General features: G+C 44.1%; 4 protein-coding genes across 4 annotated transcripts in view; 3 read left to right on the top strand and 1 right to left on the bottom strand.

Moving 5' to 3' along the window:
• Glipr2 (GLI pathogenesis related 2) overlaps positions 1-17,190 on the top strand; it is a 19,749-nt gene extending 2,559 nt beyond the window's left edge. The window contains exons 2-5 of the mRNA XM_027403213.2: positions 7,720-7,828; positions 8,501-8,604; positions 10,265-10,342; positions 15,732-17,190. Coding sequence (XP_027259014.1) covers positions 7,720-7,828; positions 8,501-8,604; positions 10,265-10,342; positions 15,732-15,892 — 452 coding nt within the window. The 3' untranslated portion in view covers positions 15,893-17,190. The remainder of the gene's footprint in view (positions 1-7,719; positions 7,829-8,500; positions 8,605-10,264; positions 10,343-15,731) is intronic.
• A 3,070-nt stretch (positions 17,191-20,260) lies between these two features.
• Ccin (calicin) lies at positions 20,261-23,575 on the top strand. The gene has a single exon (XM_027403212.2). It carries the CDS (start codon positions 21,187-21,189, stop codon positions 22,951-22,953), a length of 1,767 nt encoding a protein of 588 aa, XP_027259013.1. The 5' UTR covers positions 20,261-21,186; the 3' UTR covers positions 22,954-23,575.
• A 58,436-nt stretch (positions 23,576-82,011) lies between these two features.
• Clta (clathrin light chain A) lies at positions 82,012-101,786 on the top strand. Its single transcript, XM_027403211.2, has 5 exons — positions 82,012-82,361; positions 87,775-87,812; positions 89,179-89,296; positions 94,893-95,004; positions 101,343-101,786. The coding sequence occupies exons 1-5, from the start codon at positions 82,145-82,147 to the stop codon at positions 101,512-101,514; spliced, it is 657 nt and encodes a 218-aa protein (XP_027259012.1). The 5' UTR covers positions 82,012-82,144; the 3' UTR covers positions 101,515-101,786.
• A 3,512-nt stretch (positions 101,787-105,298) lies between these two features.
• Positions 105,299-139,074, bottom strand: Gne (glucosamine (UDP-N-acetyl)-2-epimerase/N-acetylmannosamine kinase). The gene is given in 12 exon segments (NM_001246709.1): positions 105,299-105,844; positions 106,914-107,030; positions 110,232-110,414; positions 111,957-112,178; positions 112,539-112,668; positions 115,175-115,385; positions 116,402-116,489; positions 121,029-121,241; positions 124,268-124,420; positions 129,073-129,524; positions 133,652-133,857; positions 138,972-139,074. Coding segments are annotated over 11 exon segments (2,169 nt in total). The 5' UTR covers positions 133,816-133,857; positions 138,972-139,074; the 3' UTR covers positions 105,299-105,608.
• Positions 139,075-144,179: the final 5,105 nt, after the last annotated feature.

Below are 144,179 nucleotides of genomic sequence, written 5' to 3'. Positions count from 1 at the left end.
ATACACAAATCAAATATTTTTTATTATGTGTGTATGTTCTGTGTGTTCTGTTGTACATATGTGTGGTGTGTGTGTGTGTGCATGTGTATGTGAAGACCAGAGGTTAGACAGTGGGTGTCATCTTCAATTGCTCTCCTCTTTGTCTTTTTTTGTTTGTTTGTTTGTTTTTCAAGACAGGGCTAATCTGTGTAGCTTTGTAGACGAGGCTGGCCTTGAACTCACAGAGATCCGTCTGCCTCTGCCTCCTGAGTGCTGGGATCAAAGGTGTGCGCCACCACCACCCTGTCTATTTTGTTGTTGTTTTTAAGCAGGTATGCTAAGAATTCAAACCAAGATTGTCATGCTTGCATGACAGGCATTTTACCAAAAGCTATCTCACCTGATCCGAGTAGTTTATTTTAAAACAGTTCTTTAGGAGACAGGGACTCACTATGTAGCCTTGGCTGTGTAGACCAGGCTGGTCTCAACAAACTCATAGAGATCCACCCACCTTTGTGTTATCATGGCCAGTTCATCTTTGGAATTCCTGTCCTAACTCAAGACAAAATTCATACAATGATGGGGGCGGGGGTACTAAGGATTGAACCCAGGACCTTGCACATGCCAAGCAAGCACTCTACCACTGAGCTACAACCCTCTATCTTCGGAGACTTTTTATGACTCTCAAGTGAGTAACAACAGCAATTTTTAAAACCAAGCATTCTAGGGCCAACAAAATGGGTCACTGGGTAAAGGCGCTTGCCGCCAAGCCTGGAGACTTGAATTTGACCTCTGTCAACCTTTGTCAGCTCTCACAAGTTATTTCCTGACCTCCACACACAGACCTGAAAAAATGTAAGTAAATTTCAAATTCAAGCATTCTAACAAAACACAATCCAAAGCTATATTAATTGGAATGAGAAATGACAGCAGGAAAATACTGTGTTTTCTGTAATTAAACCATTATATCTCCGTAAGAGCAAAACACTTCGTATGTGCAGTAAAAACACTGAAATTCATAGCAAATGAGATGAGCTACCTCAGAAAGAGCCAGTGGCAGTGCCTGCTGTGTTGGTATGTGTGCAGAGCACAGCATTCATCTGGTGGTTTCAGAACCAAGGCTGCAGACAAACTGACCACACAACCTGGTCAAGAACTATCAGAAACACCTCAGATTCATTCTTGTGTTTGATTTTGAATCAAGTTTTGGTAGTTGTACATTCAGAAGTCTTTTTGTTGTTGCCAAAATTTTCACCACTTCTACATTCAGTTATGTGCCGACATGGGGTTTCACCAGGGGTTTCACCCTGGAAGCTGTGGTCTAGGGCCAGGACGGGAGCTGGAGAGGCAATCTGGGGCAGACTTGGTGACAATTTGCAAGGAATAAAAGGGAATGTCAGAGGCATGTGTCCGCCTATGAAATGTTGCTGTTGTGGGTTTCAGAGGAGAAGAAAAGAGGGAGCTGGTGGCAGAAAGCAGGTTCCGGCTGGTTGCACCAGGTGTCTTCCCTACTCACTTGTTAGTTCTCTAGTCCAGGCCTATGTCCTTTACAGCTACACATATCTGGCTCTTCTAAGTTCCCCAAAGAGCAGGTGACTTTTTTGGATGACTTATACCCAGTGAACCTTCTGCACAAACCCAACCTTGGAGATCCATATCACCGATGGGGGCTTCGGGGAGGTGCCCCTCAGTGATACCCATTTATATAGGAGCTCTTTGTGGCTCCCAGAAGACCATCTAAGGAATCAGTGCCGCCTCATCTGGGCCTCAGTTAGGCCTCATGGAACAGACCTTAGATATACCCTTAGAGCTTCATGGTGGGTGTGGGAAATCCCATGAAGCCATCATACAACTGCCAAGGCTCAAACCTAGAGAGCTTGAGCCAGTGTTGGAAGCTCTCAATTGTGCCCACAGCCCTGGTCTCCCTGCTGGGCCTCTGTGCAACAGGTGTGCTGGGACCTAAGAATGCACTCGCCTTGCCTTGAATAATAGTGATCGCCAATCATTTAGCCTCCTGTTGTATGCTAGGCAGTGAAGTTAGGTATTTTATGTTACTAACCTTTCTAACAACTCTAGGCCATTACCATCTACTCTTTATACTCGTTATAATGTCTGGACCAGTAAGTGAACAAATTAGGATTAGAATTTAGCTCTGGTTTATGGCCATACCACCCTGAATGCATCCGATCTCGTCTGATCTCAGAAGCTAAGCAGGATCAGGCCTGGTTAGTACTTGGATGGGAGATTTTAGCTCTGAGTGGTGTGTGTGTGTGGGTGTGCGTGAGTGCATGCACATGCACACACGCACACACGCGCACACGCGCGCACAAACCTAAGCTCTTTGCCTTTAAACTATATGATTCCATATTACACTGACCACTTAGATTCTGGCTGATGGGAACCCACACACATACTCCGTCTCTAAGAATCTTACTGTCTCAGACACTGGACCTAACACCAGAGGATATCAGAGCAGAAGGCCAGGAATTTTCTACTGGGTGAGCCCCTGGGACCACTGCAGGGTGAGGCCACATGGGCCAGGGCAAGCCTAGCAGCTCCAGTTCATCTGTTCATATTTTGCCAGCCTCATTTGAAGGGGTTTCCTGCTTTGGGGACATCTTGAAACCCGCAGCTGTCATCTTCTGTACTCAGAGGGGAGCCTGGGGCCCAGGGGACAGAAACTTGTCTCTAGGCAGATCTTAGAGTCAGGCAGGACTAGCATTTGAACAGCCTGAGCAAGCAGTCTCCCATCTGGTAGCTTCAGTCATTCAGTGAGCATGTGTGTACCTGGTCATCTTTCAAACAGGCCTGCCTGGAGGAGGCCATTACTCCCAGAAATGGATTCCTTGCCCACAGGCAACTAAGCAACCTTTGGTGACCTATTCTTGCCATCAGGAAAAGGGGTGTTGGCTGTAAAATAGCAAGTGTACAAGAGTAGGGGCAGAGGAGGGCAAGTGGGGGATGCACTTACGTCTGTCTGGGTAACCTGAGACCATTCATGTACTGCCCCAGATGCTGATTTCTCCATCTGAAACAGGGATCTAGTCCTAGTACTCTCTGAACCTGGTGTGGAGACCTTATTCATTTGTTCATTCACTCACTTAGCTTGGGAGAACTGAAAGATGCTTTAAAATAGTTTCTCCCAGCGGGCGGTGATGGTGCTCGCCTTTAACCCCAGCACTCAGGAGGCAGAAAACAGGCAAATCTCTGTGAGTTCAAGGCCAGCCTGATCTACAGAGTGAGTTCTAAGACAGCCAGGAGTACACAGAGAAATCCTGTCTTAAAAAAGAAAAAAGAAAAAAATTATTTTCCCTCTGATTATCTGCTTCCTACTTTTCCTAAAGATGCAAAACCAATTTTGTCCCAAAGCCTAGAGCAATTTGCTTTCCAGTCTCTTGTTAAGAGGATGGAGGGACCTGTTCATATCTTTTGTGGGGAGTGTGGAGAGGGCAATGGTACAGGAAGATGAGGCCTGAGGGAGGGGGATGCTGAGGGAAGAACCTGTCTGCAAAAGCTGGGGTGTGGGGGCTAAGGAGAGATCTCAGAATTCCTTTACTCTCCTCAGCCCCCTAAAAGATCTCAAAGGATGTGGTGTAGCCCTACCTAGAATGTCCAGCCTTGCATTCCCACAGACAGCTGTCCAGCTGTTCCCTCTGCTCTAGGCAGCCTCCGAAGTCCCCTGACACCCCAGCTCTGAGGAAGCTCTTGGGAAATGTAGTTGTTTCTCCCTGCCTTCCGCTTTCCTCCAGAGGCAGCTGCCTGAGTGGGCTCCTTGCCCCATTGCTCACTTCAGCTGTCCCCTCTGAAGCCTGAGTGTCACCTAGGTAACATCTCTACTGCTCCATTTGGTAACCGATGGACTATCGACAGAGCTTCAGAATAGGGCCTTGCTTCAAGTCTAGACCCCCCCTCCCATGTACTCCTGGACCAGCAAGGGAAATCTGGGCAGGTTGCTTCTAGTGTAGTCATGAAGATGGGTAGGGTAAGGAAGCCCCAAGAGGTGCTTGTCTCCATGGCCCAGTGGGAGACAAGCAAGAGAAAGCATGAGCCCAGGGCAGATGGGTCTGCTTGTCCTTCCTTCTGGCTCTTCAGCAAAATAAAGTGTGGATCCTTGCCCTTCCCCCATCGAGGGACACTGAGGGGCCACCCTGCCTGACCATGGGTGGCTGGTTTTACTTTGACTTTATCTGTGTTCTTGGGTTTTTCTATAGAGTAGGGTGTGCCTCTGGCTGGGTGTGGTCACCACTGATAACTTGCACCCTCCGGCTCTTGTCCTGCTCAGAGTGGGAAGGAACTCCTAAGATAGCCCTAAGTGGCTGGGGTGGGGGGCTTGTATTTCCAGCTAAGGGGAGCAAGAAAGCCCTCTGTTGACCTGTTGACCCCTTGAAGAGGTGCTGGCTAAGGGAGACTGGTCTGTGCCCTGCATCAGCTTCTGGCACTGATCCTGTTGGTTCAGGAACTTTCACTTTTGTCTCTGGAACTTCCCCTATTCCCGGAGTACAGTGACCTAGTTTTTAGAAGCCATATATGTCCCTGCAGGAGCCTGCAGGGACTACAGCACAATAGGGTCCAGTGCAAACTGACCCCAACACCCAAGCTGCTTAAAATTGGCTCCCTTTCTCCTGATCCAGTAATATCCTGGCCCTTTCTGTATCCTTGGCCTCCTCCTGCCTCCTGATCATGGAACACCTTTTCCAGGAAGCTCTTGAGGCACTGTACATGTCACTGAGTCTCAAGTGTCTCTTATGGTGTCCCACTAGCACTTCCCTGACCTGTCTGAGACATGGGAACTGGAAGTTTAGGATGGGCTTAGCTATGCCTATCACACAGATGGGGACCTTCCTTACTGGGACCATGTAGCTCATACAAGCCCTTGTTTTATTACCCTGTCTATTTGCTGAAGGGTGGGAAACTCCTGGAAGTCATTTGTCAGTTCCTCATCTCCCTCACACACACCTGATGGGATCTTACAAGGAATGGAGACTAACTTGCTTGCATGCCCTAGTGGTAGGTTGCATGCTGCCTTCTGCAGGGGAAGCCCCGTAGAATCTCCAGAAAGCTTTTGTAACAGTCCCGGCAGAAGCATGTATTTCTTAAGAGAGATGCTGACCTCAGATATCAATTATTGAGACAATGAACTCAAGGAATTGTAATGTCCCCAGGAGTCTCATGCTGGGGGAAGGAAAAGGGTGCAACTCCAGTGCCAGCAGGAGGAGGAGGGGGATAGACACGGAGGACACTTGCTTTCCATGGCTACTTGAAAGAGGGCTTGCCTGGTGGGTAAGGGCAACCTCAAGCAGGACAGCGTCCTTATTAACAACTTGCATGCCATTTAAATCCAGACCTTGTGTCAGGGCTCCCAAGGTGGACACGGGGGCCACTGGATCTTTTGTTCGTCTTCTCGGGGCCACATTGTCGCCTTTCTCTGCTTTCCACTATTATCTTGGGGTCCTGAGGACAGTGTGGACCCTCAATTGTCAGGACTCCCAGAGTTCAGGCTTGTTCCCTTAACGTTCCAGGAACATTTTGCCTGGGAGAAAGGACCATCTTGTTCCTGGTTGAAATCTGTCATCCTGCCCTTTCTACCTGCCAGCTCCAGCTTTGTCGTGTGGGATTCCAGACTTCCCCAGAGCACTCGCCGCTCCAGTCTTCCAGTCTGATCTCCAGTGTGTGCTTCCTCTCACAAGACCCCCCTTGTGCAAGGCAGGGTGGAGCACCCATGGCCTGGGAGCCCATGGTTCTGGTTACCACATTATCCTGCTGGCTCTTTAGCTCACTAAGAATGACCAGACTGTGACTTGTGTCCAGGAGTTGCTCTTGTTCTATCCCCTGCCCCCATGGCTTTTTGGAAGACTATGATTTGATGTTCCCAGTTCCACATCAGCATGCTACACTCAGGGTCCACCTTGAGATGCTCCTTTTGTGATGTGCCCTCCTACTGTCAGGTGGGACCACACAGCTGTGAAATACTGCAGGGTCTTCTACCTCGAAAACTACCCTTAAACACCACCTGTTTCCTCCCATCTCAGGAGACCTGAAATCTGTCTTTCGTATCACAAGGGTGTGGACCATCTCTGGCCACCAGGACATGAGGATTTCTGGCTGTGGCTCCACCCTCTGCCTCAAGCTGAGTCATGATCATCACCACATTTACCTCTGTTCACAACTCCATCTGTTACCCCCAAACCTCACAAATCAGTTCAGAGCCTTTTCAACCCTCCCTCACCATATCTGCCTGAGACTAGATCTCCTATGCAGCCTTCCTGGTCCGTATAGCCCTCAAGGGCAGTCTCCTTCTTCTGCAATTTGTCATAAAGTCCTAGGACATCTCAGTCACCAGCCTCATGGCTGTATTTCTTTCTCCCTCCTGCCTGCAGTTAGCCCCTAGCACTTCCTTCATGTCTGTGGTTGCACCCTTCCTACTACCACCACAGAACAGGCTCCTGGCAGATGGGTCCATGCTCACTCTCAGCCCTCCCAGTACCCCATATCTACAGAGAGGGGTGGATTCCTAGATTCCTAAGGTGTGTGATCTTATCCTGGCCCCTTGCTCCAGGCTCCTCTTGCACCATTGCTATTTTCTGCCTACAAGCCCATGCCCCTCTCTGTGTGAGCTTTTGAGGTCAGGATTCAGCATCATGGGGGGCAGTGCTCAGGGAGCAGACAGGTAGATTAGAGTTGGACTGAACTGGGTGGGTGGATGTGGCCACGCAACAAATGATGAATTGGGGGATGGGTAAGCGCTGGGCATGGAGAAATGGATGGATGCATGATGTTGGGTGTAGATGGAAAGCAGGTGATGTTTGGTGAATGGTGGTTGGTTGGAGGGACTGATGGATGGTTTGGGATAAGGACTGAATAGAGAAAGATGCTGGGATGATGGGATTGTTTCAGATCTGAAGCAGTGTGGGTTTTGTCCACTCTTGATCTTCCTGCTCTTCATCCCCAACTTCCCTAACCCCAGCCCTCTGGTCTTGCTTTGCCGAATTCATCATTCAGTTGGGCACAGGCCCTTTCCTCGCCACAGCCTCACCCAGATGACAGCATCCTCCTTTCCCATCACCACGGAGTCCTTTTCTGTACTCTCCTCTTACTCCATCCCTCAGTGGTGCTTTATTTGGGCCTCTCTCTTTATCTGGCTTTATTTGATTCTCTCTCCCCTCTCTGTGTGTGTATGTGCCCCTCCCTCCCTCCTCCCTCCTCCTCCTCCTCCCTCCTTCCCTCCCTCCTTCCCTCCCTCCCTCCCTCCTTCCCTTGCTCTTTTGTTTTCACTGGCTCAGTATGGTACTATCCACCCTAGCTAAGCTATGCTTCCCTGAGCTCCCAACTCCAGCCCTTCCCAGACTCCATTGGTCTAGTCTGAGGTATCCAGTCACCTTTAAAGATGTCTGACGAACTGTGGACCTTCGTCAGCACCACTCAGCAGCCAACAACAACTTTCAGAAACATTCTCTGAATCACCGTATTCCCCCACTTTTGCTTAATAGTCTCCCATTGCCTCAGATAAAGATTCAAATCCTCAACATGGCTCAGAAGACCCTACAAAATGCAGAGCTCTGATCTGTAGAGACATAGGGGTGATCGTGGTGACGGAGACAAAATGAATCTTGGTGTGGAACAGTGCTGGGCAACCAGGATGGAGAAGAGGCCGGCGTCTCTGTGTGTCCTGAAGCATGCCAATATGCGTTTGGTGGGTCTTCCCTCTGCACTGAGCTGTTCTCCATTTTTCTGTCATTCTAGCTTCTAAGCAGTTTAACAACGAGGTCCTGAAGGCCCACAACGAGTACCGGGCTCAGCACGGTGTCCCCCCACTCAAGCTTTGCAAGAAGCTCAACCAGGAAGCCCAGCAGTGAGTCCTCAGCACCCGTCGGATGCTAGCCCTTCGCGGAGCTGCTTCAGCAGCATGGAGGGTGTTAAGATAAAGCGCAAGGGGGACTTGGTGGATTCCATGGCAGGCGAGGGTGACCAAGGCAGAGGACAAACATGCCAGGCAGACAGAGCTTAAGTGAGAAGTTTTATTGGGGGTGGGGTGGGGAAGAAGAGGTAAAGAGGCACAGAGACAGAGAGAAGACAGAGAAGAGGGAGACAGGAAAGTCCTGAGAGGGAAAAGAGAGGATTAAGTAGGCAGAGGTCTTTCTTTTAAAGGGGTCCTTTGCACCTGGGCTGACCAGGGTACTGCCTGCGTGCATTCTGCCAGGTGACGGGCAGGCCAGCATAATGCCTGAGTCCTTACAGAGGGGTCCTGGGTGGATGAAGGAATGTGGTTGGGTTCAGATACAGCCAGGCTTAACGACCACTCTGCTGCCAGCCCAGACGGGTTCCCTTTGCTCCTGAGCTTCATTCAGTGAGCTTTTCTGAAAATGGGATTGTTGGGAGGCCCAGGCACGGAACGGTGTTTCCCCGCTGACCCTCTGGTGAGCCCAGACAGGGAAGGCGGCTCAACCATACTAGATCAAAGCTCAGATGCTGGGTCAGGGAAGGTCCCTAGGTTGAGCCTGCTCTGAAGAGACATGTTATGCAGGTATTCAGAGGCCCTGGCTAGCACAAGAATCCTCAAGCACAGCCCAGAGTCCAGTCGTGGCCAGTGTGGGGAGAACCTTGCGTGGGCATCCTACGACCAAACAGGTAGGATACTCTCGGCTCCTCTCCTCTCTGCCCAGCTGGACCTAGGATGAGGTCTGCAGACTCCTTTTGACACTATGCCCTTCGTGGCTCAGTGATGGTGTGGCCACAGGCCCAGGGAGGGAGAGGAACCCTCTGAATTCTCAGCATCTGGGCTGACCTCAGTGGCTGGCCCAGAGCCAGGAAGCTGGGAGCCCGGAACAGATGAGTCAGACTAGACAGCTCGGGCGCCGGAGTCCAATTCAGAGGCGTGGGCGCTGGAGACTGCAGCATCAGTTCAATTTCACCGTTTCTGTCTTGCTTTTTTCTAAATTATTATTACACTGTAGGTGTATTGCTGTTATCATCAGAAAGAAGAAAATAATTGACCGTTTTTCTTTTCTTAAAAAAAGAAAGAAAGAAAGAAAGGAGAAAAGATGATTTTTCTGCCTAGAACCTGGGAGGGAACACTGAGTAAACATTCTTGAGTCTCTGGCTCCTATAGCCCTGAAGCAGCTTTTTTAGGAAAATAGTGAGAGATGTTACAATCTCCAAGCCCCAGGAGGGAATGACTCTCCCCCACCCCACCCTCCAGCCTCACATTCCCCAGAGCTCCCAAGGGATCCCCCAAGCTGCCTGGTTTCCCTAGTACACCACCCCTCTCCACCTGCCATCCCCTCCCCAAGAGTTCTGTGCCTGGAAGGCAGCTGATGGTGGGCCTCTGTGCCTCTTCCTCAGCCTGCAGACTCTGGGTCAAGGCTGTGGCCTCTCCTGGCTGAGAGAAGGAGTCTTGATTGGGCCCTAAGGGTGTTGTTCTGGCCTGCCTGGCCTTGTGTTGGATCCCTGGGCATGGTGATCAAGTCACTACTCTCTCTGGCCCTAGTTTTCCCATTCCTACACAGAGAGGTTTGGGTTGATGTCTCCTGGTTACACAGCAGTCTTTGGAGTGCTTTTAAGTTTTCCCAACTTCTGGGCCTCTCCTCCAGAGACCCCAATACAGCTGAAGAAGGACCTGGGCCTCAGCTTCCTTTAAATGGTCCCCTGGTGCGGCTGGTAGGTACTTTACTAACCAACAGCAACAGTGGGGAACTTGGTAGAAATGAAGAATCATGGGTCCTCCTAGAACCTACTTTAATCAGACTCTAGACTGTAACAAGGTCCTAGAGTGACTCATCTTGACCCCTATGTCCCGAGTTAGAGCTGTGATTCTGAGATCAACAGATCCCAGTGAAATGCTGGGATTGTTGACAGTGAATGCTCAAGATGAAGGCCTTTCTAGTAGCAGTGACAACCTTTGGCCTACTGGCTCAACTACCTTTATTCCTGTGGGTAGGATGAGGACAGTCTCCCAGAAATTAAGACCATCACTAGAAGGCCCTCGGGATACACTGTGTTCAAGGCCCAGATCAGAAAAGGCCTTGCCCAAAATCCACAGCAGTTCTGTGGCAGGATGTAGGCCACAGAACCTCATCTGGGGACCATTGCTTGACCTTGGGCCAGTGCTCATCCCAACAAAGGCTCTGTCTTCATCCTGAGTCCCCAGGAGTCTGCATGGAGTAACCCTGATGCTTTACTTTGTCAGACATCCCGGTGTGGAATGGCTGGGTGGTTTGGGGTCTGTGGGAGAAGATGGAGGGAGTGTGTAGACTTTATGGCTGGGTTCACACATGCCTTTTCTGTACAGGAAAGGAAGTGGCTGATCGTTGGTACAGTGAAATCAAGAATTACAACTTCCAGCAGCCTGGCTTCACCTCGGGGACAGGTGAGTGGCAGCTGGGCCTGGGTTGAACTTCATCTTCAGAAGGATCACTCTTTGCCTCCTGCATTGGCTCAGCCATACCTCTCTGGTTTAACTGTCCAGAAACCAAAGCTCCCTTTCCCCAGCACCTGCCCACCTCACCCCACCCCACCATCATCCCAGACCTATACCTTTCTTCATCTGAGGGTACCCAGGATGCTGTCCCTGGTCCCCCACCCCACACCCCCAGCCAGCTCAAAGTTCAGTGTGTTCCTGTAGCGTGTTCTCCTCACTGCAGCGTGTCCTCCTCAGTGTGTTCTCCTCACTGAAGCATGTCCTCCTCAGTGTGTTCTCCTCACTGCAGTGTGTTCTCCTCACTACAGTATGTTCTCCTCAGTGTATTCTCTCTGCAGTGTGTTCTATGGAGTCTGGATTTTAGCTGGGTGCTTCTTTTTTGAACTGGCATCTGAGCATGTCTGACCGACTGGTCATCCTGTCTCTGGTGTTTCTTCTGCTTCAGCTGCTCTCCTAGTTGCATTGCTGGGGCTCGCTGGAGACAGTCAGGAAAGTCAGGCCAGCCTTCACCTCCCCTGCTTCACACTTCCCTCTTCTTCCTGCCCATTCTCCACCCCTCAGGGTACTGGGGGATTCCCCTTCCTCTTGCATTCAAGGCTGTGGTTCAGATGAGTCTAAGATTCGGAAAGACTCAGGCTCTTTCTAGCTCTGCAATTTGTTGTGTAAACTTGAGTCAGTTCTTTTTTCCCTTTCCAAGGACATGGCCTCCCAGGTGCTTCTGGGAGTTGGTGATGCAGAAGCAGAGGAGACTACCTTTCTTATAGGCCTTCTCTAGTGCAAGCAGTAAACTGTGTGTGTGTGTGCACGCACACATGCGCACGCGTGTATGTCTGTGTAAGATGCATGTGTGTGTGAAAAGGCTGATGTCTCATGTCTTCCTCAGTTGCTCTCCACCTTATTTTTGAGATTGGGTTTCTCACTGAATCTGGAGCTCGGCAACTGAACTGGCCGGCCAGTAAGCTCCACTGCTACCCAATACTGGAGTTATGGTGCTGCCGGGCAAGCTTTTGCACCAGTGCTGAGGATGAGCCATTTCTCCAACCCTGAGCAGCAAACATTTATCTTATTATTAAATCTGGCAGCTTTTATGGGCTCTGAGGTCCCTCTGCCCCATTTGCTAGCCTCACTGCCCCCCCCCCATCCTAGGAAGTGACTCAGACCCCTCCTGAGCCCGGGACAGGGTGGGAAGGAATGTGCATCTGATCCAAAGCACCAGAGAAACTAAAAGTGGGGGTTCCCGCCCCACCCCAACCCCTACCCCACCATCCCATCTACTTAAGGGTAGAGTCACCCCACACCCTGGAGAGTTTCTTCAGAAGCAGGAAATGACATGTTCTCACTGTTTCCTGTGGCTTTCTGCTCACCCTGTCCAGGAAGGGTTCTTGTAATTCTAGGTGCAGACCTGGGACATTTCTTGTTCAGTAACCCCACCCCCACACCTAAGGTTGCCAGGCTGAGGAGCAGCAAGCAGCTGCCAGAGCGTCAGATGACAATGACTTTGCATTGAATGAGGAGGGAGCAATGATTAAGGGAATGTAGGCAGAGCCTTGTCTTCTTTTAATACAGACAGTGGTCAGATGTTGGTGGCGCACACCTTTAATCCCAGCATTCGGGAGGCAGAGGCAGGTGGAGCTCTGTGAGTTTGAGGCCAGCCTGGTCTACAGAGCGAGTTCCAGGACAGGTGCCAAAGCTACACAGAGAAACCCTGTCCTGAAAAACAAACAAAACAAAAAACCAGACAGTGTCCAGAGACTTCCATTCCATAGCTTGTTTTTCCTATGGATGAGGTTCTTGAGCAACCAGACACAGACTGGATCTTGGAGCTGCACGTGGCACTGCTTATTGCCTGTCGAGTGATTGTATCCACAGCTACACCAGCCTCCAAAGCAGGACCTTATTCTGCTCTTTTAGCAAAGGAGACCAGACCTACAGAGAGGAAGGGCTTCCTCGTGCCTTCTCTTCTCACTTGGTGCCTCTTCCATGGCCCCCACACCAAGAGATGGTGCCTGTGCAGTGCTGGGGACAAATGACAGACACTGGAGCCTTAGGCAGGAGTGAGGCTTTGTTTGGTGTTACAGAACTGAGGCTTCTGGAACCTTGAGGATTGTCAGGTCCATCCTGCCCAAGTCCCTCAATTCCTAGCTTCTCACTGCATTGTGTTTTGGGGTTCCCTGACCTGAGTTCATATAGGTGAAAGGCCTGTGAAATACCTTATAATCTGCTTGGACTGACAACCCCTCCCCCAGCCAGCCTTCCACCATAAAGCTATGGGCTGCATGGAAAAAAACAAAAAACCAAAACATTCCTTATAGTTACTTTGCTCTGTCCCGTTGAAGTGAGTAGATTTATGTATTTTAAACGAGGACTAATCTGACACCGAATGGCATCTGAAAGTGATATAAGCTTCTGGTTTCTTGTGTGTTGTCCTGAGTTGTGTGTGTGCATCCACTTTTGCACTGTCAGAGATTGTTTCAGATCAGCACAAAGAGTCCACTCGTTCTTTCTTATCTTGTGCATTATTTCTTTACAAGGATATTCTGTAACGGGTCCAGTATGGTTTTCAAAGGCATATTCTGGGAAGTTTAGGTCCTCAGCCGGAAAGAGGATGTAAGCCCTTTAAGGGGTGGAGACAAAGAAGAAAAGAAAAAGGAACTGTTGTTGGAAGTTAGTGTTAGAAACCAGTATGTATCTGATGTTGCTAAGGAAGTTGTGCCCCTTAATTCATCTCTAAATACCATAATGGGATTATATGTGTAAACAGAAACCTCCACAGAAAGCAGGGCCCTCCCTTAAAAAGCAGCTGTCACAGGCATCCAGCCACTGATGTATACTTTCTGTCCAGCCAATTGCTTGGCAACCAGTGGATGATGGAGTTTCCTTCTTCTCTGGGAAACAGAGAGAAAGATAGTCAGTGGCCAAAGCCTGTGGTCACTTTAGAGTAGCCTATGGGAGAAAGGGCTTGAGCCCTGGCCAGGAGGCAGCCAGAGGAGCAGAAATGCCTGGCAAGGCTGTGCAGTGCCAGGGGTTGTGATCCACAACAGAACAACCAAGGGTGACCAGGCCAAAACAGCCTCTCTGGTAAGAGCTGAAAACCAAAGTTTATAGAGTCAATACAAGTTTAAAGATAAGTAAAGATTTAGAATCGTACCTAGGCAGTTTTTCTTTTGCTTAAAAAAAAAAGAGAAAGAAAGAAAAGAAAAGAAAGAAAGAAAGAAAGAAAGAAAGAAAGAAAGAAAGAAATCTTTGAGATAGGATTTCTTCGAATGGCTTAAGAAAGCTTCAATTTGACACATACTCCAGGTTGGCCTGGGGCTCATGAGCTTCCTGCCTCTGCCTCCTAAGTGCTGGAGCTCCAAAATTTAAAAATGTTGGGCCTGTAAGATGAGTCAGAGTCATTTGCCACCAAGATGATGGCCTGAGTTTAGGTAGGAGAGAACTGACTCCAAAAGTTATTCTCTAACCTTCACATGTGCCCCAAGACATGCTTGTGTCCCCCCCACAACACACACACACAGACAAATGGAATCTTTGTTTTGTTTTTTATTTTGTTTCTCAAGACAGGGTTTCACTGTAGCCTTGGCTATCCTGGAGACCAGGCTGGCCTCAAACTCAGAAATCCACCTGCCTCTGCCTCTTGAGTTTGGAATTAAAGGTATATGCCACCATGCCTGGTGACAAATATAAAATGCTTGCCCGATGGCTCAGGCTTGTTATTAGCTAACTCTTACACTGAAATTAACCAATATTTCTTATCTATGCTCTGCCACGTGGCCTGGTACCTTTTCTTAGTACAGCATGTCCATCTTGCCTCTCTCTGTGTCTGCTCACCACTCCCAGGTCTGCCCTTCTTCTTCCCAGCATTCTCAGTTTGGCTCATCCACCAAAACTTATCCTGTCCAGCTATTGGCCAGTTAGCTTTTTTGTTAGCCAATGAGAGTAATATATATTTACAGTGTACAAATATTGTTCCACAGCAAGTGGGCAAGAATATAGCTTAGTTGACAGAGTGCTTTCCTGGAATGCTTGAGGCCCTGGGTTTGATCCCCTGTACTACATGATCTGGGTGTGGTGGTAGGAGTGCCTGTGTAACACACAGGAAGTACTGGGTTGGAGTTATGAATGGTTGTGAACCACCGTGTGGGTGTTGGGAACTGAACTCAGGTCCTCTGCAATAGCAGAATGATCCAATTCATTATCTTCCCATTCATTCACAGTGACATTTCCCATTCTCATAGTGACAAATGAATTAGTGACGACCAAAGTGGAGCCAAGAACAGCCAGGAGATGTTGCATTATTCCAAAAGAGAAAGCTATGAACAAAATCAAGGTTTTGGAAGAATATATACTTGAGCTAGATTTTAGAGTTGAATTCCTCGGGAACTAGCGGTAGGTAGGTTGTTGTGAGGAGTATCTAAGAGGAAAGAATGCAGGCTCATCCCCCAGGTATGATGGGAGGTCAGTGGAGGAGTCAGTCTGAGGGACCAAAATCGAGCGTGAGACCTGGCTAGATTGTGTCTGTGAATCATCCAAGTGGAAATGTGTGGTGATTGTGCCTGGAACGGAGAGCAGAGAACGGAACTGGAGAAATCCATCTGGGATCCAGGGAAAGATGAAATTGCCTGAAAGACAGTGTAGAAAGTAAAGGAGAGAGTGCCTGGATTGAGGATGAAGAGAGGCTGCAAGACCAAGATGGAGACAAGAGGGTTGCTAAGAGACTCATGCATGGAACTTAGTGAGGGAGAACGCTTTGACTGTAGTAATGCTCCTGGGAGGTCAACTTAGACACAGATTTTTTGAAAAGACCATCAGAAAATAACAGAGATGTTTAAGGAATTTAGTTGGGGGTCTGGAGAGATGGCTCAGCAGATTAAAAACATTGATTGCTATTGCAGAGGACCTGAGTTCAGTTCCCAACACCCACACGGTGGTTCACAACCATTCATAACTCCAATTCCGGGGCATCTGCCACCCTCTTCTGACCTCCTAGGGAACCATATATGCAGGCAAAACATTCACACACATAGAATATTATTTTAAAAAATCTAAAATGTAAAGAGTTCAGTTTGGGGCAGCCTTGAGGGTGGGTGCTGGTATCACAGGTGCTGAGACCACTGTGCTTTGTCATGACCTCAGAAAGACCTTGAGAAAGTGTTGCGGTGGCTGGGGTCTGTATGACTGATTGACAGGACATGCAGCCAGTGTGCTTTATTTCTTCTTCATGATCGGCAGATATCGAACTGCCTGAGCCTGACAGGAGCATGCAAGGCTTTGAGGGCCCCCTAAGCATCCTTTTCAGGGTTCAGCTGACTCACGGTTGCTCCTCCCTTGTTTCCCACAGGACACTTCACAGCCATGGTATGGAAGAATACGAAGAAGATGGGAGTCGGTAAAGCATCCGCAAGTGATGGGTCCTCCTTTGTGGTGGCCAGATACTTTCCCGCAGGGAATGTCGTCAACCAGGGCTTCTTCGAAGAAAATGTCCTGCCTCCAAAGAAGTAACTCTCCAAATGGTGGAGACACACAAATGAAGTGCCTATAAAACAACAAAGAGCCAGCAAGCATCTGCCCCTGTGGGTGTATGCACTTGTGTGTGTACTCTTGAACATCTCGTGCACACACTATAAGCAACAGAGCATGAGCTCATTTCTGGTTAAAGGATGGCCACCCGAAAGCATTTATCCAGAGGGTTACCTAACCACAATTACTTAGATTTGGGTATGGTCAATTCTGACATATTTTTGCTGTTATTTTTTTAAAGCAGACTTCTTTTTGTATCTTTCTTCATTCTAATATCCATCCTTGGACTCTGTATTCTGATATTTGCCATGCTGAGAGGTGAGGTCATTTTATGTGTACTTCCTGTGTTATAATCTCGTTTTTTTGGTTTTTTGGTTTTTTTTTTTTTTTTTTTGGTAGATTTTGAAGAGTATTAAACCTTCCTTTAAATGTGACATAAAGCAGCTTGCCTTAGAGATACGTCACTAGCTCCATTTCACAGAGTCAGTGAGATTTCTTGTTCTCAGTTGGAAAAGACATGATATCATCCCACATCCTCTGGGATTCCCTAATGGAATTGCCAAAGAGCAAATGGAGAAGGAAAAAAGCCTTACTTCCTTGCGGTCTTACCCTGTAAAGAGCAAATACCACAGCCACGAGCACCTTTCACACCTCACACATCTTTTTTTAAATGCTTACAGCCTTACATCTGGCTTCTGGGGGCAGGGGGCTAGGTCTGGAATGCAGTCCTGCCCCCCACTCTCATCTCACTGGACCCTCACACTGCCTGGGCTTTGGGCCAAGACTTTGGACTATGAAGTCAGTGGTGTAGGGGAGAGGGTGAGCCCATTTGGGGACCCTGGAGGAAACCCGACAGCCTCTGCCCTTCCCCAACCCAGCAGGCAGTGACCACCCAGCCTTGTCCCCTGCAGCTGTAGCTGCAGCTGAGCTGTGACTCCCTCCTGGAATGTGTGACAAGCCCAAATGCTCCCGGGAAGAGGCCCAAACAGGGAGATTAGGAACGCTAATTTGATTCTGTGTTTTGCCTCAGACGATACACAGTTCTCTCTGAATAGCTGTTTAACCAGGTCCCCTTGGGAGGGACCAAGCTAGAGGTCCAGTTGAGTGTCCCTGAAATGACGGCATCTCCTCCTGCCAACACCAGTGCTGGAGGAAGGGGTGGTTGATCTAAGGAAAGAGTGAGGCTGACGGATCTTTGTTACACTGTGAACAGTCTCACACTGTTTATTCATCCAGGGATATAGACTAAAGAGACAATAAAATCCGTTCTTTTTGTGTAACTTCTTCCTCAAATGCTTTTAGTTTATGGCTGAGATAATTCAGGACTGTGAATCCATCTTGAACCACTCCACCTCCCCAGTCCCTCCCCAGGGCACTGCACTGCCTAAATAGCCACTTTAGAAACATGTGACCTACTAGGCTCACAGATGAATGGCGACCCCATCTGAGGCCAGACAGCCCCTAGACGGGACAGAGACAAGGAATTTGAGCCTAGACACATGGAGAGAATTTACTGGTGGAACTGAAAACATAAGGGTGGTATAAGTTTAAAATAGAGCCCCAGCAAACCTAAGCTATTTGTAGTCCAATTATTAACGGTAAAGACAGATGAGCCTGGCCTGGAAGCACAAGCCTCAAATCCTAGCTACCCTGAAAACAGAAGCAAGAGGATTAGAAGTTCAAGGCCAGCCCAGACAATTTAGTGAGACCCTGTCCTAAAAAGAAAAAGGAAGGCAGAAAGTGGCTTACATGTCTGAGGCTCTAGCGGCAAGCCCGTCCCCACCCTCACCACCCTCACCGTGCTTCAAAGACAAATTTGAGAAGAGACGCTATCCTGACCTTCCTACTTGTAATTCTGTATATCTTTGAAAATGCCCTAACTTAAGGATTTGTAATATGATGATATCAATCTATAAAGATTAGAATATTAGGATTTCCTCCTCAGGAAATCCCCAAATATGGAAAATTCTGAGCAGGGTAGGGAGAGTGGAATAAAGGGATCTGGCAGGGGCCCTTTTCCGGCCACACCAAGCCAACAGCTATTGAGTTCCTGGTGACTCCTAGGAACACCAGCAAATACAGAGGACCAGGTGGTGGAAGCTGGCGTGAAGCCAGGCTATGCTGGAGTCTTTCCACAGTTGGTCGGGACTAAGGAAAATGCTGCTTTCCAGGACTGGAGAAGAGTCGGGAGGTGATGCTGGCGGAACAGATGGACACGGGCACAGCCATTTTCTTCTTTCTCTTTTGACAGTCTCATGGAGTATCCCTGGCTGGCCTAGCCCTTGCCATGTAGACTAAGCTGGCCTCAAACTGGTAATTCTGTCCCAGTTCATTCCTTCAAGTATAAAGGAACATTTTTATTAACCAGGCGTGTGGGTGCACACTTTTAGTCCCAGCAGAGGCAGAGACAAACAGGCAGTTCTAGTTGAGTTCCAAGCCAGCCTGGTCTACCTAGCGAGTTCCAGGACAGCCAGGACAGCCAGGGCTTCATAAAGAGACCTTGGGTCTTAAGGTTTTTATTACTGTGATAAAACACCTGACTGAAAGCAGCTTGGAAAGGAAAGTGTTTATTGCCTCTTACACTTTCAGGTAACAGTCCATCACTAAGAGAAGTCAGGGCAGGAACCTGGAGGCAGAAACTAAAGCAGAGTTCATGGAGGAATGCTGTTGACTGGCTTACTCAGCCTATTTTCTTATACCACCTAGGACCACCTGCCCGAAGAGGGCACCAACCCACAGTGAGATGGGCCCTCCCAATCAATCATTAATCAAGACATTAATCAATACCCCCCTGACTGTAATACGGTGTGTTTTCTCGATTCCAGGTCAACCAAAACACCGTCTCAGAGCAAAATTCTGTGTGTGTGTGTGTGTGTGTGTGTGTGTGTGTGTGTGTGTGTGTGTGTATGTGTGTAGTGTGCGTGTGCCGGGGGTGGGTGGGTGTAAAAACAACTTTGTGTCCTTCCACCTTTATGTAGGTCCCCAGGAATCCAATTTAGGTGGTCAGGCTTGCTGTGCAAGCAACCTCAATAGCACCCCCTACACATACTCTTTTTTTTTCTTTTCTCCCCCCCCCCCTCATTTTAAATCTCAAGTAGGCTAGGCTGGCCTAGAACTCAAGACTATATAGCTGAGGGTAACCTTGAACTCCCAATCCTCTGTTTCTGTCTCTCAAGGGCTTGGATTACAGGCATGGGCCACCACACCTAGATTATGTGGTGCACAAACCCCAGGCCTTGTGCACGGTAGACAAGCATTCTACCCACTGAGCTATATCCCCAGTCCAGTTCCTTCCAGTGAACTTTTTCCTTTTTACATTTTTGACTTTGAGACAGTCTATTACATTGCCTGAACTTACTATCTTCCTTCTGCAGCCTCTTGAGGGCTGAAACACCTGTGGACCACCACACCCTACTTTGTTTTGTTTTAAGGTCTCTGAATGTTGCCTGGGGTTAACCTTAAGCTCAAAGATCCTCCTGCCTCTCTCCTGAGCTTTTCATCTTTGAGTTTGTTGAGGACTTAACTGCAAGGTCTGCAGTTAAGATCAGAGCACAACTTGAACCTGAGTTGAGCAAACCTCTTTCCTCTATGTCTGGTCTGTGAGGTCCTCCCAGACCGCCATGATCTCTCTGGCTGGAGGCACAAAGTGAGTGCACTCCTTCCTGTCCTGGTACTCTGGGGTCTGATGACCTCCTGCTTCTGGTAAATGTCCCAGCAAGTAGGGTCTGGCAGCCAGGAGGGTGCTGAGTGTCAAGCGTCCTTATCAGCATCGTGATGCTTCCTCCAACCAGTACCCACTGCTTCTCAAGTGACTAGAGCTGGAGAAGGGTGAAGAAAAAAAAAAAGGCTCGATTTTGAATGAAAAGATGAATGAATGAGAAAGCCAGAGAGAGACGGGCTGGAGAGTAGTCGGGATGAGGCTGACAGCTCCCTGGGAGGGGCACTCTGGAGTGGGGCTAAGAGCCCAGAATGGAGATCAGGGTTTGAGCCAGTAGTACAAGGGCCCAAACGGCAAGGCTCTTCTTTAGCTGTCATGCACCCCCTCTGGGCTCGGTTCCACATCTGGAAAATGAGAACAGATGTGGGTCTGTCAGACTTTGACCCCTACGTTCAGATGTGTGCGTTTCCGAGTCCCTCCCACACCACGGAGCCCCAGTCGCGACAAAGCAGGCAGAAAGGGGTCCCCAGCGGCGGGTTTCCTCTCGGCGAGCTCGCAGGCGGCGTGCTCCCAGCCGGCAGGTGACTCTGTAGCCCCACCGTGCGGCCGCAGTAGGCTCCTGCAACTCGCCGAGAGCTGGGATGCCCACAGCCTCCCACCAGCGCCCATTAGCGGCGGTAATAATGACTAAGAAACAGCAGCTGGCATTTGTTTGAACGTTTGCTGCAAGCTAAGCATTGTGCCTACTGCTGTTCAGTTATTTATTCCCATCTCACAGAAAAGGATTCTGGGGCCCGAGCGAACTTGTCCAATTAACTCTGGATGGCGAGAACCGGCCAGGCACCATCCCAGCATTTTACTAGATACTTGGAAATCTGGAGCAGGATGTTTCCAAGCCCTCCCGTCTTCCTGGTGCCGGCTGTCCGTTTCTGCGCTCACCTCTCCATTCTGGATAAAAATGGTATCCTGACTACAGATGCCCAGGGACCTTGGCAGAGAAAGGGCCTTTGGGCCTAAGAATCAGGACGTGGAAACCGGGTGATCCGGGCTTCCTGGAAAGGTGAAGGAAGGGGTGGGGGGATTAATGCCCTAACCACAGCCTGCTCTGCCTCCAACTGCCTCTGTGACTCCCTGACATTCTTTCTTATCAGGACTCCAGCCTTGCGGGTAAAACGGGAGGCTTCTAGATAGTGGTAATCTCGTCTCCTCCCCTCCCATTATCTCCAGTATACACTGCAGCTGCCTTCTACCCCACCCAAAATAGCACTGACATTCCTGGTGAAGCCTTGAATTGTAGCGTGAAAACCCCAGGTGAACCACCGTGGTCCATTCCCTGAGCATCCTCTAGAGCTCTCTGGCTTGAACTAGGTCCTATGGCCTCCGCAGGTTGGAGCCATCTGAGGAGAGAAAGGCCCCATGCCTCTGACAAAGGTCTGGGAGTGGGGAGGTGCTGCATTATGATGACCTCATCCATTCTATGACATCACCCTCTCTTCCACCCCCACTCCTCTCTGGTCAGCTGCTCTGCCAACAACCATCTGTCCAAATCCCAAAGGCCTGAAAAAGTCTGTCCTCCAGCACCTGCTACTGATCTCTATCTCAGCCAAAGAGAAGCACCATGAAACTGGAATTCACAGAGAAAAACTACAATAGCTTCGTACTGCAAAACTTGAACAAACAGAGGAAGCGCAAAGAGTACTGGGACATGGCCCTGACCGTGGACCACCACGTCTTCTTCGCACATCGCAACGTGCTGGCTGCTGTCTCGCCACTGGTGAAAAGTCTCATCTCCAGCAACGACATGAAGACCACCGACGAGCTCTTCATCACCATTGACCCCAACTATCTGTGTCCAGGCACGGTGGACCAGCTCCTGGACTACTTCTACAGCGGCAAAGTGGTGATCTCAGAGCAGAATGTGGAGGAGCTGCTTCGGGGCGCTCAGTATTTCAACACCCCGCGCCTCCGGATCCACTGCAATGACTTTCTTATTAAGTCCATTCGCCGTGCCAACTGCTTGCGCTACCTCTTCTTGGCTGAGCTGTTTGAGCTCAAAGAAGTATCAGACTTGGCCTACTCTGGCATTCGTGACAACTTCCACTTCTGGGCCAGCCCGGAGGGCTCCATGCACTTCATGCGCTGCCCCCCTGTCATCTTCGGTCGCCTGCTCCGCGATGAAAACCTTCACGTGCTCAACGAGGACCAGGCTCTCAGTGCACTCATCAATTGGGTGTACTTCAGGAAGGAGGAACGGGAAAAATACTTCAAGAAGTTCTTCAACTACATCAATCTCAATGCTGTCTCCAACAAGACGCTCATGTTTGCCAGCAACAAGCTGACAGGTTTGGAGAACAACTCCGCCCATGCGACCTTGATTGAGAGTGTCCTAATGGACCGAAAGCAGGAACGGCCGTGCAGCCTGCTGAGCTACCAGCGGAAAGGGGCCCTGCTCGACTCAGTGGTCATCCTTGGTGGCCAGAAGGCCCATGGCAAGTTCAACGATGGAGTGTTTGCTTATATCATCCAGGAGAACCTGTGGCTGAAGCTCTCAGAGATGCCCTACCGAGCAGCGGCACTGAGCGCAACTGCTGCTGGCCGTTACATCTACATATCGGGTGGCACCACTGAGCAGATTTCAGGATTAAAGACGGCATGGCGGTATGACATGGATGACAACTCCTGGACCAAGCTACCTGACCTACCCATCGGGCTTGTCTTCCACACCATGGTGACCTGCGGGGGAACAGTGTACTCGGTGGGTGGGAGCATTGCCCCACGCCGGTATGTTTCCAACATCTATCGCTACGATGAACGGAAGGAAGCCTGGTGCCTGGCAGGCAAGATGAGCATCCCTATGGACGGCACAGCCGTAATCACCAAGGGTGACCGGAACCTGTACATTGTCACTGGGCGATGCTTGGTGAAGGGCTACATCTCCCGGGTCGGAGTAGTGGACTGCTTTGACACCAATACAGGGGAAGTGGTCCAGTGTATCACTTTCCCCATTGAATTCAACCACCGGCCCCTGCTCTCTTTCCATCAGGACAACATCCTCCGTGTGCACAGCCACCGGCAGAGTGTGGAAATCAACTTACAGAAGATAAAGGCCAACAAATCAACAACCTCAGTGCCTCTGCTGCCCAACAGTTGTCCCTTGGATGTGTCCCATGCTATCTGCTCCATTGGAGACAACAAGGTATTTGTATGTGGGGGTGTCACCACAGCCAGCGATGTACAGACAAAGGACTACACCATCAATCCTAATGCTTACTTGCTGGACCAAAAGATAGGTGAATGGAAGATCCTCGCCTCCCCACCTGAGGCACTGGACTGTCCTGCCTGCTGTCTAGCCAAGCTACCTTGCAAGATTCTTCAAAGAATTTAAACAACTTTTTAACTGGGAGAATAAGTAAATGCATTATTATTCACAATTTAATGGCAAAGAACAAAAGAGGAAATGCGGCCTTTGGGTTTCTTTCAGTGTTAGTCAATGCTTGGGTATGAAAGTGGAGCATCTGGGCTAGGGATGCAGGGGGCAGAAGTTCACAGTTAATGTGTCTCTGGAGCTAACCAGCAGAAACCGGCTGGCATCTCTGGTTGGTGGAATGGCAGCATCTCTCAGGTACTGGTCCACAGCGGGTAGATCTTTTTTTTAGCGTTACTCCAGCACTGGAGGTGACCACACTGAGGCAGGAATAAGAGCCCTCGGTGTGGGGGTGGCGGTGGCAGTGGGATTCAAGTTCCTCCCAGACCCTGAGTTGTGATGCTGTGGGCTCTTCCAGCGTTTGTTTGCTTGGGGTCTTCCAGGGAGGTAAGAAAGGGCCCATCCCAGGTCTGGGAGAGCAGCCTTGTGGGCTGGGGAGGAAGGTGGTGTATGGGCACAGCTGGGGGACAAGCATGGTGGACAGTTGGTGGTATTTGTATACAGAGGGTAGTTTTGTGTCTCATTTGTGGGGAAATTGAGGATTATTTACAACTGCTTCTAGTAGGAAAGTTTTACTGAGAACCCTTTCCAGGATTGTGAGGTTTGAATCTGGGGTGGGGGTGGGGGGTGAGGTGGAAGAGATGTCAGTAAATGGAGAAGAAAGAAATTCTCATCTGTAGGGAAGTGAAGTTTGTGGATGCTGTGATAGGGCGCAGGTGGCATGTTTTGAGTCCCAGTCAGGCACTCGCTAGGTCATTCTGGGTCAGTTAATCTGTGTCTCTGTCTTAATTTCCTTTTCTGTAATTGAGAGATAGCGAGACAGCCTACCTAAGAGTGTAAATGTGGAGTTTTAATGAATTAGCACATGTGGAATGCCTAGAATGGACAATTCCCCAGCATTCACTGATGTGTGATGACACCCCCCCACACACACACACCTGTCACAGGTTTTCCTTCTGTAGCTCAGGCCTCTCAGGAACTCACTCTGTAGCTCCGGCTACCCTGGAACCATGATCCTCTGGCCTTCGCCTAGTCTCTAGTGCTGAGATTACAGACTTCTACATCTGGTTCAGAATTACCTTATTCAAGGATAAGTTTTGCTCTGTCCAAATAGTCCCAAGATGTATTTATTGTCCCTGGATGCCACAGAAGGGAAAAAACTGGTGTCAAGAAGACCAGAAACCCATTACCTAGAGTCTCCTATCTTTTTCTAAATTACCTCTCTAGATCTCTGTTAACACAATGTCTGGCATTCAAAAATCAAGTATTTTGGTCCAAATTGTACTGCTCAGAAATGCAATAGAATGGAATGTTGATGTGTTTCTAAAAATAATCTATACTACCTACAATCAATTTATTCAAAATATATAGCTTAATGAGACATGGTGGTTCACGCCTATAATCTCAGCAGTTTAAGATGAATCTGGGTTACATGAGTCTCGGGTCTGGCTGGGCTGCAGGAGAAGAGCCTGTCTCAAAAAACAAAACAAAAAAATAAAAACAAAAACAAAAAGGGGCTAGAGAGATAGCTCAACAGTTAGGAGCACTAACATCTGCATAGTGGCTAACTAACATCAAGTCCCAACATCTGCATAGTGGCTAACAATTATCTATAACTCCAGATCCTAGGATCTGATGCCCACCTTCTGGGCTCAATGGGCACTAAACACAATACACACAGTGCACAGACAGACATACAGACATGCAAGCAAAACATCAATATACATAAAATTTTTAAAAGGCCAACAAGTAAAAAAAATATATGCAGCTTTCAGGTGTGGTGGTCCATACCTGTAATTCTAGTATTTTATGGAGATGGAAGGATTGGAAGTTCAAGGTCATTCACAACTACTACAAAGCAAGTTTGAGGCCAGCCTGGGCTACATTAGAACCCAGTCTCAAAAAAAAAAAAAAAAAAAAAGAAAGAAAGAAAGAAAGAAAGAAAGAAGAAAGCTGAGCATAGTGAAAATGTTTTTTAATCCCAGCACTCAAGAGGCAGAGGCAAGTGGATTTCTGTGGATTTGAGGCCAGCCTGATCTATATAGTTAGTTCCAAGCCATCTGGGACTACACACTAAGATCCTAACTCCAATATTTTTTGAAGTATGAAACTATATGGCTTTTAGTCATTCCCAGAGCTCAGCAGTCAGCATCACAATCAACTTTAGAATATTGCCTATCCCAGAAAGAAACCCTAAATACCAGGCATGGTGGCTCACACCTGTGGTTCCAGCACCCCCAAGACTAAAGCAGGAGTTTACTAGGAGTTTAACTGACTTAAATAATTCTAGGATTTCATGTAAATGGGATGGTCATATATCTTCTCTGGTATCTCTGACTTAGCTTTGTGTTTTTTAAAGGCTCGTATAAGGTATGCTATAATGGGTCTTTCTTTGGACTGCCAGCTCCCAAATAATGACATGAGACTTTTTATTCATTACAAAAACTTGGCCTTAGCTTAGACTTGTTGCCAATGAGCTCTTAAAATGTAAATTAACCCACATATATTAACCTATGTTCTGCCATGTGATTCGTTGCCTCTCTTCAATGACATATATCTGACTTCCTCTCTTTTTGGATTGTGAATCTCCTATACCTCAGATTCTTTCCCAGAGTTCCTCTCCCTGGAAGTCTTGCCTTTCCTCTCCTATTTAGCTCTTTATTAAATCCATCAGAAGGTACCTCAGGCAGATACACATCATCACACAGTATGCAAAAATGATTGTCCCAAGTTTAATCTCCCTTTAGTCCAATAAAAGGCCCTTTTTTCTAATATCAATAAACTATATATAATAAGAACAATTATCAGGTAAAAATCATATTCACAATGTTCAGTCCATTTGTATTTGGCAATTTTGGAGAAAGTACTCTATTATCCATCCTATCTTGGTGAGTCCAAAGTTTTATATCAAAATCACTTTCTATCATATATGAGTTGTATTATCAACTTAAAAATATTTTTTAGACCTTAAAACATTTTCTTAGGTAAACAACTTAAACTTTTGTCTCTTAACCTTTATAAACTTTATATCTCTTTTGTGATATAAAGTGAGTTTGTGAGTTTCCTTTCTGAATTTGGTAACAAGGAAAACCGTAAAACTTTATCTAGTCTTCAACCCAACCAGAGACCTGAGAAAGATATCTATTACCTGAGTAAACAGGAAGTGTAGAGCAAGAAACTTCCAAAACTATAGAAACAACAAAGACCACTAGCTGTCTGGATAGTCACCCAAGGTTCCTCTGCAACACTGGGGCATCCATCTTGGCCTACAGGCCTAGAATATCTGACAGACTTTTCTGTGAAGCAGGAATTTTGAAAGACTAGCTTACCTTGTCTTGGGAAATTTCAGTAGTTGACTTCCTTTGTGTCCTGCTTGTCCAATTTGGACAGCATTCTGTCAACATTCGAGCCAAGGGTAGTTTCTTGTCCAATGGCTAGTTTTGCCACATTTTAAGCAAGCTCCAAATGGACTTACTTTCTTTCTTTCTTTCTTTCTTTCTTTCTTTCTTTCTTTCTTTCTTTCTTCCTTCCTTCCTTCCTTCCTTCCTTCCTCTTTCTTTCTTTCTCTCTCTTTCTTTCTTTCTTTCTTTCTTTCTTTCTTTCTTTCTTTCTTTCTTTCTTTCTTTCTTTCTTTCTTTCTTGGTTTTTGGAGACAGGGTTTCTCTGTATTGCTTTTGAGGTTGTCCTGGAACTCACTCTGTAGACCAGGCTGGCCTCAAACTCATAGAGATCTGCCTGCCTCTGCCTCCCAAGTGCTGAGATTAAAGGTGTGCACCACCAATCCCGGCTTCCATACAGAGTTTCTTTGATGCCCATCATCTTCTGTGAAGTAGATTGGTGCTGCCAGGAGCAGATGTGTCCCACTGTCATGTTTTATGTCATTAAAACATCTTAAATGCCATATTCTGTAGATCTCAGAAGTGTTTAAAGACCAACTATTTAAAATATATCTAGTTAACCTTGAAAACATACCTAACATAACTACAAGTTTGATTGTTATAGGTGACTAACTACTAACTTGTATTTCTTACTTATCCTAAACATTTCTTTCTTACCCTTTGTAGTAGCTTTCAAGAACTAGAACTTCATTACATTTTTAAATGAGTTGTATAGGTACAGCATCTTAAGCATGATTAGAAACATATATGCAGTGTGTTGCAACAAAAATAACCTTAAATTTGTATCAATATACAAAAATCCATACCAGTGTAAAATATTTGAGACTAGTAGTTGCTTTTTAGTTTAAAAGTTGATTCAATGATCTACTCTTTTATCCTATCATTCCTATATTTCCCCCTTTTTTCTTTTCATTCCTTGTCCTCCATTTCCCCTGAAACACTAGATAGGAGAGTAAGAAGGAAAGAGGAAATAAAAAGAAAGAAGGAATGAAGAGAAAAAGAAAAAAATCCCTTAATCTAACCATCTTTGCTTAGTTTCCTCCCTGACCATGACCAGTAACAAGTTGCAACCAGCCCTCCTAAATGGCCACAAGCATTCATACCCACTAAAAGACCAAAACCCACCCATCTCTCTCTCAGGCATTTGGACATTGAGTTCTTAAAATTACTTCATACTGTGTGGGCAACAGCAACTCCAGTGGTCCCTGAGAAAATTAGGATAACTGTCAAGTTCTGGAAGAGCTAGCTGTATCATTTGTTGTCTCTGTGTGGCAGGAGAGTGAGTGCAGGGCTTAACTGAAGTCCTGTCTGGAGTAGTCTATGAGATTGGATCATCTTATCTAGCTGCTGTGAAGTTGACCTGGATAGAGATTTTTGAGGAAATGGCAATGGAGGCATTCTGAGAGGCTGGATCACTTGGGCAGCTTGTCTTCATTGATGTCTGGTCCTTTTTTCTTTCTGAACACACACAGACTTTTAAAGGTAGCATACATCTCTGCATTAACACAAGCATGGGATGTGCAGTGTGCACAAATCAGCTAAAGATGATTTCTTGTTTTATGTTTGAGCAGGTAAAAGGCATCTGTCAACTTTATAAGTTCATTGAACTGCATAACCAAACTGCAATATAAATCTCCATCCATGCCATATAAAAAGATGGTATGTAATAATGAGTCATGGGTGTCATCCAGTCTCAGAGCTGTTAATATGTAGAGGGATCAGCATATATGTCCCCTCTCCTGTAGTTTTTCTTGGTTTCTTCCTTTATGTCTGCAGCCAAGATTTTCAGGATGTCTCCCCAATCAAATCTGATCTTCATTACTTTTGAAGGAATCCATAGCTTTTAATTTTCTGTGTAACCTCTCCCCCAATGCAACACATTTCCTGACTTCCACTCTGAATTTAAGACATCCTTAAAATATATAGGATGGTTTAATTCAGCAGTATTTTCCACAATCCAATGTCTCTCAGCAGCTGTTGGTTTTTGCTCATTAGCATTTAAAACATTTAAAGTTAATAAAGCACTATGTGATCTATCTCTGGGGAGGTCTTTGTTACCCCTTTCTGTTTTTAGGTATATCTTTCAAAGCAGGATTGGATTTCTCTGCAACTGCTGTCTTATAGGATTGTATGGTATGCCAATAATATGCTTTATGTTGTGATATGCAGAAAAACTGTTTCATTTTACTAGGGACATGGGGGAACATGGTCAGTCTTAATTTGTACAGGTATCCCATGATGGCCACAACTTCTAATGAATGTATAATAACAGAATCAGCCTTTTCAGAACTTAAAGCAGTTGCCCATTGAAATCCTTAATATGTACCTATGGTATGTTACACATACATTAATTTTCCAAACTTTGCAAAGTGAAACACATCCATTTGACAAATTCTATTTCTTTCATACATTTTGGATAACTTCCTGCAGATAGTAGAGTTTGGTTATACAAAGAACAAGTAGGGCATTTCTTTATAATTTCCTTAGCTGGCTGCTAAGTGATCTTTCTTAAACTTTTGCTGTTAACATGGTTTCAAAATTCTTACGAAATTCTGAGACTTTTTAGCACATTTCCCTTTAATAGTTGATCAAGTTCATCCATATAATGGTAAATTATAGACTGAGGAAACTTTATGAAGTATTTCTAATGGCTATTGTACAGAATATTAGCATAAGTTAGGACTTTAAAAATCTTTGTGGCAAGACCCTCCAGTGGTGCCTTTTAACAGGTTGAGAATTATCGTAAGTGGGCATTATGAAAGCATATTTTTTTTCTATCTTGCTCATGCAAATGGATTGTGAAAAAGCAATCTCTTAAATGAATTAATATAATAGGCTGTGTGTTAGGTAATGAAGTTAAAGGGATTCCAGGTTATAAGAAACCCATAGGCTAAATGACTTTATTGATTGCTCTCAGATCTGTTAACATCCTCCATCTCCTAGATTTCTTTTTAATGACAAATATAGGGAAATTATAAGGGCCAGTGGATTCTTCTATATGTTGAGCCTCCAGCTACTCTTGGACCAGCTGTTCTAGTGCCTGTAACTTGCTTTTGTCATAGGCCATTGCCCTGCCCAAACAGGCTTGTCAGCTAACCATTGTGGCACCGCAGTTGGTGTTCTATCAGCAGTGGAAGAGCCAACCCCTGCTGTGTTCTGCTTATGGACAATGAGGACGGTCTATAGCTGTCTTTGATAACACTCTAAAATGTCTTTATTGGGAACATCTCTTTACAACCTATCTCTGGTGTTGGAAGAATATTGATCTGTGCTTCCCACTGCTGTATGATCTCTTCCCTATAGACCTATGGCTATACCAGCCACATATAGCTTTAATTTTCCTATTTGACCTTCTGGTTCTATGCATTTAGTCCATTTTAGACTTTGTTTTACCAGAGACAATGTCCCATTTCCTAGTTGCTGAATATTTACCTCCTGAAAAGGCCAATCTGGAGGCCAAGATTTTGGTGAAATTATTATTACATCTGCTCCTGTGTCTATACTTCAATTTCAGTATCATTTATAAATACTTTTAGTTTTGAGCCTGGTGTTAGTGGCTCACGCCTTTAATCCCAGCACTCGGGAGGCAGAAGCAGGCGGATCTCTGTGAGTTTAAGGCCAGCCTGGTCTCTAGAGCAAGTGCCAGGATAGGCTCCAAAGCTACACAGGGAAACCCTGTCTCAAAAAACCAATAATAAATAAATAAATAAATAAATAAATAAATAAATAAATAAATAAATAAATTCTTTTAGTTTTGGCCCTGAGCATCTATAGCAGCTTGCCAAAATACTTGTTTTCTATTCTCTCCTGTGTTTTCTGTTTTATCTCCTGAAGCACTGTGACTTGGATATCTGGATTATTAATGGCTACCTCCAGAGCAGTGCTGTTTAATTGCTTTGTGGATGAGTTTCTCTGCTGCTGACCTGAAATGGCCTGTGAGAGGCCCCCCAGGGTGTTTCTCCTTGTTTGTCCCTAGTTGATCTGCATTCATTAGTCCAACGTCAGCCTTTGCCACACCTCCTGCATACTCCAGAAGACCCGGGGCCTCCTTTTTCAATTATCTCTAGGAAAACATTGTTTCTAGGAACACCTTGCCTACAATCCCTTTCAAAATGCCCTTGCTTGTCACAGCCAAGACAGTTTGGCTTTCCTTAAAACTTTAGCAATTACTTCTCCTACTAAAGTTGCATCATAAGAATGAGATACAATATCAGCCATATTTCTAATCTATTTATCTACTGATGCAGATCTTGCCTTCAGAGACCTAATTACCTTTTTGCATTCAGGATTAGAATTTTCAAAAGTCAAAGATTTGATTAATACTTGTCTAGCTTCAGAATGTGATGGTCTTGTATTTATAGCTGAAGTCAATCTTTATAAAAAAAAAAAAAATCAGTGAATGCTTCCTTTGGACCCTGTATAATTTTAGTAAATGGTTCAGATCTTTTTCCTATTTCCTCAACCTTGTCCCAAGCACTCAAAACTGCTGTATGACATAATGACAAGACAGTACCACCATGTTCAGCCTGCATTTTTATCTCAGCATATTGACTTTCACCTAGAAGCTGATCTTGGGAACTGTTGATATCTCTAGCCCTATATCTCTGTTCTATCTCCTTCTTCCTTCACCATGGTCACCATTGTAAGTGAGGACCAGCTTCTAATATGGTTTTTGTCATATCTCTCCAATCTTGGAGGATTACTCTATTTTGAATTGCCCCAAAATTTACTATCTGCTTCATGAATGGTGAATATATACCATATGAAATTATGGCTTTAATTTTTTTTAATATAGCAACCCCTCTTTGTCTTAGTATCTTTCTAATTTTTCTTCTAATGTTTGTCTTTTATCAATCCACCTTTTGTATTTTTCTTCTTCTTGTATCTCTAAAGATTTTTTTCTTTGAGAGGTTTCAGAAAGCCACTATGGCTATTTATTAAGAATAAGATATGAAATGCCAAAATGATAGTAATCATAATCGGTATTAGGCCAATCTGTTAGGTCATTTATCTTTTTATCTTCTGTTTTCCATTTTTAAGCCATCTAATGTAGGTCCATCTAATATAAGGTCCAAACATTCCAGGAATCTTGCCTACCTGCCTGACCTCTGGGAAGTTGCTGGGACCTGATCTTCCCACTGAGTAGCAGCTGGCTGCTCATAGGCCCTATTCAAGTACTCAAGTGCACAGCAGGGCCTCTTGAAGCAGCAGAACCTCTACATGCTGCAAGCACCAGGCTTTCCTGAGAGAGTGCAGTTGCTAGGAAATTGCAACTGGCTCCTTGTCCAGAACTTTTCTCAGCTTTCTTGGGCCCTATGCTTAGATATATGGGCCCCACATCTGGGCAACAAATATAATGGATCTTTTTTTGGTCTGCCAGCTCCCAAACAATGACATAGAGACTTTTTATTATTTATGAAAACTTGGCCTTTAGCTTAGGTTTGTTCCCAACTAACACTTATAACTTAAATTAACTCATTTATATCAGTCTACATTCTACCATGTGGCTCCTCAATACCATACTTTCTCCACGTGCAACTGGCGAATCTCCTACACCTCAGATTCTTTCCCAGAGTTCCTCCTTCTCCCCCAAAGTCCTGCCTATCCTCTCCTGCCCAGCTATTGGCCATTCAGCTGTTTTTTAAAACCCATCATAAGGTGCCTTAGGCAGGCGAGGAAGGACAGAGACATATCCCAACAGTGTGCCACATTTTTATACCATTCGTGGTTGATAAACATTTGGATGATTTCTATTTTGGAACTATTATGAATGATGCTACATTGAACGTTAATATACATGTTTTTATGACTATGTTTTCATTTCTCTTGGGTGCATACCTAGGAGGTTATGTTTAGTAATTCCATATTTAGCCAATTGAGGAAGTGATGGACTCAGTTTCCAAAGCGAGTGGTATCAATTTCTATCAGCATGCATGAGGGCTCCAATGTCCCTATGCCTTCTTCACCCTTACATGTTGTCTTTCTGAATAGGGAAGAGAAGTGACATCTCAGTGTGGGTTTGGTTTGCATTTCCCTGAGAGTTACAAAGAACACCTTTATTTGATGACAGATATTAAATAACCTTGCCTCTTCTGCACTTAACTGCTAGCAGAGAAATTGTTTCTATCAAAGAAAAAGGTTTTTATAGGAGGCAGAATCTTGTTATGAAATTGGTCTTGAACTCCTGCCTCAGCCTTTTGAGTACCAAGAAAGAGGTTTATGAGAACAAATCAGAGTATGGCTGAGACTCTTGGAAGACCAGAGTGTATCATTTCAGACCACAGAATAATGTGTCTCTACATCTGTCAGGCTCTGTTAGCACAGTCTAGAATTGCAAAGAGTATGCTACAAGCCAATCATGGTGGCATACACCTTTAGTCCCAGCACTTGGGAGGGAGAGGCAGACAGATCTCCGTGAAATTGAGGCTAGCTTAGTCTACATAGCGAATTGCAGGACAGCCAGGACTACACAGAGAGACCCTGCCCCAAACAAAACAAAATGAGAACAAAAAGAGGAAAAAAAAAAAAAAGAAAAAGTACATTAGGAATCTACTTGCTGTCACGCCTGTCCTCTTGACACTTTCATCTTTCTTAGCTGTGAGAATGAGCTCCCCTCCTTTCATGTCTAACTGCTTATTATGTATCCTCTAAAAGACATCTAAACTGGCAGTGCAAGGCTGTTAACCCCAGCACTTGGGAGGCTGAGACAGGGAGGATGGCTGGAGGTCAGAGGCCAGTCAAAGCTTTGTGGAATGTACTAGGCCAGCTAGGGCTGCATAGCAAGACCCTGTCTCAAACCCTAACAACAACAAAAAGTTTATATTTATTTTGCAGAAGTTCTTTGAACAGGGCATCTTTGAGGACCTGCAAGATGGCTCAGTGCGTAAAGGCACTGGCTGCCAAGCCTGACAATTGGGCTTAATCCCCAGGACCTACAGGTAGAAGGGAACTGACTCCCAGAAGTTGTTCTCTGACCTCCACATGTGCATGGTGACATGTGTTCTCTGTCTGTCTGTCTGTCTCCTCTCTCTCTCTCTCTCTCTCTCTCTCTCTCTCTCTCTCTCTCTCTCTCTCACACACACACACACACACACACACACACACACACACAGTGTGATTTTAAAAATTCTTTGGATCCTATGCAGTCTCTCATGTGCTAATAACCCTGCTGCCACTGACTGATACTACCAGTCTTCAACAGCATAGTTTGAGCCGGATGAGGTGGTTCACCCACTTAATCCCAGCACTTGAGTGTCAGAAACAGGTGGATCTCTGGGTTTAGGGCTAGTCTGGTCTATAATGTGAGTTTCAGGACAGCCAGGACTACATGGAGAAACCTTGTGTCAACAAACAAAGAAAAGAAGAGCATAATACAGGGGCTGGAGAGATGGCTCAGTGGTTACGAGCACTTGTTCTCTTCACAGAGGATCTAGTTTCAATTCTCAGCACCAACATGGTGGCTCACAACCATCTGTAACTCCAGTTTCAGGGGCTCCCATGCCCTCTTCTTACCTCCTTAGGCACCAGGCACACACATGGTACCCAGACACACATGTATTCAGGCAAAACACACGTAAAATAAAAATGAATAAATTTAACTTAAAAAAATAAAAAAGTAGCTGGGCAGTGGTGGTGCACACCTTTAGGAGACAGAGGCAGGTGGATCTCTGAGTTTGAGGCTAGCCTGGTCTGCAGAGAGAGTTCCAGGACAGCTAGGGCTGCCGCTAACTTGAAAAAAAATTAATGAATATAATAACACATAGAATAACACACAATATGTAACTGTACAGGATAAAAGTTGTTGCAAATATCTATGTAATCGCTGTTCAGGAAAACAGAACCTTCCTCTCTCTCTGGAAGCATCTTGTGTGGTCATCGTACTGATTAGACCTCCTTTCCCATCAGGCCTGTGATGTGTCTTTTCTACAAAATTTTACTATTCAGAGACCATTCAGATGTTAAAGGTTGAGCCCAGGGCTTCATACATGTTAGGCACATACATTATCATGGAACTATATCCATCCCCAGCTCTCTTTTAACATTTTGAGAAAAAGTCTCACAAAATTGCCCAGACTAGCCTTGAACTCCCTCTGTAGCCCAGGCTGGCCTTGAATTTGCAGTCATCCTGTTTTAGCCTCAGCCTCTTAAATATGTCTGGTATGACAGACCTGTGCTACTAAGCCTAGCTTACGAATCTGTTTGCTCTGTTCTAAACCACATATGAGAGAATTGTACAGCAGAGATTCTTTCGTGCCTAGTTTTATTTACTCAAAATTGCTTTTTAAAAAATATTTTTATTGGGCTGGAGAGATGGCTCAGAGGTTAAGAGCACTGACTGCTCTTCCAGAGGTCCTGAGTTCAATTCCCAGCAACCACATGGTGGTTCACAACCATCCGTTATGAGATCTGGTGCCCTCTCCTGGTGTGCAGATATACATGGAAGCAGAATGTTGTATACATAATAAATAAATAAATGAATAAAGATTAAAAAATATCTTTATTTGATATGAGTGTTTGTTTGCATGAGGTTATGCGCACTAAGTGCATGCAGAGCCTGTGAAGGCCAGAAGAGGGCATCAGACTCCCTGGAACTGGAGTTACCATTGTGAGATGTGATGTAGGTGCTGGGAATCTAACTCAGGTTCTCTACAAAAGCAACGAATGTGCTTAACCACTGAAACATCTCTCCAGCCCCAATTTTAATATATTACTGCACATATATGTTGTTTTTCCCATTTCACTTCTGCATTCTGTCATATAAACTTGTCATCTGATTTGCCCATGCTACAAATGAATATTTGAGATGTTTCCAGTTTGGGAGATTACAAATAGTGGTATCTTGTGACACATGTATTCCAGTTTTTCTAGCCTGTGAATCTAGTGGTAGAATTGCTTTGTTGCTAATGGTAAAACATTTTGCAAGGTGACTGTGCCAGTTTGTTTTGTCATCAGCAGTATATGAAAAGCCCTGTTACTTTCTTGCTTGCCCAGGGTTGGTACTGTCCCACCTTTTTTTCTTTTTTTCATTTTTTATTTGAATTAGAAACAAGATTGAATTACATGACGATCCCAGTTCTCTTCTCCCTCCCTTCCTCCCCTACCATCCCCTCAACTAAAATTCTACCTATCACATATCCTTTCTTCTAATCTACACCTGACTCAACCCTTCTGCTCCCTCATGACCTCTGCATCCTTCCTTTTCTTCCCTTCTCATTCTTGTAGCTCCCTCCCCCCCCCCTTCCCATGTTCTCAATTTGCTCAGGGGATCGTGTTCCTTTCCCCTTCTCCAGGGGACAAAGTGTGTCTCTTTTAGGGTCCTCCTTGTTTACTAGTTTCTCTGGCAGTGTGGATTGTAGGCTGGTAATCCTTTACTCTATGTCTAAAATCCACATATGATTGAGTACATAACATGTTTGTCTTTTTGTGATTGGGTTACCTCGCTCAGAATGGTTTCTTCGAGTTCCATCCATTTTCCTACAAATTTCAAGATACCATTTTTTTTTCTGCTGAGTAGTACTCCATTGTGTAAATGTACCACAATTTCTCTATCCATTCTTTGGTTGAGGGGCATCTAGGCTGCTTCCAGTTTCTGGCTATTACAAATAGTGCTGCTATGAACATCGTTGAACATATGTCCTTGTTATATGAATGTGCTTCTTTTGGGTATATGCCTAGGAGTGGAATTGCTGCATCTTGTGGTAAACTGATTCCCATTTTCTTGAGGAGTCACCATACTGATTTCCAAAGTGATTGTACAAGTTGGCACTCCCACCAGCAGTGGAGGAGTGTTCCTCTTTCTCCGCATCCTCTCCAGCATAAACTGTCGTTGGTGTTTTTGATTTTAGCTATTCTGACAGGAGTAAGATGGTATCTCAGAGTTGTTTTGATTTGCATTTCCCTGATGGGTAAGGATGTTGAACACTTTCTTATGTGTCTTTCAGCCATTTTAGATTCCTCTATTGAGAATTCTCTATTTAGTTCTGTACTCCACTTTTTAATTGGATTGTTTGGTGTTTTGGAGACTAGCTTCTTGACTTCTTTGTATATTTTGGAGATCAGCCCTCTGTCAGATGTGGGGTTGGTGAATATCTTTTCCCAGTATGTGGGCTGCTGTTTTGTCTTGCTGACTGTGTCCTTTGCCTTACAGAAGCTTCTCAGTTTCAAGAGGTCCCATTTATTAATTGTTGATCTCAGTGTCTATGCTACTGGTGTTATGTTCAGTAAGTGGTCTCCTGTCCCGATTAATTCAAGGGTATTTCCCACTTTATCTTCTAGTAGGTTCAATGTGGCTGGGGTTATGTTGAGGTCTTTGATCCATTTTTACTTGTTTTGTGCAGGGAGAAAAGCTTGGGTCTATCTGTAGTCTTCTACATGTTTGCATCCAGTTATGCCAGCACCATTTGTTGAAGATGTTCTCTTTGTTCCAGCATATATATTTGGATTGTTTGTCAAAAATCAGGTGTTCATAGGTGTGTGGGTTAATATCAGGGATTTCAACTCTATTCCATTGGTCTACCTGTCTATTTTTGTGCCAATACCAAGCTGTTTTCAGGATTATAGCTTTGTAGTAGAGCTTGAAGTCAAGGATGGTGATGCCTCCAGAAGTTCCTCTATTGTACAGGGTTGTTTTGGCTATCCTGGGTCTTTTGTTTCTCCATATAAAGTTAGAGAATTGTTCTTTCAAGGACTGTGAAGAATTGTGTTGGGATTTTGATGGGGATTGCATTGAATCTGTAGATTGCTTTTGGCAAGATTGCCATTTTTACTATGTTGCATGGGAGATCTTTCCATTTTTGGGTATCTTCTTTAATTTATTTATTTAGAGACTCAAAATTCTTACAGTACAGGTCTTTGACTTTTTTGGTTATGTTACTCCAAGATATTTTATGTTGTTTGTGGCAATTGTAAAGGGTGATGTTTCTCTGATTTCTTTCTCCACCAATGTGTCATCTGTATATAGTAGGGCTACAGATTTTTTTTTTGAGTTAATCTTGTATCCTGCCACTTTGCTGAAGGTATTTATCAGCTGTAGGAGTTCCCTGGTAGAGTTTTTCAGTGACCCGACCCGAGGGTCAGTCATTCAGGGTTCCGGAGGGGGGCTGCCTGAAAGAGTCATGGGCGAGAAAAGGGAAGGAGACCAAGCAGCGCAAAAGAAAGAGGACCAGGGTCCATCTATGCAATGTCAAGGCCTCGATTTATTGGGGTTCAGACTGGGCTTATATAGCCCTTCACCAAGGAAATTGGGTAAGCGGGGAGATAACAGGAAGGAGCATCTAGTGTATGCTGGGGCCAGAGCATTCTTCTTATCAGCCGGAACATCTTGTGATCTTCCCCTGAACAGCAAAAGCCCCAGGAAATAGGAAAGCCCCAGGCCCTTTCTCAGAACAGAAGCAATTAGCAGTTCCGTGCCAAACCATCTAATTACAGGTTACAGGAGGCTCACAGAGATGGCTTTGAGCTGCAAACTTAAAGGTCATAAAAGGGCTTACAAAGATGGGCTTTAAACTCCATAGTTTAGGGCCCATGGCCCTTAACATCTCCCCCTTATTTTTTCCTTAACAAAGGAGGGAGGTGAGGACTAGGCCACAGGTAGCATTCTTAGGGGGTCTTTGTTCATGACCGTCTCTGTCTTAGGTTAGTTCGACCTTGCCACCTCACTGACTTTACCCATCTTCGGGTGATAAAAACTGGCCATCCAGGGGTCCCATGTCTTAGGTTAGTCAAGGAGGGAAGGAAGTTGCCCGTCGTCGAGGCGGCCATTTGTACCCGGGGCTACCAGTGTTGCATGCCTAGGGATGGCAAGTATGGCTCTAAAGCCTGTGACTAGACCTTTAACAGTTTAGAAAAATTAAGCCTCTCTTGATGGCCCAAGGGGTTGCCTGGTTCACTCTGCTCTTCACGCTGCTCATCAACTGGGTTCTGGATCCGGTGATACTGTACAGAGACAAAATCTTTAGGGAGAAGTGAATCTATCTGTCCTTTTATAAAGCGAGTCATTCTTTGGAAGGCCCACGGGCCAAAAGAAATCAGCAGCAATAATCCTATAAGCAGACCCAAGAGGGACGGTAGCAGAGTAGAAAGCCAGGGAGAGGTTGAAAACCAATTTTTATACCAGGACTCTTGTTGCTCTCTTTGTTTCTTTCTATCCTCTAGATTTCTCCTTATTTTGTCTATGCTGTCTTGTATTAGCCCAGTTTTATCTTTGTAAAAACAGCACTCTTCTTTGAGAGCTGCACAGAGTTCGCCTTCTTTGAGGAAAATTAAATCCAGTCCTCTCCTGTTTTGCAGTACCACTTCTGACAGGGAGACCAGAGAGTCCTTTAGATTTTGGAGTCCTGTTTGTAGTTCTTTAATATCTTTATCTACTGCTTGGGACAATTGAGTCAAATGTGCGTATTGCTGTTGGGAAGTTATTAGGGAAGCTATCATCAGGCCCAGCTTGGGGCATGTAGATGCCTGGGGTTCCCCATTCATTGCCGGCTCCCATGGCCAAGGCGCAAAGATCTACAATCAGGGGATCATATTTGGGTGTAGTCCCTATATGGAAGGAGGAATTAGCTACATCACCGGCCTGGTTGATGATTATCCAGGTGAAACTGAAGAGCTGATAGTTGGAGCCGTTGGTGGACTGGATCATACAACACAGGATCGTGAAATACAGCAGCGCCATCCTTTTTCTTTTATATTCTCCCCTGTTTAATCTGAAATTAAACAGATGGGATGGATTTCTCAGGGATATCCCTGGGTAGGTTATAAGGTTTTATTAACCGATCGGGGAGCCATCTGGCATCTTGAGCCTGTGTGTCATAGATACAGGCATGTCCTTTTCCCCAGATAAGGACTGGGTCAGGTCCCTGCCATTTTCCCAAGATGGGATCTTTCCAAAGTACTTGTGCGTAATTAAAGGCAGTGGAGGGGTGCCAGGGGCGTTCTGCGGCTGAGCAGCCCTTTTCTTCCAAGGTTAGAAAATTTAAAACAAACAGGGCATGGGCTAAAAGGATCTTTGCATTGCCTCGATGGGGATATAGGGTTTCTTGCGTGGAAAGTTTGGTAATTGTATGTTTAAGTATCTGATTGGCACGTTCGACAATACCTTGTCCTTGAGGATTATAAGGGATGCCAGTTATGTGCTTTATCTGCATCTGGGAACAAAATTGTTTAAACCTATGGCTGGTGTAACCTGGTCCATTGTCAGTCTTAACAGCCTTGGGTTGTCCTAACATTGAGAGGGCTGAAAACATATGGGCTATAACTTCCTTAGTGGCTTCTCCAGAGTGGGCAGAAGCATGTATAAACCCACTGAATGTATCTATGGTGACATAAACAAATTTTAGTCTGCCGAAAGAAGGAACATGGGTGACATCCATTTGCCAGAGTTCTCCGGGGACAAGACCTCGAGGATTAACCCCAAAATGAGGCTCTGGGAGGAAGGTTACACAGCCTTTACGGCCCTTTACAATTTGTCTAGCTTGCTCCCTAGTAATCTTATATTTAAGTCTTAGGGACCAAGCATTTAGGTGATGAACCAAATGAGCCTGTTGAGCTGCTTGTATGGGGTCCTGGGTAAAAGAGGCCATGGCTATTTTAGTAGCCTGGTCAGCCTTATTATTCCCTTCTGTTAACGGACCAGGCAATCCAGAGTGAGCTCGGATATGCCCCACAAAAAAATGGACTTTGACGCTTCCTAATCTGGGCCTGAATTTCAGAAAAAAGCTGGAAGGTGGGGGTTGTTGGTGTGATAATAGGAACAGGCTCTAGAATTTGTAAGGCCCTAGCAACATAATGGCTATCAGTATAGAGATTGAAAGGCTGAGGATTCTCTTAAAAGCCTCCAAGGCACCCGTTAGTTCTACAAGTTGGGCAGATCTACAGGTGGTGGTGATGGAATAGGCGAGCCCGTTAATAACGAGGCCTGCTTGTCTGTTGTTAGACCCATCTATAAAGACTGTAACAGCTCCCTTGAGAGGTTCAAAGCAAAGGGAGTAACCTGAAGGAACTGGAGGAGCCGGTCATTAGGCAGATGAGTATCCAACTGGCCTTGATAAGTAATGGTTAATATGGCCCAGTCGTTCTCCTTGTTTTGTAACCAGGCAATCTGTTCTTTGGAATAGGGTATAACTGTAATCTCCGGTTCTCAACCAAAGAATCGGGTGGCTGACCGAAGGCTTTTAAAAACAAGTTGACAGACCAGGGACAGGTAGCTGGGTAATATTTTGGGTTGAGAGGCTGAAAGATGAATCCACATAAGGGGTCACTTTTGTTGCCATAAAAGCCCCCGTGGGTGTGAACTCTGTTGTAAGTACAATAAGATAAAGGACTTCTGTAGGGCTGTAATACCCGACAAACTGGTCCTGAATGGCCTGTTCCACCAGTTGTAATGCAACCTTAGCCTCTGGCGTCAGGAATCTAGGGGAGGTGGGATCTGGGCTACCATTAAGGATGTCATATAATGGCTTTAGCTCTCCTGTAGTTAGCTTAAGATAGGGTCAAAGCCAATTAACATCTCCCAGCAACTTTTGAAAATCATTAAGGGTATGCAGCCTTGTTGTGCGTATGGCAAGTTTCTGGGAAAAGACAGAGGCAGGTTCTAGTCTAAATCCCAAAAATAGGAAGGGGTAAGTTGTCTGGATCTTTTCTGGGGCAATAGTAAAGCCTCTTTCTTGAAGTTTTTGAACAATTTCCTGTGATATAATGGTAACCTCCCGCAAGGTGGCAGCAGCAATCAACAAATCATCCATATAATGAATAATATAAGCAGCAGGATAGCATAAGTGGCGAGGATCAATAGTTTGGGCCACATAGCGCTGACACAAGGTTGGACTGTTAGCCATGCCCTGTGGTAGTACGCGCCATTGAAAGCTAGGATTAGGGCCTATATGATTAACAGTGGGTACAGAAAAGGCAAATCGAACACAATCCTCAGGATGTAAGGGAATAGAGAAGAAGCAATCCTTAATATCTATTATTATTTTTTCATAATCCCTAGGTATAGCTACTGGTGTGGGTAAGCCAGGTTGTAGGTCCCCCATGGGAACCATGGTCTCGTTGACCTTCCTGAGATCCTGTAATAACCTCCATTGTCCCCCTTTCTTTCTAATCACAAAAATTGGTGTATTCCACGGCGAGGTGGAGGCTTCGAGGTGCCCTAATTCTAATTGCTCCCGCACCAATCGATGGGCAGCCTGAATCTTTTCTAAAGGCATGGGCCATTGATCAATCCAGACCGGATCATTAGATTTCCAGGAAATTTTGTTGGCCTGAATTGCAGGAGGATCTAGGAAAAAGAATGAGCCCCGAGACCCATTCTATCCTGCCGCTGTTGAACCAGAATAGTGCTGGTTCGTCCTTGCTCTTCCCTTCCTAAACCCTTTCCAGGTAAATATCCTGTTTTAAGCATTTGTTTGGTTACAGCATCATTAGGACTCATCATGATGACTCCCATCTGTTGTAAAATATCTCTGCCCCATAAGTTAATGGGCAGGCCCTCAACTATAAAGGGCTGGATAGTGCCAGAATTGCCTTCCTCATCCCGCCAAGTCAGAAATTTTGCATTTTTCATTGTTTTTTGAATTTGTCCAATACCCTGTAAATGGGTAGCTGTGGCGTCTAGGGACCATGCCCGAGGCCAAAATCTGGTTGATATTACCGTGGCATCAGCTCCCGAATCTAAAATGCCTTGGAATTTCTTTCCATCTAACCATAATGTCATTAGAGGTCTTTTTTCTTTTCAATTGTTGGACCCAATAAATATGGGATGAGCCAGGGCTCGAGGCTCCCCGGAGTCCCGCTGATGAGGGAACTGTCCCAATAATGGCAAGGGTAAAGCTTGAGCCAGCCACTCTCCTTTTTAAACAGCCAGCGGGCCTTGAGTGGCGGTAGCCAAGATTTTTATCTCCCCAATATAATCGGCATCTACCACTGATGGAATAATAGAGAGGCCCTTTAATGAGCTAGAAGCCCTACCCAAGATGAGAAAAAACATGCCGGGGGAGGGGGCTCAAAAACTCCGGTATCAATAATTATAGTTCCTTCCTCGGGTGTTATAATCTGGGAGGAGGTGGAACACAGGTCCAATCCTGCGCTCCCCGGAGTGGCTCTGCATAAGACAGATCCAATCCTGCTCTCCCCGGAGTGGCTCTGCATAACACTGGTTTGGAGTTCTCTCCCGCTGACTCAGCTGTTGCTGTGAATTGAATGGGTAAGGGCCCTGCTGTGGGGGTTCCGAGACCGCAGTAGCGGAAGGAGGAGCTGCCAGCGGGTTTCCCATAAAGTCAGTCCTGGACCTGCACTCACTTGCCCAATGTCTGCCTTTCTTACAACGGGGGCAGTGGCCAGGAGGGTTGTTATCTGCTGTCCTAGGGGCAGGGAAAGGGCCTCCTTGTTTAGTATGACATTCTCTTGCAAAATGTCCATGCTGACCACATGAGAAGCATGTCTTGTCACCAATTCTAGGGCGTCCCTTTCGTTCATTGAGTACTGCCCCTATAGCCAGGCCGATGGACTTAGAAAGCTGATGGCCAAAGGCATCAACTTCATTGCAAACTCTGATCATGCCAGGTATAGTAATGTCTCTCATCTTTCCCCTAAGAACAGCTTTGCAGGCCAAATTAACGTTCTCAAAGGCTAGTTGTTTAATCAGGGTTCCTTCTCCCTCCTCAGGTCCCAGGATTCGTTCAGCGGCCTCCTGTAGGCGGCCCATGAACTGAGCATAGGGCTCCTGAGGACCTTGGGTTATTTTTGTGAGGGGAGTGGTAATCGTGGAGGCCGAGGGGACGGCCCTCCATGCAGCTAATGCCGCTTCCGCTGTCTGAGAGAGAATACCTGGTGAGAGGCCTTTTTGTTTCTCTTCACTTGAGTATTTGCCCTGTCCGCTTATTTTTTCTGAGGTCCAGGAGGCGGCCTGCATCCTAGGATTTTTTCTATTTTGTCTGGCCAGGGCCTCAGCTCTATCTTGAAATTCCGCTTTCCAAATTAAATATTGGCCCCTAGAAAGGACTGACTGGACTATTCGAGACCATTCAGCAGGGAGCAAATACCCATTCCCTGCTAAACCATCCAGGATTGTCATTGTGAAGGGGGCCTGAAGCCCATAGTTTTTAACTGCCGAATGGAGGTCCTTAAGGTGTTTGAGCTTTATCTTTTTAAATACTTGATGGGGGGCCTCAACCTCTCCCTCATCCTTCCTCATTTGAGCTGACCCCCTCTTCTCCTGATTGATCAGAACTGTCATCCGGGTCTGGTTTGTCTCCTAATCCTCTCTTAGAAGCACCAGACAGAGAAGTGACATCTGTATCCTTATCTCCTGTCTGAGCTCGGGTCATAACAGGAAAGGCCATTTTTCAGGATGCCTTTCAGGTTTTTGGATGATAGGCCTCCCTCAGAGTCAGTTGGAGGTCCTGGACTTGAGAGGTTAAGTCGGAGAGTTCCGATTGCAATTGAACCATTTGTTTTAGACCCTGTATCTGCGCCTGAAGGGCGATTTTGGTTTTAGTAAGGCTAGTAACTGCACTTTGTGGAATCTGAGATGGGTTAGGTGGAACAAAAATTGGGGGTGGGAGATACGGTGGGGGCCGCTGCAAAAGGGGTGGCCTAGTCATATTTAGGCAGGCCAAAGGACTGGATCTATCGGGGTCATAGCGATCCTCTTCGTACCTGGCTGCCTCCTCCTCTAATTCAGTGGCCGATGAGGGGTCTAATGAGTCTCCTGGCTCATCATCAAAGTCCTTGAGGGAGGGGTAAATATTGCGCACTGGCTGCTGAGGTTTTGTTTTAACCCCAGTCGCCGCCTCCTTTAAAGCTGAGGGAGGTTCTTCGGGCATGTCCAAGACTACAGAGGGGCAAGGGGATCCTTGATCTGACTTCTTTTTAGAGGGGGCTTTTAAATTCTGAAGAAAATCGTTTACAGTCGCCAAAAGGTGAGTCTTCGTCCTATCCTGAATGACATCCCTTAAAAGAGACCAGTAATTTAAAATGACCTCGGGGGACTTAGTTGGGTCCGAATTATACATCTTTCCTAAATCTTCTCCAACCTTTTCCCATGTTTCTGGGGCAATTTCGGGCCCCATTAAAATTAGCCAAGGACAGAAACAAAAAAATCTAACCAAATCTTTCTTTTTAACTCTTACTCCCTTCTCCCTGAGTGCTATTTTGAACTCTGTTATAAATTTTAACTCCTTACTAATAGAATGGCCCATGGCGTTGGGACGGCAATGATTGGTACCTTACCTCTACCTGGAGAGGGCTCGAGTCTGGCCATCTTCAGGATCCTCTTTGTCCCGGACTGTTTTTCTGCCGTCCGACAGCTGACCGTACTCCGGGTCCCTGTTCAGGCACCACTTGACCCAACCAGAGGGTCAGTCATTCAGGGTTCCGGAGGGGGGCTGCCTGAAAGAGTCATGGGCGAGAAAAGGGAAGGAGACCAAGCAGCGCAAAAGAAAGAGGACCAGGGTCCATCTATGCAATGTCAAGGCCTCGATTTATTGGGGTTCAGACTGGGCTTATATAGCCCTTCACCAAGGAAATTGGGTAAGCGGGGAGATAACAGGAAGGAGCATCTAGTGTATGCTGGGGCCAGAGCATTCTTCTTATCAGCCGGAACATCTTGTGATCTTCCCCTGAACAGCAAAAGCCCCAGGAAACAGGAAAGCCCCAGGCCCTTTCTCAGAACAGAAGCAATTAGCAGTTCCGTGCCAAACCATCTAATTACAGGTTACAGAAGGCTCACAGAGATGGCTTTGAGCTGCAAACTTAAAGGTCATAAAAGGGCTTACAAAGATAGGCTTTAAACTCCATAGTTTAGGGCCCACGGCCCTTAACATTTCAGGTCACTTATGTAGACTATCATATCATCTGCAAATAGTGAGAGTTTCCGATTTGTATTCCCTTGATCTCCTTTTGTTGTCTTATTGCTCTAGCTAGAACTTCAAGGACAATATTGAAGAGGTATGGAGAGAGTGGACAGCCTTGTCTTGTTCCTGATTTTAGAGGAATTGCATTCAGTTTCTCTCCATTTAATTTGATGTTAGCTGTTGGCTTACTGTATATTGCTTTTATTATGTTGAGGTATGTTCCTGTTATCCCTGATTTCTCCAAGACCTTTATCCTGAAGGGGTGTTGGATTTTGTCAAAGGTGTTTTTGGCATCTAGTGAGATGATCATGTAGGTTTTTTTTCCTCAGTCTGTTTATATGGTGGATTGCATTGATGGATTTTCATATGTTGAACCATCCTTGCATCCCTGGGATGAAGCCTATTTGTTCGTGATGGATGATTTCTCTGATGTGTTCTTGGATTTGATTTGCCAGTATTTTATTGAGAATTTTTGCATCAATGTTCATGAGGAATATTGGTCTGTAGTTTTCTTTCTTAGTTGTGTCTTTGTGTGGCTTGGGTATCAAGGTTATTGAAGCCTCATAAAAAGAGTTTGGTAATGTCTCTTCTGCTTCTATTGTGTGGAACAATTTGAGGAGAATAGGTATTAGCTGTTCCTTGAATTTCTGGTAGAATTCTGCACTGAAGCCATCTGGCCCTGGGCTTTTTTTGGTTAGGAGACTTCTGATGACTGCTTCAATTTCATTAGTGGTTATAGGTCTATTTAAGTTGCTTATCTGTTCTTGATTTAATTTTGGTAAGTGAAATCTGTCCAGAAAATTGTCCATTTCCTTTAGATTTTCGAATCTTGAGGAATATAGGTTTTCGAAGTTTGACCTGATGATTCTCTGGATTTCCTCTGTGTCCGTTGTTATGTCCCCCTTTTCATTCCTGATTTGATTAATTTGTATGTTCACTCTTTGTTGTTTGGTAAGTTTGGATAAAGGTTTGTCTATCTTGTTGATTTCCTCGAAGAACTAACTCTTTGTTATATTGATTCTTTGTATTGTTCTCCTAGTTTCCATTTTATTGATTTCAGCCCTCAATTTGATTATTTCCTGGCATCTGCTCCTCCGGGGTGTATTGGCTTCTTTTTTTTCCTAAAGCTTTTGGTTGTGTTGTTAATTCTCTAGTGTGATTATTCTCCTGTTTCTTCATGTGGGCACTTAGCGCTATGAACTTTCCTCTTAAAACTGCTTTCAAAGTATCCCATAGGTTTGGATATGTTGTGTCTGCATTCTCATTGAATTCTAGGAAATCTTTAATTTCTTTTTTTATTTCTTCCTGAACCCACAAATTGTGCAATTGGGTGCTACTTAATTTCCATGAGTTTGTAAGTTTTCTGTAGTTCATGTTGTTGTTGAATTCTAATTTTATAGCATGGTGGTCTGATAAGACACAGGGTGTTATTTCAATTTTTTGTACCTGTTGAGGTTTGCTATGTTTCCAAGTATGTGGTTGATTTTAGAGAAGGTTCCATGGGGCGCTGAGAAGAAGGTAAATTGTTTTGTATTTGGATGAAATGTTCTATAGATATCTGTTAAGTCCAATTGTGCCATAACTTCTATTAGTTCTTTTGTTTCTTTGTTAAGTTTCTGTCTGGTGTTCGTGTCCAGTGGTGAGAGTGGGGTGTTGAAGTGTGTGCAGTTTTATGTGTGATTTGAGTTTTAGTAATGTTTCTTTTACAAACGTGGATGCCTTTGTATTTGGGGCACAAATGTTCAGAATTGAGACTTCATCCTGATGGATTTCTCCTGTGATGAATAGGAAATGACCTTCTTCATCTCTTTTGATTGACTTTAGTTTAAAGTCCAATTTGTTGAATATTAGGATTGCTACCCCTGCTTGTTTCTTGGGTCCGTTTGATTGGAAAATCTTTCCCCAACCTTTAATTCTTAGGTACCATCTGTCTTTGAAGTTGAGGTGAGTTTCTTGTATGCAGCAGAAGGAAAGATTCTGTCTTCTTATCCATTCTGCTAATCTGTGTCTTTTTATAGGGAAGTTAAGACCATTAATATTGATGGATATTAATGACCATTGATTGTTCATTCTTGTTTGTTTATGATTTGGTGATGGTGGCAAAATTATGTGTGGTATTCTATCCCTTTTTCCTTTTGGCTTTTGGTAAAGTGGGGTTGTCTATTGCCTATATTTTTCTGGTTGTAGTTAACTTTCTTGGGTTGCAGTTTTCCTTCCAGAACTTTCTGTAGGGCTATATTGGTGGATATGTATTGTTTGAATCTGGTTTTGTCATGGAATATCTTGTTCTCTCCATCTATAATGATTGAAATCTTTGCTGGGTATAGTCTATAATAGTCTGGGCTGGCATCCATGGTCTCTTAGTGTAGGTAGGATATCTATTCAGGACCTTCTGGCTTTCAGAGTTTCCATGGAAAAGTCAGGTGTGATTCTGATAGGTTTGCCTTTATAGGTAATTGACCTTTTCCCTTTGCTGCTCTTAATATTTTCTCTTTGTTCTGTATGCTTGGTGTTTTGATTATTATGTAACAAGGAGACCTTTTTTTTTTGGTTCAGTCTATTTGGTGTTCTGTGGGGTTTTTGTATTTTCATTGGCATGTCTTTCTTTAGGTTGGAGAAGTTTTCTTCTATGATTTTGTTGAATATGTTTTCTGAGCCTTTGAGTTAGATTTCTTCATCTTCTTCTATACCTATTATTCTTAGGTTTGGTCTTTTCATGGTATCCCATATTTCCTGGATATTTTGTGTTAGGGATTTGTTGGACTTATGATTTTTTCTTTGGTTGATGAATCTATTTCCGCTAGTGTGTCTTCAATTCCTGAGATTCCCTCCTCCATCTCTTGTATTCTGTTGGTTATGCTTACATCTGTAGTTCCTGATCGTTTACCCAGCTTTTCTATTTCCAGCGTTCCCTCAGATTGTGCTTTCTTTATTGTCTCTATTTCAGTTTTTAGGTCTTGAACTGTTTCCTTGAGAGATTTGTTGATATCTTGTATTTTTTGGTTTGTTTTTTCTTCCATTTCTTCAAGGGATTTTCTCATGTCCTCTTTGAGGTCCTCTATCATTTTCCTGAAGATATTTTTAAGGTCATTATCTTCTGGTTCATCTGCATCGTGATGTTCAGGTTTTGCTGGTGTATGGTTCCTAGTCTCCAGTGGTGTCATATTGGGTTTTCTGTTGTTGGATGTGCTTTTACCTTGTCCTCTTCTCATCCTTTCTTCTGGTGGGTGTAGCAGGAGTTCCTTGCTTTCCTGGTGGGTATGGTACCAAGGTTCTCTTCTGGTAGATGCAAACAGATCCAATATTCTGATGTCTGTCCTCTTCTCGTGGATAGAGGTGTCACTGTTACCCGGGCATTGGCAGTGTTTGGGTGTGTTGGGTCCCGCTGGGCCAGGGGATGGAGACAGAACTGCCACTGGGGTCCCTGTGTGTCAGATCCTGCTGCCGAATTCAGTTCGGCACGCAGATCGCTGGTGTCAGATGACTCTGAGCAGTGACCATTGTCCCACTTTTTAATAACGTTAGGTCTGTTTAGGTTTCTTTCGCCGAGTCATTATTTTTACTCGGGTGGCTGTCCTTGTTTTACAGGAGTTCCTGATGTAGTGTGACTAGAAGCCACTACTGTGTGTACACCACATCTCCCTCTGCAGCCTTTCCTACAAAGTGGAATGCTTTCATTTTAATTTGTCTTTTGTTGTTATTGCTCTTTGTATGTCTTACTTTGTTTTGATTTTTTTTTTTTTTTGAGAACACATCTCTTTGTAGCCCTGATTAGCCCAGACCTCTCTTGAGGTGATCCTTCCGCCAATTGGTCCCAGGAGCTGGAGGTGCAGGTGTCTGCCACCATGCCCATCTTGTTTGATTGATCTTTGTTGCTTGAAGAAACCATACTAAGGTCCTGTAGTATTCCTTTCCAATCTCTTTAAAAAACATGCTTGATAGACCTTCACATTGAGGTCTGTAACCTTCAAGAGACTAATCTTTTTGTGTGGTATAAAGTGGGATATTTTTTTACACCAAATAGACAATTGCCTTGGCACTCCTCTGTGGCGATCTGTTCATATGTTTACGTGTCCCTCTCATCCCCTGTTTGGCCTTATGCAGTTAGCATCATCCCCCTAACTATAGCTTTGTCAGACCCAGTACATTTTAGATGAAGACCTGTTGACATTTTGTTATTACTTTGTTGATATTATAGATCAAATTGGGGAAAACTGATATATTTACAATATCGAGATGGATCCTCTTTTTAAGAGATAGAGAATGGGCATTGCTATTTAGTCTAGACTGGCTTAGAACTCAAGATGCTCCTGGCTCAGACTCCTGGGTGCTGGAAGTATCAGGTGGACATTGCACATCGTCAAATATTTCCTCATCTTCTGAATTAATCATGTATTTTCTCTCTTTATCTGTTAATAGGACATGTTATTATTACTAATGTGTTGATGTAATTATCCTTTCATTCCTTGGATAAATATTGGTCAGGACAAATTATATACATTCCACATTACATGGATGATTTTATATAATTATTGGGTTTAGTGATCTTTCTATGGTCTGTGCATTTGCATGTACTCTTTTCAAATATTTATTATTTTTAACTATGTGTATGTGGGCTTGTCTTTGTGTGTAGGTGTATGCCTTATAAGTGCAGGTACTAGCTGGGCAGTTCTCTGTACTCTGGAGGCAGAGGCAGATGGATCTTTGTGAGTTCAAGACCAGCCTGGTCTATAGAGCAAGTTCCATGATAGCAAGGACTACACAGAGGAACCCTGTCTTGAAAAACCACACACAAAAAAGTGCAGGTGCCTACAGGCCAGAGGCCCCTAGGAGCTGGAATTAGAGGCAGTTATGAGCCACCTGATATGGGTAAATTAATTGTTTTGCAATTCAAATGAAAAAAAAAACAGATTTTACAGGCTCATCTTTTTTAAGGGCATCTGTGCCTTTTGAGAGCTTTCACTCAGTACAATACTTTGAGATTATCCAAGTAGTTCTCCGTACCAATCATTGATCCCTTTACTGACTTCAAAACCAGTTAAGCTACCAGAGAACGATACAAGCACTCATATACAGGGCTTCCTTCCTTCCTTTCTTCCTTTCTTCCTTCCTTCCTTCCTTCCTTCCCTCCCTCCTTCCTTCCTTCCTTCCTTCCTTCCTTCCTCCCTTCCTCCTGATTTTGGTTTAGAAACATTTCTCACACCATATACACCTTCCATCTCTGTTGGAGCCCAAATATGAACATGATATTTCAGATACAGGCCTCAAGCTCAATTCCAGGAGCTTGAATCTCCCATTGTCTTTTAGATGTGGGCTGGTTACTTCTGGGTGGCCTGGCATAGGTGGAGAATGTCTCCTAGTTTGTATAACAATAGACCTAGGCCCTGGGTGGGCCCACACCTATCCTGAAGGCTAGTGAAATGTGCCTGGCGCTGGGAGGCTGGTGCCCTTGTGGAATGTCTGAGGGCTTGAGTACCTGCTTCGAGGACTATCTTGAGGATTAAAGGAAATATTTTATTTTATTTTATTTTTTAAAGATTTTATTCATTTATTATGTACACAACATTCTGCTTTCATGTATGCACACCAGAAGAGGGCACCAGATCTCATAACAGATGGTTGTGAGCCACCATGTGGTTGCTGGGAATTGAACTCAGGACCTCTGGAAGCACAGCCAGTGCTCTTAACCTCTGAGCCATCTCTCCAGCCCCAAGGAAATATAAGGAAATATTTTATATCAGCTCTATACATGATAATAGATGTCTTCTGTTATTACCCCCACTTTTGGAAAGCTATTTAAGAGGATGCTTAAATAAACTGGTCTCCAGTACTGACTGAGAGCCTTCCTGAGATGATAAGATGTCTCTATCTCATCTTTAATGCTGCTGGGTAGCTAGGACTTTCCAGATTCACACTCCCCCATTCAGGGTCGGACCAGGGCTGTTTGACTGGTTCCAATCACAGCCCCAAAGTCCGGAACAGATGGCCTCTGTAGCATGGGACTGATATAGGCTGGACCCCGGCACCTTTCCTTCTTCTGCCTCCTCTTCCCTTGGAGACAAAAAAAAAAAAAATCTCCTTAGGCAGCCCAGACCAGACTTGTCTTGAACTGTTGATCCTCAGACTCCAACGTTATGAGTACACATGATTTATTTATATTTGTATATATGTGAGTGTGTTTTTGTGTTTGCCACATATGCAGTGCATATATGGAGGCCAGAGGATGTGTGATCCCATGGAGCTGAACAACAGGGGCTTGTGAGCTGCCCAACATGGGTTTTGAGGACTGAACTCAGGTCCTCTGGAAAAGCAAGTGCTCTTAACTGCTGAGCCATCTTTTCGGTCCCTGGAAAACCTGCTTGCCTTCCTTCCTTCCTTCCTTCCTTCCTTCCTTCCTTCTTCCCTTCCTCCCTCTTCCTCCCTCCCTCCCTCCCTCCCTCCCTCCATTCCTTCTTTGCTTCCTTCTTCCTTCATTCCATTTTTATTGTGTTGAGACAGGTTCTTATGATGTAGTTGTGTCTGGTCTGGAAGTCCCTATGTAGACCAAGCTAGCCTGAAACTCACAAACATCAGATTGCCTCTGCCTCACAAGTGTTGGAATTAAAGGTGTGTGCTACCACACCTGGCAACTGCATAGTCTTTCTTTAGTTGTATTTGTAAGACCCCCAGAAGCTCAGGCCTCCAGGATCCTTTCCCAGGACCACAGCCACTCCAATCACCTTGCGGAGGCAGAAACTTGATGCAAACAGCAAGAGGCTTTAATGAAAGGTACAAACCCGCTCTCTCAGCATGCAGGCTAGAGAGCAGCCCCGTCCCCCAGGCACAGGCATTTTTAAAGGCAAAAACCACAAGCTTAGGGAAGGGCCTTGACTCTCTGTCCGTTGAGAACTGAGGCCCTTTGTCTTGAGGGGAGGGCTGGGAATCAGATAGCCTCCTGACCCACCAGGTGTAAAACCTGCAGACCTCAGGATGTGCTAACTAATCTTGCCTGAGCAAGATTTGTTTCATAGGGACCCTTAATTGTTAATTATTGACACATTGGCCAGTGGGGCAATCTGTTTCCCTCATGAGTCCTTCAGGGAGGGTAGCCACCTGGGAATTCTTGGTACCCAGTTATCTTATGGCCTTGTAAGGGAGTAATTGCTGGCAGCTGGTAAATTCCACGCACTAAGTCATAGTAGTAGCCTTGGTCAGTTCCTGGGCTATATTTCTTTGCTAATTTTTAAGTCTTTCAGTGTTCATTTTTATTTTTAAGTTGTTTTATGTTTATGGATTCTTTTCCTACATGGATGTATGTGCCTCACATTCAGTTTTGAAGAAAACTGACTCTCCAGTAGCTGTCAACTGCTAATTGTTCCTGGGCTAGGGGTGGTATCTTACTTAGGGTTTCTGTTACTGTGAAGAGACACCATGACCAAGACAACTCTTATAAAAGAAAACATTTAGTTGGGATGGCTTACATTTCAGAGGTTTAGTCCATTATCACACAGGCAGACATGGTGCTGGAGAAGGAACTGAGTGTTCTACTTCTGGATCAGCAGGCAGCAGGAGGCTGTGCCCACCATGGGCGTAGCTTGAGCATTGGAGACTTCAAAGCCCACCCCCTCAGTGACACACTTTCTCCAACAAGGCCACACCTCCTAATAGTGCCACTCCCTAAGAGCTTATGGGGGGCAGTACTTTCAAACCGTGGGCTTCATGAGGTCCTTGCAAACTGAATTCCTTAATTAGTTACAGACTTCTCAGATAGCATATCTTATCTCTACTGAGTCTGGGTAGTTCGTGGAAATCAAAGAATTCCTTCACTTTACTCAAATTGTGAGATCTACCCAGGTGGAGTTGTTCAGGTATTATTAACCATTAGTTTGCAGGGGCTTTCATTTATCTACTGGTTATGTTGTCTTTATCTTTTTTGTTTCTTCCCTTCTTTCTGGATTACTCTGGCTAGAGATTTTTTTTTTTAAGAGTCAGCTTTTGATTTCATTGATTTCTTTATTTTTGCCATTGCTGGTTTAGAGACCGGACCTCCTATGGATGACCCTGGTATCACAGGCACGAGCCTCCATGCCTTGATTCTCTATTTTTATTGGTTTTTGCTTCTCATCATTTTCCTTCTGCTTTGTGCTTGTATTGCTCTTTTTTTTTTTTCCAGTTTAAACTGGAACCTTATTCAAGATATTTTCCCCTTAATATTACCATTTAAGCACTACAAGTTTCACTCTAAGAAGTCCTTTAACTTCATTTCATAAATGCTTTTTGCTATGTTTTCATTCATTCAGCTCAAAAATGTGTTGTTTTTCAGGTGTTTTGAATTTTCCAAATATCTCTGTCCCGTGCCTGTCCCAGAACTCACTGATTGACCAGCTTGAACTCACAGAGATCTACCTACCTCTGCCTCCTGGGTGCTGGGATAAAGGTGTGCACCTGGCCCTGTGTGTGTGTGTGTGTGTGTGTGTGTGTGTGTGTGTGTGTGTGTGTGTGTGTGCGTGTGTGGTGTATGTGTATATGTGTTTTGTCAATTTTTAAGATCAAAAGAATTTTATTTATGTGAATATATGAATGTATGAAGGTGCCCCTGAGGGCCATGAATCTCCTGGAGCTGGAGTTACAAGTAGTTATGAGACAGACAATCTGGGTGCTGGGAATGGAATAGAACTCTGGTCCTCTGAAAGAGCCGCCAATACTCTTAAGGACCGAGCCCTCTCTCCAGCCCCCAGAGTGGTTCTTTATAGTTTGATCTTTGTACTTCTCAGTCTCCAAGTTTATCTGCTCCACGAACTCTGTGTTGGTTTTGTAGCTTCATTAAATAGAAGAGGCCAGGAATGTGCTTATGTCATCTAGCCCTGCCTAGGCCTTTTCCAGTAATACACATCTGTATTTTCATTTCTTATCAAGATTATGCTAATCCTGTATAATCAGGTGAAGAATACATGGCCTTTTAAAGAAAATTTCAAAGTATTTGTGAAGACTGAAGTTTTTACTAATGAAGACTTTTTTGCACGAGTAAGGTTTTAAAGTCATTATATTGCATTTCCTGCCTAGAAAAACAGTCTATTATATTATTCCTTATTGTTTGCTTGTTTTTTGAGAAAGTTTCACAATGTACTCTTGATTGTTGTTGGATGAGTATAAATCCTCCTGCCTCAGCCTTCCAATGTTGGGATTATGAGTGTGAGCCATTACATCTAACCCAAATTTATCATTACAATGGCTTTACATTTTCATTACTTTTTTTTTAATCCTATGGTGTGTGTGTGTGTGTGTTCTTGTGAGAGTCATAGAGGGCCACCATATGGGACCCAGGAATCAAAGTTAAGTTGTCAGACTTGACAAACACTTTAATCTACTGAGTCTAAGGTTAAAATTTTTAGTCTAGTGGCACAGGCTTGTACTCCCAGCATGTGGGAGGTGGAGGCAGGAGCAGGGAGTAAAAGGTCATTTCGGGCTGTATAAGGAATTCCAGGAAGGTCTAGCGTACAGACTGAGATTCTGTAGAGTGTGGTTTCATAGGGCTGGAAGGGTTTGAAGAAGCTACTGTCAAACGATGTGATCTTCTGGAAGTGATGGGAATGTTTTAGCATGACTGCAATTGTACGTCACTGGTGGATATGAAACTCTGAACATATGAATGAACGGTACAGAATATAAATTCTATCTCAATAAAGTTGTTTAAAAAATTACTATGGCTTCTGTCTTGGTCATTCTCACTTGCATCATTCACTCTGAAGATGCAAGTTCTGTGCTGTGAGCAACTTTTGGAGAGGCCCCTGTAACTCAGAACAGAGGGCTTCTGCTGACAACCTGTGAGTGACCTTTGGCTTGGATTGTCCTGCCTCAGGGAAGCTTGCAAGGTTGACTTGCAGCTCTGGTACATGGCTTGACTACAGCCTCAGGAGCATTCTTGAGCCAGAGCTGCCTGGCTGTGCTGTCCAGATCTCTGGCCTTAAAGACCATGTGAAATGATGTTTGTGATGAAGGTGCTGAGTTTTGAGATAGTCAGAACACAGCAATGGACAGTACAGGTTAACCATCCCTTCAAGACAGAAACTTCTATATAAATTATATTTAATAGTGCTGTGTTATTGCTTTTCTGGTATATGATGTATCTCTGATGAAACATACACTAAAAGTATAATGAAAGTCAATCCACGACAAAAAAAAAAAATTGCTGGGGTCAAATCCAAGACCTAACTCCCAACATGGAATTTTTAACAATTAGAGCCTTGTAATCATAACTGTTTTTAAAAAGAAGCATCAATAGAATATGGTAGTCTACACTGGGGGCTGGCCAGGAACTCACTTGCCTCTACTCCACCAGATGTATATTTTTTGTTTGTTTTGTTTTTCAAGACAGGTTATTGTGGGGAAGGTAATCTTTGTTTTGTTTTTTGGTTCTTTTGGTTTTTTGAGGCAGGGTTTCTCTGTGTTACCCTGGCTGTTCTGGAGCATACTCTGTAGACCAGGCTGGCCTTGAACTCACAGAGATCCTTCTGCCTCTGCTTCCCAAGTGCTGGGACTAAAGATGTGTGCCACCACAACCCAGGGGATAATCCTTTGTCCACTTTGAAGATGTGTCTCTGCCAAGGCACCTTCTGATGGGTTTAATAAAGAGCTAGATGGCCAATAGCTAGGCAGGAAGTGATAGGAACCTTGGGAAGAAGAGAGGCAGGGAGTCATCAGCCAGATGGGGAGGAAATGGAACACAGGGTACTGAGCAGAGGTAACGAGCCCCTTGGCAAAATGTAGATTAATATAAATGGGTTAATTCAAGTTGTAATGAGCTAGTTAGGAACAAGCCTAAGCTAAGGCCAAGCTTTCATAATTAAAAAGAAATCTTGTCAGTATTTGGGAGCTGGTGGTTCAAAGAAATAACAGCTACATCAGGGTTTCTCTGTGTAACAGCTCTGGCTGTCCTGGAACTCATTCTGTAGACCAGGCTGATCTCGAATTCACAGAGATCTGCCTGCCCTTGCCTCCCAAGTGCTGGAATTAAAGGAGTGCACCACCACTGCCCAATCCATTAGATACTTTAAAGATTTTTTTTAAAAAAAAGTGTGTGTGTGTGTGTGTGTGTGTGTGTGTGTGTGTGTGTGTGTGTGTGTAAGCATGTGCATGCCACGTGTGCAGGTGCCCACAGAGGCCAGAGAAAGAAGTTGGATCTCCTGGAGCTGGAGTTACATGCCGGGGGACCAAAAAATTATTCGATTATGAAGTTTCTCGGGGTCCAAACCTCCCGCTCCTATTTTCAGGAGCCTGAATCTCTGTTGTCTTGAAGATGCTGGCTAAACTGCTGCCCAGATGGTTTGGCTTCAGTGGAGAAAGTCTCCTAGTTTGCATTACAACAGACCTAGGCCCTGAGTGTGCCCACCTGTGCTGGGGGCTTTGTGTGAGTGCCTAGGGACTGTTTGGATGTGCCACTAGGGTTAAAAGAATTACTTGATGTCAGCTTTATACATGAGAGTAGATGCTCTCTAAGGTCATCCCCACTGTTGGAAAGCGATTTAGGAGGATGCTATAATAAATGAGAGACTCCAGTTTCCAGCATGGACTGAGAGCCCACCTGAAATGACAAAATGCCTGTGTCTGGTCCTTAACTCCGTTGGGTAGCTAGGAGTTTCCAGGTCCACATACCCCCACTGAGGGGTGGACCCGTGGCTGTTCAGATAGCTCTGATTACAAGGACATCAGTCTGGAATAGATAACCTCTGTAGGTGGTAGGTGGGACTGATACAAGCCGAGTCCTGACAGTTACAGATGGTTCTATGCCTATATTTTGGTATTGGTACCAAACTCTGGCCCTCGGTAAGAGGCAAAAGTGCTGTCAACAGCTGAGCCATCTCTCTAAAACCTGAAATCCCACTAGAAAGCAATGCAGGTGTGGACACATGGATCAGTCAGTAAAGTACTCGCTGTACAAATGTGAGGACCTGAGTTCTCATCCTCAGGACCCAAATAAAAGCTGGCTGTCTTGTTGATTTTCTTGAACAAGCAATTCTTTGTTTCATTGATTTTGTATTGTTTTGTTTCTACTTTATTGATTTCAGTCCTCAATTTGATTATTTTCTGGCATCTATTCATCCTGGATGAGTTGGCTTCATTTTGTTCTAGAGCTTTCAGTTGTTCTGATAACTCTCTAGTGTGAATATTCTCTAGTTTCTTCATGTGGGCATTTAGTGTTATGAACTTATCACTGCTCTTATCACTGCTTTCAAAGTGTCCCATAAGTTTGGGTATGTTGTGCCTTCATTTTCATTGAATTCTAGGAAGTCTTTAATTTCTTTATTTCTTCCTTGGCCCAGGAATGATACTGTTGTGCCAGGTTCGTGAAGCCCAGAGACTAACCCAAGGAGTCGACACTCTGATGCAAAAGCAAAAGGTTTCTATTTATTTCAAGCTGGCCAGCTAGGACCTCATTGCATGGCAGGCAAATGAGATGCCAACCAGCCAAAAAGAGAAGCTTTTAAAGGGGCAGACCATAAGGTTGAAGACCACAAATTACAGAGTTTCCATATATGACTTAAGGTCATACAAAGTACAGAGTCAGTCAGTAACTATACATTTTAAGGGAGATATGTCCCGCGCGCTCTGTATTTCTCGCCAGCAAGAAATCATACACGGGACACTCGGATCCTTCTGCAGACAAGCTTTAATGCATTTTACCAGAGTGGAGACACTAAACCAAGAAAACCATCCCTTATAAAGGCTGACCAGCCGCCTGGGACGTGTTACCCTATGAATGGCTTTAGCTCCTCAGGCCAAAATGAGCCACGGGATAGGCAGAGATCAAAGGAATGGAAATTACCCAGCGCCTGTGAAGTAATTTACAACTTGGTGTCTTCAGGCACCATTATAATGCAGGAAACGGCCCCTTACATATCCCCCTTTTTTATTAATTAATGAAAAGGCTTTATATTATTACAAGCAAATAGGTCACCCATATGTTGAGGGATAGAGGCAGAGGTTGTACCTTCCCAAAATCAAACATTAAGACTGTGTACGGGAGTCACCATCAGGCTGTTAGCTTGACCCAAAGTACTCTCGACCTGTCCTCTGCCGTTTTTCTGGGAAAGGGATTCTCAGGGCAGGTAACCCTTATGCAGGTCAACGTACCTCCCAGAGAAGCCTGCATAATAGGCAACTCTGTGCGATGCCTTTGCTCAGCATCCCTCATTGGGGCTGCACAAACCAGACACTCTACCCTGTACAATGAGCCTAGGCTCCGGGTGTGCAAGAGCTGTCTGGCCGGCGGCCTATTGCTTCCAAAATATAAGCGCTTGGGCGAATCTCTTGGTTTGAGCCCTGGAGCTTACATGCCAGTCAAAAGTAACAGCAATCCGCAAGCGGCTGCATCAAACAATCACCCCCACCCCTTAAGCAGTGACAATCTCTCCGCCAAGGGCAGGAGTTAATCTGGATAACAATAGCGGCTCTCAATTCCCGGGGGGAGGGTGGAGTTCCGACTTTTGAAGGTCCGGAGAGGCTCTTCAGGTTGAGTCTTTTTGGGATCCACAGGGGATTTTCTTCATCCTGTGAGAAAACACAATATCGCTCCCCTGGATCTTATGAGAATAGGATCCGGGCCTCTCCAAAGATCAGTTAAGATATCTTTCCATTTTACCATTTCCTTTTGGTCTTTTAGGTTTTGAGGTGAGACGCTTGGCCTCGGTATGGCCCCCAGCGTTAATGTTTATGAGGCTTTAAAGCCCCAGGCATTCCAGGCCTTTAAGAAGTGTTGAATAGCAGGCATGGCCTTTTCCCCTATCAAAGACTGGGAAAGCCATCTGTCTCCGCTCCTCTGATGGTAAAAAGGAGTTGGTACCAAATAGTGGGTGTGCTGATAGAAGTACACCCGCTGAATTAACAGGCGATGGCCTCATATTTGTTTTTACTTTTGGCAGCTCCTCCTCTAGCTCTGCTTCCTTGTTAGAGTCTAAAATCTTAGAATCTGAGCTGTTCAGCTCCAAGGCTTTCAGTTTCGTTGCAGGGCAGAGGCTAGGTTTTGAGTCCTCATCTCTCCTAAATTTACCGGGGTGTGACCGGTTATCTCCTATTTTCTCTCCCTCCATTTTTGTTTCTTTTTCATCTAGCTGAGCTGTTTCCTCTAAAACTTTATCTCTTGAGCTTTTTGTTGTAGTTTCTCTTCTTATACACACTCCCTTGTCACTAGACACCCCGGGAGGTCCTTTTTTCTTATACGTTGCAGTTTCTCTTCTTACATACACTCCCATGTCACTAGACATCCCGGGAGGTCCTTTTTTCTTATATTTTATTGTTAGGCGCGCCCCATCTCTCACCACATTCGGTTTCTGATATGTAATTTTGGACTTCTTTAAGATTGTTACAACAGTGAGAAAAGTCAAAATAGCTCCTAGTAAAAGCATAGAAGCCTCTATATTAACCTCCCAAAATAGCAACATTCCCAAGCCAAAGTCCAGAAAAAACATGTCTCTCCGAATTTCTCTCATTACATTCGGTTTCTGATATGTAATTCTGGACTTCTTTAAGATTGCTACAACAGTGAGAAAAGTCAAAATAGCTCCTAGTAAAAGCATAGAAGCCTCTATATTAACCTCCCACAATAGCAACATTCCCAAGCCAAAGTCCAGAAAAATCATACCTCTCCGAATTTACCACCCTGCAGTTCTGAATCCGCCTCGTTAGAGGGGTCTCCGCGGTGCTGGAGATGTTCATATGTTCCCGGGTTTCGGCACCATATGTCCCGCGCGCTCTGTATTTCTCGCCAGCAAGAAATCATACACGGGACACTCGGATCCTTCTGTAGACAAGCTTTAATGCATTTTACCAGAGTGGAGACACTAAACCAAGAAAACCATCCCTTATAAAGGCTGACCAGCCGCCTGGGACGTGTTACCCTATGAATGGCTTTAGCTCCTCAGGCCAAAATGAGCCACGGGATAGGCAGAGATCAAAGGAATGGAAATTACCCAGCGCCTGTGAAGTAATTTACAACTTGGTGTCTTCAGGCACCATTATAATGCAGGAAACGGCCCCTTACAGAGATATATTTGATTGAGATAAGACAGGGCATGGGCTTGCAGGGTTACAGGGCCACAGGGTCTTTCAGTTATCCCTTGGGCTGAGGGATCTTTATGACTAGCAATTAGCAAAGGAATGTTAACAAGAGTGGTGGACAGTTACCTCTCCTTCTCTGAGAGCATGGGATCAGGCACCAGCCATGGCACTCCTGATTTAAGGAGTTAAATTTTCCTTTTCCATTAGACGTTCCCTTTTCAAGGCCTAAGTTTTTTAACTTTTATTAATTTTAATTTTGGTCCCTCAATACAATTGAGCATTGTTCACTTTCCATGAGTTTGTAGGGTTTCTGCAATTTGTGTTGTTGTTGAATTCTAACTTTAAACCATGGTGATCTGATAAGATACAGGGGGTTATTCCAATTTTTTTGTATCTGTTGAGGTTTGCTTTGTTGTCAAGTATGTGGTCAATTTTAGAGAAGGTTCCATGTGGTACTGAGAAGAAGGTATATTCTTTTATATTTGGATGAAATGTTCTACAGATATCTGTTAAATCCAATTGGGTCATAACTTCTGTTAGTTCCTTTGTTTCTTTGTTAAGTTTCTGTCTGGTAGTCCTGTCCAGTGATAAGAATGGGGTGTTGAAGTCTCCCACTATAAGTTTGTGGTGTTTTATGTATGATTTGAGTTTTAGTAATGTGTCTTTTACCAATATGGGTACCTTTGTATTTGGGGCATAGATGTTCAGAACTGAGACTTCATCTTGATGGATTTTTCCTGTGACAAATATGAAATGACCTTCTTTATCTCTTTTGATTAATTTTAGTTTGAAATCTAGTTTGTTAGATGTTACGATAGCTACCCCTGCTTGTCTCTTGGGTCAATTTGATTGGAAAATCTTTTCCCAACCCTTTACTCTGAGGTACCGCCTGTCTTTGAAGTTGAGGTGTGTTTCTTGAATGCAGAAGGAGGGTGGATTCTGTCCTCATATCCATTCTGTTAGCCTGTGTCTGTTTATAGGCGAATTAAGAACATTGATATTAAGGAATATTAATGACCATTGATTGTTGATTCTTGTTAGTTTTGGATCTGTTGTTGGCGGTGGTATTGTGTGTGCATTCCCCCCCTTTTTTGGCTTTTAGTAATGTGGGATTATCTATTGCCTATGCTTTTGTGAGTGTAGCTAACTTCCTTGAATTGGAGTTTTCCAGTTCTTTCTGTAGGGCTGGATTTATGGATATGTATTGTTTAAATCTGGTTTTATCATGGAATATCTTGTTTTCTCCATCTACAGTGATTGAAAGCTTTGCTGGGTATAGTAGTCTGGGCTGGCATCCATGGTCTCTTAGTGTAGGTAGAATATCTATCCAGGACCTTCTGGCTTTCAGAGTTTCCATTGAGAAGTCAGGTGTAATTCTGATAGGCCTATCTGCCTTTATATGTTACTTGGCCTTTTTCCTTTGCTGCTCTTAATATTATTTCATTATTCTATATGTTTGGTGTTTGATTATTATGTGGCAAGGGTACTTTGTTTTTTGGTCTAGTCTATTTGGTGTTCTGTAAGCTTCTTGTACTTCCATAGGTAGGTCCTTCTTTAGGTTGAGAAAGTTTTCTTCTATGATTTTGATGAGTATGTTTTTTGTGCCTTTGAGCTGGGCTTCTTTGCTTTCTTCTATACCTATTATTCTTAGGTTTGGCATTTTCACAATGTCCCATATTTCCTGGATATTTTGTGTTAGGGATTTGTTGGACTTAACATTTTCTTTGGTCAATGAATCTATTTCCTCTAGTGTATCTTCAACACCTGATATTTTCTCTTCCCTCTCTCTCTCTCTCTCTCTCTCTCTCTCTCTCTCTCTCTCTCTCTTTGGTTTTTTGAGACAGGGTTTCTCTGTGTAGCTTTGGAGCCTATCCTGGCACTTGCTTTGAAGACCAGGCTGACCTCGAACTCATGGAGATCCGCCTGCCTCTGCCTCCCGAGTGCTGGGATTAAAGGCATGCGACACCAACACCGGCTCTTCCATCTCTTGTATTCTGTTGATTATGCTGATTGTTTACCCATATTATCTATTTCCAGCATTCCCTCAGTTTTCTTTATTGCTTCTATTTTAGTTTTCAATTCTTGAACTTTTTGAATTGTTTCCTTCACCTGTTTGATTGTTTTTTGTTTTGTTTTGTTTTGTTTTTTCTTGGCTTTCCTTGCTTTCTTTAAGAGATTTGTTCATTTCTTGCATTTTTTTTTTTTTTTGGTTTGTCTTTCCCTCCATTTCTTCAAGTCTTTTTGTTTGTCTTTTCTTCCATTTCTTTAAGGGATTTTTCTCTGTAAGGTCCTCTATCATCTTCATAAAGTTGTTTTTAAGGTCATTTTCTTCTGCTTCATCTGCATTAGGATATTCAGGTCTTGCTGGTGTAGAATCCCTAGACTCTGGTGGTGTCATATTACTCTTTACTTTGTTGAATGTGTTCTTATACTGCCGTCTTTCTATCTCTTTTTCCAGTGGGTGCCGGTGGGGCCTTTCCCAGTGTTGGGGGCAAGGCTCTGATGGGGGCTGATGATGCTTTTGGCTGCCCCCATGTCTCTGGGGATTCTGTGGGCAGGAAGGGGCTACATACCAGAGTCAGGGGCCTCCAGTGAGGGGGGAAGGGGGACAGGAAAGGCCTGGCATTCACCTCCCCTGGTGGGGGTGGGGCCAAGGTTCTGATGGTGGCAGATACTCGATGATTTGGGCCGCCCCCAAGTCTCTGGCATAAATGGAATTTTTAATTGGTAGTTCAGAAGTTCAGTCTGTCATGGTGGGGAGCATGGTGGCATGGAGGCAGGCATGGTGCTGGAGAAATAGCCAAGTATCCTACATCTGGTTTTCCCAGCTGCCTCAGTCTCCTTCCATGCTGTTTCAGTGTCCCCATAGTTGTTTTGACGAGTGGCACATGCCTTTAATCCTAGAACTTAGAAGGCATAAGCAGGTGGATCTCTATGAGTTCAAGGCTAGCCTGGTTTACATAGTGAGTTCCAGGACAGCCAGGACTACATAGAGAGACCCTGTCTCAAAAAACAAACAAACAAACAAACAAAACCAAAAAACAAACAAAAAACATAAAAACAAAAACAGAATCTTTGTGCAGGGCTGTGGCAAGGATGGGGTGGGGTGGGGGTGGGGGAAATGGCTGTTTAGGGGAAAGTACTTGCTTTCCAAATGTGATGATCTAAGTTTGAATCCCTATAACCTCAGCAAAGCTGGCCATGGACACAGAAAGTCTGTAACCCCAGCAACTCCTAGAGTGAGATGGGAAGAAGTACAAACAGGATCATCCCTCCCTGAAACATGCAAGCCAGCTAGCCCATTGTATGCACTGGCAAAACATGCAGGGTAGAAGGTGAAGGCTGTCTCCTAAGGCCGTCCTCTGACCTCTACACATGTGCCATGGCACAGACCCACAGTCATACACAAATATGTATTCACAGATGCATACACTCAGAAATTTTTTAAATAATAAAATATAAAACCCTTTTGCCAAACATTTCTAATTGTTCTTGGTGGAATGCTTAGTACCAGCCAAGCATGATGGTGTACACATGTAATCCCACCATTTGGAGAATGAAACTATAGTTCAAGGTCATCTTCTACCACACTGCAAGTTCAAAACCAGCTTGGGCTACCAGAGACCCTTTCTAAAAGAGAGAAGAAAGAAGAGAGGGGAGTGGAAGGGATAGAGAGAGGGGAAGTGAGGGGAGTGAGGAGAGAGAGAGAGAGAGAGAGAGAGAGAGAGAGAGAGAGAGAGAGAGAGGGAGAGGGAGGGAGGGAGAGGGAGAGAGAGTAAAGTAAGATTAATGCAAACAAACAAAACTTTTGTCTCCCATTGCTGGTAGTTGAACCTTATGTCTCCTGAACCAGACTTGGGTTTTCAATACCCTGTGGAATGTCTTCTAAATGTCCCACCAGTTTCTCACTTTCAGCATGCCCACACTGAGCTCTTTATCTGCCCTAAACCAGTTTCCCCTGTTGTGTTGTGGTTTTCCCAGCTAGAAGCCTTACCTGTGAATACTCTGTCTCCCTCCTTCCACACACTACACGCCACTGCGGAGCAGTCTCTACATTGCCTCCATTTTTCCCCTCCCGAGTGAGCACACTGCTATTGCCTGGAATGTCAACCCAGGCCCACTCACCTCCATCCTGAACCCCCAGGACAGTCTTCCACTCAGCTTTCAGAACTCTCCTTGGCTTACATTGGGAAGCTGTAGATAACTCTTCCAAACCAAGGTTTCAGGCCAGACCATTGCCTGCTGAACCTCCCCACAAAGTAAGGAATACTGCCCACCTGGGCACTCAGCCCTCCATCATTTGAGTCCAATGTACTTTCACCTGTGTTACCTGGCCTGCTTTCTTCCCACAGTCTAACCAAATCACTTTCTTGAGCACTCCACAGTATCCTCTACTAGTTCATCAAAAAAGCTTTTATCATATTATTTTGTGAGTGTGTGGAGGGAAGGCACATGTGTGTACTGGTGTCAAAGGACAAGTTGAGGGAGTCGGCTCTCTCTTCCATCCTGTGTGTCCTTGGGATGGATTTGATGGCAAGTCTCACTGACACTCCCTTAACTCATTTTCTGTGGCTGTTATAGAACATCACAGAAACGATTTTATGTTGGAGGGGGAGACTCAGGATTCTGGTGGCTAAACCCCTAACACAATGATATTGATGTATGGCAAGGGCTCCCTGGCTGAGTCATAACCATAACATGAAAGATGACATCAAATAGTGAGTGAATTAGAGGCCATGTAGTAAGACAGGAAAACCACAAAGGAGCCAAGATTGTTCTTTTTGTTTGTTTTCTTTTACAACCTACTCTTAAGGGAGTTTATTTAATCCTACAATACCTACCCGCTCTCCAGGACCACCCTTAACCTTCTCCTATTCCCAGCACCTCACACAGGTTCTACCTTCTACTACAAATTGCAGCTTTTTCAGTGTCATCATCCCAGAATTAATGTGGTGGTTTGAATAGGAATGGATCCCATAGGCTCATATATTTGAATGCTGGGTCATTAGGGAGTGGTGCTACTTGACAAAGGATTGGGGATGGCCTTGGGGGTAGGTATAGCCTTGTTGGAAGAAGTGTGTCACTTCTTCCACACTTCCACACTGGGGATGGGCTTTGGAGTTTTGGCAGCCCAAGCCAGGTCCAGAGTTCTCTCTCTTCCTGTTGCCTCAAGATCCAGAACTCTCAAGCTACTTCCCCAGCATCATGTCTGCCTGTGTGCTGTCCTTACCTGCCGTGATGGCAATGTACTAAACCTCTGAACTGTAAGCCTTCACCAATTAAAAGCTTTCCTTTATAAGACTTGCCATACTGATTTATTACAAGAGGCCCCATAGATTTCCAAGTCCTCCTCACTGATACCCACGTTCATGGGATCTGGATCAGTCCCATGCTGGTTTTCCAGCTATCAGTCTGGGGACCAACAGTTCAGGTCAGCTGTTTCTGTGGGTTTCACCTGCCTGGTCTGGACCCTTTTGCTCATCACTCGTCCTTCTCTGCATCTGGATTGCAGTTCAGTTCAGTGTTTAGCTGTGGGTGTCTGCTTCTACTTCCACCAGCTGCTGGATGAAGACTTTAGGATGGCATATAAGTTAGTCATCAATCTCATTATCAGGGAGTGCATTTAAGGTAGGCTCTCCTCTGTTGCTTAGATTGTTAGTTGGTGTCATCTTTGTAGATCTCCAGACAATTTCCTAGTGCCTGATTTCTCTGTAAACCTAAAATGTCTCCCTCTATTTTGCTATCTCTTATCTTGCTCTCCTCTATTCTTCCCCCAGTTCAACCTTCCTGCTCCCTCATGTCCTCCTCACCCCTCCTCTGCTCCCCTTTTCATTCTCCTAGCTCCCTTTCCCCTCCCCCCATGCTCCCAATTTGCTCAGGAGATCTTATCCCTTTCCCTTTCCCCGGGGGACCATGTATGTCTCCTTTAGGGTCCTCCTTGCTTCCTACCTTCTCTGGCAGTGTGGATTGTAGGCTGGTAATCCTTTGCTCTATATCTAAAATCCATATATGAGAGAGTACATACCATGTTTGTCTTTTTGTGACTGGGTTACCTCACTCAGGATGGTTTCTTCGAGTTCCATCCATTTGTCTGCAAATATCAAGATTCCATTGCTTTTTTTCCCACTGAGTAGTACTTCGCTGTGTAAATGTACCACATTTTCTCTATCCATTCTTCAGTTAAGGGGCACCTAGGTTGCTTCCAGGTTCTGGCTATTACAACTAATCCTGCTATGAATATGGTTGAACAGATGTCCTTGTTGTATGAATGTACATCTTTTGGGTATATGCCTAAGAGTGGAATTGCTAGATCTTGTAGTAGACTGATTCCCATTTTCCTGAGGAACCACTATACTGATTTCCAAAGTTTGCACTCCCACCAGCAGTGGAGGAGTGTTCCCCTTTCTCCACATCCTCTCCAGCATAAACTGTCATTGTTGGTTTTGATTTTGGCCATTCTGGATGGTATCTCAGAGTTGTTTTGATTTGCATTTTCCTGATGACTAAGGATGTTGAACAGTTTCTTATGTGTCTTTCAGCCATTTTAGATTCCTCTATTGAGAATTCTCTATTTAGTTCTGTACCCACTTTTTTTTTTCTTTCTTTCTTTTTTTTTTTTTTTGGTTTTTCGAGACAGGGTTTCTCTGTGGCTTTGGAGCCTGTCCTGGAACTAGCTCTTGTAGACCAGGCTGGTCTCGAACTCACAGAGATCCGCCTGCCTCTGCCTCCCGTGCTGGGATTAAAGGCATGTGCCACCAATGCCCGGCTGTATCCCATTTTTTAATTGGACTATTTGCACAACTCCAATTTTTGCAATAGAAACTCTCTTGTTCCTGGGAACTAGAGGGCTCAGCTGTAGGGCATGCATAAAATTATAAACTCTGTATTTCTATCTCATGTCTTTCCTTTCTCCAACATAGACAGTTAAATCAGGCATCAGTAAGTGAAGGTCAAGATGAATGAGTTGCTGGTCTGTAGCCACACTAGTTAATACCTCCCCTATATCTGTCTTCCTTAGTCTTCAGATCCATGCCTGAGGATGGTGGGTATTGGACTATGACCTGTATTCATAGAAAACATAAGACTCAGGAGGAGGTAGAGGGGCAGGGAGTGAAAGGGTCTGGGGCCTGATGAAACTTTAATTTTAATGGGCCCATAGTCAGGGAGAAAGTCCATTTGGCAGTAGCATTTGTGGCTCCTGCTTTCTTGACCTGGGAGTGGTCATGGTATAATGTTAACTTCCTTCACTGCCACAGAAGTAGGGCCCTTTCCAGGTTAGTTCTAGCACCTTTTAGCCTACCTGCTTGACCCAGATGGTATCACTGACTCAGACAGTCCAGTGAATAGCCTGTACAGAGGGCTAGAGGGCCTGTGCTGACTTGAGAATGGAATGGTTAAAGTCTGTCAACTGATGATCTCTGAACCAGGGAAACAGTGGGGGAGGTCTTCCAAACATAACCTCATAAGGGATAAACCCCTCCCAGTATGGGGCTCAGGGTGCCCAAAGCAAAGAAAAGGAAGGAGATCTATTTGCCCTTCATTGGATTCTGAGACACAGTCATTTGACAGCCGGCATTCTGGTGTTCCTTGGAGGAGGGCCTAAATGACACAGGGTGCTGTGAGCATATGATCTTGACCCAGAGTTAACTTGGTTGTTTTTTTGTTTGTTTTTCATTAGACTAGCAGTAGCTACCACATCTCTTAGACAGGTGGGCCATCCTGTGGCTACCAGATCCAATCATTTGGATGGGTATGTCATAGGGCATTTTCATGGGCCCAAAGTTTGAATTAAAACCTTTTTTGTAATGTCTTTTGTTTCCTGGACAAACAGATGAAAAGGTTTTGAGACATCTGGAAAGTGCTGGGGCTGGAGCTGAAGTCAGAGCTTTTTTAAAGCCTCAAATGCCTTTTCTCTAGTCTCAGTCAGATTAGGGGCACGGTGCCCCCCTCCTTTGTGTTGGTATATAGAGGCCTTGCTATTTCCACAAACTCTGGTATCCAGAGACAGCAATGCCTAGCTGCACCTAGGAATGCTCGACTGGTCTCTTAGTCTTTGAAGTTGGGATTTGAAGGTTAGCAGCAATCCTATGGAACAGGCTCATTTTGCCTCCCCTCAGCTGGTAGCCAATATAGGTAGCCTCTGCTATACAAAGTTGGGCATTCTTAGCCGATATTCTGTAGCCCAAGGTCTGTAACTCTTGCAGCAATCCCTCAGTGACCCTTTTATAATCTATTTTTTTTTTCAGGAAACCTCTGACAGAAAGGCAGGAGGTCAGCATTTAGTACCTCATCAAGTGAGTTGGGAAAACTTTTAAAACTTTGGGGCAACCTGGCCCATGTAAGTTGTCCACTGTAACGGTCCTCTGGGTCTGTCCACTTAAAAGCAAAGAAGGGTTGATGTAGTGAGATATTCATATCCCCCCCACACACACACACACACAACACACACACACACACACACACACACACACACACACACACCTGTAGCACCAAAATTTTGCTGGGTATCTTGCTCTGGGGAGGTTTTTCTACTGTTTTCAGAAATTGGTGGGTTTTGAGTTTCCAATTACAAGGATCATTGGTTGAAAAGGTGACACGAATTATGAAAGAGGAGTAAAGCTTCCTCTTCTCCCTTCCTCAGAGTTGCTTGGAGCAGAGGGGGTGTGTGACAGAAACACTCACCTCAGGTGAAATATTTCCCAATGTGTGCATTCCAAGATGGGGGGTGGGGTGCTAGATAGGAGGCCCAGCCCCTCCTCACCTCCACACAGGGACCAACCATGACTGTGAACAGGAGTCTAGCAACAAAAGAACCAGGTGCTCCTGCTCCCAGAGTGGGAAAGTACAGGGTTTTGTTTGTTTTTGCTTGTTTCTTATTTTTTGGTTTCTCTGGGCAACCTGGCAGAACCAAAAGGATTTGGGTTCCCAACAAGAGGGGCACAGGTCTTAAGCCAGTCACACCTGTCAGAAGCCAGCCTTGGCGACCCCCCATGCCTAGCTAGCCGCCAGCCAGTCTAGCATCCCATTCCTCAGGTTCCGGGATCTGGCCTGAGAAGCAACTAACACCTACCCCTTCCCCCACTTCCTTAACACAGGAGATTCCGGATACCTGCCTGAGAGTAATTAACATTCATTCCTCCCCCACCTCCTTTTTTCTGCTTCCTCCTTTCTCTATAAAAACCCCTTGTAATAATCAATAAATGGGCCTTGACAAGAAATCTGCTTGGTCCTGCTCTTTCTTTCCTGCCCATTATTTGCAGGCATGATCCACCTCGGACTCACGAATTACTGGAGCCCCTCGGGACAGGGCAGGTGGCACCAAACGTGCGGCTCAAAGTACAGATTCTACCCCGAATGGAGACCCCCCCACCAAGGAAACCTTGGTAGTGCACACCGACAAGGAAGTTCTGCTCGCCGGATTGCGACGGACGCTGGACTGGGAAAAGTCCTCACTGCTCATGAGTGACTGATTCCCTGGTAAGTCCCCCCTCATTCCGTTCCATAAAGATGGGCCAAATTGTCTAAGGAAGTCAAACACTTCCTTTCGGGAAAGAGGAGTTTGAGTAAAATGTAAGGACTTGATTCAGCTTTTGCCCTTTTGTCAAAAAATGTCCATGGGTCATTTTAGAAAGCCCAGACATTCATCCCTAACTTGGAAAAAGGTCGGAGAAGGACCTTAACAGATTGCTCATAGAAACAGGACCTGAGGCAGTTCCCTCACAGACTTTTAGTTATGGGCCTTGAGCCTCATTCTCCTAAAAACCTTAAAAATTTCCCTGTCTTTAGTTCAATCCCCAAACCAGAAACAGATAATAGAAGCCTAGACTGCTCAAGTACAGGAAATTTTAGAGTTTAAAAGTTTTAAAAGGATCCTTCCTGCTTACAAAAGCCACTGCCATGATGCAGCATTTTGAGTTGTGCAGGGGCTTGGGAAGACATAGGTTCTGCCTCGCATACAAGCAGGCCCTCAGGAGATATCTAGGAATCTAATGGAGAACAGAAACTCCGCGCCTACTTAGGGGCGGCTGGATAGTAAAGAATATACAGGACAAATGATTGGGATCAGCAGGGAAAAACAGTTAAGTACCAAAATGGAGAGTCTTCACCTCCTTCTTTCATTTTAAACTGGAAATACAGAAAGGCAAATACTCAATGGTAAAATTCAGCAAGAGCTAAGAGAATTGGAAATTTTTTAGCGAAATTGCTTACAGGAGATAAGAAATTTACAGGTTTCTTGGATCAGAGAGAATGGCTCAGGGGAACATAGCAGGATACATGTGCCAATACCATTCGAACAGCTCTAGGAACTAATAATGGCTTATGTCCAGTATGGACCAACAGAGGCTGATAGGGAATATTGCTATAGAAGCCTCACCCCTAGGAAATTAAAAGCGGATAACCAAGGCCTGCCGGTCAGGAGGAGGATATTTGTTATAGAGACCAGGCAGGGACCTAGGGAGTTAATTGAGAATTGATTTCTAGGCCTATATGGAATTTTACAAAAATGTTAGAGACACAGATGTTGGGAACTTTGATTATAAAATAGCTAGCCTATGATAATGTGGGTAATGCATGCCAGACCACGCTAAGGCCTCACAGGAGGAGGACTGATGTGGTGAGTTCATTAAGAATTGTTCAGATATGGACCTAGCTTACACTCAGGGATTATCGATGATGGCTGCCTTACAGGAAATTCAGTTAAAAATAAGTTATTCCTACACAGAAAGCAAGGCACAGGGAGGAAGAAATGCACAGAGCCTTCTAGAGGTTGCTTTGGGCATGTTCAGAAAGAGCTCCAGGTCAGACAGAGTCCCAACAAAAGAAAGAATAAGGGATCAGGCTTGTGCCCAAAATACAGCCGCAGATTTTTCAGCGGCCCAGAGGGCATGGTCGAGCTAAGGCCAAGGTCAGCCATGGCAGCGGCCAGGGTCTGCCGGCCCTCAGCCAGCGGCTTGGTACCACCTCATGCTGGCATCTGTGGCAGGCTAGACAAAATGGCTGCCGGGGCGGCAGACAGCCTGCCTCCTCGGGTAACTTACAGCCTTGGGAGGTGCCGCCATGGTTGATGGCTAATAATATATATATATATAAATGCTATTGATACAGCCAGACAGAAACTGTTTTTGAGACTTATAGAGAAGAAAGGACAACATATTTAAGCTTAGAATTGTTCAAATTTTGGATGCTCATATTTCAATGATTGACTATAAGCTACTATGTTAAAATTTCAATTAGGGATTTTTCTTTTCTACAAATTGATCATAACCTAGGCAAAAGGAGAAATGTGAGACGTATGCAAGTTATGAATGAACGGAGTGACCACACCTGGATGCGTGATGTGATTGTGAATTTATGAATTCGGATGAATGGAAATGCCTAAATTGCCTTGGATATGACTAGAGAGATATTTACATTGCCTCAGATATTGTTTAAAAAATATCAAAATCACTTTAACATTGCCAAAAGGAGCATCCAATCATTCAGTCAATGTCTTAGCAGGAAAAATTTTGATTTCAGCCCTAGGAGACAGTCAATTAAAAAGTTAACAAAAGCCTATAGCGTTAGCTTAGAGGCATGAGTATTCTATAGATGATTCTGTAAAATTTGGCAGATGAGAGGATACAGGTCTTACTAAATTTTTATGGTTAAAAAAGGAAATCCAGAAAATTAAAGTTGATACATGATTTTTAAAAAGGGTTTATAAAAAGCCTCAGGAAAAAGCCAACCTGTTAGATTCACAGCTTGGCAGGTGAGCTAACATGCAAATAAGGTCTTATCAGCTTGTCAGCCTCAAAGGTTAGATTAGAAAAGGCCGCTAAAAAACTCTAAATAAATCTAGAGAATTGTTAAAGACATATGTTATATTCTAAAAAAAATAAGGCTTAGTAGATAGCAATTGGAAAAGATAGTTTAAAAATCTTTAAATGAATTTTTTAGAAATTGTTATAAAATATTCATTGGTTAAGTACCTTTTTTGGGACATATAATGATGATTTAAATCCTTTAAGTAAGATTCTATAAGGAGATAATGATCCAGATATACCCAAACAGCTTACTAAGAAGGTAGACAAGTTCTATAATTAGAGGAGGCGATTCAGCATCATCAGATATATTGACTATGCAAAACCATGGGAAGCTTATGTACTCCCCACAAAGCATAGTCCGACTTCTGGTTTATGGCAGAAGGAACCATTACTATGGTTGTGCCTACCCATCTTACCAGCCTAAATATTTTAAACCCTTATTTTAAAGCATTAGTCTACATGATACAGAAATGCCATATAGATTTTAGGAAATAGTTTAGGAGAAAACCAAGTATGATACATGTCTCCTACTCTAAGCAACAGTTTAATTGGTGGTTTCAGAACAATGAGTCATAGGCGATTGCCTTTGCTCAATTTTCAGGAAGAATTGATAATCAGTTTCTAGCTCATGGACTGTTACAATTTGCACTATGCATCCTTTTGTATTTCCAAAATTGTAAAAAAAAAAAAAAAAAGCAGTCCTATAAAAATATGCTATGTTAATTTTTACCAATAGTTCTATTGGGAGAGTTACTTGCATAGGTCATTAATAAAAAGAAATAGAGCAGACAACTCTGGCTTCAGCTCAAATAATCAAACTACAAACTGTTGCAATAGTCTTACAGATCCTGGTAAATAATTCATTTAATTTGTATACTGACAGTCACTATGTATTTAAGGCTTATAAGGTAACAGAAACAGTCCCATGCACAGGATCTGGTAATAGCCAAGTCAAAATGTTATTTGAGCAAATTCAAAATGTTATTCACCTAAGAGAATTACCACGGGGAACCTATTAAATAATCAGGTTTCCCTGATTATTAGCCAAATGGAATGAATTATCTGATTAACAAAATTGGTTGATTTGCCTTAAATAGAAAAAGCTCAACAGGCTTCTAACCTTCTTCATCATAATAGCAAAAGTCTAAGAAAGAAATTTGGCTTAACCAGAGAGACTGCTGGTCAAATCATCAAACAATGAGGAATATGTCCACAATATGGCTATGGCTAATTTAAGGGTTCATCCTCAAGGCCTGCTCCCCAACCATTTATGGCAAATGGATGTTATAAGTCACTGTTTAAGATGTTTTGCTTACACGGAGTACCAAAAGTTATAAAAACAGATAATGGGTCTGGATATACTAGCAAAGCTTTCCAGCAATTTTGTGCTTAATTCCCAAGACCGGTGCTACCGGAACAGCCCATATGGCCTAGTCCCGCCCAGCGCGCATTGGACCTGCCTGTAGCAGCGGGGATGACTGGGCCTTTGGAGATGCAGCATGCTGCTGACTTGGAGGAATAAAGCGCCTGCCTCCGTACTTTTATAGCGGCCATGAGACATGAGGTGAGCCCGCAGCTCAGGCAACAGCGGCCAGGTGTTGGTGGTGCACGCCTTTAATCCCAGCACTCGGGAGGCTGAGACAAGAGATCACTTGAGTCCAGGAGTTCTGGGCTGTAGTGGGCTATGCGGATTGGATGTCCACACTAAGTTCGGCATCAATATGGTGACCTCCAGAGAGTGGGCGGCCACCAGGTTGACTAAGGAGGAGGAGATCTATACCATGCATTGTCTGTGCTAAATTTCCTCATGTATGATGCTACAGAAAAATCAGCCTCGGATCGCCTCTGGCATCCATCAACGGCTCAAAATCATGCTCAAACCTTATGGAAAGATCCCCTAACTTACAAATGGCACAGACCAGATCCGGTCCTCATTTGGGGAAAAGGACATGCATGTATTTTTAATACTCAGGCCAATAATGCTAGATACTTGCCTAAATGCCTTTTAAAGCTATATAATCCACCCAGGGGAAGCCCCTGAGAAGCCTTCTAATTCTGCTTAATTCTAGATAAAAGATGCTGTCTTTTTGGCTACTTGTGTGTTCCCACCTACGATTGCCGTTGCCGCTGGAAGCCCTTATCAGATCTACAACTACACCTGGATGATCCTCAACTGAGCCAGAGATGCTACCAACGCCTCCACAACTGTTGCGACCACCTCCTCCTATTCCCCCCTGATAGTTGACTTATGTGCTTTAGCCTTAGGGGCCTCTCCAGACTAGGGAACCCCTGACCATTTTTCCCCCCAGGACCTCCCTCCTCCTCTGACCTTCTGCTATTCTTCCACCCCTCCCTTTTCTGAGGGAATTGCAGGCATTTAATTCCTACCTTGCCTGTTCTACTGGATTGACTACTTAAACTGTCACCTCTACCTTTTCAAAAACTAACCAGATTCATTAAGTCTCAGGTCCACTACCATCGCCTGGAGGCATTAGTTTCTGAGCTGCCTGACGACTATAAAAACCCCCACAGTTCTAAAGGACTGGATTTTTCAGGCCTTGAACATCGAACATCCTCCTTGGCCTTGGAGCTGTCCGTGACAGGACTATTGTGGTGCCGCAATCCAGATGCCGACCCTTCCCAGCAGCTGTAGCGTCCTCCATGTCGGGTTTAGCGTGAGACTGACCCTCAAATGCCCACTCCAAAGCACTCCTGAGCTGCTAGCCTTATGAAGGGTCATCGGAGTGCTGAGGGCAGATGCATCTCACGTAACCTAAGACAGAGGCACTACCCCTCACTGTCATATAAATGACAATATCATAAAACATAGGGTCCTGGATGTGGGTGCCCATCACGTAGCCTAAGCCAGACACTCCATTTCATTATACTTAGTAGGGGGAGATGTCAGAAGCCAGCCTTGGCGACCCCCCATGCCTAGCTAGCCGCCAGCCAGTCTAGCATCCCATTCCTCAGGTTCCAGGATCTGGCCTGAGAAGCAACTAACACCTATTCCTTTCCCCACTTCCTTAACACAGGAGATTGCAGATACCTGCCTGAGAGCAATTAACATTCATTCCTCCCCCACCTCCTTTTTCTCTGCTTCCTCCTTTCTCTATAAAAACCCCTTGTAATAATCAATAAAGTTGGCCTTGACAAGGGAATCTGCTTGGTTCCACTTTTTCTTTTCCACCCATTATTTGCAGGCGTGATCCACCTCGGACTCACGAATTACTGGAGCCCCTCGGGACAGGGCACACACCAAAGAAAGTCACTGGTCAATGTTGTGCCCAAATTCTGAACCCCAAAATCACCAAGAGACTGGTTCTGACACAAAAACAGAGTCTTTTATTATTAGCGAGTTAACTGCCTTAAAGATATTCCAAGCAAATGAATGAAAGAAAAAAGGTGGTGTAACCATTTTAATATCTGACAGAATTAGTCATTTTAATAGCTGACAGAAATTAATTAGCCATTTTAATATCTAACTTCAAACTAAAATTAATCAGAAGAGATAGGAAAGAACACTATATACTCACCAAAGCGAAAATCCACCAAGAGAATATTGCAATTCTAAACATCTATCTACCCCAAACACAAGGGCATCCAAGTTCATAAAATAAGCACTATGAGAGATAAATCACATATTTATTCTCACATAATGATAGTGAGAGACTTCAATATCCCGCTCCTCACCAATAGGAAATTCATCAAGACAAAAACTAAATGCTGGAGTTAAATAGTGCTATAAATCAAATGGACCTAGCAGACATTTACATAACTTTTCACCCAAATACAAAGGAATGTATATTCTCAGCAGATCATGGATCTTCTTCCAAGAAGACTGCTCAGACATGTTTTTTGTTGCTGTTAGTTTTTGTTTTGGGGTTTTTTTGTTTTGTTTTGTTTTGTTTTGTTTTGTTTTGTTTTTGAGACAAGGTTTCTCTGTGTAACAGTACTATCTGTCCTGGAACTCACTTTGTAGATCACATTGGCCTGGAACTCACAGAGATCCTCCTGCCTCTGCCTCAAAAGTGCTGGGATTAAAGGCAAGTACCACCACCACTCACACAGACAAGGGTTTAAGTCAATAGAAAGTTGTTTTTTTTTTTTTTTTTTTTTTTTTTTTAAGCTGGCCAGCGACTGTACTAGCTGTTCAGGATCCCAGTGTAGCCCTGAGCCTTTCTCAGGGTGAGCTTTTAAGCACAAAACCATGTTCTGGGCTGACATACTTCAGTTCCCAAGAACAGTTAGTCAGAAGAGGAACTGCAGAAACTAAAAAGCAAGGTTAGTACATTTGGAGGCTTTCCCAGAACTCTATGGACTAGGTCTTTGTTTTAGTTTTGGCAGGTGATTTGCTGAGCTTTATAGCTTGAATGTTACTTCTATCATGGAGCCAATTGTGGTCCGTCTGAGGCCCTGTTCCAAACTGACCACTTACTTGAACACAAATAAGTCTCAACAGATCCAAGAAAGTAGAAATAACCCCTTGCATCCTATCTGACCACCACGGATTAAAGCTGATATCAACAATAACAGAAAATTTAAAAACTCACAGAAACTGAACAACTCACTGCTGAATGAAAAATAGATTATGACAGAAATTAAGAAGGAAACTTAAAAACTTTTTAGAACTGAATGAAAATGAAAGCACACCATACCCAAATGAAGGTGGTTCTAAGAGGCGAGTTCATAGCACAAGTAAAACCTACGTAAAAACAAAAACAAAACAAACCCAAAGAGACCTTTATATTAACAACTTAGTGGCACACCTGAAAGATCTAAACAAAATGAAGAAATAACACTCAAAAGGAGTAGATGACAAAAAATAGTCAAATTCTGGGATGAAATCAATAAAACACAGAGAAAAAATTTACAAAGAATCAATGAAATGGAATTGGTTCTTTGAGAAAATCAGTAAGATTTATACACCTTTAGCCAAATTAACTAAAAGATGGAGAGAAAAGATTCAAATTAATAAAATTAGAGAGAAAAGAGGAATATCTAAACAGAGGATCGTGAGGACATACTTAAAAAATCTGTATGCCACCACACTGGGAAACCTAAAATAAATAGATAACTTCCTTAATAAATACCACCTAGCAAAGTTAAATCAAGATCAAGTAAGCTACTTAAACAGACACATACCCCAGTAAAATAGAAACAGTAATTAAAAGCCACCCCCCCAAAAAAAAAACTCAGGTCTAGATGGATTCAGTGAAGAATTCTACCAGAACTTCAAGGAAGAAATAATATCAAAACTCCTCAAACTGTGTCACAAAAGAGAAACAGAAGGAACACTGCCTATTTTTTTTTTAAAATAAGGCTATAATTACCCTAAACCACACAAAGATCTAACAAAAAAATTATTACAGACTAATCAAACCAATTTCCCTGATGAACATAGATGCAAAAATTCTCAATAAAATACTGCAAAGACCAAGAACACATAAAAAAGATCATCCACTACAACCAAGTAGGTTTCAACCCAGTGACACAGGAATATTTCAACATTTGTACATCAATAAATGTAATCCATCATATAAACAGACCAAAGACAAAAATCACATGATCATCTCATAGATGTAGAAAAGACCTTTGCAAAAGAAATCCAACACCCTTTCATGATAAAAGTCCTAGGAGACTGGGGATACAAGGGCCATACCTCAACATAATAAAAGTGATTTACAGCAAGCCCATAGCCAACACCAACTTAAATACAGAGAGACTCAAAGCGTTTCCCCTAAAATCAGAAACAAGGCAGTGTCCACTCTCTCCACATCTGTTCAACATAGTACTTGAAGTCTTAGAACAGTAAGACAACTGAAAGGGATCAAGAGGATACAAATAAGAAAAGAAGAAGTTAAGGTATCCTTATTTTCAGATAATATGATTGTATATATTAATGACCCTAAAAATTCCACTAGAAAACTTCTACAGTAGATGAACATTTTCAGCAAAGTAGCAGAATACAGAATTAGCATGCAAAAACCAATAGCTTTTTGTCTTATATTACTTTGAGTTTTTTTTTTTTAAACTTAATGCTCTTTTGCTTGTATATTAAGGTTTCCAATTTTGAGTTTTTTATGGTGTGTGTGTGTGTGTGTGTGTGTGTGTGTGTGTGTGTGTGTGTGTCTTATGCTCTTTCTTGGTATTTGTTTGGTTAGTCTGTTTTGTTTTGGTTTGTTTGTCTTTATTTTCCTGTTTATTTTCTTAAGAGAGTAAGAAAGGAGTCAAGTTTGAAAGGTGAGGAGGACCCGGGAGATGAGGGAGGGGAACCATTATCAGAGTATATTATATGAAAGCAACCTTATTTTGATTAAAAAAACCAATAGCTTTCTTATTTACAAACGACAAATGGACTGAAAAAGAATTTGAAAACAGCCTTGATGCCCATCAACATGTTGATGAATGGATCAGAAAATGTGGTACATTTGCACAATGAAATATTACTCAGTTGTTAAGAAAAATGAAATCATGAAATTTTCATGCAAATGTATAAAACTAGAAAAATATCATCCTGAATGAGGTAATGCAGATTCCAAAAGCCAAACAAGGTATTGTGATAGTTTGGATGAGAATGGCTCCCATAGGCTCAGATATTTGTATGTTTAGTCCCCAGATGATGACTTGTTTGGGAAGGATTAGAAAGTGTGGCCTTGTTGGAGGAGGTGTATAACTGGGGGCTGGCTTTGAGGTTTCAAAAGCTCATGCCAGGCCTAGTTCCTGACTCTGTCTCTCTGTCTCTCTCTCTCTCTCTGTCTCCCCTCGCCTCCCTCCCTCCCTTCCTCCCTCCCTCTCTCCCTCCCTTTCCCTTCCTTTCCCCTTTCTCCTCACTGTCTGATGTCTGTGGATCAGAATGTAAAGCTCTCAGCACCAGTACCATGCCTGTCTGTTTCCTGACATGATAATAATGAACTAACCCTCTCAACCTATAAGCAAGCCCCCAGTTAAATGCTTTCTTTTGTATGTGATGCCTTGGTCATAGTGTCTCTTCACAGCAATAGAACAGTAACTAAAACATCTATGTATTCTTTGATGTGTGGATGTTAGCTTTTAAGCCTTCGATAGGCATGTTACTATATGAATAACCACAGAGGTTAAGCATATGGCAAAGAACTAGAGGGGAGGGAAGAATCCTCCTAGGAGGTAAGAATAGAATATATATAGAGAAACATGGGGGAATAGTGAAACAAAATTAAATGGAACCAAGGAGGGTGGAAGAAATACAGGGAGGGACACTAACATTAAGGCCATTTGAGGGGGGTCATATGGAAACCTAGTAGAGTTGAAGCTTCTCAAAATAGTATTCATTGTACTGGAAGGTATTCTACACCCTACCAGAGAAGAAAGGGAAACACTAACCTAGCTACAAACCCTTCTATCTACAGTGGTGACTCATGCTTCTCAAGCACCTGAGGCTAGATAGGCCATGGATGTAGAAGAAAACCAAATACTATCGTTCTGCCAAAGTAACAAAGCAATAAAACATGTCCCAAGAACATTCTGCTGTAACCATGTATCAGTGTCTAGAGACCTTTGAATACTCGGTCCTAATTGGAATGTCTCCAATGTCTCCTCAGGGCTCAGGGAACTCTGAGAAAGGATGTGGGGAGGCCCAAAGATTCTAAGAGCTAGAGGGGATGGATGATACCAAGGAAAGTGTATTCTAGACACAACAGGACTGATGCAATACAAACTCACAGTCTGTGCCCTATGCATTGGGTCTGCATAGATCCAACCCCATGGGATCCCAGCACTGAGTTGGGGAAGTAGGCATGGCCAACACAAAACAAACTCAAAGGTGTCTTTGGAGATTTTTTTGTCTTATATTACTTTGAGTTTTTTTTTTTAAACTTAATGCTCTTTTGCTTGTATATTAAGGTTTCCAATTTTGAGTTTTTTATGGTGTGTGTGTGTGTGTGTGTGTGTGTGTGTGTGTGTGTGTGTCTTATGCTCTTTCTTGGTATTTGTTTGGTTAGTCTGTTTTGTTTTGTTTTATCATTGTTTGTTTGTCTTTATTTTCCTGTTTATTTTCTTAAGAGAGTAAGAAAGGAGTCGAGTTTGAAAGGTGAGGAGGACCCGGGAGATGAGGGAGGGGAACCATTATCAGAGTATATTATATGAAAGCAACCTTATTTTTGATTAAAAAATAAACTAACAGCCGGGTGGTGGCAGTGCTCGGAAGGCAGAGGCAGGTAGATCTCCATGAGTTAGAAACCAGTCTGGTCTTCAAAGAGAGTTCCAGTACATTCTCCAAAGCTACAGAGAAACCCTGTCTCAAAAAACCAAACAAAATAAAATAACATTTAAAGATGTAAAAAAAAAAAAGAAATGTAATACAGACTTTCCTACAGGGAAGTCTTACAGAGGCATTTTCTCGATCCCCAACAGCTCTAGCTTATGCCAGTTGTTATAAAATTAGCCCGCACAGCAACCAAAAGTTGTCTTCCTGGTACCCTTTCATGGTATTCCCTGCCAGTTTCACAGGGATGTTCCAAAGATGAATGAGGGAATACTTCATATATCATTACCTTTTTTAGTTTTTCTTTTTTTTAGACATCATCTGCCCTGGCGTCTGTTTTTGCTATGTAGACCAAGGTGGCCTCAAACTTACGTGTTACTCCTTGTCTTAGTCAGGGTTTCTATTGCTGTGATGAAACACCATGACCAGAAAGCAAATTGGGGAGGAAAGAGTTTATTTGGCTTATACTTCCATATTGCTGTTCACCCATGGAAGGAAAACAGGGCAGGACTCAAACAGGGCAGGACCTCAAGCGGAGGAAATGGAGGGGTGGGTGCTGCTTACTGGCTTGCTCCCTATGGCTTTCGCAGCCTGCTTTCTTATGGATCCCAGGACCACCTGCTCAGGGACGGCACCATCCACAAGGGCTGGGCCCTACGCCATCAATCACGAATTAAGAAAATGCCCTCGAGCTGTGTCTTATGGAGGAATCTTCTCAATTGTGTTGCCCTCCTTTCAGATGGCTCTAATTTGGGCCTCTGGAGTGCTGGCGTTACAGATGTAAATTTTTTTTTCTAAACTTTTCTTTAAAATTTTGTTCTTACATTTGTCTGTGTGTACTGTGTTGTGATTGTGCAGGTGCCCACATATTACCATGCTGTGGTAGCCGACCCAGATCATCAGGCCTGGCAAACAATACCTTTACCATCTTGCCAGTCTTCTAGATTCCTTACACTCCACACTTAAAATGGCTTTAGAAAGCGTGGGGATATATAGTTCAGTGGTAGAGAGCTTACCTAGGAAGCGTAGAACAACAAAAAGAGGTGTTTTATGTAGCTACTTTTTAAGAAAACAAAACACCAAAGACATGTGTATTAAAGCACACAGGACTGGCGAGATGGCGCACTGGGAAAAGGTGCTTGCCACCAAGGCGGTATCTTGAGCTCCATCCAAGGAACCCACGTATTAAAACTGCATCCCAACAAGTTGGCCTTTGATCTACACAACACATTTTAAGTAACTATAATTTAAAAATTAAAACACACATGGGGTGGTTGTTGTTTATTTATTTTTTAGGGCGGTGACAGGAAAAGAAACATGCTTCTCTTGGCCTATGTATCCATGAAAATTTCAATAATCCAGAAGGGAGGCACTACGGGATTCTATTCTCTGCATTCCAAGCGAGGGCACCGAGGTTCAGGAAGACAAAGTGGTTGCGTCGGGGTCTCGTGTGGTCGGGAAGAGCTCAGATCAAGGAGTCCCCGCACCTCCTCGTGAGGTTGTCCCCGGGCCACGCCCACTCTGCAAGTCCCAGCTTTTGATCGGGTGGCACTTCCGCTCGCTCCTCCCTCCACTCCCAGTCACGAGTTGTCTTCAGGACTCCGCCCCTTCGCCAGCTGATTGGGCAGCTCCCGTTCGCCGATTGGCTGTTCCTTTTGCGGCTCGCCAACCCAACCGGATGTAGAAACAGGGCTTCCGCTTTCCCTTCTCCCTCCTCTCGCTCGTCCTCCGGTAGCAGCCGCTAGCAGTGTCCGCTGCCGGGCGCGCTGTCGGCGGGTCGGTCGGTTGCCGTCGGCTTCGGTGTCACTGCGGTTGAGTTGGGCAGTCATGGCTGAGCTGGATCCCTTCGGCGCTCCCGCCGGTGCGCCCGGTGGCCCCGCGCTGGGGAACGGGGTGGCGGGCGCCGGCGAGGAAGACCCGGCCGCGGCCTTCTTGGCGCAGCAGGAGAGTGAGATTGCGGGCATCGAGAACGACGAGGCCTTCGCTATCCTGGACGGCGGCGCCCCCGGGCCGCAGCCGCACGGCGAGCCGCCGGGGGGTCCGGGTGAGAGGGTGGCGGCGTTCGGGCGGGACGACTTGCGGGTACACTGGGGCCGGGGCGGGTCGGTGCGGTTCCGCGGGACTCGGCTTTCCGGCTGGAGCTGGAGGCTATGGAGGAACGCAAAGAGGAAGCGAGACCCCGCCTGGGTTATGCACAGACCTCCGCTGCTGCAAGGCTGCCGGCGTCAGAGTGCCTGAGTGCAGCTGGGCCGGGCGGAGGGAGCACAGAAGCAGTGACTGTTAGGATCCCGGCCCGTTCAGCCCAACTTTTCACTAAGCACTTGGTGCGCTGGAAGCCTGGTCTCGGAAGCCACCGCATTGGCGCAGTTTGGCCAGACTTACAGACATGTCTGAGTCCATCCAGAAAGAACTGCTTATTGGAGAAAAGTAAGACTAATGTAGTTTTTTGAGACACACATGCAAACAAAATGGCAACGCAGTTCAGAAGTTAAGATGTATAAAATAAGGTGCTCAGAAAAGACAGGCTGGCGGTGGAAAAAGAAACTGGCCTAGACGGATAGATGTCACATTGTTGAGTGTACGGAGGCTAGGACTTCGGGCGTTTCTTTTTGGAACAGCTCTGGAAGGAAGTGTAGATTCAGCAAAAGCCTAGGTTAGTTCGGACCTGTCAAAGAGGGAAAAAAGATAAACGTAGGATGCAATGTGGGCCTTCCCACAGCAAAACTCGAGCAAAAGAAGAGGGGCCGAGGTAGAATGACAGTTTGGCTTTTGAATGCCATAACTGTGATGCTTTTGGGTTGTGGTGTGGGAGCAAAGATTGAGAGGAAAAGACCCATTCAATAGCATAAGGAAGTAGGAAATTCGTTAGGGAAAAAAATGACAGTGGCTTTTCATTTACAACAACAACAACAAAAAAAAATTGGCTTGGCCTTCGGAGTATGAACTGAGGTATTTGGGAATCTGGTGCCAGAGGTTCACCACCAGCCTGAGTGACATAGAGCGAACCCTCAATCAAAAAATGCAGCGAAAATGGCACTCCCAGGGCAAGTAGGAATAGCTACACTCTACACTCTCACTATGAAGCCAGGTAACAGATGCAAACAAACACCACTGAAACAGTGAGTGTTGCAGACTTACTTAGACTTTGGCACACCAGGTGATACTCTTTGTGTAATTGAGGCACAGAAATCGCAAATTACCATCCTAAGCAAGCAGAGTATTTTGGCACAGAGGTGCCCCTAATTTGGAGCCTTTGTTTTGTTTTTGTTTTTGTTTTTCTTAAAAACAAAACAGGACACTATGCTATCTCCTGGACAAGCTAGCCCCAGCAGGAACGCACATGGGAGCGTGTACTGGGCCCAGGTCTGCTTTTTACAGCTAGCCGGTTGATCAGAATTGGGCTGTAACCTAGAGCTGATGTTGATTTTAAGTGGCAGGGGCTGTTTTCTTTCTTTGGTCTTTTGTGTTTGCTTGAGAACATTTAAAATTTGCTTTTTGGCCCTATAACTTCCTTCCTTCACTAGAAAACCAAATTGTAGTGTGCCTTGGTTAAGATAAAAGGTTGAGCCTCAAGTTTACCTTCTCAGACTGCACTGCATTCTGTTGCAGAGGTTTTAGCAGGGTGTGCTTGGGTAGAAGAAAAGCTTGGTGGGTGTTTTGGGCAGGCAAGAATTGCGAGAAGCAGGACCTCTAGTTAGAAGATTATAGTGATTCTACAGACAGTGTTGTATTCAGTGTCATCACAGTTGGATAACTTAACAGTGTCTGGCCTATAGTAGGTGTTTAACAAGTAAATGGGCAAAAAGAGCCCTGTACAAACACAGCTTTTGGGGAAAATGAAAGGGAGGATGACTAGAGCTGCACAATTGGGCCTTTTGTGCAGCAAAGGGAAGGAAAGGGGGGATTGCTGACTTAGTTCCTGGGAAAGACATTTTTATGAACTAAGCATTTAATGACTTAATGCCAGATCCTGACAGTGTGTTAAGGTTGGTGATAGTGCAGTCTCAGCACTTGCTTTGGGATTAGAGAAGTTTCATACTCAGTTGTGATTGGGGTTTGGGGCTATCCCCTGCTGCTTGAGGGTGAACTTGGGTAGTGTATGTAATTACCACCACTGCCCAGCCTGCTTTCTTCTCTATCAAAGGTCATGATATATGCTACGTGGTGTTTTAGAGTTACATTAACTTGTAAAGTGCTTACTGGTGTGTAGTGAGTGAACACTGAAGTCTAGTTACCATTAATTTCTCCTGGGAAGAAGAGTTACAAGGCTCATAGGCTTTGGGTATCCTGAAAAAATTGAGAGAGTAGGCAGGAGCTTTGTAAGACCTAAACTTGCTCCCTCTGTGGGGAAAATTCTCACAGGAGCTGAACACAGGTTAAACAGAAGGCTGAGCCAAGATGTAAACTTAGAAGTGGGAGGTAGCTGGGTGAAGGGGCAGATGGTTAGGAAGGAGGCTACACAAGTCCAAGTACTGGAAAGTGGGGGGGGGGGTGGAGGGTGTGACAGGAGAGGAATACAAAAGGGATGAGGAAGTACAGAGAGTGGCCACGAGGCACTGTGTTTCTGACAAGTTCTTTCTTGGAGGACGAGATGAGTTAGTGGGACTTTTCCTGGAGGGAGATTAATTTTATTGGTAGAAATGGAAAAGAATTATTTAATGGTATTTAAATATAGTGTATATTTGCTGCATGCCAAATATTCCTTATACCTCTGAATCCATGGAGTAACTGCTGGCTAATCAGAAGTGTCAACATATTTCAGATGAGAACTGATTACTGGGCAAATTTAACAGTGTCCTAAGGTAGCAAGCTATTCTGTGGCTCAACTAGGATTCAGCCCTAGGTCTGCTTGCTTCATGCTGATGTATGTAAGTTTAAAGGTGTTTTGCTCTATGAAAGCTTCACTCTGGCCCTTGGTTCTTTTCTTTTTCTTTTTGGGGGAGTGGTTGTTTGAGACAGGTCACTCCCTGTAGCCTGGACTGACCTGGAATTTGCTATGTAAACCAGGCTGGCTGAACTCAGTCTCCCAAGGCCTGCAATTAAAGGCATATGCCATTGTGCCTAGCTTGGCCCTTGTTTTCTTTCTGGACTTAAGATGCCTGAGAAAGTTTTCTTCTGGATCATTGGAGTTAGTGGGGCTGTCCAAAATTAAGGGCTCTAGATAAAATTTTTGTTGTTTCTGTAGCAATAGATTGTCCTTTGACTTGGGCCATTTGATTCATGAAAGAATGTTTGAACAGAACTGGAGAGGTGGCTTAGTGGTTAAGATCACTGGCTGCTCTTCCAAATGCTTTGGATTCAGTTCCTAGCATCCACATAGTGACGGTAACTCCAGTTCCTGGGGATCTGATTCTCTCTCTTGGCCTTCGAGGGCATTGAACACCTGGTCTACAGACATAATACAGGCAAAACATCCATAGGCATAAAATAAGTCTTTAAAAAAGAATCTCAAAAGAATAATAAAATATCTAATAAAGAGCTCAAAGCATGTGCCAGAGGGTCTGGGTGAATCCTCAGACCTGAAGGACAGGATGCAAGTATTTCATGCGACATGGAGTTTGCATTCCTCTGCTTTTATATGCAGAGTAATAGCCCTGGGCTGCAGTGTATTAACTGGATATTGTGTTAGTTGTAATATATAACTATGCTGTAGGACTGGCCAGGCTAGCCATTGGAAGCTCTAGGGTTACACAAAAATAATTCCAGGTGAGTTAGACATTTTAAAAGTACTAGAAGAGAACCAGAGAGATGGCTTAGTGGGTAAAAGGCCTCTGCTGTTAAACCTGATGGCCTAACTAAATAAAGTATATTTTTTAAGTACTAGAAGAAAAATATTGTGGGATAGCCTGCAGCATAAAAGCCCATGCAGAAATCACAGAGGAAGACTTGGAAACATATACATACAAATTAAGCTGTAGTTCTAAGTATCAAATAGAATAAGCTAAATTGAAAAACAAAGTGGGGTGTTGGGATGTAACTGAGTTGATAGAGTGCTTGTTTAGTATGCATGGGTTCAATTCCCACTGCCATGTAAACGAAATGTGGCGATGCATGTCTGTGTTCCCAGCACTTGGGAGGCAGAGTATTATAAGTTTAAGATCATTCTCAGCAACATAATGTGTGAGGCTAGCCTGAGCTACAGTGAAAGCCTGTGTCGATTGTTTTTTAAAAACTTAAAAAAAACAAAAAACAAAAAACACAAAAACAAAATGGGGGACTTGGGAGATGGCTCAGCTGGTACAGTTCTTCTTGTACAAGCTTGAAAACTGAGTTCAGATCTCAAGTGCTCATGTAAAATCTGTCTGCTGTAATACATACCTAATCCCAGAGCTGGGAGGAGAGGAAGATCAGCCAGCAGACCTTGTCTACAAAAATAAAGGTGGAGAGCGATTGGGGAAGGTACCCAAAGAGAACCTCTGACCCCCACATGCGTGTACACCTACACATAAGAAGCTGGGGAGGGAGGTGGACAAAATGGGAAAAATACTTGCAATGTAATAGGATTATTAATAAAGAAAATTTAGAGACCAGAAGACGGTAAAATAGGCAAGTCTTAGTTCAGTAAAGAAAAACAAAAAACTAAAGTGTCAGATACATTACCATTTCACAGGGGATAAGGACCTTCCCAATAATACATACCCTGTGTCCTAGCAATTCTGCAATAAGGAATTTATCAGAGGGGTAGCTGACTGTACCAGCCAAATACTTTTATTCTCTGTTTAGTAAACTTTGTCAAATGGTTAGGATGCGTACCACCTCTCTTCTCTTGCTGTTGTTGTGTGGCTCAAGCTCACTTGGGATTTGCCCAGGCTGGCCTCATAACCCTTGATCCTCCTACCTCAGCCTCTGAATGTTGGCACTACAGGCATGTATCACCATGCAAAGTTCAGTGCGCGCATGCGCGCGCGCGCGCGCACACACACACACACACACACACACACACACACACACTCTGTGTAGGTCAGAGGAAAGCTTAAAGGAATCTTGTTCTCTCCTATTTGGGTCACAGGGATTGGACTCAGGGTGTCAGGCTATTTTTTTTTTTTTAATTTATACATATAAGCGTTTTGCCTGAGTATGTTTATGGGCCACTAGGGTGCCTGGTACCCATGGAGGCCAGAAAGGAGGGTGTTGGAGCCCTTGGAGCTGGAGTTACAGATGTTTGTAAGCTGCCATGTGGGTGCTGAGAATCAAACCTGATTCCTCCAGCTGAGCAGCCAGTGCTCTTTACTTTGGAGCCATACCCTTCCCCATCAAACTGTTTTGCCCATGGATCCCAGGGCTTCACTGAGGCATGCATGCTAGGCAAGCTGTCTGCCATTGAGCTATGCTGTATCCCTGGTATCACTCTTAAAGGCTGTTTAGTAGCTTATAGTCTCTACACACAGTACTGTATTCTGCTATATAGTCCTTAATCCTTTGCCCTGATTGACAGGCTGAAACCTTATGTCTTGCAGATGCTGTTGATGGCGTGATGAATGGTGAATACTACCAGGTACAGAGTACTCTAACTATATTAAATGATAGTAAACTGGAGTCTTAACTGTGATTTAAATTGGTTGACCCAAAAAGAGACCCCCGTGCTGGTACATTATCTATCAAAGTGGAAAGTGGCATTGATAGGAAGAGCTTAAAAAGCAAGAAACAATCTCACTATGTTGCCCTGGCTAGCCTGTAACTTGCTGTGTAGACCAGGCTGGCCTTGACCAGGCTGCCTCTGAATTAAAAGTCTGAGCCACCACACGTGGCTTTCATTTTGTTTTAGGACAAAGTCATAATATGTAGCCCAGGTTGGCCTTGAACTCATGACATTCCTCCTGCCTCAGCTTCCCAAGTGTTTGGAGTCTAGGCATAAGCCTCTATGTCCAACTGAGAGCACTGTTTTAAAGGTTATCGAGTTTTGCTGTCTTTTTTTTTTCCTCAAGAACTGATCATGATGATGGTGGCCAGTTTAAATACTGTGTGCCATGTACTATGTCACACACTATAAAAGTCACTGGTACTTTATTGTTTTTTGTTTGTTTGTTTGTTTGTTTGAGACAAAATATGTAGCCCTAGCTGTCCCAGAATTCACTAGGGTAGGCCAGGCTAGGTTACCTCCCAAACTTTGTCCGCCTCTGCCTCGTAAGTGCTGGGATTTGCCACCAAGCCTGGCAGTCACTAGAACTTCAATTCTCCTTTTGTCTTAGAGTCTAAGAAGATTAAACTGGTGACAATCCTCAGTGGTCTGATAGTATAACTCTCAAATCAGTTAGCAGCTGGGAGGTTTTGTCGGCTTGTTCTTAGCTCTCAGCCTTACCCACTATAGAGAAGTGTTCTTGTGCTCAGTGACTCACAGTTACGGCCTTTTTATTCCCCCCTCTGGTTTGACTATAGTCATTAGACATTTTCTTTTGGATTCTTTCTTAGAATTTATTGTTTTGGTTAGATGTTATTAACTGACTTTCTTGCATGATAAAATAACACTTGAAGTCTTCAGTTCTTAGCTTGCCTTTGCTATGTGCATAGCTCTGTTACTTTGGAGATAACATATAATCTCTCTGTCAAGTGAAGAAACAAACTGATAACAGTTTCCTAATATGTCCCTTATCCACACAACCTCAACTTTCCTATCACCCACTCAATGTCCCACTTATTAACAGATCCAACTACTCTGCCTCCCTCATGAGAGTGCAAGAATTCGTGGCAGTAATGCTGAAAGCTCTGGTGGCTTGTAAGGTTCTGTTGTTGCTTTAAGTGATCCTTTAATGTTCTATGACAGCTAGCCGTGCTGTGTGGCTTGAGGTTCTAATTTTTATGAAGAACATTTCAGGAAGGCTGAAATAGGGTACTAATAGAGTGTGTTATTGTTTTGTGTTAAGGAGAGTAATGGTCCAACAGACAGTTATGCAGCTATTTCAGAAGTGGATCGATTGCAGTCAGAGCCTGAAAGTATCCGTAAGTGGAGAGAAGAGCAAACGGAGCGCTTGGAAGCCCTTGGTAAGGAATCCCGTTTTGTCCTTCGGTGTCTGTTTTCAGTGGAGTAGTTGACCTGGACTCTGCTTTATCCCTGTTAAGCTTAGATTAGCCATAATGTCCTTGTCTGGTCTTTGGGAAGTTGTATTTTCCAGCCTAAAGGTTGCAGGGTCACAAGGCCACTGACATGGATATGTTTCATCATAGGCTATTACATGAGGAGCATGGTAGTGGGGAGACAGCTCCCCCAGGAAGAGCCACCATCTTGAAGTAAAGGCTAAGCTAGGATTTCGTCTTACTGTGGGCACGTGCTTCAGATCTTTCATTGTGTTAGTGTCTGAAAGGAAACCGTGTTCTTGACCTCAAACTGATTGCTAGTTACAGGGTTTATGGAGACTTGAGGTACCATCCTGTGAGTGACATTTCCCAATTCATTCATCATTTGAAAGATGAATCAGTGTTAGGAAATGTGTTAGTAATAGTAACTTCCTATTGCTATGATGACATAGTATAAAGTCAGTGTAAAAGAGGAGGGTTTAATTTGGCTCACAGTTTCAGAAATGGGCCACTAGCTCTATTACTTTTAGGTCTGGCAAGACGGAAACTTCATGGCAGGACAGACAGAAGAAATCTGTTCACCTCATGGCAGCTAGGAAACAGCCCGGGAAGCCAAGGACAACATAGACCTTTAAAGGCACTCTTCGTAGCCACCACCTCCCAGTGGTCCATTCAGTTGTGAATCAGTGGATTGATTCATTAATTAGGTTAGATCTCTGTGGTCCAGTCACTTTCTAACAAATAGCACCATGTGCGCCGCCCCCCCCCCCCTTTTTAAGTTTCATATGAATGTTTTGACTACATGTATGTTTGTTCCACCTGTGTGTCTGGTGCTCGACATGTAGGCAAGGGTAGCTTAGAACACACAGAGATCTTGCCTGCCTCTCTGCCTACTAAGTGTTGAGATTAAAGGCTGCACTGTCATGCCCAGCTCTTAGATGATTTTCCTTGTAGTTATATTGTGTATCTGTGTGCCTGTGTATACTCACTTAATTTTAGATTTGTTGTATTTTGTGTACATAAATGTTTTGCTTACATGTTTTTATGTGTACCATGTGTGCCAAGTGTGCTTGGTGCCTTCAGAGGACAGAAGAGGGTGTAGGATCCCTTGGAACTGAGATGGGTAGTTGTGAGCCAGCACGTGGGTGCTATGAACCTCAAATGCTTCTGCTGTAGGAGCAAGTGCTTTTAACTACTGAGACATCTCTCCAGTCCTGTATATACATGCTTTATAGAAATTCTTGCACATACTTTTGTTTTGGCTGATCTGCTCTATCATACAGACATGACTTCCTATGTTATTCTTTTTTTTTTTTTCCCCAAGACAGGGTTTCTCTGTGGCTTTGGAGGCTGTCCTGGAACTAGCTCTTGTAGACCAGGCTGGTCTCTAACTCACAGAGATCCACCTGCCTCCTGAGTGCTGGGACCAAAGGTGTCTGCCACCAACACCCAGCATGTTTTATTCTATAACTCTAGAAATACCTCACTCTTCATGTACTGGCACCAGTAGTAGGTTTCTCCCAGAACACTGACCTAGTGAAAACATGACTCCTTATTTTTCAGGTGGGGTAACTGACACCTGGAAACAGGAAAGAACTTGACCCAAATAACCTAAGCAGTTAATGCCAGATCTTTTATCCCTAGCACAGTTTTCAAAGCTTTCAGAACAAAGAGTGACCCTGCATAGCAGTACTTGGTATAGATACCTGGTATCTATACTGATGGCCAATTGGTCTTTGTTTTTAATAAAGTTTGTGTTGTGTCAATACATAATATAGTAGCCATTTGATAAAGTAGTGTGTGTATGTGGTAATAAACAATTTAGTAGCCAGTGACCACATGTGGGTATTCAGGTACGCATGACTGGAATTCAGGTGCTCAGTCTTAAAACACTGTTCATTTTTAGTAAGCTTATACTCCAGTTGCAATGTGTGTCTGGAAACTAATGTATTGGAGAGTGTAGCTTCAGGGAGATGAATAACAGGCTGCTGGGTGTCTGTGCCTTTATTGAAGGAGAGTTTGTCTTCACAGACAGAAGTCTCTTTTTTAAAAAAATTACCCAGTTTGTGTATTGAACTATTTGAGAGTTTTTTTTTTTTTTTTTTTTTTTTTTTTTTTAAGAGGTCTTCTCCCACCTCCACAGAGCCTCACAGTGTAGCCCTGCTTGGCCTAACATTTGTTGTATAAACCAAACTGGCTTTAAACTTACGATCCTCCTAAGTGCTGAGATTACAGGTGTGCATCACCACTCCCAGCTCAAGGTAGCTTCTTGAGGGAAGTCAAGCATTTGGCCTTGTATTTCAGTCAGACTGTCACAGATTAGGGGTTTCTGCAGTTTCACCCTTCTCTCTGCAAGAACGGAGAAGGCACAGATGTTAAAATAGAGCTGGTGGCCATGTTCTCAAATAATCTTGCTCTAAGGAGCAATGAGGGTGGCTGGGGAAGAAGGTGCCTGTCAGTGTGCCTTGCTCTCTAAGGAGACTCTTCCTTTCTGCTCACCTAAGTCTCTGTCCCACCAGGTTAAACCCTAAGGATTCTGAGTTACTTCTCGTGGTAGTCCTAATCAGCAAGGCCAGAAGACAAATGTCCTGTTATAGATGGTCACAGTTTTACTTCTGTTAGACCAATCCTTCTTAGAAAAATGTCTGTCTATTCTAACCCCAACATCTAATAATATAGACTAGCTGTGTGATACATACCTCTAATCCTAGCACTTGGGAGACAGACAAGTGTGAGGCCAGTCTGGGCTGTATAGCAGGTTATTGTCCATTTTGGGCTACTTTATGAGACTCTGAAAAAAGAAAGATTTTTTTCCCCTAAAGACTGAATCTGGCTGGGCGTTGGTGGTGCACGCCTTTAATCCCAGCACTCGGGAGGCAGAGGCAGGCGGATCTCTGTGAGTTTGAAGCCAGCCTGGTCTCTAGAGCGAGTGCCAGGATAGGCTCCTAAGCTACACAGAGAAACCCTGTCTCGAAAAAACAAACAAACAAAAAAGACTGAATCTGTCTGTTATGTATCACTTATATCTTTGGCTGTCCTGGAACTTGCTATGTAGATCAGGCTGTTCTCAAACTTCAGAAATCCACCTGCCTGTGCCTCCCAAGTGCTGGGATTAAAGGTGTGTAGCACCATGCCCAGCCCTAACAAAAGCAATGATCATTAGAATACATGGAAAGGATATATTCCAATCTAAAAGCACTTAAATATTTTTAAATTTTTCCTTATTTGTTGGGGAACCTGCATAAGACTGAATTAGACTCCCTTAATATAGGTGACAGTGGTTCGAGTGGGATAATGTATGAGGCCATTGGCAGTGGGTCCAAGATCTAACTCTAGTCACAGTCTGACATAGTGGAGCCCATTCTATATGGAGAGATACCTTGCCCAGCCTAGACACAGGGGTGGAGAGGTGCCTTGGTCCTGCCTCAGCTAGAAGATGGGACAGACTTAGTAGACTTCCTAGGGAGGCCTCTGTGTCCTTACTTGTGTGTGTGTGTGTGCTCGTGTATACGCATGCACTCATGCTTTTGCTTTGATGTGCACGTGGAAGCCACAGGGATAGCTTTAAGGAGTTGGTTCTTTTCTTCTACTGTAGGGATCCAGAGAGCGAACATGGGACATCAGGCTTACACGGCAAGTGCTTTTACCCACTGAGCTATCTTGCCAGCCCAAAAAGGGCTTTTTGGGAAGTAATTCCACTTTGCATCTAGGTTTGGTAGAAGCTTTTTAGTTCCTTGAACTTCATCAACTTCCAGAATCCTCTGTTCTACGTGTGCTGTGGACAGGACCATCAGAAGTTTCCTGGCTGTATATTAGAGTCCTTAGTGGAAACTCCAACTAAATGAGTCCCCCCTGAGTGCTAGGCCATCTTCTAATGAGTTCAACAACAAAATGGAGAGCTTGTAATAATGACGTGAAACTTGGCAGTGACTCCTAATCATCACCAGGCTACTCCAGCTAGCTGTAGCCTGTGCTGATTATTGGTGCATTTCTTGCAAAGGTCATAAAAGTGCCCAGGAATGCTCTGTTTCTTCAGATGATGACTTGGCATCACCTTACTTTCTACCTCCTTCTCCAGGATACTAATTACAGCTTTCGCTCTTGCTCTGTGTTTTTAGAACTCTCTGGATTACTGGTAGCCTTGATGGTCACATCATGTGATTATTTCCAGGCTTGCATAATAAGGAAGTCAAGTGTGAGCTTGAGAGCAGACGAGGTCTTTGCTCTGCCCTTAACTGTGCCAAGTCCACTCAGTCTTCTGAGGTGGTTTGTTTCTTTTCCCCTCACTGCTGAAAATGGACCTAGATTGATCTTGGGAGTACTGTACAGATTTCGATGCATGTAAAACACTTGCTGGAGGGGACGCCCTTGAGAACATGTGACCATTAGAGTGAGCTCAAGTGCCAAGCACACTACACCTTGTGACAGATGATGGTCAGCTAAACACTTTAGAAAAACCATATTTAATCTTAAGAAGCTTCACATTTGGTCTGGGAAGATGGCTAAGAGCATTTGTTGCTCTTGCAGAGGACCCAGGTTCAGTTCCTAGCACCCACATGGCAGCTCACAACTGTCTGTAACTCCATTTCCACAGGTTCTCATGCCTTCTGACCTCTGGGTACCTGCATTCTCGAATGCACACACATTTACACACAGGAATAACAACAACAAAAACGTAGAGAAAAGACATTTCATGTTTGAGAATCCAGACTAGAAACCCTGCATGTGTGAGTTTTCTCCCTCTCGTGTTTTGAGTAATTCTGGGTGATTGTCAAACAGTGATCCCGTGTCCTTGGTCCTGCAGTCCCCTCCATCCCTGCTTGCTTTCACAGCTGGCTCTGTTACAAGCTAACTCCGTCTGTGGCTCTGTGTCCTACCAGTCCTGGATTCCCAAGTCACTTCTGCCTCTGCTAATTTTCTTCTTAGACCTGCCTCATACAAGTGTTTCTACTGTGTTTATAGTTAGGAGAGCAAGTTAGTGTTTTATAAAAACATGAATGGTTACTGTGGGGGTAGACTGTACGGTTTGTGGGAAGAGTAGAAGATACTGTTCACTTGGGACAGTGCTCATCTAGCATGCACAGCATCCTGAGGCCAGTCCCCAGCATGGCACTAAATGGGACAGAGTTGTACATGTCTGTAGTCTAGAGATGTACATTTGGGAGGTAGAATCAGGAGAACCACAAGTTCAAGGTTGTCTATGTTCAGAGTCATCCTGACCTATATGAAATACTGGCTCAAAAAAGAAAAAAGTTGTATCTATCCCTGTGCACCACATGTGTGACGTACTTGTAGGGGTCAGAAGAGGGTATCAGATCCCCTGGAACTAGAATTAATGTGTGGATGTGAGCCATGTGTGATAGATATGGGTGTTGGAAATGGAGCGTGGTCCTCTGGAAGAGCAAAGCAGCCATCCCTCTAGCTGCTTCCCGTCGTTTTCCCAGCGTATACGTACACATACATTCCCATACTTAGGTAAATTCAGTAAGACCAAAATGTTACATGTTGAAATGTACTTAAATTTTGCCTTCCCTCAGTTGTATTCTTTCCTCTCTTTTAAAAGATGCCAATTCTCGGAAGCAGGAAGCAGAGTGGAAAGAAAAGGCAATAAAGGAGCTGGAAGAATGGTATGCGAGACAGGATGAACAGCTACAGAAAACAAAAGCAAACAACAGGTCAGTCCACTGTGGGTCTCTGTGACTGAATCACATCCATTTTCCAGATCCACTTGTATGAAAGGTCTTGGCCAATTTGGAAGAAACTGCTAGAAACAAGCTGCAAAAACTCCTGGGTCTTATGAGAATAATTCAGCCTGGATTGAGTTGGGCTCTTAAACTGGGTTTGGTTTCATTGGCTGTAATGGTGTGATCCAGGGAAGTTAGCACTGGAGAACCCTGAGATGAAAGGTCAGTTGCAGAGTCTCATTACTTGAAAACAATTACAGACTAACTTAGGCCACATTCCATAAGTGTAGCCTTGCCCTCCTAACGAGGCTTTGTGAGGGTCCTTAGAATGGGCATGCTCTGTAATTAGGTAACTCAGGATATTCCAACATGGACTACAGAATTAAGGGTTCACTGGCTTCTTCCTATGCTTAAGGTGTCTTGAATAAAATGCTGTTTTCAGAATACATTTTTCATTTGCTGAAAGTTAATAATGTAGGGAGAAAATGCTCATTTTCCTGTCATTACCATGCATTAGCTGTGGTATGCACTCATTTTTGAGGAGCCCTTCCTTGGATAGTTTAGCAAGACACTTGTGGTATAGCCTCCTGTAGGCAAGGCATTTTAACTTGCTTTCTGCTGGATTCAGAGCCACCTTTTACTGAGTAGGAGGCATGTCACTCATTTCATTGTTTAAAAAAACAAAAATGAAACACAAGACAGACAAGGGTGGGGCGTTGGGTTGATCTCTGAGGGCTGGGTCTGGCGCTGCTTTTTGGGCTGGTCTTAGATAGAAATCTGTCAGAAAATGTAGCTGATACCATTGTGAGGTGTCTGTGACAGAATAGATGGGCTCTTTCATATGGCAGTCCTATGAAACTTCCTGTGCTTTTTTTGGTCCTCCTTGGCACTGTTCTTTGATGCCAGGCCCAGACCTCTTAACCTGGTCATTCTCTGAGGGATACACCCTAGAACAGTGTCTTCAGGTTCTATTTGAAATTTTATGTCAATTAGGGTGGAGACTCCTGTCTGGTCAGGGCTAGTTGCCACCCAGCCGCCCCAAGCTTGTGCTGTGCTGGTGTGAAGTGCTGACAGGTTCCTCTGCTTTGCCTCCTCTAGATGATTGCCCCCCAGGTTCGAGTCTGATCTGTAGTAAAGAAGGGTGCTGTGGTGTGGTGATATTCCCCAGCAATGATGTACTCCACAGTAACTGGGCCAAATGCACTAACTCTTCCTGTACCAGATCCTCAGGACTTCACAACTTGACAAATAGATTTCAGACTCAATAGTGAATGTATTGGGAACAGGCTTCCTGTTGCAGAAGGTTTTGCTTACTGCCTCTCTAAAGGAGTGCCCCATGTATGTTGTAGGACTTAACCTTAGAGGCTGAGGTGCTGAGCATGCAGCCAGATTGTAGTACTTTTCTTTTCTTGCAAATGTAGGGTATTGAGTTGTGTGATCCCCTCATGTTCCAGAGAGAAAAGATTTCTCATGGAGTGTTAATGTGACACTGCTACAATCCAGCTTCAGTGCCTGTCAAACCTGCTCACAGGCTGGAGTCTGTGCATAGAGCTGGAGGTACTCTAGCCAACCACCCCCAGGCTCCTAGGATAGAAGATATGTCCTCACTATTGCAGTAGTTTTGTTTATTTTTTGAGACAGTCTCTTTGTGTCGTCTGGGCTGTTCTGGGCTCTCTCTGTGAGCTCCGTCTGGCGGGTGACCTCCACCTCACAGAGAGCCCCTGCTTGTGCCTCCAGAGCAGAGGGTTAAGTTAAAGGCATGCACTGCTGCCGCTGCTGTTGCCACCACCACCACCAGGCTTCCAGTGATTTCTTCAGAGGGTCAGAGGATGGAGGTTAGGAGGCATTGCAGATCATTAGAAGTTCTAGAAATGAAGAAAGCTCTGTGGTAGAGCACTTGCCTACCATATTGCAAGGCCCGGAGTTCAGCCCACAGCACCACAGAGTGAAGGAGGAGGGTGGAGGTCAAGCCATTTATGGACTACAATCTGGCTGAGATAGAAATGAATGCTTTGTATGCACAGACCTTGTCTCAAAAAAAAAAAAAAAGAACCTCACCAAGACATTGAGAGCAAGTCCAGGCCCTGTCCTGCAGAGGGGGGTGTGGAAGAGTCAGCAGACAGGAGGGGTCTTTGTTCCCATGTCGATGGTACTGTGTTGTCAGTGCCAAACTGCATCTCCCTTTATCCTAAGTCATTCAGTGGTAGCCCATAAGAAAAAATCCTCTTTTCAGAGAGTCAGAAGAGTGGTAGTCTCCTGCAGTTCATCCTACAACAACTACCTTCCCAAGCAAGAAGAGAAACATTCCCCAATTAGAAGTCTCTTGTGTTGGGACTTTCAGTTCTACCACGGCCTGAGAACATTTGAGGAATCTAGTTATTTTTAGCCGTGGTAGACTTCTTTTTCAAACCATGTCCACTGTGACGCTATTTATAGAACGAAGTTCTAAATTGTTATTTTAGGCCTATGGAGCTTGTCCTGTTGTCAGGCATCCCTCTCTCCCTTTCCTGGGTTTCCCTGAGCTCTCTGACAGTGGCTGATTCCAGCTCCACCTTAAGCTGGGAGAAGAGCAAACACAGGTGGGGGGCCTGTGTTTGCTGGGTTTAGTTTTCTGTTTGTCCTTTAGAGGCCCTGCTTCTCATCAACAAACTCTTTAGTTTTGGGGATAGTTGCAAAGAGGGAGAGCCTGATAGAGAAGCTTCTGTTGTTCTTTAATGCTCCTTAATGGGAGGCATTAAACCTTTATTCTCCGGTTGAAGTGAGATGGATTAGGCCGAGCCCTTCTGTAAACTAAAAGGATTAGAGTGTACACGCTGCCTGCTCTTCTGTGCCTCCCACTTACTCCATAGCAGCTGTTTCCCCGCTGAGTCACTGAGTCACAGCCAGGCTGCTCCTTTTGCTTTCTTTAAATTTGCACAAATACCTTTTATGTAGAGAAGTAGGAAAGAGTCAAGGGTGTGTGTGCATTGTAAAAATAAACTGAAACTCCACTGAAGGGTGTAGTTGAGTCAGTAGTGATTGCAGAGATCTGTGAGGCCCTGAGCTGGGTCCACAGCACTGTGTGCATACAATGGATGCCATGGAGAATACTTCTAATCCCAGCATTCCTAGGACGGGATGTGGAGGCGGGAGGATCAGAATTTCAAGGTCATCTTCTTCTACTTACCAAGTTTAAGGCCATCCTTAAGGCTACAATGTAAGACCCTGTCTCAAAAAATCAGAAATTTCCAGTTTTCCTCCTAAAACAGCCTGGCAAAGGACGGGCTGAGATTTAGGTTAATTGTGTTGTATCTTCTTGACACCTTGTATCCCTAGTTAGTCCAAGTCCTGTCATTTGATCCACTCCCACCTGAGTGTCTTTAAGACTTGATGAGGTTCGGGATTTTAAGCTACACGTTGTCAAAGCCAGCCAAGGCTGACATATGTGTTTAGAAATTGTCCTGGCTTCCTGAGCAGAAGAGAAGCCCAGGGCCAGAGTCCACGCTAGCTTCCATTTCCCTAGACCACTTCCCCTCCAGCTGCTTTTATCTCTGAGGCTGACAGTTTACAACAACCACAGGCTATTATTTAGTCCACCAAGCCAGTGTAGGGAAGCAGTGATTGGGACCAAGATTTGGGATTAAATCTCTGGGATTGTGTCCATCTGTTGCTTGGCAGTATTCATACCCAAAGATATTTACTGAGGCTGGCGGAAAGATGGCTTGCCATCTTGAGCTTGTAAATGATTTTAATTTATAGTAAGTAAAATATATGCACTAAAGCCACATTGATATTGCTGTAGCTGACCAGGACCTCATCTCTGAGCCCCAGTCACCGCACCCTTGGAGTAGGGTCAGAACACTGACAGCATAGGTGGTAATTGTTGAAGTGTGTGGAATGGCATGTAATCTATAATCAGGTTGTTGCTGGTCTTGTGGAGAGCCCATGAAGACCAGCTTCCAAGATGCCGCTGCACTGGAGTGTCAACTGCTGGAAGCCCCTGGGGTTAGAAGGGAGCCTTGGGAGCAGCTCCCCGGGCGCTGTGACACCTCTATTGTGGATTTTAGATGTTCTGCTTCTCAATGTTTTCTCTTTTTTCCTGCCTGCTTGCCTGCCTTTTGGACTTGTTGCTGTCTAGGGTGGCAGACGAAGCTTTCTACAAACAACCCTTCGCTGACGTGATTGGTTATGTGTATGTTGCAAAACTAATTCCTTCTCTTGTTTTGGTTCTTTTCGTTTAGAGTTAATGCTCCTTTTTGTCACAAGTTGCTTTGCTTTTTAAAATATTTCACATTGGCTCTGTGGGGCTGCTTGAGAGTTGATAAGCTAGATATGACCATTGCTAACCCTGCAGTATTATCATTCCCCACACTCCCTGGTGACCATTTGCATACTTGAGATCCTGGAGAGAAGCAAGCTTTCAAAACATGGTCCTTCATACTCTGTCTGGGAAGGGCCTGGGGCTTGGATGGGTCTGACCTCTTGCTGTTGCTGCCACTGGTACTGCTTCCAGACCCTGTGTCCTGCCTGTCTGCCTAAGATGGGAAGGAGAGTCTCTCACGTGGATCAGGTGATGACTAAGTAAGACTTAGGTTCCATGGACGGCAGCACCATATATTACCAGTCGGAGCTGGGGAGTTTGGGGCAGGGAGGGGAGTGCTCTTGATCCTTAAAGGATGTGAGGTGAATGTTGCTCACTCACGCAAAGTGGTTATCTGTCACTGTTTTTCTCTGGTCTTAGATATCAGAAATTGCCAAGTTGGTGGCCAGCTTCTGGTGCCCTGTCTCCTTCTAGCACAGATGCCCCCGCTATGAGGTCAAGATAGTCAGAAGTGTCCAGTAAGAACGTATTCATTGACCCCCCACACATACACAAAACTGTCTTTCCTGGAAAAGCTTGTTTTTAATAAGGATCCTTGCTAATGAAAACTGTATTGCTGAGGACTTGGAGATAGTCCTTACTGATTTCCCTTTTACAATGGAATTAGGGGAAAAACAGTGTCCACTTGTGGAAGGTGGGTGGTAGGCGGAGAGTCTCATAGGGACCATGACCCTGAGATGCCACCTCATTAGAAGACAAAACTGGATGAGTTTGCAGTGAGACTTGTGAAATGCTGGACTTACAGGTGGTGTTTGTTTTGACTTTTACACATTCTCTGGAGTAGAAATGGAGACTGGAAAGGTTGAGTCTGGGTTTGCTGGGCAGCAGGATGGCCCAGCAAAGCCAGCTGCAGGCCCCCAGGCACAGGTAGAGCTGCAAGGGCATGTCTAGCTTACTGACCATCTGCATTGAGCTCATTTTCATTTTCTATATCTGACCTAAAGTTTCTCCTTGTTTCTTTTCTTCTCTTCACCTTTAAGCACAAACATAAACCATCCTTGCTACAGCCTAGAACAGTTAAGTAAACCTTTCTCACTGCCCCTAACTGTGTGTGCCATGAAGTCGCAGTGTTGTAGTGGCTCTGGGCTTCAGCAGTGTTTGCCACAGCCATCCCTGTGATAGTGCCACCCTCTGTCCCCACAGACCGGTCATCTCCATTGCTTTTGCTTTGCCCGTGATGCTTGTTGGAGTAGATGAAATACATTGTGTCTACCACTGTCCTTTTGGGCTTTCCGCTCCTGCCAGTTAGTTCCCCACTGGGGGTGGGTTGATCTTGATGTGAAAGAATGTTGGAGTGGCATCCTGCCAAAAAGCAGCTCATGTTGGCTCTCCTGCCAGGGTATATTCCCTGAGTGGCACCAGGCACCTGGCTGGAGAGAAAATGGCAGACTTTTGGCTGAACTGGTGAATGTCTTAACAACCCCTTCCAGAATGGCTTTGGTCTCTAGTGCCTGCTAGCATGGGAGCTTGGTCTTGAATGCCTTTTGCTCTGCCCTGTTTCTCTCCAGCCTTAGGAGTAAGTTTCAGGCTCTTATACGATGACCCAAGGGCTTTTTAGAATCTCAATTCCCTTGAATCTCAGTATAGCCCAGCACAAGCTACTCTGCAAGGCCTTGATCAGCCTGCTGCCTTGCTCTTGTGCAGAAAAGCAGTGCATAGCTGGCCAAGGACTTGCGTTTTCATGCTCTGATGAACAAAGACAGCCAGAGGGACAGACTGAGCCCTGAACCAAACACCTGTATTCCACCATTTCATACAGCAGCCTGGGTACTTGTACCAAGGAGAGCTGGTCCAGTATCTGCCCCTGCTTCTGACCTGAGCCAGGGGCTGGTACTCTATAGGAAACCAGAACACCCCTGAGTCAAAAGAAACAATCACTCTGTAGTAAGTTGTAGCAAGGCAGCCGCCAGATCGATCAAAGGGTTTTTGTTTTTTACATTAAACCAACATACTTTGTTATTGCTTCCAGGGCAGCAGAAGAAGCCTTTGTAAACGACATCGATGAGTCATCCCCAGGCACTGAATGGGAGCGGGTGGCCCGCCTGTGTGACTTTAACCCTAAGTCCAGCAAACAGGCCAAAGATGTCTCTCGCATGCGCTCAGTCCTCATCTCCCTGAAGCAGGCCCCCCTGGTGCATTGAAGAGCTACCCTGTGGAAACACTACGTCTGCAATATCTTAATCCTACTCAGTGAAGCTGTTCACGTAATTGGATTAATTATGTTGAGTTCTTTTGGACCAAACCTTTTGTCTTTAGAGTTGATCATTGTTTGTGATTGCATGTTTCCTTCAACTGTGTTCTCCCTGGCATTCAGAGAAGATAGGGGAGGAGGAGGGGAGGGATGCTCCCAACAGTAGCCTCAACCCGTGCTTTTGTGCATTATTCTGAGAATAAATTTCTGTTTTAAACAATAGACATGAAACATCTTTATTGATCTCAAAATGGTGCTGCGGCTTGGGGGCATGTGAGTTCCAAGGCTAGATCGTAAAGGCAGCACAGTTTATGGCTGATGTATTCAAATTCTCTACCTGGTAACCCTGAGCCACTAGATGGAAACTCTACTTCTATACTGTGAGCTAGGAAACCCAAGTTCTCTCCCGGAGACCACCCAGGAGACCCATAAGGAAGAGCCATGCTAAGCAGAGCCTTTCCCAACTGCTGACCCACAGACATCATGGATGGCGTTACTGTTGCTTGGAATCCTTTACATCTTTCTTTGGTTACACAGCATTTACAACTCTTATTTAACCACATGTAGCTTCATAAGAGGAGGAAATGAGGGACTAGGCTGGCAATAATGCACAGGCCTTTCATCCCAGGACTCAGGAAGCAGAGGCAGGTGGATCTCTTGAGTTTGGGGCCAACCTGGTCTACATACTGAGTTACAGGCCCGCCAAGGCTGCACAACGGGACCCTACCTTAAAAAAAAAAAAAAGGAATTGGTCCAGGGGTGATTAAGTGGATGTGCAACATTTAGTGTTAAGCTTCCTTCTTGGGGCTACCTTTTCTCTGTGTCAAACACTTAAGTGCTAGCTTAATAATGCTTTCTATTAATAGCTTCCCTCCCACTTGGTTAAGAAAGCAGTGGTACTTGATACCATAAATTATTATGTAATGCTAAAAGGAAATCAAGGCAACAAATATAAATGTCTTCTGGGAAAAGTAATGCTTTTAGCTGAATTAAGGGAAAAAAGTGTATTATAATAGTGTTAAGACTTTGACAAGGAAATACATTTTTTCTTTTCAAGGTTCAGAATCGAAACAAAATGTTTAAGATGTAATCAAATCATATGTAATAATTTATGTCAGGATATATTAACTCTTTCCACAAATGACTTAAACTAAAATTTGACTTTCAGTACCATCCATTCAAATATTTGGCCTAGAACTCAGTTAGCAGCGCTGCTGTTTGGTTTAGCCAGGCTTTGCCCCAGACACAGCTGCTTGGACAGGAAGCAGCCCCAGGTGATAGTAAGGCAGCAGTTCACCTGTGGGTCACATGACCCTTTCACAGGGGTCACATATCAGATGTTCACATTATAATTCATAATAGTGGCAAAAGAAATTTATAAAGTAGCAAGGAATTAATTTTATGTTTGGGGGTCACCTGTGTTAGGGTGGCAGCATTAGGAAGGTTAAGAACCACTGACATAAGGACTGGAAAAGTCCTCAGGGTCAACCATCTTACCCTTTTCACATAGCCAGCCCAAGAAAGAGAGCAAAACTAGAGGGATTGAGCTACATAAGTTCTCTGACACTGATGGCCCAGGTGCAGACATGAAGCTGCAGGATGTGGAATTTGTCCTGCTGGATTTTGTCCAGTGTTCTCATTGTGCCTCTACTCCCCACTGTCCCTATTCCTTGCTGTGCCCCATCTCTCACTGTGTCCTATTCCTGTGCCCCCATTGCCACCTTTAGAAGAGGAATGTATACTCTGCCATTGTGGGTTGTATTTGAGAGATTACCTTATGTCTCAGAAGGCACTTTGGACTTTGGAATGGTGTTGAGACTGGTAAAGACTATGGGACTTTAAAGATGGACTAAGTGCACTTTGAGTTATGATATGTCCATGTGTTTGCAAAAGCTGGGAAGTGGATGTGGAAGTTTGAATCAGAATGTTCTCCATAAGCTTAAGTTGGTGCTGTTTGAGGTGGTTCAGCCTTGCTGGAAGAAGTGGTCCCTTGGGGGAGGGGAGCTGAGTTCTGGGTTTGTAGTCTTCCCTGACTTTCAGTTCACTTACCTTGCTTGTTGCTTGTAGTTGAAGATAGAACTTATTAAGCTCCCTGCCCTGGCCTCCTGCAGCTGTGCCTTCCCTCCAGTTATGGATTCTCTCTCTCTCTCTAGAACTGTAAGCCAAAAGAAACTTCCTTCTGTAAGTTGCCGTGGTCAGTGTTAGCACAGGATAGAGTAACTAATACAGTGACACTTGTTAGCCTTATTTCAGGGGACAGTTAATAAGCAGAACTTTTGACTCAGTATTCTGTCATCAATGAAAGAACATATTTTAAGCTGGGTGTGGTGACTGTCTATAATCCCAGCACTCTGGAAGCTGCTGCAGGAGGATTGTTCTGAGTTTAAGATGAGCCAAGGTTCGGAGTGAGACAGGTCAGATTCTGTCTCAATAACAAACACAACGAAAAGAAAGCACAGATTCTAATTTAGTCAGAATCCAGATTTGTCACACACACACACACACACACACACACACACACACACACACACACACACACACACACACACACACACACACGAACACTGACATTCTGGGTCATGGAACAGTGAAAAGCAGAAGGGGCAGAAGGATCTGAGGATCTGCTTAGGAACAGAACCTTTATGGAGAGGACAGCGGCTCCCCTTCCAGGAGCACTAGTCCTGCTTGCTTTCTCTGTAACGCTAAGACAGTCCCTAAGGCCACCATGATTTGGACCCCAGTCTTAAGTGTCTCGTAAACTCCAGAGTAACTGGGCTGTGGCACACACCTTTAATCCCAGTGACAGGCAGATCTCTGTGAGTTCCAGGATTGTCAGGGCTATACAGAGAAACCCTGTCTTGAAAACAAACAAACAAGCAAAAACCTTCTAAAGCAAAGCATCTTTCAGTAGACATGGGGTGTGACATACCTATCTGTCCAGTCCCTTGACTCTGGTAGCTGTTTCCCAGGAGTATGCCTACGGGAAAAATGGTGAAATGTATAAAGTTATGTTGTTTGAAAACTGAGCAGGCATTTCCGGGTGAGCTTTTCTTCATTGTGTGACAGGATCTCCTCTTTCTGTAGTCTGAGGAAGGACTGTTAACCCAAACCTTCGCATGATGCTAGCATTCCAAAGTCTACAAGGAGCCTAAGGCTTCAGGGTTAGTTGCTGTTGCTCTTTTGGTGCAGGAAGTGTCCCTGGAACCCACAGCATTTGCAGTACAATGACCCCATCAGCGCAACCTCTGCAAAGGCTCATGGGAAAGGTGTATTTGGAAGGTGTGATGCTATTCTTGATTGTCAACTTGATTACATCTGGAATGAACTAAAACCCAAGAGGCTAGGGAGACCTGGGAGGGATTTTTAATTAAATCATTTAAAGTAGAAAAAGCCACTTTAATCTAGGTCACACTTTCTGGTGAGAGCCTATATAAAGGACATGGAAGAAGGAAGTGACTGCTTTTTGCCTGGTTGCCCTCACTCTCCATTCACTGGTACTGGAGCCTACTTCACAACTCTGATGTGTACTAAGACCAGCTGAGACATCCAGCCTCACAGATTTCCCTTGGGAGACAGCCACTGTTGGACTGGCTGGACCTCAGCCTATGAGCTATTCTAGTAATCCCCTTTATGCAGAGAAATTCATACTATCACTCATTCTTTCTGGAGAACCGTGACATTACAGAAGGGAAGACAAAAAGCAAAGATACTTCTGCTGGAGATTAAATATCAAATTTGCCTTTTAAAAAATAAGATTTATTTTTAATTATGTGTTCGTGGGGGAGGGCTATGTACATTTGAGTGCAGATGCCCTAGGCGGCTGAGGCATAGGATCCGCTGGAGCTTGACTTTCAGGCAGTTGAGCTGCCTGACATGAGTGCTGGGAACAGAACTGGGTCATCTTCTGCAAGAGCAATTCAGGCTCTTAACCACTGAGCCATCTCAGCAGCCTCCCAAATTTGCCTCTGAAGAAGTACTGATCTAAAAGAACCTGGTTCCACTAAGTAGCTCTTGGGTCTCAGTCCATGTCCACTCCCAGGAGGCCTAGTGGATCCTGCGGGTTGTGTAGTCCAGAACCATGCTGGCAGCACCAAGCAGGGCAGGGTCAACCAAGTCTGAAACCACGACGTCCACATCCTGCACGGAGGACAAGGCTTGCTGGCGGATGACGTCCTTGACAATGTGGATGTAGTGACTGGCCAGGACTCCAGACAGGATCACCAGGGAAGGATTCATAGTGTGGAGGATGTTCACAACCCCAAGTCCCAAAGCAGTTCCAGCTGGAGGAGAGCAAAGAGTGGAAAAGTTGCCAGGAAAATGCTAAACACTGGCATGTTTAGCTATGTTTAAAAGCTGTCCATGAAGGCCAGGTGTGGTGGTGCACAGCTTTAGTTCTACCACTCAGGAGGCAGAGGCAGGTGGATCTCTATGAGTAGGCCAGCCTGGTCTATCTATGCAATGAATTCTATAGAGAGACTCTGTCTCAAAAAACCAAAAACCTGTTTGTGACTTACTCTTTCTTACATCTTTTTGTTTTCTGTTTTGAGACACAGTAATCCAGGCTGCCCTCCACCTCTCACCATCTTCCTGCCTCAGCTCCCAAGTACTTGAATAGAAGCTTTGAGCTGGCTCTTTTTTTTGTTGTTTTGTTTTGAGACAAGAGTCTCACTGCATGGATCAGAACTTCTGGGATCAAGCAATTTTCCTACCTCAGCCTCCTGAAAAGAGAGTCCTCTAGGAGAGTGCCATGATTTTTTTCTCTTTATTGAGACAGGATCTCATTCTGTATCCCAGGCTGGTCTTGAACTCACTTAGTAATGCATGCTGCTACCTAGATATCTAGAGCTGATGTTCTATCTTCCCTAGGCCTCTCAGCTACCATCTTTCTCAGTGTCAGCACAGACCACAAAGTAAGATGCCATCTGAGAAAAAGAGAAGGAATGGGGGTCTAGTTTAGTGGCAGAGTGCCTGCCAGAATATATACAGCCCTGCGTTCATTCTAAGCACTGCAAAGATAGGTAAACAAAACTGTATGCATACTGTAAGATGTAGTCTTAATTATGTAAACATTACAAGAACAAATAGACTGGAAAGACATTCTAATAGTGATTCTGAGTGGTAAAACTCAAGATAGCTTTTCTTACTACTATCCTATACTTCTCTAAAAACCTATGACATGAACAAGTATTTTCAGTATAAAACAAGAATCAAAACACATTTAAAGGCAGTGCTTCTAAATACTTTCAGACAGTAGGAAAAGTGCCTCTGAGTGCACAATGCAGAGCGCTGCACCTGAGGGAAACCAAGGCTTTCTGTAGGAACCCTGGGTGTCTGGGACCATAGGCTCACCTGTTCGTAGGATATTCTGGGCCTTCACGTTGCCAAGTTTGGCGGCCTGGATGAGATGGAGGGCACCCACAGGTTCGTCTTTTGGCACTGACATCCCTTCCACCAAGAGCAGATCCTCTAAAGAAACAGGAGGGGTAGTCATTAATGAGTAGTGAGCAGCCCTGAGGGAGGCTGTGCCCGCTGCAGCCACCACACCTGTGTCCACCTCAGTCATCACACCTGTGCCCACTGTCAGCAAGCTCTCAGAGTGTTTCTTTTCACAAGGCAGAGCTATTTTTCACTTGCAAACACCCACACTTGGCCCCAAAGCCTTTTCTCCCCTCTGACTATCAAGTCTGACTCTCATCCTTGGGAGACGCTCAGGTCTGAATGCAGCCTCCCTGCCTGCTGCTTCCCTCACTTCTCACATGCAATATCAGACCCTTGTCATTCTTCCCACATCACTCCTTCCTTCTGTCCCCACCCTCATTCACGCAGACACAATGCTGCACTCCTTGCCAGAGCTCTGAGGTGGTTTACAGAGCACCAGCAAGGCTCACAGACCAGAGTGACAGGCCTGGCCAGTACCAGCTCGGATCTGTTCTAGCTGTCACTACTGGCTGCCCAGGCCAGCCCACACCATTTCATTTCTATAGATTTCTCTTTTCTAGAAGACTAGGATAATACCTAGAATTATTTTAGGAATTGAATATAGACAATGGACATGGATTATGTACAAAGCTGGCTAGACTAAGTGCTAACTAAATAGTAGACATTTTCTTTTTGTGTGAGTGCTGTATGTGCTTGTATAGGTATGTACACCAGTATATGAGTGTGTGTGTGTGTGTATGTGTGTGTGTGTGTGTGTGTGTGTGTGTGTGAGTGTGTGTGAGTGTGTATGTGTGTGAGTGTGTGTGTGTGTGTGTGTGTGTGTGTGTGAGAGAGAGAGAGAGAGAGAGAGAGAGATAGAGTGGGTGTATGTGTGTGTGAGTGAGTGTATGTGTGTGAGTGTGTGTGTGTGTGTGTGAGAGAGAGAGAGAGTGGGTGTATGTGTGTGAGTGTGTGTGTGTGTATGTGTGTGTGTGTGTGTGTAGGCCATTAGTGGACTTGGTTGTCCTCCTCAATCCCTCTACACCTCATTTTTGAGTCACGGTCTCTCATGGAACCTGGAATTCACCACTCTGTCTAGACTTGTCTGGTTTGATGTGGGTGCTGAGGGTCCTAACGAAGTCCTCTTGCTGTGAGGTGGCCACTCTCTTGTCTAAGCCATCCTCCAGCCCCAGCAGGGGATATTCTGCTGGTATCTGTGGCCCTTGCTTTCTGTCAGCCAGGCACTGCTGTGTTTGGGTAAGGTGAGTCACTAGGGACACACTCACACTGGATCCCCAGCCCTACCTCCTCTCTGCTTCTGTCTATGAGGTGAGCAGGCCTCTACCATGCACTCCTGCCATGATGCACTGTGCTGCCGTGGGCCTCCTAGTACCAGGGTTGACTAGTCAGACTGAAGCCTGAAACTATCAGATAAAATAAAGGTCCCCCACCTTTCAAGTTTTAAAATATAATTTAATTATATAATTTAATTTTATTTTAGGTGCACTGGTGTGAGGGTGTCGGATCTGTAACCTGGGACTGGGTTACAGACAGTTGTGGGTGGCCATGTGGGTGCTGGGAATTGAACCCAGGTCCTCTGGAAGAGCCGAGCCTTTACTGCTGAGCCATCTCCCCAGAGCCCCCACCCCCAAGTTTTCTTGCTACCAGGCCTGCTTAGGTGTCACCCGTGCTGTTCCCCTGGGCCTCAGTCACCAGCTGTCCCCGTTTCCCCAGCCCCACACCTCCGGGACACGGACACGGCAGGGCTCTGGGGCTCTGCCTGGCACCTGCACATCTCCACTCTTCTTCCCTCCCTTGGCCGGCTGCCTCCCCTGTGACTCTCTCCCCACCACGGGCCCTGGCACACACGAACCGCAGCCTGCTCTTCTCTGCATCTGCAAATACTTCACTCCCATTCCGCTGTCTGCCTCTCCTACATGTGTTCACAGACCGATCTGAAAGGGTTAAATCTTACTCATTTCTGTACAAAACACAACATAAACAGACACTGTCGGTGGTGTGAAAATATCACAGGAGGGGAGTGACTGGGGGAAAGGCTCATTAGGGAGTTGATAATGAAAACAAAGATTCAAAGAAAGTTCTCAGAGCTTCAAGATGACGTCTTTGTGTCCAAAGCCAACAGATTTCTGAGTTCATACTTCCCTGCAGCCTGACATACCCTCTCTGAACTGCCCTCCCTTGCCCTCCTCCCTGCCCTGAACTCATTGGTTGATCTCTCAGGATCCCACCCTTGACTCTATCTAGTGCCTCAGTACCTCCCTGAATCACCCGCCTCCTAAGCATCTGCACGTGGATATCCCAAAGCACCCCACTGCCATCTGCCACCTATACCTGTTTCTCTTAATATTTCCAACTCTAAGAGGTCCAACCAGAAAAATAAAAGTCACTCTATAACTACCCTACTTAATCAATCCTCTATTCAACTACCATTTTCCTCTCAGAAATCAAAAGGTTGCCCTGTGGTGGTGGTGCACGCCTTTAATCCCAGCACTTGGGAGGCAGAGACAGGTAGATCTCTGAGTTCAAGGCCAGCCTGGTCTGCAGACTTAAGTTCCAGGACAGCCATGGCTACACAGAGAGACCTTGTCTTGAAAAACAACAAATCAAAAGGTTATGTTCCATTGAGGAATCTGAACTTCAGATCAGACTTCCTTGAAGGTTTTCGGTGGTTCCTCCAACCTTCAGGTCCTCCTTACACCCTGGGCCATTTACATGCCAATACCACTGTCTCCACCCTGGAAGACTCCTTTCCTGGCATCAGACTTGCCTTCCTGATTCGCATATTCTCTAAAGCTCAGCTCCCAGGATGGTGCCCAGCACTCCCTCCTGTCCCTGTATGGGGGTGGGGCAGGAAGGGAACTCCGGTGTCCTCTATACAGGTAGCCACCTCCTTAGCCATTGTTCTTAGTGCATTTGGCACACTGAAGCTGTCAGAAATTCATTGTATATTTCTTCACTAAAATGTATATGGAGTTGGGTCCTGTGCCGACTAATGGCTAAGAAACAAAACTGAAAGAACTCTTCCCTACTGTCTTGGAGCTGTAGGCCCTGTGCCCTCTGCCCAGGCAAGGACAAGTGTAAATCTGGGTCAGGACCAAGGATGCTCTAGATGAGGACAATGAAGAGTTAGTGCGAAATCATGGCTTCCATGCTCAGCTCTCTGTAATTTCTACTCCCAAGTATTTGTACGCATTTGGTTAGTCATTTCTGAAGGAGAGAGGTACAAACCATCATGGAGCTTCTTCGCTTCCCTCTGCAAGGCCATCCCAGAAGCATATGCTTCAATACAGCCATGGCTTCCACAGGAACAGTCAGGCCCATCCAGAGACACCACGAGGTGGCCAAGCTCTGCCGCACAGAAAGAGCTGCCGTGGATCAGCTCATGCTGGTGAATGATTCCACCACCAATCCCTGCAATGAGAGATAAGTCACTATGTGGCACCACCTGAAACAAAGCTAGACTGTGGCAATGCCCCATCTGTTTAGCTAAGCTTTTGGGTGTTTATAAATGCCCACTTAGGCTCACTAAGCACCAAGTCTTTGGTGCTGCTTTGGAAGGAAGCAGCGTCTGCAGATCTTATTCCCATTTTGTAGTTTACTATGACTTCAGGCCAGCCATGACATCTGGCCCACCTTGTGTTGGTGGGGGTCCCTCAAGCATACACTGCCTACTCTGTGCACTAAACTGAGAGCTCATCAGTTGGCAGACTGGTCCCTAGGTGAGACAGGAGCCAGCGGGACGTAGACAATTCCAGACAGTGCCTTGATGGGACTTGGATAGTAAACCCCTAAGTGGCTTCACCCCACTTTATCTTTCCCACTACTTCCTGCCTGCTTCCCAGGATGACCTCCACAAGAAAAGGCCCACACCTAAGTCCCTGTGCAAGCTCTGCTTCAAGGAAAAGCAAGATAAGACAGTCTAGTTGTGTTACAGGATTTGCTTCCAGAAGCACAGAATGTGGACTATGATTCTGAGGCCTTGTCTGAAAATCTATCATTCTAAAATAACAAAGACAAATGACTGTCTTATTATGGAGTACTAATGTAAACTCTCTCACTAAGGAGTTAGACATTTTACCTTACAAGACTCCATTTTTAAGAGCTATCCTGCCATCTAATACTTTTTTAACTTTAGATTTTATGTGTATGGGCAATACACATGTGCCTGGTACCTGCAGAGGCCAGAGAGTGTATTAAATCTCTGGAACTAGAGTTACAGATGGTTATGAGTCACTGTGTGGTTATGGGAATCAAACCTGGATCCTCTGGAAGAGCAGCCAATGCTCCTAACTACTGAACCATGTCTCTAGTCTCCACTTATTACTTATTTTTGGCACTTATTCATCAATTCTTCTCCCTCTCACCATAGCTCAAAGACTGCTCTGAGCTAGAAAATGGTATCCAGATATGTTAAAAACTGCTCAACACAAAAAGAGAACGTGCATGAAAAAACACAAACTTAGTCAGGTGTGATGGTATACCATTTGTATCCCAAAGTTGGAAGGCTGAGGCAGGAGGCTCGAGTATTCAAGGCCAGCCTGGACTACATGAGATCCTTTTTAACCAAGACAACAAACAAACAAGAGCCTAAAAAAAGAGCAGAATAATACAAAATTTAACAGCTCTGTAGCCCTGGTTAACCTGGAAATTTGCAGCAATTCTCTTGCCTCTGCTTCTTAAGCACTGGGATTTCAGGTATAAGCCACCATGCCTGGCTAAAATTCTTTATTCTTTTCCTTCTTGGTAATACTGGGGTCAAAACTCAGTGCTTCACATGTGGTGGACACATGCTTTGACCGCTGACCTACCCCCTCAGAAAAGGACTGAGGAGGCCCTGACCTCTGGCGTGTGCATCACCTTTGCAGTCTACTCCAGCTGCAAGCAAAGGCGAAGGCATAGCTGTCAGTGCCTCACTGAAGGTTGAAGCCAGTTCTGAAGCTATTCCCTTCTCACCTGTGCCTGTAATGAGTGTCACAAAGTTTTCTTGTCCTTTTCCTTGGCCAAACTTCCTTTCTGCCATGGCAGCACAGTTGCCATCATTGTCCACCCACACAGGGAGATGTAAGGTGTCAGAGAGGGGTGTTCTGAGGTCCACAGAGTTCCATTCCTGTATCAGTTTGGTTGAATGCAGCACAATTCCTTCCTGAGGATTCACACGGCCACCTGTGGAAATGCCTGAGCTCCACCCCAAACAGGGAAGACAATTTTGATTACCCATTTTGGAAAAGCCTGCCAGTTTTCTTGGCTCCACACATAAATTAATAAATAATAAAATAATAATTCGCCTATCATCTCCTCGTAAATTACCAAGGACTGCAAGGAGGCAGTCATTCTGAGCTAAGTCTACATTGCCCGCAGACCAATACAACCACTGGTGCTTCTCCCCAATGCTTGCTAGCATGAGGCATGCGTGGAACCCAAGTAGAATCTGGAACCTAGTCACAGGCAGATACTGGCCTGAGGTTAAGTGTAAGAACCTGATGAACGGTGAACACAGACATGAACATTTCTTGGATCTGTAAGTTAAAGACTCACCTACTCCCAGAATTCTGCAGTTCAGTTTCACAGCTTCTGCTGCAGCTTCCACACACATCTGCAGGATTAAACTAATCCTTTCTTCGTAGGTTTTAGGATTGAACTGAGTGTACTTCTTAACTATTTCACCCTAAAAGGAGGAGAGAGAAAAGCAGAACACAGGTCTGTCGTGGTGGCTGTAGCTAAGGAGAGTGCTCATTCTGTGAAAGTTAATTAGCCTTTCCAGGGACAGTCAACGGAGATGGTGCTGCAGACTGAAGTGACTGTGTGTGGAGAGCCTATCCCTGACATGAGCCTAAGTGATTTCCTGGGGATCCACCCCAACACAAGGTTGCTGGAATGGAACAATGACAACTCCACAGTCATCAAGGAAGACTCTCTTAGGCTTGTGGTCAACCGTGGGCAATCTAAATCTAGTTCATTAAAGGGTCATAATTCCTCTTTTCAGGGTTAATAGAATTATCTAATTTCAATACTGAGGCAACTAAATGGTTACCCTAATGTTTGCATTTTGGTCATCTCTGTCAGTAATGGTATGAATACTCAACAAATTTCCGTGTGGACTGGCATATCACCATATCGTGTATAGAGACAGCATTGTACTTTGTGCTGGGACTTAATACAAAACAGAGGTAGTCTCTCTTAATTATTCTTAGTATTCCGGGGGATTTATGTTTTGGGCTTTTGTTTTGTTTTTTACTCACCTAAACTGTGAATTGTTTTGTTTCAGAATAATGTCATTAAAAAATCCCAAGCCAGGCAGTGGTGGCGCTTGCCTTTAATCCCAGCATTTGGGAGACAGATCTCTGAGTTTGAGCCCAGCCTAATCTACAGATCTAGTTTCAGGACAGCCAAAGCTACACAGAGAAACCCTGTCTCAAAAAAAACAAAAACAAAAAACCAATCCCAACAGCTTATCATAACTTTATGAAACTAAGACTCCATCAAAATGTTGACTATAATTATGTTAAATTTATAATCCAATTTGTGAGGTGCTAACATTTAAAAATACCCAACACTTTCACCAAGGATACTTTTCAGGCCCTTGCATGTCACTATTTCATAACTTTATTTATATAAATTACAGTTTGATATAAGGTTTTGATTATTCTTAGGAATCTGAGTTGTTCTGAATCGGATCTCCTTTTCCCTTTGTGTTCCTGTGCATTAGCGGATTCTTACACATCAAATACAAGGGTTAGAGCTGTTTATCATTAAAAACAAATCCACAGGCCTGCTTCTCAATCTTTACTGTGTGATAGAGGCAGCGGAGCACAACAATGCTGTCTCCAGGGTTCCAGTTTAATTAGCTTGGGGCCGGAGTCTGAGTAGGGCTAATGTGCAGGCATGTTGACAGACGGTCACACAAAGGGACCTAAAATCTTTGTCACAAAATTATTGATATATGTTAATCACCTCTAGCCATTTACTAGGTCATCCTAATTTCTATAACCCAGTTTATTTATTCACATGGCCTATCAATAATATTTTTTTTGTTTTGTATAATTTCCATTTTTGCTGTCCCTTGCTTTATTTCTTATAGGTCAGAAAACTTTTTTTTCTTGATTTCAGTAGAAATGTCTCTATAATTTTACCTCTAAAAAGGTGTTGGTCACAAATAAAAAGCCTATATTAAAAGAATAGTCTTAACTTTTTTAAAGTATAGGGAGGCCTTTTGGCTTCTCTTCAGAAAGCTATGTTTTGTTTTGCTTTTCATTAACTGACCTAATATCAGCAAATTTCTAATAATTTGTGTTTAAAATCTTCAATATTTCTCAAGGACTCTTGAAACTTTACATATCTATGATGCTATAAGCAGACTTTTCTGGGAGGCTTGCTTTTCATTAAGTTAGTAAGAGATCATTTTAACAGTTTGCTGGTTGTGTGAAGGCTTTCTCACCCTGCCTGCTGGAGCTCCAGCAGTGTGCTGGTTAGCAGAGGGAAGGTATATGTGGTACTCTGTGAAGGCTTGTGAAAGTGCAAACTGGAGAACCACACAGCTGGCCATGCTCTACAAGAGGCACATTTCTTCACATGCAGGAACTCTCATCTAGGTGGGGAAATGATCACTGGATTCCACACTCATTGTGTCTTCAACAATAGTTTCTCTCTTCCTGAGTGGCAAAGCCCTCTCTCATGTTTATAGGAGTCTCCCCATTGCCAACTCAAGACTTAACACTCCCTCATGTTGTATTTTTGTTTTTTGAGACAAGGGTCTCATGCTGTGGCCCAGGCTGGCCTCAAACTTGCAGGAATCCTCCTGCCTCAGCCTCCCAAGTACTGGGTTTATGAACATTAGCTACTACACCAGCTTGAAATTTTAATAACCAGTAGATGTGAGATAAACATTGTAATGGATCCAAAAGTCAGCACTATGGGCAAAAGATGACAAACTCTCTGTTGTGTTTTTTTGTTCTATCTTCTACTTACACATTTAAAAAAAAAATCAATCACTCAGCAGGGTGGTGGTGGCACACGCCTTTAATCTAAGCACTCTGGAGGCAGAGGCATGTGGGTCTCTGTGAGTTTGAGGCCAGCCTGGTCTACAAAGAGAGTTCAGGACAGCCAAGACTGTTAAAAAAAAAAATCAACCACTCATGTGATACATAAAGTTAAGTGCTTTGCAGTGACTTTACCTTCATGCTAACTATTGCCACTCTGAGGTTTGTTCCTCCAAGATCAACAGCCAAGGCACTCAGAGTTTCAAGAATATGGTCAATATCTTGAGAGATGTTCTCCTTCACAGGAGGGAAGCAGAATTTCTTCTGTAGTGGCTCTTGGAGGTCAATAGATTTGAGAAACTTTAAAATCCTTGGAACAGCATTTCCATCCCCATATATCTTTGAGCTGCAATATCAAAAAAGTCAGTTCAGTGACATGGTTTTGCCATACATGGCAGATGATACCAAGGGCACTGAAATTGGAGTCTTCAGGTAGAAATAATTTGTACTTTTAAAAATAACTTTCTGGGCTAGAGGACTGGTAGCTGTGGTAGAGTACTTGCCTGGCATGCATGAGGCTCTGACTTCAGTCTCTTGTAACATTGTAACACACACACACACACACACACACACACACACACACACACGCCACATACAGAAACATCTCCACAGTGTGTGTGTATATGTGTGTTAAAATGTAATATACATGATAAATCCCACCATGAATTTAGTTTCTGTCAAAAAACAAAAACAAAAAACCAAAAAGCTACAGTCGGGTATGGTGACATACTTTAATCCCAGCACTTGGGAGGTAGAAGGATCTTTCTGAGTTTGAGGCTAGCCTGGCTTACATAGTGAGTTCTAGGACAGCCAGGGATACACAATAGACAGATTCTGTCACCAAAACAGCAACAACCCCATAAATCATAATTACATAGAACTAAATACACTAGCATCTGGACCTTTTAACAACATTGTAACTTAGTACCTGAATTTGGGGTTTTCTGTCTTAGTTTTGAGTTTTTGCTATTATAGAAATTTTTTCTTTACTTTTCTGAGAAATCACCATATTGAAATAGAAGGGAGAGCAATCAAAATTAAGTTTTAAAAAATCAGATACATTATTTTCTAATATGTAGCCAAAATGCACCAGAGAAACATACTGTAGGGGTAGTACTATATTGTAATTAAAGAGACAAATTTTAAAATTTCTCATTAGCTTCAAAACTTCTTCATCAAACATGCTTAGGCTCTCCTATTTGGGGAAAAGCTCTCTCCTTTGACCCCTCACTTCTTTATAACTTCTCCACTGGAACCTTGGCAGAGCATTGAGGAATGTGACATCCTTGTCTTCCCTGTTAAGATGGTTAAATGGTGATGGATCAAGCTCCCCTTTATGCACTCCAAAGGCTGTATACTCACCAAGGGTACTGTTTACCGAACTGAAGGTGGAGCGCTTGTAATATTTTATCTTGGGTGTCAGCATCCCGCACATGAAGAACATTCTCCCCTAAAGAAATCCACAGACATGTTAGAATGACTTGAAGTGTGACTGTCCAAAGAAAAACAAATAGCAGTGTGTCAGATTCATAACTGAGTCCTAAAACCCAGCAGACTAAAAGTACTCCTGATAAGACTTCCTTAAGTACACAAGGTCTCTTAATGAAATCAGACAGATGAATGTTTGGTTTTGGTTTTGGTTTAAGAGACATGGTCTCACTATGTTGACTTGGCTGGCTGGCTTCTAACCTGCGGCACTTCTCGAGTCTCCCCTAAGTGATAAGATTACAGGTGTGTGCCACCACACCTGGGTAGGGTGAATTAATCTAACACTGACAAACTGATTGCCTACCTATCTACCAAGTCCATTCTCAACTAGGCAGTCATTCAGTCAACAGCCAGAGAGGGCTGGCAGCCCTTGGGTTGGGCAGACCTTTTCTCTTGGCCAGTGTGAGAAAGCATCATGAATAGCCAGGTCTCCAACAGGCCTGGCTAAGAGGAGCAGAAGAGAGGTGTCTGGAGGGAAATGAGGGGTGGAGAGCCTGAGCATGTTTGAAGAAGGGTTGGCTGAAGGGGGGTAGGTCCCAGAAGAGGCCGGAGGAATAGGGAAGACGATGAGCACTAGATATGCAGGACACACATTCATCTCCCTGATCCCTGGCTCCACTGAAGGTATGTGGCATATACATTTATATAAGTGTGGTGACAGGAAGTACAGAGACCACACTGCCAAATCCATCTCCAGAGTTCTGGGACTACTGGTGTGTGTCATTAGGCCTGTGCCACAATGCCCAGTTCCTTTCAGCTCTTGTTTGGGCCCACAGCAACTTTCAACAGCATCTCCTGGAAGTTGTTTCCTTCTGGACTCTAATGATATCAGTCTTCTGGCTTTCCTATGACATCACTGAAAGTTCCTTTTTGGTTTTCTTTTCTGGCCTCTATTTCACTGTTGAACAGTTTCCTGGGCTGCATTTTCTGCCCTATTTAGACATTCTCCCTGGGTAATGTTGTTAGTTAGTCCCCTGGTTTTAAATACCATCTATAGCAGAAGCATATTATGCTCAATATCTTTTTTTTTTAAAGTACTAGTGATGGAAATTTTAGCTAGGAATCTGATCGTCTACCCAAAAACTATTCCTCAGCTTCCCTTGCAGTTAGATGTAGCCTGTGATGACCAGGTTCTGACAGGTGTGAAAGGAAATGTTTACAACTTTCAAGCCCAACTGACCCCTCCTTCCTTTCTTCCAAATGGCTAAACACAGACTAGACCCAAAACAAAGGCTAGAACAGCCACCAAGAACACAGGCTGATTCTGATGGCTGTGGAGCTGCCACATCAGGAAGAAAAAAACCTAACTTCCTGCTGTTTAGGGGACTCTGTTACAGCAAGTGAACCGATGTCCCACTACACACCAACTATAACCACCAATTCTCAAATTTATCTCCATCTTTAAGTTTCCCTGATACAGTCCAGCTCCTCGTCTTCTCTGCTTTGATGATCTAACTGGCATCAACTGAACATGGCAACAAGAAAACTCTTACATTCCTTCCCCAATCTGATTTTTCTTCAGTGTCCCCATGTCATGAAAGTATACCCCACTGCTCAGTACAAAGTATAAGCATTGCCATTGGTTCTCTTCCTCCATTTGCTGTTCACAGGCACTAGTAAGCTTGGTAACACAATCCAAATGTAACTTCCCTATCTCTAATAAACCACTGTCTTTCTTTGGGTCACTATTGCTGTGAGGAAACACCATGACCAAAGTAACTTGGGGAGGAAAGGGCTAATCAGCTTATGCTTGCACATCAGGGTTCATCATCAAAGGAAGTCAGGACAGGAACTCAAACAGGGCAGGAGTCTGTTTGAGGCAGGAGCTGATGCAGAGGCCATGGAGGGGTGCTTCTTACTGGCTTGCTCCCACGGCTTGCCCAGCCTGCTTTCTTATAGAACCCAGGACCACCTGCCCAGGCATGACACCACCCACAATGGCCTGCCCCCCATCAATTACTAATTAAGAAAATGCCCTGTAGGCTAACCTATAGCCTGATCTTATGGACACATTTTCTTAATTGAGTTCCCCCCTTGGGCAGGAGGTCCTAGGATATATATATATATAAGAAAGCAAGCTGAACAAGCCATAAGGAGCAAGTAGTAGTTTTCTTCCATGGCCTCTGCTTCACTTCCTGCCTCCAGATTACCATCTTGAGTTTCTGCCCAGCTTCCCTTCACGATAAACTATAAGCTGTAAGAGGAAATAAACCCTTTCCTCCCCAAGTATTTGCCACAGCAAAAGAAAGCATGCTAGGACATCAATATTTTAACTTATAAAAATCTGTCTCAGTTGGGTGGTAGCTCATGCCTTTGACCCCAGCACTTAGGAGACAGAAGCAGGTGGATTACTGAATTTGAAGCCAGCCTGGTCTACACAGCAAGTTCCTGGAAAGCCAGTGCTTCATAAAGAGACCCTATTGTTGGGGGTGCCTCTCGTTTTTTTTGGTGGAGGGAGAAAGAGGGTATCTCTTTGTAGTCCTGGGGGTCCTGGAGCTTGCTATGTAGACTAAGCTGGTCTCAGCTCACAAAGATCCTCCTGTCTCTGCCTCCAAGGATTGGCATTAAAGGAGGATGCCACCAACTCAGCTCTCGTCTGCTTCTTAGCTAACGGTTTACAATCAGGCTGATCCTTCTGTTTCCCCAGTATCATGATTGTTCGTACCTTATATCCCTGGCATGGGTGGTTCATCTGCCTCTGCCTGATCTCAGTTCTAAGTGTCATCTTTTAAAGAGGCCTTTCTTAGCATTTAATGTAGCCCATCCCAATTACCTTGCAATACAATCTACATGGCACCTAGAGATCCTATTATCTTCCTTTGGGGCTGCTTACTTATCTTCCCTATCCCACTAAAATGTCAATTACACAAGAGCTCAGCACTCAGCAATCCCTACAAACTACCATGAAGTTCTGTTGGGTCTGCCCGTCCTTCTGAGTTCTGATTCAGAAAAGCATAACTTTCCCTTTTTCTCCTTTTCTGTTTCTTCTGAATGCTAGCTATAGCCAAAGCAACTTTTTTTTCTTGGTAATTTGGGCTTCCTCACTCCTTTTTCTAAAGCTTTCCTCCCACCATGAGACACTGAGAGCTCTTTCGATTGCTTCCTCAACGGCGGGGTTTCACATAGCATAGGCTAGCTTTGAACTTGCGATATAGCCAAGGACACCTTGAACTTCTGATCCCTTTTCCGAGTTCGAGGATTACAGGAATGAACCATCATGCCTTGGTGCTGGGAACCAAACCCAGGGCTTTATGCATGCTGGGTGAGCACTCTACCAACTGTGCTGTGTCCTTAGCTCCTTAGTCTGGTACCGCCAAATCCCAGTGCCTCATGCATAGTAAGTGTTCTGTTTTCTTTCTTTTTTTTTTTTTCAAATTTAGTTTATGTGCATTGGTTTGAGGGTGTCAGATCCCCTGGAAATGGAGTTACAGATAGTTGTTAGCTGCCATGTGAGTGCTGGGAATTTAACCCGGGTCCTCTGGAAGAAGCAGCCAGTGCTCCTAACCTCTGAGCCATCTCTCCAGCCTCCTGTAAGTATTTTCTTAACAGATCTGAAAGAATTTCCATCCTGGACTTATATTTTCCCTATAAAACAGGAAGCAAAGTAATATTCTGGAAATGACATAAAAATAATGGAATTGTAGGGTGGCAATGCAAAAGAATGGAAGAAGCAGCAGAGCTGGAACTAATCTCCTTAGTTCTAGGCCAATTCTTTTTCCACTAATGATATGCATTTTCCCATTAGCTACGGGTACATATTTGCACATATACGACATTAGAGCCTGACTAATGCTGATAACATTCATAGATCAGCTAGCATATGCATTAATAAGCCTACTTACACTTTCATTACATAGGACTGTCACTGAAAGGACACACACCAGGCTCAGAATCCAGACTACTATTCATATACTCAAGACACATTCAACTACAGTCTCTCTTAAACATGGCCAAAGACCATAATTATGAACCATTTAGTTCTAATTGATTTTACAAAACAATAAAAATGCAAATAGAGCTATGAATGTGGCAATCATCTGTGTTATTTATAGATATTAAGCTACAATTGGTCATTTACTTTACTCACCTACTTGTTCACAAACATGTGGCCAGATATACCTAAGTATATAAAGAGAATCAGTTTTCCTTGATAGGTTGTCTGATACCAAGTGGTCAGCCCTGAACACATACAAACAAGCAACAGTAAATGGATTCAGTGTGTGTGTGTGTGTGAGAGAGAGAGAGAGAGAGAGAGAAAGAGAGAGAGAGAGAGAGAGCAAGAGAGAGCAAGAGAGAGAGAGAGGGAATAAATCAGAAGTCATGAACTTGAGAGGGAGTGGGGGAAACAGGAGGAGTTGGAAGGGGAAGTGGTGTAGACATGAGGAAAACACAGTACTCATTTGTGAAGTTCTCAAAAAATGAAAAACAAAGTGATTTTTAAAAAGTGCATCACGGGGCTACAGAGATGCTAGTCAGCTGAGATACAGGCAAAGGTAAGCACCTGTTTCTCTTCCTATCTGGCGTGTTCCCAGGTTTATCACGGGTGTTCCAAAAGCGCCAACCTCTCGAACTCCACAGCTGCTATTGCCAATCATACAACCAGCATGGGCGACCAGCTGTATAAACTGGTCAAATGGGACATGCTTGACTGCACGAAAATTGGGATGATGCTCAATGCCCTTCTTCCGCATCACTCGAACCATCTCCTTGCTCCCTGTGAAATGAAAAGATCGAATGACTGAATGCAACCATTTAATGAATGACACAAAGATATCATTTTTATTGGCAAGTATACCCTAATCCTCATACCAGTTATTGGGAAAATAGTCACTTGGACCACTCATCACTTATCATTCCATTCTTTTGATGCTGGGGTTTTCATGAGCAGCACATACCATGTGTGGTCAGCTCTGCATCTCATCTAAGCTCACACAGTAGCAGCTGAGGGCATCAAACAGAACTTAGCAAAGTAAATATGTTTTATTGATAGCTCAGTATAAACTTTCACCTTTATTAAGAGACTAAAAACAAGCTAGCAGTTTGGGGTTTTTGTTTGTTTGTTTGGTTGGTTGGTTGGTTTTGGTTTTTGCGAAGCAGGGTTTCTCTACGGAACAGTCCTGGTTGTCCTGGAACTTACTCTGTAGACCAGGGTGGCCTTGAACTCAGAGATCGGCCTGCCTCTGCCTCTCTAGTGCTGGGATTAAAGGCGTTCGACACTACTGCCCAACAAGCCATCAGTTTCTAAGCAGGAAGGTCACAGGCTCCATAAATGAGCCGATTAGAGTAGCTTTGCCTAACTCTGCTCACATTTTCACGAATGCAAACTCCCACCTTTGTGAACTATACTCCCAAGGCAATATGGATAGGGTAGGATACCACAGTTGGTGTTTCATTTTAAAATACAGCACTTTAAAACAATTTAAAGCTTTGAGAAAAAAAAAAACTTTAATCTCCCTCCCTTCCTTGTTTTTCTTTTTGTTGTTGTGTGTGTGTGTGTGTGTGTGTGTGTGTGTGTGTGTGTGTGAGAGAGAGAGAGAGAGAGGGGGGGGAGAGAGAGAGAGAGTGTGTGTGTGTTCTCACATCTCTGTCTTCCAAGGCTGGAATCACAGGGAGGCCACCATGTCCTGCTAGCACCTACTTGTGCACAATTCCTGCCTACTTTTACATGGCAAGCTCTTAATTACTGAGCCATCTTCCCAGCTTCTTCCTTAGTTTTGGGGAGTAAGAATTTCTAAAAAAGACTTACTGTCTTATGTAAGTGTATGTGTCTGCCTGTGCAAGTTCCTGTGTACTTCGTACATGCTGGAGCCCATGGAGGCCAAGAGAACATCAAATCCTCTTGGAACTGGAGTACAGAACACTATGAGCTGCCATATGGGAACTAAAGCATTGTACACTGTACACTGCATAAGCAGAACACTTTTAACCCCCGAACCACCCCTCCATCCCACTTCTTTCACTTTTTGAAAAAGGGTCTCATTATGTAGACCAAGTTGGCCTGAAACCTTTCCCTTAGAATTAAAAACATAAGCAAAGATCTTTAGTTTTATTCCGTTTTTACTTTTGTGTATGTCTCTGTGGGGTATGTTCCCGTACATGAAGGTGCTTATGGAAGCCAGAGGGGTTGGATCCACTTTGGAACAGTGGCTATAGGTATTTGTGAGCTGCCCAACAAGCGTGCTTGGAAACAAATCCAAATCCTCTAAAAGAAAAGCACAAGCTTTGAATCCCTGAGCCTCTTCTCCAGACGTGGCCAGGAACTTTTGATCCTCTGCCTCTGCCTCCTAAATGCTAGGATTACAGGTGAGTGCAGCCACACCAGGCCTCTGCTATTCTATTCATTCTCTTTCAGCCACTTGCGAGGACAAGTGGTTCACCTGACTTAAGGCAATGACCACACAACGCTTACCAATGGACAGAAGTCATAGAGCCACCAGAAGCTGTTTTTAAAACTTTCTGTGTGGCAAGACAGCTCAGGATTCCAACTCCCTGGAAGACAACTGGTCAATTCTCTGCCTAAATGCCAACCCTCATCTACAATTATGAGAGAATATGGAGCTCCAGGAGGTCTTCTTATTCCAAGGCTTCACTTGGTTTGAGCCTAAGCCACACACACTAATCTAGTCTTCCCAAGAGTCCACCTCCCAAAAACTGCAGGCATACTGGGGCACTGAGCCAGATACTGACAAGGTTCCATTGCTCCACGGAGAGCAGAGGCATTTGCAGGGACATGACTTATTTTCCATTAAATCAGAATGCTTTTTTCTTTGAGTTGGTGTCCCAAGGGATCCTTTCCCTTCAGCTCTGAGTAGCTGGAACTACAAATGCATACATCAGGGTCCATTTTTTTAATAGAAGAAAACTATCTAATTCTAAAGTATACACATTCTGGAAAGTTATCATTAGGAGGTAAGCAGACATAATTACCTACATAGAACTATACAGAAATACTGCTGTGTTACCTCATCAAAATCTGGGTTGAGAGTCCTGTGTCTTCTAACAGAAGAGGTTCTTCTGGAGTAAGAGGGTACTATCTTAGCATTTCAGAGAACAGGTCCCACTCTGTTACCAGGAGAATCCTAAGAGCTCTGCAGGAGTAATGTCAGCCACGATAACCAGGACTTGACAATCCCTTAGTGTCTGGCCCTGCCCTAACATCTGTCTTCTGTATCTCACATTCCCGTCACTTGCCTCAGGTCTCACTTAGCACCAAAGTTCACAGCTATTAGGCAGGTGCCCAGCCATGGCAGGCCTGAGGATAGACAGGCTGGGAACTTCAGATCCAAACCACTTAAGCTCAAGATTATACTTTGAAGCATAGCTAATATAAACAGGAAAGAAAACAAAAATCATAACAAGTGTGATCTTACTGCAGCTAGTGGCATCATTACTTGCCTGGAGACACTCCTTGACCTTAACCTCTAAGGTTTATGTCTCACAGCCCTTAGAGTTTCTTTTCAGTGAAATCGGGAGGGGAAAGACGAATACGCATGAGGGCAAACTGCAGATCAGTGAGATTCTTACAAAATATTTACTTCCTATTGTTTCTACCACAGTTGACTAAAACAACACAACATTTTGATCTATAGTGAGGTAGGTAACCTTGGGCTGGGATGCATTTCCATAGGGCTTTAGTGACAAGATGGGCAAGAAAAGGAGACAGTCACAAAAAGAGGTTGAGTAACAGAAATTAAGGTTTGGAAAGGTAGATGGCATAATTTCATTTTTAAGTTCCATTACCTGCATCAATATTTGGAAACAGAACTAGGGTCCTCTTGTTAAATGAGATAAGTGCATCCAGTGTTAATTCAAACATCTTTATGGAATGCTTAATGTCAGTGGTCACAGGGTGCTGCAGTGCAACAATGTAATCTTTACATTTTACATCATCACCTGTTTAAAGAAAGCCGAACCACAGCGTTTCATTAGTTAAGACTCTTCTTGTTGTTGTTGTTTGTTTTTTTGAGGCAGGGTCTCACTATGTAGTCTTGGCTGGCCTGAAACACATTTTCAAAAGAGAAAAGGGAGAAAGCAGTTCCTGTGACAACTAGCAGAAGTCTAAAGGATGAGCTAATGTAAGTGCAGATAATCTAAGTGCCTATACCATACCAGATAAGGCAATACAGTGCACAGCTACACTCTAAACCACAGCGGCACCACACTTGGGGCTGTAACTTGAAGATGCTATCCCTACAGTAGTAGCCAGAGCACAAATGGTCTATGAAGACAGTAAGCTACGAAGGACACAGCCTCCTCTCAGGGTCTCCTCACCCTGCATCCTTCATCTTCATTCTTTGTCTACCTGTTATCTTGAAAACATATAGAAGGCAAATCTCTGATTTCTGGACTTTTCAGGGGATTTTCTTTGAAAGCAAGAGGATCCCCACCACCACCACCACCACCCACACACCCAGGGATCTGGGAATTAAACGAGGGTTCACTAATCAAGTAGCCAGCCACACCCTTAGCCCTGAGGTTAAAGAGCTTCTCTAGTCCCTTGCTAAGGGCCATTTATACAATTCATTGGTAAGGACTAAACAGAAGCTTCAGGGGAATAATTCCAGCAGTTTACTCCATGAGTGATTTTCTACTTCTCATTTACTTTCTGCTTTGTAACTTTTTTTTTTTTTTTAGTTCAAATTAGGAACAAGCTTGTTTCACATGTCAATCCTTCTCTCTCTCCCTCCCCTCACCCCATCCCTCCTCCCCCAACCCAAACTACCCCCTACCCCATCCACCCTCCACTCCCCAGGCAGGGTAGGGCCCTCAACGGGGGCTCCCCAAAGTCCACCACATCATCCTGGGCTGGGCCTAGGCCCTTCCCCATGTGTCCAGGGCAAGAGTGCATCCCTTCACGTGGGATGGGCTCTCAAAGTCCCTTCTTACTACTTTGTAACTTTTAAAAAAACTTTGTTTTAATTATTGTCATTATTAGTGAGCTGTCATATGCATGTTATGACTTGTAGAAGATGACTTGCAGTAGTCTCCTCCCATCATGTGTGTTACTGCAGGGACCAAACTCGGGCTTGGGGTCAAGTGCCTTTACCAGCTGAGCCATCTCTTCAGCTTTTTTCTTTTTTCTTTCTTTCTTCCCTTTTTTTTTTTTTTTTTTTTTTTTTTTTTTTTTTTTTGAGACAGGGGCTAACATATTCCAGGTTGGCCTTGAACTCAATATAGCTAAAGATCACCTTGAACTCCAGATCCCCTCCAAAGTGCTAGGATTACAGGCATGTGCCACCAATCCTGACTAGGTATTTTTTGTTTATTGTTGTTTTGTTTTTTAATTCTGAGAAAGAAAGCTCAAGCCATTGAGCCAGAACTATCTATTCCTGGCAGCGAAGACTGATATTGGGATGCTTAACCTATCTTTTCGACCTCGCTAATATTTTCATTGGGATCATACTAATGCTCAGGTGGTACAGCTGAATGTTATAAGTGACCTGCACAACTTTACTTTCCTGTTAACAGAATAAAAACATAAAAGTTGCTAGGGGAGGAGCAAATTGTGTCATTTGTACAAAATTTATTGTTGCCAGTTTAAAAATAAAACAAGAAGTTGGGTGTTATGTGCATACTTGTAATCCCAGCACATGGGAGAATGAGGCAGGAATGCCATAGCTTTGAGACTAGCCTGACCCATACAGTGAGTACCAGGATAGCCAGAGCTATATAGCAAGGCTGTGCCTAACAATGAAGAAATAAATATAAAAACCCCAAATTCATGTTGCTCTTTCCATAACAAAGTATAAATGGTCAAATAGGGCTTTAAGTTTGTATTTATACTCTTACTGTATTGTTTCTTTGATTTTTAAAAAATTAGTATTCTTCTGTGGGCCTGATGTGGGGGGGGGTATGCATGCCACTGCACACATTCAGAGTTCAGAGGGCAATTCTGTGAAGCCCGGTCTCTTCCATCTTATGTGGGCTGTTGGGACTGCACTGTCACGGGCTAGACTCTTGCCCTGCTGAGCCATCTTGATGACCCTGCACTCTTGCTTTCTTATGGCTACTTTTCTTTCTTTCTTTCTTTCTTTCTTTCTTTCTTTCTTTCTTTCATTTTTATTTTTTTTAGTTTTTGAGACAGGGTTTCTCTGTGTAGATTTGGAGCCTATCCTGGCACTCACTTTGTAGACCAGGCTGGCCTTGAACTCACAGAGATACACCTGCCCCTGCCTCCCAAGTGCTGGGATTAAAGGCGTTCAACACCAACGCCCGGCCTTATGAATACTTTTTATTCATTAGAGTTTCTCACTGATGTATTTTCCATGATAAAGGGAAAGCAAATGGTATGATCAGTGCAGAATGGAGTAGCATTTACTCAGAACCTATAAAAGGGACAGAAGAGACAAGTTCACTCTACCAGCATTATTTAGATGAGATCCTTGATGGCTGCACATCTATTCAAGAATAAGACAAATATAAAATGATCAATTCCTTTTCTATTGTAACATGTCTAAATTAAAAATGTAGCTAATTTGGGTTCATCAAGAAGTTCAGTGGGTAAAGGTGCATGCTACTGAGCCTGACACCTGACACAGTAAAACTGGGGACTGGAGAGGTGGCTTAGTTGGTAAACTGCTTGGTGTGCAAGCTTGAGGAACTGTGTTTAGTTCCCTAGAACCCACATAAAAAAAAAGGTTAAAAAATAAAACAAAAAACAGGTTTGAGTCAGACATGGTGACACATACCTTTTATTCCAAGACTTGGAAAGAAAACACAGGAAAGAGGAGCTCTGTGAGTTCAAGGCTGGCATAGACTGCATAGCAAGTTCTAGGCCAGCTATGGCTACACAGTCTACAACCAAAAGCCCAAAAGACAACCCCCCCCAAAAAAAACCAAAACAAAACAAAACAAGAAAAAAGAAAAAACAAACCAGGTATGGCATTACTTGTCCCTAATTTCAGCACTGAGGTAGAGGGAAATGAGGCTTTCTGGGGCTTGTTGCTGAGCCAGTTTGGCCAAATCAGTCAGCTGCAGTTTCAGTGAGAGACCATGTTTCAAATAATAAGCAATAGAGGAAAACAATGAACATCAACCTCTGGCCTCCACAGACACATGTGCACACACAAAAGTAAAAACAACAGTTTTCCATACTAAAAAATAAAAGAGTGGTGGTGGCACATGCCTTTAATCCCAGTACTATAGGAGGCAGAGGCAGATGGACCTCTGAGACGGAAACCAGCCTCGTCCACAGAGTGAGTTCCTGGACATTCAGGGCTGTTATACAGAGAAACTTTGTTTCAAAAAACCAAGAAAAAAATGTAAAAGTACCCTAAGCTCACACTGGAAAATATCATAATAAATTAGTTTTACCTATTTTCTAGCCTTTCCACTATTAGAGCCATAGCTCCGGGTAACACTGAGTGCCTGTAAACACACGTGCACATGTGGAGACCAGAGGGCAACATCGTCCTCCGTTGCTCTCCACCTTACCTCTTGAGGCAGTCTCTCTCACCAAATCCAGAGCTTACCAATTCAGCCAGACTAGCTAGCTTTCCTGTCCCCACCTCACCCCCACCCACGCCATGCTAGGGCAAAGGCACACCACCACAGCTGGTTTTTTGATGTGGATTCTTAGGGATCAAACTGATCAGGTCATGCTTTTATGCCAAACATCTGACCCAGTGAGCCATCTCCTTCTCCTTTCCCCATTTTTTGATAAAGTAAGAATTGTGCTCACAGACAAGTATGATACCATATGCCTATAATCTCAGCACTTAGAAGGTAGATGCGGGACGGTCAAGAATTCAAGGTTATCCTGAGGTGCATAACAAGTTCAAGACTAGATCCTGTCTCAAAAAAAAGAAAAAAGAAAAAAAGAAAAAGAAAAGAAAAATGGAAGGCCAGGAGGTTAAAGTGCTTAAGTCTATTGACCTGGGTTCAAACCCTAGATCACAGTGTGACTCCAGAAGTTTGTCCTTTGACCTCCATACATTCGCACATCACAATTTTAACATATACACATATGCATATGCACACACAATAAAATTATGTTTAAAAAAGTAATTGATTAAACAAATTAATAAAATTATTATTTAAAAACTTCATCAACACATATATTAAAAACTGTTAGGGGCTGAAAAGACGGTGGCTCAGTGGTTAAGAACAGTAGCTGGTCTTCCAGAGGTCTTGAGTTCAATTCCCAGCAACCACAAGATGGCTCACAATCCTCTGTAGTGAGATCTGGTCCCCTCTTCTGGACTGCAAGGATACATGCAGACAGAACACTGTATACATAACAGATAAATCTTTTTTAAAAACTGTTAAAGAACTATCCTTGTGAATACTACTCACTAAAATATTTAGTGGAGTAAAAGCATTCCAAATGTACAAACACAGCATAGATTTTAAAATCAATTCAGTGTTTCTATTTTATATAAAACCTTGGAGGTAAAGATATACCACAAAGCAAGAGCCGTGAAGTAAAATCTTAGCTCTCTGGTCTCTAATGGAATATTGTGTCCATGAGTTTCCAAAGATTGAAATATACTCAACACTTTCTGACAAACACAACCATTAGCCTGAATAAAGTTTGACATACTTACCTAGCCACATCCGAATGATGCTCATATAGTCTTTATTCTTGGCTGAGAGCAGTTTGTCATAGGAAGGGCAGCCTGCCAAAAGGATACGGTCGTGGTCCTCACACATGGATATCAGGTGTTGTTCTGCACTTCTGGTGCAGCACACGTGGTAATGAGCCAGTTTTGTTATGGCATGTCTGATAGAGTCATCAATAGTCCCACTGACCTCTCCTCCTTCAATGTGAAGGATTCGGATGTTCATCAAGGCAGCAGATGTAGCCAGGGCAAGGGCATCAAATCGGTCTCCATGAACAATCATGATGTCAGGCTTCAGGCGATTAAGGACATCTGGTAGCTTCACTAGAGCTAGGCCTACTGACTCTACCATGGCTGCTTCATCTTCCCCTCTAACGATCGTGTGTAGCCTGGTGTTAATGTCAAAGTCATCTTGCTCAATCATTCGATATGTGTTTCTAAAGCAAGAATAACAAGGACATGACACATATTCTTACAAACGAAAGCAGTGATACTAGCCCTCAAGGGAGGCACCTGTTTACATTTCTGCTCGCTAAAACAAGTAATTAAATTGAAGTATAAACTACAAAATAAAGAGCAAAGACCATAAATGTACTTCTACCTGATTCCCACTGTTACACAGTCAGTAGCTATCATCCAAGATAAAGCCTCCCTTGGAAGGCTCAGCTGTGCCCCTCCCAGGCAGAACCAGGAGGGAAAATTAGTGAGGAAGACATTTTCTTTTGGGCAGAAAGAAATCCAACTTTTAATAATGATCAGGCCTTTACTATTTATCACTCACCTATTTTTTTAAAGAAGAAATTGATATTTTAATGGGGAGAGAGGTTAACAAAACAAAGCTCTCTTTTTCTTAAAACCCAAAATTAGTTAATTAATTAGTTACTTAAAAGGCAGGGAACCAGGATGCCTGTCATGACACTATATTATACATTTCTTTTAATTTTTAATTAATTTTTAGTTAGTATGCAAAAAAGTAATGGGGTCATCACATTTTACACGTACATACCTTGTATTCTGTCCCTACCACCCCCACCTTCCTCCTTCCCACTCCTTGGTAGATCCTTCTGCTTTTGTATCACACAGAGTCCATGGCCCACTCCTGTCCTCTCCCCTTCAGACATCATGCGCCCTTCAGTCCACTTTCTACTTTCGTGTCTATGTATATAACATGTACATGCTTATAGATTAATATACATCTATATTCCACATGAGAAAGTAAACAGGCCGTCTGTCTTTCTGAATCTGGCTTATTTTATTTAACATAATTCTCCACAGTTCCATCCATTTTTCTGAGTCATAATTTCATTTTTTTATGGCTGGGTTAAATTCCACTGTCTATGCACACTATATTTCCATTACCTATTCATCTACTGGTCAGAATCCAGGCTGGTTCCATTACCTGTCTACTGTGAACGGTGCCATAATAAGCATGGGTATGCAAATATCTGCAGTGAACTGACTCAGGTTCCTGACAAGTACTGTGTTTAATTTCCAGTGGTTTCATTCCTAGTTGTGATTGAATGAGTAATTGTTTCTCATCCCTCTGCCCCGTGCGTGTGTGTGTGTGTGTGTGTGTGTGTGTGTGTGTGTGTGTATGTGTGTGTGTGTGTGTGTGTATGTTGTATGTGTGTTGTATGACTAGGGACTGAGCCCAGGGCCTCCTGTATGATAAGTAATTACTGCACTATATCACTGCACTATACCCCAAGTGCTGGTTTTATTTATTGTGAGACAGGTCTCACTAAGATGTCTAAGCAGTCCTGAACTTAAAATCCTCCTACCTACATCTTGAGAGTAGGTGGGATTATAGGCCTGCACCACTACAACCAATATTTTAAGAATATTTTTCCAGAGCTTGTCAGGGGTAGCTGTGGGAGAACTGACCAATACGAGCTGTTCTGAAACTCATAGAAACTGTACTTGTTTTTCTCAAAGAGTATTGTGTAATTTGAGTTGAATATTTACTCCTGAAGTCCCCCAATAACGACAGCACTACAGGCTATACATTTACTTCTTACGGTGTAAGACAACGATACATAAAATGATCCCTTTAGCTTTTTGTATTTTACTATGTATTTTATTACTTCTCTGTAGATCATCAATTTCCCTCACCAGGACATAGGTCCTGTCTGGGCAGGGACTTTGTTTTATTGCCACTGTACGCAGTTCATGTGTATAGTAACAACCTGCTGAAAGAACAAATCAACCTACAAGCACGCTGCTGATATTCATTCAATTTCTTTCCACACTCAACCCTTTACAAATTGTTTTAGATTTACTTTTTAAATTTATGTGTATGTATATTCTGCCTGAATGTGTGTTTGTGTACCATGTGTGTGCCTGGTGCCCATGGAGCTCAGATCTGGAGTTACAGATGGTTGTGGGTCACCATGTGGAGGACAGACTGAGTCTGGTCACTTCTAACAAGTGCCCTTCACTGATGAGCCATTTCTCCAGCTCCTCACATTCAACTCTTAGAAAGTGTGAGAATGCTGACTGCAAACAATCCTGAGAGAGAGTAAATCCTCACAATCCCACTGTAAATTAAAGCTATCACACACTGAAAATGCTTTCAGGTGGGGCTGGAGAGATGGCTCAGCGGTTAAGAGCACCGACTGCTCTTCTAGAGATCCTGAGTTCAATTCCCAGCTCACAACCATCTGTAATGTGATCTGGTGCCCTCTTCTGGCATAGGAATGTCCCTAAGTCCCACCTATTTGGGAACCCGAGGCAGAAGGATCAGTTAAGTCCAAGACTTGGGAACCAGCCTCAGCCACAAAGCCTAAGGAAAATAAAAGGTGGCATGGTGATGCATCCCACTACTTGGGAGACAGAGAGAGGAGGGTCACCACAAGTTCAAGTCTAGCCTGGACTACCTAGTGATCTCCAGGTTAGACTAGGCTACATAGAGAGACTCTGCCTCAAAATAAATAAATGCAACAAAAATAAGCCAGGCATATGCCTATAATTTCAGAAGAAGGCCATCCTTCTTCTGAAAATAAATAATATTTGTAAAGTGTATTCACATAGTTTAATGTAAGTTTCTTACATTCTTGTGTTCTTGAGTTGGAAGGAACATAAGCATATATTTTCCCAAGTGCTAGTTGATTTTCTTACTCAGTAGTATCACCATCAAATATTATCTTTCTACCTCAGTTGCTGTAGCGACTACCACTTCCTGGAGAGAGCCTCCTTCCCAGAAGCCAGGCTTCCTGTCCCAGCTTTGTCTCAAAAGAGAACCTACAAACATCCTATCACTCAAGGGGCTGCCTTAGATAGCCAGACTCATTTCAATTAAAAAACAAAAGCAAAAACAAACAAACAAAAAAACATCTATAGAGGCACATATACGCCTCCTCCCAGCTCCTTAACTCTCTCTCTTTTTTGGAGGGTGGTGGGTGTTTTCAAGACAGAGTCTCTCTATGGCTTTAGAGCCTGTCCTAGAACTCACTCTGTAGACCAGGCTGGTCTCAAACTCACTGAGATCCACCTGCCTCTGCCTCCTGAGTGCTGGGTGGAGGCGTGTGCCATCACCACCTGGCCCTTTAACTGTCTCTTACAGCAAGCTGCCACATGGAGTTTAGGAGACAGTGGGTATTCTGCCCACTGCTCTTGCCATTCACTCTGCCCTGACTTTAAGGTGGTTTGAAAATAAGTTTGACTGACGCTAGCTTCTTTCATACATGAAGTTCCAAGTCTTTGGAGGCTGCATGAACATTATCACACCACAAGGGTGCGCTAAATGTATGCAGAGAGCAAAGCCAAGGCTCCTTCCTGGTGTATTCACTGCTCTCTCTCAGATTACCCTTCAGTTTTCAAATACACCCTGCTTACAGCACAGACCTTAATGACACACACATAAATTAGCCATCTTGGGAATATAACATTTTAATTTACCCTAAAATAAATTAGACTTTTGTAAATCTTGTTTCATACACACTACTTTATGTGATTGACCTGTAAACCAGGGTTGGTTTTGTTGTCATTTTAGTTGTCTGTTTGGAGACAGGGTCTTACTATGCAGCACCCACTATGTAATCTGGGCTGGCCTCAAACTCAAAGCAATCCTCCTGCCTCTGCTTCACAAGTAGTACAATAATAGGCACACACCAATACACTCAGTTCCAGAAACCATTTTGAAGAACTGCCATTAGAACTCACAAGACACCTAGGGTGAAATAAGGGTGCCCTATGATAAAACACAGGTTTAGCTTGCTTGAAGTTCTGGGCTCAAACCCCAACACCAAAAAGTTATGCCATGAAGCCATATTATTATAATCTAATTTTATATATACAATCAGACACATACACACAGAGTTTCTTCTGAGTGTAGTAATGAATAACAATATTTCCAGCAGTCAATTATCAAGTATCTACTAAACAGCATCGCTGTGACACCATGTTGGTTTTTACCCTGACTTATAACTGAACTAAAAGACTGACATGCTTCCCAAGTTCCCCAAGATACATAGAGACTAAGAAAAAATTGGGGTTTGACAGTAAGTCCATAAGCCCTCCCAGGCACACCGCTGAACAAAGAGCAAAAACACACTCGCAGTCTCACCCGTAGTCATCTATGAGGTGAGAGCCCAGCACCACCACATCCAGCTCAAAGAAGGCAGGCTCTGTCTTAATGCCGAACATGATCGGGGCCAATTTGGAGTAATCTGCACGGTTGCAGGTAGCAACGCAAACCCGAAGCTTTCGGTTATTCCCATTCTTCTCCATGGCTTGCTTTTTTTTAGTTGAGAGTTTCTTAAAATAGAGTTCCTAATGATACAAAAAATAAAAGTTATTGCTTATAACTGGGATAACTACGAAGCAGAAAAACAACTTTTCAGTTGAAAGTACTGTTTAGTATAGAGGTTTGTAATCTTTGCTCCACCCCTGCTCCTCCTGCATGACACCCTCACTGGTGTATCAAGTGATGAATTCCAGCAAGCTGACCATACGTCATCCATTTCTCTCACCGGCACACTGGAATACAATTTTCATTCAAAAGATAAACAAATATCAGCTCATTAATTATTAGTTCAAAAGTACTAAAAATAAAAAAAAAATACTTGGTACACTCACAAGTGATCCCAACAGAGTAGACTGTTAGAAAATTTGGGTAGAGAATCATCTGTCTGGTTAACTCTCTCATTTTACAGAAAGGGAGACACATGCCTAGAGAGAAAATTACTTCCCCAAGATTCAAGATCACATCTTCAAAGAGCATGTCTTTGCCCTCACATGTCACAGTGCCTTGGGAAGACAAAGATGCTTAGGAGGAAACTCTACCTGTAAGACCTGGTCTGCACCTCTATGCTGGGCCTCAAAGGACTGCAAATGGCCAGACTTCCCCAAGGCACCTGAAAGTCAATGTCCCAAACTGAACTCATTTTCTCTTGCAAACCTGTGTTTCCTGGTTTGTTCCCTAACTCAGTCATGTGCAACTCATCCAAATGCCCTGGTGTCTTTCCGATTCCGTTCCTTGACAGTTCCTCCTAGAGCCCTGCTAACTCACCTTGAGCTTTCACTGTTTCCTCTGCTTGATCCCCACAGCACTTCCCCAGATGAGCCTTCTCTGTCTTGTCTCTGAGATAGTGGTCACAGTGTGTGCCTGTCTCTAGTCCTGCCCTTCTTCCACAGACTTTCAAAGTGACACAAATTCATAGATCTGACTATCTAACCAACCAGCATACTTCACCATGGTATAAGATCTAAATTGCTAATCTGGACCTCATCCGTTTTTTAAACCTAATCTCTCTGACCCTTACTAGAGTCAAAGCACCAGCACATCCGAATGCCTGTGGTTCCAATAGTGGATCGATGCCATACTTAGGTCAGCACCGGACCTCAACTTCCTTTCCCTCTTGCCCAGACTCCTATCCTGGCTTCAAAACCTGGTCAAGTGTCACCTCTTCTGGAAAGGCTTCACATAAGCCCCAGGTCCTTCTCACCCCAACCCTCGCAGATGCCACCTCCCTTTCAGCACTGTGGCCCTGCCACAAACATTAAAACACTTCCTCTGCCTACCTATCTCCTCATCTGCCCTCACCCCACACCCTTAACTTACAAAGGCAAAAATCAGAACAAGAGATATTTGACTTAGGGAACTTGTCTGTCTCTACATGCCATGTATCATGGAATCCCAGCACTTAAAAGGCTGGGGCAAGAGAATCCAAAGATCCTGAGTTGGAAGCCAATCTGGGCTACATGGTAAGATTCAAGATGAGGAAGGGAAAAAGAGATGGGAGGGGCTACAAGATGGGGGGAGGGACTCATTTTATGGAGCACTTTAAACTTCCCAGTAGCAATGTTAAGTTTCACCTCATGGACTCTGACCCCAGTGCTCAGGTTTGAGGAAGTACTGCAATATTTGGAACTTGAACTAGGAACCCAGGATATGATGTGAGTAGTGTTGCCCTCTGCGGCTCAGCAGTCAGCCCATCGAGAGTCTTCTGATGTGGGTACACTTCAGTGGAGTCCCATGACCATGCAAACCGTCCCATGATGAGGCCCACTCTGAAAGTATAATACCCAGGAAAGGCTAATTCTACCCAATGAAAAGCAGCTGTCAAATGAGCATTCTGCCAAGAGCCTAAAGTACTAAATTATTAGAGACAAAACTACTCTTCCAAAATGGCTACCCTAGGGGTTTTTGCACATAATCCTCCTCCACTGACCAAATGTGAGCTGACTAATAGTTGTGATATTTAATTTGCTGGGTGAAGCAAAGCAAAGGATTGGAGTTGGTCACTTTATTTTACGTGGAACAGTAAACATTCCAACTGGTGGGTGCTTTGTGTTTGCCAAGTTATTGAGCTGTTGTCCTAACTAACCCGTTAGCTAGTTGTATAAACCATGAATACACAGTGTTCTTTTTCTTTTTTCCCTTTTCTTTTTGTTTTTTTTGTTTTGTTTTGTTTTTTGTTTTGTTTGTTTGTTTTGTTTTGTTTTGTTTTTTTTCGAGACAGGGTTTCTCTGTAGCTTTGGAGCCTGTCCTGGAACTAGCTCTTGTAGACCAGGCTGGTCTGGAACTCACAGAAATCCGCCAACCTCTGCCTCCCAAGTGCTGGGATTAAAGGCGTGCACCACTACCGCCCAGCATCAGTATTTCTTGAATTTTAAAAGTTAATTATTTCATACTAGACATGGCTGGACATGGACACACTCTGTGAGTTCCAGACAAGCCTGGACTACATGCAAGTTCGAGGCCAGCCAGAGTTCCATGATAAGACCTTGTCCCAATAAATAAACAGATTAATAAACACACAAATTCATGATTAGGTAGCATATCCACATGGCTTCAAATGAAAAAGTCACAACACACCTCAAAATTAAAAGTCTGCCAGGCTGTCCTTTCAGCCATATGGTTCTCAGTGGCTCACAGTACTGGTTTGCTTTCATTTCCTTTCTCTTCTTTTCCATCTCCTCTCCTCTCCTTGTTCCCACCATTTGTTATTTGGTCTTATTTGTGGGGTTTTGTTTGTTTGTCTGAGACAGCTTTATGCAGCCCTGGCTGACCTGCCCTGGCACTCATTACATAAACCCCAACTTATGGCAACCCTCCCACCCCATCTTTAAGCATCCAAAGTGGCTGGAGTTATAGCCATGCACCATTCTCATATATATATATATATATATATATATAATATATATATATTACATAGTATGCAATTGGTAACATTTTACAAGCTATTGCTACATTCTTTACTTTTTAAACATTTATAATTATGTTTCTGAATTAAATGGGAACACTGAAAAATTTAAAGATAATGGAAGTAGCAAACCAACTTGCAAGGTAATAGCTTTTCAAATAAATGAAGGTTCTAAGAGCCTTGAAAATAAAACACAGAATGAACAAGAACTACCGAGTCTTTAGTCTGTGTAGGGCACTGCACAGAAAACTGAGATCAGTATGGAGCTGAGAAACGTCTCATTTCTGATTTTAGGAACAAACATTGTGGAAGATGGCCCCCAAACACAACAGACCCCCAATCATTTTGCTTTCACAAACAGAACAACAGAAACCAGAAACTTTAACAAACTATCTGTTATTTGTTCTAGATAAAACATTCTCAAAGGCACTTTAAAAAAAAACTGTTTTTATATTTTTGAGACATAGGGTCTCTCTATAGATCCCTAACTGTCCTGGGATTTTCTCTGCAGATCAGGCTGGCCTCAAATTCACTGATATCTACCTGCCTCTGCTTCCTGAGTGTTGGGTTTAAAGACTTGCACCACTAAAGACACATTTTTATACTGAAGATAGTGACTGGTATTTTCATCATTAATATAGGATGAGTGATGTGACAAAATGGACTTAAACTACTTAAAGGGAATTTATTTATGTTTCATAGAGCACATGTAAAACAAGATTAAAATCTGCTTGTTTACATAGTGGAATATTAGATAAAAATTAAAATTAATCATCTGTAACTGTATTTGTCAGTGCACACTGTGTATCCCAATCCAAAAGTCTGGGGCCCCAAACATTGCAAAATGCAATGGCTTTTTCACTGTGAAATGTTGTCTTTTCACTGGCGCCAGTGAAATGGCTGCTGTGCGGGTAAAAGTGGAGGTCAAAGAACAAACTCCAGCATCAGTCTTCCAAGCTGAAGAGGAGTTAGAACACCAGAGGAGGAGGGCAGGGGCACGCTCTCTAAGACTTCTGGGAGGGGACGGGCCTGACAGGAACACAACAGCAAACGCCCAGGGCGAACACTCGGATCAGTGGACCAGACAATACGGGAAATGGGAGGACACAGGGGTTTTAGAAAATGTTTCACCTGGAGCCAACCTGCACCGACTTCCAAATCTGGGGCCCATCCCATCGCAACAGGAGCTGTCAGCTTGCTTTAATAGAGCGTTTTACTTTGCTTTCTCTGCCAATTCTTTGCCTGCCTCACAGAACAATCTCACCAACTCCCCGCTACACTTTTACCTTGTTAGAGGCAGGCTCTCTGTTGTCTCCCTGCCTCCCTTCCAGGATCCCAACGTTTCGGATTGCTGGGATTACAGCCGCTCGAATTATACAGCTGATTTCACCAGGTTCTGAGGACCCAAACTAAGGTCAAGTTTTCAGCTTTACCCTTCCACCAGACATCTATCTCCCCGGCTCCAAGAAATGGCAATGCTCACATACCACATTCAGCTCCGTCGTGCTTTATAAATTCTGCAAAAGGCGGTAATGTGAATGTCCCAACCACGAGAAAGTGTTCTCTGTCAGTACCCTTGTGCAAGGAGTCACCAGCCGAGGAAACCACAGTAAACACTGCTAAGCGCTTTCACCCAGCACTGTGCTAACACAGCGTTATATGCATCATTCCGTCCTATCTCATTCAGTCCACTCTACAGGCGGGGACAATGAGGTAGAGAAAAAAAAAATCCACTTGCCCCAAATCAGAGTTAAATATAGTTAATGACTGACAGAACCATCTTGCTGCACTCGGGTCACTCACCCTCTCTGCCTTGTGTGTACCTTCCACAAACATCTCCAGTGCAAGCCTTTCCGGAGAATCTGACACACACCTTCCTTTCACGCAGAGCGGGTGGAACTCACCGCAATAAAACGGGCTGCAGAGTTCTCAGAATCCCGCTGTCCCGCTATAATTCAGTTGGCATTCCTTTCAGGGCCCCTACAGTTGGGCCAAACCATTATCTTTACGGTTAAACTGTGCCCTCGCCACATCCCTCCTATCTGAGGAGCAAAGAATTTTACAAGCCTGTTCAGGGATGGATAAGAACGCCCATCAAATTTCCAAGGGAGCCAAGAGCCCAGATGGTCGGTGTTGGGCGGGCCTCCGAGACCGCCTCCCAGAGCACACCCTCTCCACCCCAGGGCAGAGGTGGGCTCCCCGGCTCTCTCACACCTCCGCCCCGGGACCCAGGCCTACCTCGGGACGCCCGGGTCCCCATTCACCCGCACGCTGAGCCTGACAGCTCCAGGATCACACGTCGCAGCCCACGGACGCGGGACACACAGCGCAAGGCCCACAGCAGCAGCGAAGTCTGACACGATGCTCGTGAGTCATCAACTGACTCGTGGCCCTAGCCGGGTTAGTTCCCTCCGGCGCCACCTCAGCACTCAGCGGGCGTGCGTCCAGCCGGCCTACACAGCAGGCCCGGGCAAACGCACCCCCAGGCTTCCGCTACTCTCGCGCCGCTCGATGACTCGGCGTTCCACCAGGCCGTTGCTCCTGCAGACGTCTCCCTAGTCCCCCCCACTCCCGCGGAGCGCCGAACCGTCGATCGCCCGGCTCGGCTCCGTCCCGCCCCTCCCTGGCGTATTTCTGTTAGCCGGGGCCGTTGTCTGCTGCGCCTTCCGCTGTCGTGTCCGCTCGGGTAGTGACGTCCACTCCGTTTGCTGACCCCAGTTCTCGCCTAGGGGTGTTGTTCTCTGGCGAAGATTACAGTGAAGCCTGAGTTTTCCCACGAGGGGGTTGTTCTAGCCTTGCACTCAAGCTGAGAGTCATCTCATGGACCCAGCACCAAGGCAACGCTGCGTCCCTGTTCCCAGAGTGGTCTCTGGAATTAAGCCTTGCCACGCCTGCCAGGAGGCTCTGGTGGAGTGCCGAGTGACAAGACACATACTAGCTGAGCACAAGTCAACTGCGAGCCTCCGACCACTCTAGGGGACTAGGCAATTCTATTACCGAACGTGGGCGTCACTATTTGTGTCTCGAGAACCAGCCGGGTTCAGCCCCGTGTCTCCGTAAGTCAACAAGAACAGCCGAATTAGTATAATAATAATAATAATAATAATAATAATAATAATAATAATAATAATAATAATAATAATAAACGATACATTCAAAATGACCATATTGGGAAGAGGAACAAAGAGATCCAAAGATGCGCCCCCCCCCAGGTCCATTTTGGAAGCCCTAAATTTAGGCTAAAATATATAGAGAGAGTTGTAGACTTGCATATCTAAGCTGTCCAGGTCTAAGTTGTAGTCCTGTGTATCATTGTCTGGATTCCAATATCTCCAGTAAAGTGTCTCATGTGAAGTCTATTTCCAGCACCAGGATTGTCCTTCTCCCAACATGAGATTCTTGGGGAAATTCCAGTTTTTGAGTCCATTGTTTCAATAGTCTGATTGAGACACAGATGTCTCTCTAGAATATCTTTGTCTCTGCCAGGCTGGTTGCAGCTCCAATAGTCGCCCGTGCAGCTATCTCCTAATGAAATGTTTTGGTTTTTGAGATTTTGGTGTGTGTGTGGGTGTGTGTGGGTGTGTGTGGGTGTGTGTGGGTGCCCATGGAGTCCAGAAGAGGGCATCGGATACCCTGGGACTGGAATTACAGGCTCCTGTACCTCCTGACGTGGTGAAATTGACCACAACTTTGAGGAGCGGGACAGTGGTCTGAGCAATATAGCTGCACCCATGTCTCAAACAAGAAAAAAAAATATATATCACAAGTGAAACATTTAAAACTATTTTTTAGTTTTTTTAACACTAGATCTTACACTGTACCTAGCTAGCTGAAGCTGGCATAGGATTCACTGTGGAGTGCAGACTGGCCAAACTCATGTCAGTCCTCCTGCCTCAGTTTCCAGATGCTGGGAGTAGAGGCTTTTTCCACCAGCCTAAGTGACACTATTTAAGCAATCCATTGGGGTTTCTTGCTATAATTGCAAACTGCATCAGACTTTTGCAGCTTGTGATCTACTTCAGCTCTGATTTGCATGGTATTTATCCAGCCTTGTTGGAGCCAGCATGGGTCACATGATTTTGTACACGGAAGTGCATCCCATCATCTACCTTCCTTTCTGAGGTCAGAGTAATCATCCCTTTGTAAGTTAACCAAGTCGTTATCCATGTCTGCTAACACATCAATTTCTAACACATTTCACATCTTTTCTAAATACCACTTGGGCTCCTGGGTGGAGAATGGATTAGTTGAGCATCAAGAATTAGTGCCAGTGAAACTGGACTGAAGTAGATATGTTTGTATGTATGTGTGTATGTATGTATGTATGTATGTGTGTGTATGTATATATATATGTGTGTATAATTTATTTGGATATAAGACTGATGAAACTTATGATTGATTAGTTATAAGGAATGGATAAAGAGTGACTTCCAGGTTTCTAATTTTAGTAATTGGCTGGGTGGTTTCGGTACTTTCTAGGGTGACAAAGGCTAGGGTGATGATCAGGTTTGGGAAGGAAATATAAACGCTTTCATTTGGAATATGATATATTTGAGAGCCAGAGGCAGCTACAAAGTAGCTAATAAGAGATATGAGTCTGGACATAAACTCGGAACCCCCCAGACAAGAAATGGCTTACTAGTTTTCTATCATTGCTCAAACAAAGTGCTACAAGCTACAAGTGAGAACAACATACATTCCTTATCTTGTCCTTCCAGAGGTCCAGAGTTAGCACAGACTTTTGGGGCCTAAAATCCAGGTGGGAACAGGGAACCTGCCCTTGTGGGGCTGAAGAAGAGAATTCCTTTCCTTGCCTTTTCCTTGTGGAGACTGACAGCATTCCTTGGCTTATGAGAGCTCCCAGCAGGCATTTCCTGGCTGTGACTCTTCCTGCTTTTTTCTTAGGGTAGTAATTTTGAGGCTCCCTAGTGGTCCCGGGTTAGCTTCCTGGCACAAAACACTTGGTCATGTCTGCAAAATCAGTCTCCAAAGAAAGGATATGGACATTTCAAAGGAACCATTATTCTGCCTGCCATGAGTTATATTGGAAATCATGGAAGATGTTCAAGAAGGCATCTGGCTTTTAAAGTTACATGCTGCATCACTACATAGCCCGTGTAGAAAACATGGTGGCCCACACTGTCATCCTAGCACTCAGGAGGCTAAGGCAGAATGATTGCCATGAGTTTGAAGTCAGTCTGGGATATAGAGAGAGACCCTGTCTTATGAAACAAACAACAAAATAGTGTTTGGCAGACAAGATGGCTCAGCAGGAAAATAAAGGCCCTCACCACCAAGCCTGACTACCTAAGTCTAATTCCCAGGCGCCATATGGTGGTAGAAAGAGAAAACCAATTCCCATGGTTGTTCTCTGAACTCCATGTGTACACTGTGACACGTGTACACACACAAACTAAATGTAGTAATTTTCTTAAAAATAAAATAACACTTAATGTTTATTTTTATTCATCATGAAATCTAGAAATTAAAGTCAGAAAGAAAAATAGCAACATAACAACAGACCCCAAGGAAATCCAAAGAATCATCAGATCATACTTTGAAACCTGTACTCCACAAAACTGGAAAATCTAAAAGAAACAGATAATTTTCTCAATGGATACCACTTACCAAAGTTAAATCAAGATCAGATAAACAGTGTAAATAGTCCTATAACTCTTAAGGAAATAGAAACACTTACTGAAAGTCTCCCAATTAAAAAACAAAACAAAATAAGCAAAGAAAGAAAGGAAAAACACCCAGGGCCAGATGGTTTTAGCCCAGAATTCTACCAGACTTTCAAAGAAGAGCTAACACCAACATTCCTCAAATCATTTCACAAAATAGAAACAAATGGAACATTGCCAAATTCATTTTATGAGACCACAGTCATCCTGATACACAAACCACATACAGATTCAACAAAGACAAGGAATTACAGATCAATTTTCCTCATAAACATAGATGCAAAAGTACTTAATAAAATATTTGCAAACTGAACCCAAGAATGAATCAAGAAGATCGTCCACCATGATTAAGTAGGTCTCAGCCCAGAGATGCAGGGATGATTCAACATATGAAAATCAGTCAAGGGACATAGGCCTGTTTCCGGGCTGTCTTCCTGTGCCCTGCTCAGAGCCTGGAGACCGTGCACAGGGGAACCCGTCCCCTCGGAACAGCCCATCCAGAGTCTACCAATGTCGAGGTACTAGTCCCGCCTCCATATACAGGAAGAGGAGAGCCATCAGAGTATTGGACCTGCTTACACCCACCAGAAGAGAGCCTGGATCCTGCACCACCAGGAGATGGAGAGACCCCACTGGTACCCACTGGAAGAAGGGATGACAAGACAACAGTATAAGAACACAGTCAACAACAGAAAGATCAATATGACGCCACCAGAGTCTCCATACCAGCAAGACCTGAACATCCCAACACAGATGAAGCAGAAGAGAATGATCCTAAAAACAACTTTGTGAAGATGATAGAGACCCTCAAAGAGGTAATGAGAAAATCCCTTAAAGAAATGGAAGAAAAAACAAACAAAAAATTCAAGAAATGGAGTAAAAGACAAACGAAAAATTGCAAGAAGCAATTCAAACAGTGCAAGGTTTGAAAGCTGAAATAGAAACAATTGAAAAAACACAGTCTGAGGGAATGCTGGAAATAGAAAAGCTTGGTAAATGATCAGGAACTACAGATGCAAGCATAACCAACAGAATACAAAAGATGGAAGAGAGAATCTCGGGCATTGAAGATACACTAGGAGAAATAGATTCGCTGACCAAAGAAAATCTTAAGTCCAACAAATTCCCTAACACAAAATATCCAGAAAAATGGGACACCGTGAAAAGCCCAAACCTAAGAATAATAGATATAGAAGAAGGTGAAGAAACCCACCTCACAGGTGCAGAAAACATTCAGCAAAATCAAAGAAGAAAACTTTCCCAACCTAAAGAAAGATATGCCAATGAAAATACAAGAAGTTTACAGAACACCAAATAGAGTGGACCAAAAAAAAAAAAAGTCCCCTCACCACATAATAATTAAAAAACCAAACATACAGAATAAAGAAAGAATATTAAGAGCAGCAAAGGAAAAAGGCCAAGTAACATATAAAGGCAAGCCTATCAGAATTATACCTGACTTCTTCATGGAAACTCTGAAAGTCAGAAAGTCCTGGATAGATATTCTACCAATTCTAAGAGACCACGGATGCCAGCCCAGACTACTACACCCAGAAAAGCTTTCAATCACTGTAGATGGAGAAAACAAGATATCCCATGACAAAAACAGATTTAAACAATACATATCCACTAATCCAGCCCTACAGAAAGTTCTAAAAGGAAAACTATAACCCAAGGAAGTTAACTACACCCACAAAAACATAAGCAATAGATAATCCCACTTTACCAATAGCCAAAAAGGTGGAGGGGGATCCACACACAT

The sequence above is a fragment of the Cricetulus griseus genome, chromosome 2 (assembly GCF_003668045.3).
Source record: "Cricetulus griseus strain 17A/GY chromosome 2, alternate assembly CriGri-PICRH-1.0, whole genome shotgun sequence".
NCBI classification, from domain to species: Eukaryota; Metazoa; Chordata; class Mammalia; order Rodentia; family Cricetidae; genus Cricetulus; species Cricetulus griseus.
This window is presented reverse-complemented; position numbering and strand designations above follow the sequence as displayed.

Coding starts and splice junctions, on each gene's coding strand:
- Ccin (XM_027403212.2), top strand. CDS start 21,187: ATGAAACTGGAATTCACAGAGAAAAACTACAATAGCTTCGTACTGCAA.
- Clta (XM_027403211.2), top strand. CDS start 82,145: ATGGCTGAGCTGGATCCCTTCGGCGCTCCCGCCGGTGCGCCCGGTGGC. Junction 89,297..94,892: donor GGAGCGCTTGGAAGCCCTTG/GTAAGGAATCCC, acceptor CTCTTTTAAAAG/ATGCCAATTCTCGGAAGCAG. Junction 95,005..101,342: donor AAAACAAAAGCAAACAACAG/GTCAGTCCACTG, acceptor TATTGCTTCCAG/GGCAGCAGAAGAAGCCTTTG.